Source organism: Molothrus aeneus, chromosome 11 (assembly GCF_037042795.1).
Source record: "Molothrus aeneus isolate 106 chromosome 11, BPBGC_Maene_1.0, whole genome shotgun sequence".
Taxonomy (NCBI): Eukaryota; Metazoa; Chordata; class Aves; order Passeriformes; family Icteridae; genus Molothrus; species Molothrus aeneus.
This window is the reverse complement of record NC_089656.1, coordinates 16,429,077-16,573,255: the sequence shown is the minus strand read 5'-3', so window position 1 is coordinate 16,573,255 and position 144,179 is coordinate 16,429,077. Positions and strand designations below refer to the sequence as shown.

Here is a 144,179-nt window from a genome sequence, read left to right as displayed (position 1 = left end):
CTTCTTCCCATAAAATAATACAGCCAAAAGACCAAAGAATTAAAATAAAAAATTCAAGTTTATATCCACTGCTCTCATTTTTAAAATTAGCTTATCCTCTGTCAAAGAGCCAAAGAAAGATTATGTATCAACACTTCTCCTGGTTCATTTAAACTTATTTGAATCAGATTCTTACCCTACAGTACTGACATAGAATATCCCTCTGCCATTTTTTAATTGCCCTTTTCACAGCAGCTTTACCCTAAATGCTCATTCGTGTATGACCAAATTATTTTGCAAGTGTTTCCCACCTCAGGTTACTTCTGTTACAAACCAGAGCTGATCAAACTGTTTGATATCACTTCACAAGACTAAAACCTGGTACTGCTGCACTTGACTCTGTTTTTACAGGGCAGTCTCTGTGTAAATGTCCTTCCTTTGCCACTGCAATCCCTCTTGGGTTTTGGTATAAAAAAATCCTACTGCTGCTACTTTTATTAATGAAAATTAACCAAGTTATCCTCACTTCTCTTCAGGAGTACTGTGTTCTCTCCTTCCCCAATAGCTTCTTACCATCTCATTTGCCAAGTTGCCTCTTCACTAATTTAATACTTCACTAATAAATGCAATATACTAAATTATTTTTATCAGGGAAATCAGCTACCTCTTAATAAGGAATACCAATATTAAAATATTTTGTCTCCCTTAAGCCTCAACAAGATTTTAGTCTCAATTACAATGCCCTTGAAACAAGCCCAGAAGTTTCTGAAAGTCTGCATCCATCCACGTTTCAGTATTTATTCCAAGCTGTCACCAGATTCAGTAATTAGGTGTATGGAGTTGCTCTAATTCTACAGGCACTGGTGGCTAACAGCAAGCTGGGTGAGAAAGCAGCATTTGCTCACCCATCATAGCCTGAGTTATGTAACCCACCAGCTGCACTGCACGCTCAGAGCATCAGCTCACAACCAAAATGACTCTGCTGACCTTAAAGAACACTTGGAACTTCTGCTGTACCTCTCCCCTCACAGACATGTGGGATCTAACACATAACACACAGTAAAGCTGTTAGTTGTCATAGGAAATGAAAGGAAAACATCCCAGAGACACAAGACAGCAAGTACGCTTGACACTATTTCCTTTTGTGCCTCACCAAGGAGCACGTGTGACCCACACTTGACTCTGTAGCCATTTCACAGAACAGGGATGTTTATTGTTCACCCACTGAGGCTGCACTTTCAGAATGCAGCTATGAATGCTGCACTTGAAGTTTTCCAGAAATACGATTTGTCCTTGCACACTTGGCATTATAATTTTGGGAAAAGCAAGGATATCTTTCCAAAAGGCCCACTCTCAATGTGTGCCTGCTGAACTGTGGTTCTCCTCCCCCCCAGCACATGCTTAGCTCAGGAGTATTATGGAAATGAGGGCTTGTTTCCAAAATGGCATCCATCTGTTTTGCTGGGGTTTTTTTTAGCTCAGACATTTAAAAAAAACAAAACAAAACCCCAGCATAACAGCCCTCGGCGTTGGGATGGAGATGGTTTGCCAGCTGATAAGGTTAGGAAATGCTGCATGTTTGCACAGCACCTCACAAGTGGGGCTTTAAAGTCTTACTGCAGAAAGATTGGTGATAAGCAAGTAAAACAACAGAAGCTGTGTCCCAAAGAACTCCTAACTGCCTGTGGTATGTTTACAAAAATGTGCAAATTTGGTTATTTTCTGTAAGTAATTTTAGAGGAATCCTCAACACAACTGGCCAGCCCATTCACATACACAATTTTGTATTTATACAGGGACCTGCAAGGGACTTTTACGAGTGGAAATTTAAACAATAGACAACGAGAAACATTTCATTATTCCCATCCGGAATCACAGAATGGTTTAGGTTGGAAGGGGACCTTGAACATCATCTTGTTCCATCCCCGTGCCACAGGCAGGGAAACCTTCCACAATCCCAGGTTGCTCCAAGCCCCGTCCAACCTGGCCTTGGACACTTCCAGGGATGGGGCAACCTGTGCCAGGGCCTTCCCATCCTCACACTGAAGAACTTCCTCCTAATATCTGACCTAAACCTACTCTTTCCATTTGAACCCGTCCCCCCTTGTCCTGCCACTCCAGGCTCCTGTCCCCATCCTTCCTGTGAGTTCCCTCCAGGTACCAGAAGGCCTCAATGAGGTCACCCCAAACAGCCTCCATTCCAGGCTCAACAATCCCAACTATCTCAGAATCTCCGGGAAGAATCCCAGTCCTTCTCAGGGTGGGGAATCACACCGCCCCTCAGTCTCACTACCAACCAAACCCCAGCACAGCCAACACCGCAGCCGCCCCCCGGCCCCGGACCCGAGCCGGCCGCAGGCCCCGGGGCGGAACACGGCGCTGCGCCAGCCAGAGCCACGGCGCCACGGTGAGGGGCCGAGCGGGGCCGGCCCGGCCTCACGGCGGTACCTGCAGCGGGTGCGCCTTGCTGAGGTGCATGTTGAGGGCCGGGCTGTTGGGCAGCACCTTCCCGCAGCCGGGCACGGTGCACAGGATGTTGGTCCGCACTTGGGACAGCTCTGTCACCGAGGGCCGCACCAGCTCCCCGGCGGGCGGCACGTCCCTCACGGGCGCGGGGGGCCGCCCCAAGCCCCCGCCACGCCGCCCGGCCGCCGCCGCCATGTTGCTGTCAGCTGCTCGGCCCCCGCTCCGCTTCCGGGGGCGGTGGCCAATCGGCGGCGGCGCTGCTGAATATTCATGAGGCACGTGGCGCGGCCCCGCCCCCGGCCGTCAGCGCCCCGCGGCGGCGGCTGCGAGCGGTGCGGCTGGGCCCGGGCCCGTGCGCGCTCCCGCGGCACAAAGCGCGCACACGGCGCACCGGGACACGCGGGGCAAACGGTGAGGGGCAGCCTGGGCACGGCCCCCGGCCCGGTGCACACAGCTCAGGTGGCTCCGCTGCACGGCGCAGGGGCTGCAGTGCTTGTGCTGCACCGGGAAGTGGAGAGGAGGCACCGATGTCTCCGCTGGTCAGGGCCAGGACACGAGGGAACGGCCGAAGCTCCGGCGGGAGGGTGGGGCTGGGGATTAGGAAAAGTTCTTCATCCAGAGCACGGTCATCAGAACAGACTGCCCCGGGCAGTCACAGCTCCACGAGCATCTGGAGAACACTCTCAGTCACACGGTGGGATTGTTGGGGTGTCCTGTCAGGGCCAGGAGCTGGACTTGAGAAGCCTTGTCGGTCCCTTTCCAACTGAGAATATTCTATGATTTCCGGATATTGGAATCACCAACACAACACACAGAGGTTTTTCTCCTTTAGCTGGTGAAGTTAAGGGTAAAGATGCACACCAGTCTTTGGGTAAGAGCTATACCATAGGTGTAGCCCCAGGATTTGTGTTCCTCCTGCAGCCCCTGTGCCCTCAGCTGCAGGCATTCTGCTCCTTGGGGTTAGCACAGAATAGTTTGGGTTGAAAGGGACCTTTAAACATCATCTAGTCCAACCCCAAACTTCCAAACTGCTGGAAGAGACCAACTGGAATGGGGAAGACAAGACTGGTCTCCACGTTCCCCCTTCTCCTCACCTCCTCCATGAGGACACCTGCTCAGCAAGAAGGAACCCCAGAGCTGCAAATGTTTCCTGACAAATTAATAAATACACACCTCCTTGCCTGGAAATGCTGTGTAGTTCCTGGAATATCCCTGCTTACAGGAAATTAGAGATAAAACATCTTTGAAAATCAGAGATACTGAAAAGGGAATGGAGGCTGCCTTTCCCAGAAACAAGAGGCAGGAGGCCAGGTACTCACAGTGTTCTAGAGCACTTGGGAACTTCACCTGTATGGTAAATCACTGCCCTCTCAGGCATTTAGGTTATTTGGGAGAGCATTATGAAGAACAAGTGGCACAGAGTGAAATATATGCTGGAATCTTAATGGATCTGAATCCTGGAGGTATGGTGGAATATGTTAAGAGCCAGCTCTTAATGTCTATCACACCAAACTTGGAATTCTTCCACAATCCTAACATTATGTTAAGTACTTTGTCAAATCAACATTTAAATCACACAGGTGGAATTCCCAAAATCCATACCACTAGCAGATAGTCCTAAACCTATTTTCATGTGTGAGTTATAGAGATGCTGAAAACCATACCAAAAATCTGTATATAAGTAATGTTTTCAAGTCAGGCCAAACAAACTTTCATGAGATGACTTAATTTACACATTTATTTACGGTCTCAAACAAAAAACATGCCCATACAACCTCTGGAAATATGGCTGCTTCTGTACACTGAGATATTGAAAGTATATGGGAATTCTACATTCGCCAAGTACACACAAAACAATTCAGATAACAGAATTAAAAGTAAAAACTTATATATTTTAAATGAATCTCCAGATCAAATCAATCTCAAAAAACAAAGCAGGAAATATCTATATAATTGCCAATGTTTAGCAGCTCTAAAGAATTTCATTGCAAAGCTGTTTGCATTAGTGACTGTTGCCATCTCAATTCCATAAACTTTGTTCCCAAGCAAAAATCCAGTGGCAGTGGGCAAGGATTTGAGAAGGATCAACCACTGAGATATTCTAAAATATGTAACTTCCTCAAAAGAAAATATTGCCTCTTCCATTGCACTCTTCTGAGACAAAATTTTCTAAGACATTAATAGCAACAGGCAGATTTTCAAGTATTTCTTAGTGGCTGTTGCCCTTGGTGAGAAAGACTTTGGAAGCTGAATTAATGAATCCCTCCTAAAGCTGGATGGAAGCTTCATTCCCAAAGTCCATTCTCCCCCATGCCCTGAAATAGTCTTAGAAGACAATTTTTCTACTTAGAGAAAAACATGTCTGAGCTGCAGGCAGGGAGCCCCACCCATCTGAAAGGGACTGTTCCCATGTCACAAACAGGGCAGGTGCTCTGTCCAAAATATGAAAGGCCACCTGGAATATTGTAGCCATCTACAGCTATTATTGTGTCTTTATTAACTTCACAAATACTATCAAAATACAGCTAAGAGCAGTCGTCACATGTAAATTTAAAATAACTATCATCTCTGTTTAAACTTTGCAACTAGCTTTTATTAGTTAAGGGTAACTTCTGTTAAAGACAGCTGTGGAAAAATAATTCAAGCAGAGCCATAATATGGAAAAAACTTTGGGGTATTAAGAATAACTTTTTTTTTTTAAACCTTATGATGATTTAGATTAATTCCAGTAATAAATGAGTTGCATATTTCTCTATTAATCAATTTTAAATTAAGGGCTTACAAAACTTTCTGGATATAAACCTTTTTTTTCTCTAATTTTAAAATAATTCCTAGCTTTATGTGGTATGCATGTAAGGAGTGGTGAGAGTGGTGCATCAGCCATACCTGGGGAGAGAGAGAGAGACACAGATAATTGCAGCTGTACTCAACCACTACTTACCTTTAATAACTGTTAATAAAACTCAAACACAAAACAAAACCACTAAAACTAAAACCACAGCTTGAGTATCCATACACAAACCAGTAATTTTAAGAATAAATTGTTTAGAGATAAGTTTATAAAGTGGTAACATTTTTATTCTACGTTTCTCTTTCAAAACCAACTCTGAAGTTGCTCCCTTATGTGAGATACAAGCAGAATGGAAAATGACAAAAATATTTAAAACTCTGGAATTTCCATCCATTTTACAGAGTTGGAACACTTACCTGCTGGTGCCAAGAATTTCAGTGATTCTAAAAGATGTGGACTAGAAAACTTGACCAAACATCTGAATGGCTCTTTTTTATCCAAAACATCCATTTTAGGATCACTTTTAAACATCGTCTCAAGCTGTTAACACAAAATTTAACCAGTGAGTACAAGCAATAAATATATTTATATGTTATTACATATTACATTTGAACATTTAATAAGGCTGTTTCCAATTTGTAATGATAACATGATTCCAGCTGGAGGAATGTTGTAGTAAAATCTGAGGGTGCCACCATGTGGCAGAGTTTTCTGAAAGCAAGAGGCAGCTTGTTCAGCTATACTGTAAAACATTAAGTATTTCTTAGAATTTTCAGTTTATCTGTTCATGCAATAAAACCTGTGCATCACTGAGGAGTCAATTATGGTGTCATACATAGCATAAGTTTTGTATGTACTTAAAATAACCCTTATTTCTCATGCTCCAACACATTGCTAGTCTAAGTCTACTTTTGTTACAAAAACAGGGCAAAATGCTGAGTTCACAGGGCTGAAAGACTGAAACACAATCTAAAACTCTGATCAAATTTCAACCTGTTTCTTACAGAAACTTTTAACTGATTTATTTTAAAATGTCCTCCTTAAAGTTTAAAAAACTCCATAGTAAAAAGTAAAAAACTCCATAGTATTTCTTAAGTTTGAAATTTAATCTAACTACTGCTACATTAAAATTAGAAAACCCCAAATCAAATTGGTTGCTTTTCCTACCCTGTATTGTGCAAATTCGAGTTTTGGTTGGGGACCACTACCAAAAACTTCCTGGTTCAGTCTGTGGATTCTTTCTTTCTCACTTCTGTTTTCTTCAACTATCCTTATATCTGCTGCAGGGGAAGAGAGTAGGGAAAAGAAAACAGAAAGACAATGTTGTCAGCTGCTGCAATCCTGTTTTTCTGATCAGATTATTCCAATGAAAATTTGTAAATAATAGTTTTAATGAATTCGTTGCACTCTTTTTTTTGGATAAGGTAGCTGTCTCTATAATTTATATTTTCAGTTCTTGCCAAGAGAAAAACACAAGCTAATGTGAGATACTGGGCATTGAGTGGATTTGGTTTCCATGTCCAGTACCACTCATGGGAAATACTGACCTCTCCCAGTGCCAGCCAGTATAAAGGCACCAGGGATGGATAACATAATGTACATTTCCTTTTATCAATCTCATTTCACAAGCTAGCAGGAATGACATTTAAACTGCCTTTACATTTCAATTATACATACCAATTTCTGGTTCTACGTTCCCTCCTTGCAGAGGTTTTGGAGTGCAAGTTTGGAAGTTCTAAATGGAGAGAGAGAGAGAGGAAAAATTATTATTATTATTTTAGAACCTCTAGCTGAAAAGAACTTTAATATATTTCCTTTTATTTCTCATTCTGGAAGAATGATCTTCCAAATTTTGACCATTACTAGAAGTCTGGAAGCCAACCTAATTTTGAAAGAAAAAAGCCTGTCTTAGGATATTTGTGAACATTTCCCTATTTACAAGTTTTGCATGGATGAGCAGACTAAGCACCCATTTCAACAGCCTTCAATTCGTGGCTCTAGGAAGCCTAATGAAAAGATGCTAAAAAAGCTTAGGACTGAATTGTTCATGTAATTTTTAATCTGAGTTTAGCCATCAGGAATTACAATAATAAAGAGTATATGGGACACTAAATAATTACATCCCCACTGCAATGTTACCTTCATGAAAGGCTGTCGACCTCAGTAGTTCAATATTATTTTAACTTGATGGTCTCTGGGAAAGGTGAATTTTCCCCCTTGCTAAGGGGTGAGAACTAGGCCTGAAACAAAAAGCAAGACTTATCTTAGGATTTACTTGTGAAGTGGCTCACCTGGCTATATCTTTTAAACACAATATCTTTAAGGGAGTTTAAAGAATGACTTCGAAGCTCCATGTCACGGATGTCATGGTAATTGGAAGCAACAATCAGGGCCTTTAAATAAAAATTAAAATTGTTTTAATATCAGACTTCATCATCACTGTGTTTATAATATGTAAAAAAAAATATAGCATCTCTAGACATTGTGATGCTTTTGTTCCAAGGTAAGCAACTGCCCTTTAACAAGGATTTTCATATCTGAAAAAACGTTGCAGAGATTGTTACACAGCTGAGGTTAATATTTAAAAGCATTCACAGTACTAACAAGCTAAGTCCCATAGTCTTATCAGTTGAAAAATAAACAAACAGAATCATAAGATATTTGAATTACTACTACAGAAATTTGAGGAAATTTCTAAATAGAGGAAAAATACTACCAAAGCTGATCATCACAAGTACACAGAAATGATTCCCTGATGAGCTCATATGCTTAGTTCTTGAAGTTAACAGTGTTGATCTAATATTCTTTCACTTCTGTGAGACAATTTAATGGAATACTGCCCAAGAGTTAGTTAAGAAATTAAATTCAGGAGCAGTAAGAATCCCAACAAACTGAATTTATTCACAATGCAACAATCCAAAGATTTGGGTTTTGCCTCATTTTTATCATGAGCTAAGGAGAAAAAAAAATGGAGTTTAGCAAATTATGTTAAGTGAGGTGTCTTTACCAATCCTCTTAAAAGCTAACCCAATTACAGCTCTACATGACTGTGGGGAAGCCAGCCTGAGCAGTTTTAATCTGTACCTGACACAGCAGAGGCAAGGTGCTCTTCAGCACTGAGGAAGAAATGAAGACATAGGGAGTCTGTGAATGGTACACAACATAGCTGGGTTTGTACTGGTTTGGTTTCTTATGTGGTGTTCCCCAGGCAACTCGGATCCAGATTGCATTGTCCTCATACTCCTTAAAGGTGATGGTGACCTGATAGAAATAGGAAAGTTTTGATTTACCAACACATTTGGGTATACATAAACATCTTCTTATCTCTTAACACCCCTGTTCACAAGAGCCAAGCATAATTTAGTACCACTGCTTGAATAAGAAAAAAACCACTCAATGGCATAAGGATTGTATTTAAATAAAATTTCCACAGAAAAACAACCTCACAAATGGGATAAAAAGAAGAATTACCTTTCAAATTCTAATATTGTTTTTCTTCCTGTCAATATACATTTTTTTCTGAAGGTTGAAAATAGAAAATTGCTTGTTACAAAAGCACTGATCTCTCTTTTGGGAAAACAACACAAAGATGTCTGTTTCAAGGAGGGCTAGTGGCAATAATTCCGATACATCAATTTTTGGAGAAACTAAACTTTTGATCAACTTGTCATTTTAGACCTGAATTTAAGATTTAACACTGCTCAAGATTACACAATCAAAAGTCTAAACATTCCCTTTTCTATGCTTGTTGATTTGCTCCTTGTTTACTTCTTTTTACCTTGACTCAAGTAGGTTGACTTAAAAAAAAAACCTGAACAACAAAACCCCCAAAATATTGCAAAACTTTACTCTAAGAGCGATGTGAACTGCAGCTGACTGGCTGTGAGTGTGATTTGGATTTGTTGCCTCTCCTGTTGTGAGTGGGAGCCCACTGGGTGTCATGGAGTAACAAAGGTGATCAGCCAGAGGCATTTTCTATTCCCTTGCCAAATGAAGCTGGTGAGCTGAAGCAACTAAAGGCTCCTGCAAACTGGGCAAAGATTTGATAAAAAACCACCAACATGCTGCCCTTCTAGTCACATTTTAACACAAACTTGCATTTTCTTTCCTTCCAGCACAATTGTGAAGTCGCTAAATCAGATATGCAATACATTTTTCCTATTTCACATGCAGTTCCTATCATTCCTAAATGAATAATTCCATTTAATTCTTGACTCAAACTGTGAGGAACAGTTATAAAAACAACATATTGACACCAGAGCCATGAAGCAAATTTAGAATGGATTTATTCTTACATTTTTCAAGGCTGACCGAAGTCTTCTTTTAAACTTTTTTTTGAAATCTGTTATATCAAAATATTCCAATTCCTCTCCTGTTACATGAGACAAAAAAACCCAACCAGAAATAAGATTTGTGTTTACAAGTAGTTTACAGATGTTTTTAGTTTTGCTGAAACAAAATTAAGCAGGAAAAAATAAAGTTGCATAACCTTATACAAAAAGCTGTATTTTAATTCTGACTCGTATTATTGTTATACAGAGAAAAGATTAATATTTAAATAGTAATTTCTAATGTATAATAATTGCTTGAGAAGTTAATGGAAAGTATTCTAAAACATTAAATGTAATCTCCATTGAAAAATACATACTAGGCTGCAGTAAAATATTAAAAATCTCTCTACAGAAAAAATCCAAATGAAGCTACATGAAAATGTAGGACAGTGGTTAAAATGCAGGATATGAGGCAGCACAGCACTAAGTTGCTGAGAATTGTGGGATTACAGCAAGGAAAGACATTTTACCTGATCTTTTCATCTGGTAAACACTCCACATTCTTTTGTTTTGGTAGATGTGGTTGTCTAGGAAAAATAGGAATTTCTCAATAACATAATATATTATCAAACAGGAATTAAAGGAACAAAGAATTTTACAATACTTTTATAGACAGGTTACTTTAAAAAATATGACTTCTGATAATGCAATATAATGTATTAACATTCTTAAACTACCACTTATAGCAATCATAAAAGCAAAATAGATTTTTGTTAATTAAAGAGATGTAAAGTTCTTTTCTAATTTGTTGAGTGGTTAATAAAGGGCATCCCTGGGGTTCAATGTTTAAGGGAGATTTTACCTAAACTGCTCAAGGTAAGACATGTAGACTGTTAGAAAAAAACCTTGAGATTTAAACTGTTGTCTAAACAAGTTGTGAATTGATATTGGAGTTAGGAGTTATAGACTTTTGTTGATCTTGAGCTTTTTGTAAAAGAGGCCACATCCAATAAGATTCATCTAAAATGTGATGTGATGTGCTTACCTCAAATGCATCTGCACCCCACAAGGGTCATCTCTATGTAATTAAGGGTATTACCAACTTACTCAGAAAAAACAAATGTAATTTTAATTCACTTTTTACTTACAAATTATGTCTAGAACTGCTGCTTGCTTTATGTCTGCAGAATTTTCCTAGAAAGAACAAGAGTGCATGATGAACTACAGGTCCAGAAAGCCAGATCACACTGTTTATCAAGTGAAAAACAATCTCAGTATTGGTAGTTCAAAGGACATTGCACCGAAGCCCACAGCACACACACTGCCATCAAAGGCACCACACCTGGTCCCAAGTTTTGAGAAATCAATAATGAAAACTATTTCAGCAAGGTTTAAATGTTCCTCTCCAGAGGCAGCAAGAGGAATGTAATCCTTACAGTGCGATGAACAAGCAATTAGAAAGAAAATTAATGGATATTTATGACAATGCAACAGTGACTGGTAGGAAAACTGTCAGGAGTTTTAACCTACTAAAAGTGTCAGCAGTTTTAACCTACTGGCTATTGATTATTTATGCTCTACAGCATGAAAGGATTTTTAAGAAACTGCATGACACAATTTGTCACAGATACAAGTATTTCAGAAAAAAAATGCTATTTTAACATATGGCATTTGCCATTTTATGAGAATAACTTAAGAGTTTCTTTCCTGTTGTTTGATCTACACTCCAAGTAAGCAATTTTTGAATATGAAATTCAAGGGAATCATACCAAAAGCTATAGAATTCAAGATGTAGCAGTAATAACTGCATTTACCTGGGTTGTGATATTAAAGACTTCTGGTACATATAAAGACTCCTGGTACACTAACATCAGAGTTAGATCATATATTTTTTTTGCTTACAGCATGCTGCATGGAAGTAATTCTGGCCAAGGAAAGTTAAAAAAAAATTAAAAGTCTAAAAGATATAAACTAGTGCTACCATTACTCATACTAAATAGCTTTAAATCAGGACTTTGTGATGAGTCTAAATCTCAATCAATGCCTTTATTTTACAATTTAGAAAAACACCCGCTTTTTAAAGGTTTAACATTTTATCTACCATATGTAGATATTTTATCTACCATATGTAACTTAGAGCTAAAACCATGTATTTGCATACTTAGTATAGGGCTGTTCTACACTCCTATAGATCAGACAAAACCAATGGTGTTACAAGCTCAGCTTTACATTTTCCAAACTACAAAGTGCCATTTGAGGCTGTGTTGTGGCAAAAGATTAATGTTTCAGTTTCTTTTCATGATGCTTCTCAAGCATCCTATATGTCAATGACATTTTTTGAAGGAGAGCATTTAGCTTTACCTCACAGAGTTGAACAACTTCTTGAGAAATGTTGTCCTTTATCTGGTGGAAATTCAGAGTCTGCAGCTGTGCCTCAGAGAGAAAGCCCCATTTCTGCAGCATCATCTTGATTTCATCCCTTGGGATTTTTAGCACAGTTCTTCGGATGTATTCAGCCACAGTTTCATCCATGATGGAACCACCTGGAAAGCCGAAAGGTTAAAGAAAGTAAGACCAAGCCACAGGCAGGCTCAGGGAACTTGCTGCCTTCAAAGTTGTAGAGAGCTGCACCTTGGCACAACTGGTTGACATTGATGGCAGTCCTAAGGGCATCATACTACAGACTTAGGCAGTGGCAAGTTAAAATACATACAATAACTTACACAGACACTGAACTATAGAATATCCTGAGTTGGAAAGGATGCAGAAGGATCAAAGTCCAACTCCCAGCCCTGTGCAGGACACCCCAGGAATTCCACCAGGAGCCCAAGCGGTTCGTCCAAACACTTCTTGAGCTGTCAAGTTTGGCGCTGTGACCACTGCCCTGGGGAGCCTGTGGCAGTGCCATCTCCCCACTGGATGAAAAACCTTTTCCTGATATCCAGTCTAAACCTCTGAGACAGCTTCATGTCATTCCTGTCACTGGTGGTCAGAGATCACTGCCTGCCCCTCTCCTCGCCTCAGGAGAAAGTCGGTACATTGCCGTGAGTTCCCCCCTCAGTCTCCTGCTCTTCAAGCTGAACAAACCAAGTCACGCGCTTAGAAGTCTCCCTTACCGACCGAGGCCTGGTGCGAGCAGAGGGCTGTTGTTGCTGCTGTCTGTCCGGTCCGATGAGTGTCCGGGGCCCTCGGACGGCGGCCACGGGCGCGCAGAACCCGTAACCAACCGAGCGGACCGGATCTGCCCCGCCCCGGCCCGGCCGCCTCACGCCGCTCCCGCGCCCACCTTTCGAACCGACCAATCAGACCCCGCGCCGTGCCCCGTCCATCCAATCACAGGGCTCCCCGCCCGCAGCCCCGCGACCGCTCCGGCGCCGGCGCGCTCTCCGCTCGGAGGCGGCTTCCGGCTGGGGCCGGCCGATTCTCTGCGTCCGCCCCGCACTGGGGTGAGTGAGGGGCGACCTTGGGCAGAGCCAGCGGGAAAGGGAAAAATCCAGGGAAAAGAGGGTGTAAAGGGAAACCCTCCCCCCTCCTGCCGTATTCTGTTCCAACCGCCTGGCTTTGGGGGGGGGGGGGGGGGGGGGGGGGGGCCGTGCCGAGCCGAGCTCGGGTCCGCCTTCTGGGACCCTCCGCTCACCGCGTAACGTCCTCCAGAGCTCTCGGAGGGCTTTGGAAGGGCAGCTCTGAGGGGGATCTGGGGTCTCTCCGCTGTGGCTGCCGTAAACCGCTTCTCCTCTGTGTGTCTGTGTGTGTCTGTGTGTCCCGTCGCTTCCGTGAGGCCTCCCGGGAGCAGTGAGGAGCTGCGGAGCTGCTTCCATGGGACCCCCTGCATTAAGGTGGTTCCAGCAGCTGCCAGCCCCTCGCAGCCCATGGCAGAAGCCGAGCACTGTTTACTTTCTGCGAGTGCTGCCTGCCTTTGGTCACGGGATCGGTTTGCTAGAGGGGTCGGAGCCTGTCATTTCCGAAATGGAAATGGATCTTCTTGCTCCCTTTCTCTCTGAAGGGGAAAAGCTGTTTTACAGTAAGCTACAAGATTTTGACAGGTTCATAGAATTCTTCTTTGGGAAATTAATAAAATGGAGATGAGATGGAATGAAGCTTGGTCTGGTGGATGCAGCTGAGGTACGAGAGCAGCTGGCAAAACAGGAATTTGGTGACAGCACCTTATGTAATTTTAGAGTGAGTTGGGTTGGAAGGGACCTCAAAGATGATCTTGTTCCAACCCCCTGCCACTGGACAGTGCTTTGTTTTATGCTCTCTGGATCTTGTCATTCTTAACTGCATATTCTGCAATAATTTGTGCCAAAACTCTGCTGATGTTTCTTGTATGAATATGACCTTAAATAATTGCCAGGAAGTGAAAATAACTTCTTGTGCTTTACCCAATCACCTATTCAACCTTAAATAAAATTCTAGAAATTAGTATTCAAGTTGGCTGTTCCACCTGCTCTGTTCCTTAGGATTAACACCTTCTTTATTTTGCTAAGTATGAAATCAGGTATGGTGTAGTTTCATCAGGTACTAAAAGTAGGTGAGTTTATTCTGCTGCTGTGAGGGAGGTTGAATTGTTGGCAGAAAACAGTCATGTAAAAATAAAATCAATACGAATCTTATTTATCAGCATTAAAAAATATATTATCCTTTAGGTTCAGGGAAAGTAAATGCATTCTACATAATTAAAAAGATCTCAAAGTAGACATAACTGACCCCTTTTCTGTTTCCTTTCTAGTCTTCATAGACATGTTTGTAAATTATTTTCCCTCATTTTAATAAGTAATGTTGAAAAACCAGTGCATGGTTTTAGAGACTGAAATTCAAGAGGTCATGAGTAACTTCTGTAAGATTTAGCTAAGCTTGGTTTATTAAAGTGGATTTTTAAATTTCTTGAAGATGCTGGAAAGTTTGGGGTCATTCTCAATGTGCCTAATCATAACCTAAAGGACAGCAGCATAGAGTGACACTTGAATATCCTGGTCTGGAGGATGTTAATGGTATTACTGAAAGGTAGAAACAAAGTGCTGAGTTTTGAGTTCCCTTGGGTTTTGAAATGGTGTGTGTCAACTGTGATTTCTCATTTCACCGATCTCTGAGTATTCAGAGCTTTTGTCAAAATTCTCTGTGTAGGAATGCAAGATTTCTGCTGAAGTGTCACGAATGATACCTCGAGGTAAACACCAGCCTGTTAGTTGCGGAGCTGAATTTTTTATGCTAAAAATCTTAGAGAAAACCTGATTTGAGTAAACAAAAAGTCGTTGAGATTGTAAATATTTTTTTTTTCCAAACAGAATAATACTGCGTAACCGAGAACGCGAAACTCCAAGTGGTTTGTATTAATCAAGTTAGACATGAGATTAACCGCAGAAAGAAATGTTAAACGTGGAGAGTGGAGTGGAGGGTTTGTTCCCGTCCCTGCTGTGCTTTGCACGCTGCTGCTGCCGCCCTGTGGGCGTTGTTTGAGCGCTGGCTGCAAATGTTTGTGTTCGGCGTTCCTGGTCAAGAGCATCATTAGCAACGTAGGTGCTCAGGCGTCATTTTTCATCATCAGGGTTGCTAAACAAGGATTTGCATTTTGCTTTAAGAGGTCGTTTTTCTGAACAGTGTGAGAATTTATGTGGTTTGGGGTTTTTTTTACCAATGATCTTAGAAAGTTGAAAAAAAATGTGATTTGTGTTCTTTTCAAATGGAAAAATAGTAAAACTCTGTTTAAAAAATAGTCTTCTAACATGTTTTAATTAAATATGCAAAAAGCATCTTATTGAAACAATTGCCTAGATCTAAACTTTCCCTTCACTGTTGCCCCTCAAGCATGGAAAGATTCAGCACTGGGCTAAGCAGCAAAACTAAAGGAACCTAATTCAGTTTTCCTGCTGCATCAGGGAGCTGGTTAGTTCATATTTATGGGAGTTTCTGAGAAAAGAAAGGAACTTCCCTGGATTCCCGACATGCTGACCTCATAGTTGATTTTGGGAAGAAGTGGGAATGTACTGAACCCTTTATTTCTCCACACAGGAAGTGTGAGGAAGTCAGGAGGAAAAATTGGCATGTGGAGAGAAATGAGCATTTTATCCTAAATTTTGGTGTCAAACATGAAATGCCCACAGTGTTTTTCCCTCCTTTTTTGCGTCAGCCTTTGGTTTCTGCCTCCTTCCTGGGTATCTGCAGTTTTATTTGAATTCTGTAGTACATGTAGGTTCCTTTTGCAATTAATAGGAAATATTTAATGTATTGAACACATGTATAGATCAATTTTCAGATTAGGGATGATTATGACATCTTGATAATTTATTGTTGATTGCTTTTAGAAAATTTGAGATGCTCAGTCTCCCAAGATTGCTTACAAGAAATGATCTCATTATTTTTCTAAACAGAAATTCTAGTATTGGAAGTTCAGTATCATTATCAGAGAATTTTCAGCTTTAGGCTTTTGAAAAAATCTGGTTTATGATGGAAACAATACAGCTAGAATATCCTATATTTTCCCTACTTAAGGAGAAACCAGGCAGGATATGATACTGGAACGAAACAATTTCTTAATTATTTTTTCCCAGGAGAATAATAAAGATCTAGAAACTGGTTTAGGAAGTTGAAAGATTAATTATCTTCATCCATGTCTTCTATGTTCAGAGAGTAACAGTTTATAGAAATGTTTATTTTTAAGGTATTTCAACCAAATTATTGCGATACCTATGTAATGTAATTTTTATCAAGAAATAAAAAATTGCACTGAATCTCTTACCAAACATATTAAAGGGCAGAACATTTCTGTGCAAAACAGTGAAATATATCAGTGCCATTATGTAAAGAGATAATTTCTTTACTTCTTTCCAAATAGTCACTTCAGATATTAAGATTTGCTTAGCATTTTGCAGTTCTAAAGCGATTCCTGTATTTTCTAAATATTGTTCTTTTACTTCACTTCCAGTATTTCTTCTGCTGAAATTGTGTGTTTACCTTGGCATTCTTTACCCCACATTTCTGTTAGTAGTTTCCTCAGAGCAATTTATATTGCTTATTCACTATTTTTTCCTGTGATTTTTTTGTTCTGTTTTGTTTTCCCAGTATTCTTTTATGTATCAATTCCCTTTGAGTTACCTGTATAAAATTCTGTCCATTTGGAGTTAGATTCTGCTAAGATGGCACCTTGCAATTCTTATTTTTCATTAGAATGTTACTAAAAAGAAACTAAGGAAACCAATGTTCTTTCTTCACACAAATTGTTGTTTCTCTTGAAAATCTTTTGTTTGTCAGAGTCATTCCCCTCCAGCAAAAAGATTTCAGCCTTGCCTGCTCATTTATAGACCACTGTCTAATCTGACATTTCTGAACATCAGTTTAATATTGAGCACTGGGAGCAGTGCTCTGACCTAACTTCAGAAGTGCTTAAAGCCTCCAGGGAAGCTCAGAAAGATGTTTTGTTACTTAGTCCAGCACATCCTGCAAGAACTGAGTGCTAGAACTTGAAACATTCTAATATGGAATGTTATTTGAAAATTTCAGAAGTACTGGTCTGTGAACTGGTTTAGACCTTTGTTTTGTGGCATCTGTTCCACAAGAGGGGCCATTGGAAAACCCCTTGGAGTTCTAAGAAGGCTTTTAACTAAAATAGTCCACCAGCACCTCTGGTGGTGGCATCGGTGGCTTTCATCCACTGTCTGAGAATACTTTTGCCAACAATGGCAGTGATTACTGTTCTTGGTTTAGAAATAATGACTCTTCCCTTGAAATGCTCCATTTGACTTGCTGGCCTGTGTTGATGTGCATTCCCAGTTTCATTAGGACACTGCTTTGGCTTTCTCCTGACACTGCCAGCTCAGATGACAGTTTTAGGAGGCACAGGCAGAGCTGAGTGATGAAGAGCTTTAATAATCATCTGGCTTCCCACATGTTAAAGTAACACACAGCCATTGAGCTGGTCACCCTCTCAGGGGAATGCTAACGCCAGAGCTATCAAAAAACCTCTACTGATAAATTTAAAACATAGTGACTGTGTGTTGCATGCTATCAAAAGCTGGTGGCAATAACACAGAAGGGTTCTTAATCACTTTACTGTTACAGTCATGCTCCTGCTGTCCTATTTCTAAAGGTTCATTTGTTAATTTGTTGGAAAGAATGCTTAAGCAACTTGTACAGTTTCCAACAACTTCTGTGCTAAGAGTAAGTGTAGTGTAATATTAGACTTCCAGATAGCATGGGGAAGGTTTTTGGAAGAAATCACTACAACACTATGTGGAACATATTCTCATGGTTCTCAAGTGGCTTTTAAATGTTTGGATTTTTAAAATTCAGTTTGCTTGTGGGAATCTAACTCTTGTTAAGCTGAACACATAATGGGAAGTATTGGGTATATGAGTGTACATATATATATTTTAAGCTGAATATTCTCCTTGAGCATTCTAGGAATAGCAGTGGAGATTAGAACTGTCAGCCCTGCAGCTGAATTTTGGGATTTTGCAATAGCAAAATCTGACCATTGGCTACTTGTATTTGTCCAGTCTGTCTAGCAGGAGTGTTAAGACAGTGATGGCTGCTTACTGCAAGTGGTAGTGGTGTTTGTCTGGTGTATTGCAACTGGAAAGGTGATCCCTTTGGGAGAAGGGGAAGTGACAAAATACTTAGCAAACAAACAAACATCTCTCCAATTCAGTGGCAGTATGGGCCATAAAAATAAAATTTTACCAAGATGAGCCCATTTGTCCTGGTATGAACTGGACTTTTCTCCTCCCCTTTGTGATGATCTTCCTGAACAAAGATGTCATCTTCCTTCAGCCACTGTCATATGATGCTTTCAATCCATTTCAACTAAAGAACTTGCTCCCTCCCCACAGAACCCTGCAGGAAAGGGTGTCCCCCTTTAATGTTTCAGGGAAAAAACATGAGGGAAACCTAAATGCTTCCTTCCACTGTGTGATGGAGTGGGGGATTCATGTAGGAGAGCAATCCCATTGCTTTTAAAGGAGCACGGTCAAAAAGCAAGAGGCAACAACATGGAGTTGCAAGAAGGGACATTTCAATTCTTAGTGATTAAAAAACAACATCAGTACTGTGTTGATGAAGTGATTAAGTATTGGTTTTTAAAGCATCACCAATGTCTGGATTAGGATTTTTTTAAAGTGTGTAGATAGCTAAAAAAGACGCCAGTTCTCAGAGTGCTTTGTGCTTCCTGTTGTAATCTTTGTAAAAGGTAGAAAGAAAATCACATACACTTAACTTCTTAAAGTAAGAAAACAGAAAATTGAAGTAGGAAGGTGAAAAGATAATCTGGAGTTCAAGAAAGATTAATACTGCTAGAGAGTCCCTGAAAATTAAAATCTTAGTTTTGTGTTTGTCTGTGATAGCCAAGATTATAAACTTCTAGCTGACTGTTAACATTTGGGTTGTGTAGAAGATAGACATGTGCTGGGTTTAATGACTGTAACCATTTAATATAAATTATATGATTAACTGCATTTTGATCTCAAATATTGATAAAATAACACAGTGATAATATCTTAGGTGTTAAATCAGACTTGCTAGTGACACTATTTTAATGTTGGCAGGTGGAAATTTTCTTAGATTCCTGTCCCTGTGCTACTAAAATCATCCCTAACTAAAGATGCATCCAGACCTGTCTCCTCATCTGCACACTGAAGAGTGTAACCTAATTATCAGTCTGCTCAAGAAGTGTCACAAGGAGGTAAGAAGTGTTGAGCAGAGAAAAGAGTGGGTGGGTTGGGGAAATGCGTGTCAGATAAATTAGTGGTGATATTATATGATCATGGAGGGAAAACCCTCCTCTAGGCAGAACAGCCATGAAATACAGCTGGTGTGTTTTCACTCTCTGATGACTGTATGTAAAATCATGCCAGTGATTTACTTAGGAAATACAACATACCTTAAAGCTTTCTGTGCTACAGCTTAACACTTAGGGACCTATTTTAAGAACTGGAATAACTTCTGTATCTCTTAGTACTGTGAACCCCTTAAAAACAATAATAAAATCAGCTTCAAATGCCCTCTTTTTGTATGCTCACAACATTTCCATCTTCCAGCTGTCCCTAGGGCAGATGCTTCAGTGTGGTCAGAAGCAGATGTGTTGATGCTGGGGATCCCAACAGCCACATGCCTGATGTTCAGTGCTTGGAGAGCTAATTGGGAATTTCTCCTTGACTTCCATCTTCTTATTAGGCACCCACTCAAGGATGTGAAATGCTACGTTGTCTTCAGGCTTCTCCAGGCTCTTTATTGCTTCAAGATTATGGAATCCTCATCTCACTTGTTTAAAAGCCTTTTTATAAATTTGCTTTGTTCGCATCTCCTAGATGTAGAAGATTTGGCCTCTGCATTGAAAGCTTTCTGCAGCATCCTTGCAATGTTGTTAATTATTTTCCCAGTACATTCTAAATAGATGTTCTGCAGAGATAATCTCACGGTATTAGTGCATAAAAAAGTTAAATTTCGTTGTTTTTACTGAGATAAAAATATGTTTAAATATTCACTATGGGTGTGAAAGCTCTTGATTTACACCAGTACATGCAATCTACAATATTTTCACCTCCATGGTTAGTTGTGACATTGATACTTTTTTCTAATGCAGTTGGATTCTAAGACAATACAAGTGTTAACTTTATTGTTTTGAAGACAATTGTGAATTTTTCTTTTCAAAAGCCATTGCAGGATGAGAAGCAAGGCTGATAATTCACAAAATGTGAGAGAAGACGTTTTATCTGAAAGATGGGTAACAACACTTTTGCAAGATTTTAATACAGCTAAAGTAACATATTAAAAAACATTTTCAGCACCACACTTTGTTATGATTTTTAAATTACAGCAGTGAAGGGAGCAGAGTTTTAATACTAAAATTCATTTGCAGGGAGTATATTGTTCTGGTTTTCTTCAGCAACATGTAATTTGTTTTGTTGGCACTTGGAGTGCAGTATCTTGAAAGATCAGCACACTGCAGTCTGTTGATACCATCTCATAGGTGGCACTTCCCATTCCACTGCTCCTGCACAAAACATCTCCAAGCTTTAAAACTAAAAGTTGAACTGAATGTAGGAATTACACTTTTCTTCTGAGTTCAGAAATTTTAATTTGCCTAAAAATGCTTTAGGTAGTTTGAGAGACTGTAGAAACTTTTTTCCTTTCATTTTTTAGTTGATTTTTTTTGCAACAACTTTAATGTTATAATGTAGGTAAATGTTCTGTAGCTAAATTCTGTAGAATTTAGTGAGGAGACTGCATGTACATTAACTACTGTGGTATCAAAAGGATTGCCAAATGACCATCAGTTAGGAGAACAGGCAGCATGTAAGCAATATAAAGTGAAACTGTTGTAATTACTTTTTCATAATTGTGAAAACAAATCCAATTAGGAAAGGAAATACATTCAGATTTGTCCTGCATACCTAGGGGGGCTTTCTGTGCTTTGACGAGGAATGCAGCAGTATTGATTTACTGCTTGCAAGTAGAGAATGGTTGGCTGGCTTTTTGGTTGTGTTTTGGGTTTTTTTTTTTTTGTTTTAAATGAATGTGAAGATAGAAGTATCATGGACTTGTGTGATGTAGCTTATTAGACTGCCTTGAAACTGGAGCTAAAGGGTGCACTTGAACTCCTTGGCAGCAAGTGATTCAAAGGAATCTGTTGTCAATCTGACTTATGAAGGCACTGGGAGCAGCAATAATAGTCATGCACAGAATTATATTCTCTTGGTTTTGTTTGAAGTTGATCTTTGCATGAAGAGGAATTACTTTTGTCAGTCTTGTGCTCAGCTGGGAGAGGATGTTTGTGCTGGCAGTTTCAGAACAGAAAGGGTGAGGATGACTTTTTCACACTCAGTGGAAAGGGAGCAATACTTTTGCATTTGAAATTCAATGGGAATGTACTGAAATATTCTTTTTAAATTGAACTCACTGAAATCTGAAGTCAGTGATAGTAATGAGTTATTGGTGACTACTTGCTGTTTTCTTAAAATGCCAAAATGTCCTAAGACCCTTAATCTGCAATTTAAATTGCCATTCCTGAGAGATGAAAAGCATTATTTTTTAATTGGGTGTCCATTTTCACAACAGTCAATTTGATTTACTTTATCCCTAATCTAGAACCTGCCCTGTATATCAAGTTTTGTATCAAGCAAAGAGAGGTTAATGGGATTCCTATTTGATGTCACTTCTTTTTTTAATAACTCCCCTCTGGTGCCAAGTATGTGTTATAAATAGACGAATTTTTATAGGTAGCAGCTCAAAGAAATGTGTATTGTCTTGCAGTTGTATCACTGTAATAGGTGTAATAGCTATTTTTGAGAAACTGATTCTTTGTTTCCCTTATAATCTCAGTCAAGAAGTTGACATTTTAGGAATCTGGCTGAATAAACATAGATTAGACCCACTGTATGCACTAGTCAGAGTGGAGTTAGCTTGAAATGTGAGTGTTCACCTTGAAATTGAACATGCAGGTATGCAAGTAGAATACAAAATTTAATCTGTATTACCTGGAATGAAAATGTTGTAAAAGCAAGATTGGTGTGCAGTAAAGTGACAACTTGTTCCATGCAACTGCTTCAGTCATCTGATGCCCTTATAAATCACAGAGGTATAAACAAGCTAATTATAGCACTGCTGTAGTAAAGTGTTTGTCATAAACTTTATTAACCCACTCCTACTTCAGTTGTGTTCTATTGGGTGAGATCTTGTTCATAGTTTGAATCCTTAATGGTGTTCATGGATGACTTGTATGAATCCATCCAGCTGCTGGTCAGCTGTGGAAATGCACACAGGATTTCCTCTGAAATGTGGAAGGGACTTCATTTGTATCTATTTTGTTCTTCTTGGGTTTTTTTGTTTAAATTCATGAGTTGTCTGTAAGATTGGCTGAGTTGTCTCCTTTCATTGTGTAGCTACAAATATCTACTAAAAGCCCCCTCCTTCAGGTCTTCTAAATCACTTGGATGCTCTGCTGCCAGGTTGTGCCCTGAGATTCTGTAACATGGCACAAGCATGGCCCTGAAAAGGCAGTCCTTCTACAGCCATGCATTCTGAGGGTGCTTTAATGCCCAGGAAAATGGAATTGCTCTAAGAAATCCTGGCTAAGGACAGATTTTTATGGTGAATACCATCATGTTAGCTGTGGAGAGCCTTCATGAGGACAAGGCCTGCAGTTCTTTAGAAAATAAGGAACACTTAAATGTGCTTAAGGCCCACAATTGAGCTGTGCCATAAAGATGGTAAATGCATCTTATTTATTAACCTCAAGATTCAGAGAGGTTTTTTTATACTGGTTCTGATGTTCCAGTCAATTAAGTCTGGTGCCTGCATCTTCTGGACCAACAGCACATTCTTCATGCAGCTGGGATAATGGAGCAGTGAGTCCTTTGCCTCTCTAGGTCACAAAGAAATATTGAAAACTAATGCAGGGAGGACATTGCCTCTGTATCACAACCTGGAGTTCAGAATAGTTCTTGTTTGTATGTTATTTAAACTAGTGTGAGTGAGAGTTGTGAGACTGACTTCCAGATCAATAAAATGTACGTTCTACATTTAAACAATAGCTTCAGCTTAGGTGTCCTCCTTTGGTTATGCATGGTGAGTGCCTTCAACTCTCAGCCAGGCAGGGGTGGCTCAGGGTAAACTTCAGGAGTAGCTTGAACCTCTGCCTGCTTGGGAAAAAAGTTACCAAACACCACTTTTCACAAGAAAGGGAAAGGAAAAGACCAGGATATGTTGAAAAATGCAAATGAATTTAAATAAATATAGAGCTTCAGAGGAAGAAAACTTTGAATTGTAATTTTTTTTTTCCTTAACTCATCAGCACAATGTTTTGAAGTTTTTTGGCCACTGCAATGATATTGACCGTGAGATGAGGAAGTGCTTAAAGAAAGAGGTAAGCAATAAATTATAAATATTGTGAGTTAAATGCTTAATAAAAAATGGGAGAGAACTAGAGTTGTTTTTTACCAAGTAGTATGAATCAATGAATGTAAGCATGTTCTGCTGTGGGCACTTGAGACCAAATCCAAACTTTTAAAAATAAATTTGTCAAATAAAATCTGGCATTAACAAATGGCATGGTGTATTTTTGATACACAAAAATAGGCAAACACATTTTAATGAAACAAATACTGCAGATAGGAACTGACACTTCACAGATTGCTTCTGATTTTTTCCTTAATTTTTTTTTAGTAGTGATATTTGCGCAGAATTTCATATAAAGCAGTAATGGTCACTTCTGCATAAATAACACTTAAAGCTGAAGTGAGTTACACTGACTGAAACTACTTAATGAGTTGCTGAGCTAGGCCCTAAATAAAAATATCTGCAGATATGAAGGAATGAAGACAGAGTTTAGGTGGATTAACTGTTTTAATAGGAACATTTTCAGTAGAGTGCTCTTTATATTTATGGTAGTTGTACCTACATGACAGAACATCTAAATGAAAGTTTCACGCACCTTTTAAATGTACTTTCTAATTTTTACATACATTTCACCATACTAACAAGTTTCTTTCCACATAATCTCATTATTCTTATTTTTTCTTCCACTGAAGCCTTTACATTAAAGGAGTTCTTGATGATTATATTTATCTGCCTTCTTAAAATGTGCTTATATTGATATGCCATTACTAGGAAGCCCCTGAAAGGTTGTTCACCAATATTGAATAGGTAAAGATGTAGTTTTTAAAGATCCATTGTTCTCATTCTACATAAAAACATGGATGGGTTATTGAAAAATTAAATATTGGCAAGGGAAAAAGTTAAGCATTCTGTAAATGTTAAGTAATGTTTTGGGTCATTATTTCAGTTATAGACCAATCAGTATAATGGATGAAAAACTGCAAATCCTTTTCAAAATAAATTTCTTTAGTAGTTTATTACATTATATAAAGAATTGAACATTTGTGGCTTACTTGGGTTTTATTCTTGATACCAATTATTAAAATATTGAACAAATATATGCTCTAACCTAAGGACAAAAATAATTTTCTTCTCATGAAATACATATCAAATGATGCATTGATTTTTAATTTTTCATTTATTTGAGCCATGAAAATGTTTCCTTTTTGTTTGCAATGAAAGAAAGGCTCTTCAAGATTCTGCTAGTGCAGGGGGGTACTTGAAAGCATGATGATCTTATCCATGTGTCTTACCTGTGAAGGCTTTCTCGATTGCATTTTACACTGGACTCCTGCCTCTGTTGTGGTTCTTGTTTAAACCATTAAAAATCCCCATATGCCTTACCCTCATTCAATCCAAATTTCTCTTTGTTCCTTTCATCTTGGTATCCTGCTTTATCTGTGCTTGTAGTTAATGACCAAGATCAAAAATAGACCAAGCCTGTGATGACAAATTAATTTTTCAGAAGGCAGATACACATTAATCAGTATCTTGCAAAAGGAAAAGAGCCTGACCTGTGCTCTAGAATAGCACCAGTGCAACTTTTTTTTCCTAGTTCATGTGTGAAGTGTAGCTGTGTATGTTAGATCACTGTATAATTAAGTTCCTCCTAAGTTCCTCCTTAAGATTAACTGAATATTCATTATTAGAATGTTCTAATGCTCTTTAGCTTAATAACCTCAAACTTAGAAACCTGTATTTTAATGGAATAAATGTTAATTTCAAAGTACAAATGTTAATTTCACATAAAAATGAACCTATATCTAGATATTAACAAGAGCTGTATTTCTAACACATCAGTCAAATGTATTGTTTCTGTTCCTGGGTAAAAAATGCTTCTACAGTTTTAAATTTGACATATGTGTTTAATGATAACAGCTGATCTATTAATTTCCTTCTCTGTCTTCCAGTTTGAAGAAAACAGGCGCAGGAACTGGGAGAAGCGACAGAGGATAATAAATGCCCAGAGAGCCGCAGAGAAGTGAGCGCTGCTGGGGCTGGACAGCTGCAGCTCCACAGGGATTTCACTTGTCCAGCCTGTGGTTTTTGAGATGGTGACAAAATAAACGCATCTAATACATATTCATTCTCAGCAAGGCAAACAGTGTGAAAAAACATATATCACTCACAACCTAACTTAATTTTCGACCTCTAAAAGAAAACTACGGTGGCAAGTCTTGGTTCTGGCACTTTTATGATTGTTAAGTAATGAGGAGTTGGTGTGTGTGAGGTACTATGTGTTCAGCTGTGTTCCCCACTTTGTACTGAGTGGCATTTATCTCCTTGTGTTTAGCAGTTTCTCTTTCATATCATAGATTTTGTAGGGACTTTTTCATTGCGAAACACTAAATTACTTTTTCCATCACTTTTTGTAGTGTTGTGATAACAGTTCTTAAATGGATTAGGAAAGAGAAATTTTAAACAGATGTGGCTTGAAATTGGGAATTTCCTATCAAGGAATAATTGGAGTTCTAGTATTTTTATTGGAGCTAAAAGGATGAAGCTATTGTCTTCAGCTGAGAAGATTACAAGTCCTCCCTGCCAACCATATGTACACTGTAGACTGTTGTAAGACAATTTGTTCATCATACCCAAAACAAGTGGCTTTAGAAATTCAGAATGGAACATTTCCAGGGATTTACAATGCTTCCCCTTGATTTTTGTTGAGTACAATCAATGTGTGCTGAGTGATTTTTGAAGAGGAGTGCTGCCAAAAATATAAGCTGAAGTTCTTCCATTTTCTCTGGTACAAAAGTAAAGTCACATTATGATAATTGAGGTTGAAGCAAAGCTGACACTGAAGTGAAGAAAAGTGTAACTTTCTCAGGCAAGTCAATATGCATTGTGTGACCAGGTTGCCTTGTTAGCCTATGAAAGGTGTTTATTTTCCATCAAACTGCTGAAAACCCACAACAAGTCTCAGAATTCAGAAGATTTGATATCAAAACATACACTGGTTTGTCCACTGATGGAGCTGCTTCTCTGTGTGTCTGCTGGATTCACCTTACTTTTAAAGAATGCCTCTGTTCTGCCTAGCAGCAAAAGACTTTTTTAAAATATAAATTTCGTTGAGCCAAATATACAAAGTATCCAGAAAACTTTTGGAAAAAAGGTGCCTATTCTACAGTGAATTACATGGTTTGATGTGAAAACCATTGTTGATACTCAATCTTGAAATTGGTACATGCCCCTATTTTTGGAAGAAAACGGTATTTTGTGAGTTCTTTTGAAGGGTGAATTAGATAGAATAATTTTAGTTATTTTTCAATACCTGGATGGACCCAATAAAATCAGTAAAATTAAACCACAAATGTTTTCAGTGAAAGCTCCAAGCAAAGCTGAAGCAATTGTTTGTGCATCTTGACATGCTGTTTGTTTCTTAGAACAAGTAAATGATGCACTGTTTGAATCAGTATGTGAATGGTTGGAAGTGGTGCAGCCATTATTGGTACTTTTCAGAGTGTTTGGAAAGAGTACTTTAAAGTGAACTCCCCTATCTGGGAACTCTGCATCCATGGTACTTCTTCCATTTGAGATGACACAGCCTACTTCAGGCAAGCTCTTAAATAGGATTTGTAGCCTTTAAGTAAATAAATAAATTGAGAATTGTTCCGGAGATTATGTTGAGAAGCTGAAATCTGAGTGCAGAAGCATTGAAGCTTTTGTTTCTTTAATCAGCTTCTGTGAGTCCCAATCTTTCACAAAGCAACAAAATAAGAAACCAAGAGTCACTTAACACAGCTCATTAGTCAGAATCATGTTTGCAAAGATCAATGTGCTTAGTGAATGAAAGACCAAATGGCACACAAATTCCTATTGATACTTTTAACTACATTCATTTATAAATCTATTTTACAGATCAGCTTTGTTTACCTAGTGAAAGTCTGATCATGGTCTTCCTTCTGTTTCTCTTTGCTAATTGCCCACTGGTGTGATATGAGAGTGCCCATTGATTCCTGTGGGGTTTGTTCCTTTTGTTTGACAGAGAGTTCATGTTGCTAATTTGATCTTGAAGCTGAAAAACACTGGTGTAAAAATACTGATGATTTATCTGACAGAGAAAGGGGTAAGGGTGAAATAGTAAATGTGTGTTTTTTCCTTCTTTCCTAAAGCAAGCTTGGGTGAAATAAACCTTTTCTCTATAGACTTTGAAGACATTTTATTGCAATGTCATTTGTGTATAGGAACATTTTGCCCATTGTTCTTTCTGACAGATTGTATTTGAGAGAGAAAAGAAATTTCATGGAATTTGTGTTGAATTGCATGTGAGAAGCTCATGTGTGTTTCATGTTGGAAAGTGAAGAAGGGGGAAACAATGGGGAAATAGCAGCTCTGGCCATAACGATGAGGATTTTCCATATTGAAGTGCCATAAAAGTCTAGGATACATGGACAGGAGGAGGACAGAGCAAAGGGAATTATAACTGTCCAGCAAAATCCCTCTAGTTTTACCAGAAACACCTGGTAACACTATTCATAATGTACTTTCTCTTGCTGAAAAACTAAATGACATTCTGTTTTCCTTAATAAAAAAAATATATATATTTTAGTAAAAGGAAAAATATTCTGCTGAATAGCAGCAGCATAGTGTAAGAACAGCAGGGTGAGTTCTTGCTCTGGTGTTAATTTCTTTATACAACAGGGCTTGTCTCCTGTTAAGCTGCAGTGCTGAGTGTTAATATATTATGAATGTACCACTTGTCTTTCCCTGTAAACTTTAGTTAGTAACATCCTCCAGGAATTATGTCCTTTGTTGCTGATACAGGTGATGTGTCGTTCCTAGACCTTGAAGCAAAGCCTTGATTTAGTTGAGCAGAGTGTACAATTTGGGAAATGACTAGTCCTGTGAGTTAGCTATTCCCTCTGTTACTGGAAATCACTGTAATGAATATTTCCAATGTGTTATGCACTTTGCTGAAGCTCCACACCTCATGTATAAAGTGTATTCAACAGTCAGGCATTCCTGAATTTGGCACTGCCCATGCTTTAAAAAAAATCAGGACGTCCAATACAATTTTTTTTCTGACATAAATGAAAACACACTTCTGTGGAAAACCTAAAAGGATTTGAACAACAACTGGAAAACTGATACCACATTCTGACAGTTGAGTTAAAAATGAATTACTAATATTACTGCTTAAGCAAAGGAGATTCTCTACCTGGGCAACATAATGGATTTTAGTGCTGCAAGTTAAGTTACACATTGAGTTTTATTAACATGGATTAGAATGGAGTATCAGCAAATCTTCAAACGCCTTGAAGAGTATGGGTATGTGTGGCTAAGTTACAGGAGCGCTGATACCACGTCATCCCCACCACTGAGGTGCTGAGAGTACAGGCCGTGTTTTGTTTGCGTGACATTCGCGGTCTAATTTTTACAAAAACCTTTGATTGGAAATCGTTTGCTTTGATTTGAAACCTTTGCTGCCAGCAGCCCGGCGCTTGAGTTGTTCGACTTGAAGTAGATGTGATTTCCCCTCCAGCCCCGGCCAGAGGCGGCTGCTCCCCGCGCTGCCCTCACCGCGCTCCGGCCGTGCCGCGATGCCGGCGGTGACTGCGGCTCCGTCCCGGCAGTGCCACTGGGAAACCCTTCCTTACAGATTGCCAGGAAGAACATTGGGAATGTTTTGGTATTTTCCCCGAGGGCTGGCAGAACTGCTCACTGTCAGCCGACAGACACCGGACGTGATCGTGCCCTGAGCGGGGCGGCGACCGGTTCGCCTGCGCTGCCTCCCGGGGCCAGCCGTCAGCGCTTGGCGCTGCGGGACCACCGCGATCGGCAGCGCCGTCTCTTCTCGCCGCCTGGCAGCCGGGCTCGACCCGGCCGCCCGCATTTCGTATCCCGTCCCCCGTATCCCGCTGCCCTCATCCTGCTCTCCTCATCCCACACCCCGCGCTGCGGGGCTCGGCAGCGCCGCCCAGCGGCCGCTCCGTCCCGCGGGAGGCGGCGGCTTTCCCGCCGCGCGGGCGGGGCTCCCTCAGGCCGCACCGCCATGTTGGTGGGTGCTGCTTGTGCCGCAGCCTTGCCGTGTTGAGGTGTCGGTCTGTGCCCAGGTGTTCGTGCTGTGCTGAGGAATGGCCACAGTCCTTGTAAGAACCGGGTGCTGGGTGCTGGTGAGGTGCCATCGCACCTAGATTCTGTGGAGCCCAGCCGCAGTGTCTGCCTCAGGTAAAACAACATCCACACTCTTCCCTCATGGGCCAAAAGTTGTCACAGCTGACCCCTGTGCACTGACATACTCTGAGGATGCTGCTGATTGCTCGTTGATGCTGAGTTCTCTTGCACAATCCTACTCCTGTTTATCACCCAATGTTTTTATTTTATAAGTCAAGTCCATGTTGTGCTCAGAACAGCACAACAGTGCTAATTTCAACAGTGTTGAAATTAGCAAACATGGTTGGACTTTGCTGTGTCCAGCACTGAGCAAGGCTCTGGCACAGGGCCTCATGTGTAGCTACAAACCACAGTGGGGATTGACACTGACAATACCAAAAACTCATCCCTGTGGTGTTGGTAGGATTAGAAGACTACACCTCACTCTCTTCCACCCCCTGGATTGGTAGTTACAGCTATAAGAAATATTTTAGAAACAGCTATGTTGTGCCTTAGTACAGCCACTCCTGTTTTCCAAAGTTCACGATATTGGAACTGGCTGATGCACCTGGCTCTGGAAGCAGCCAGGAATAAAAAATCATCCTCAAAGACAACTGGCATGGATGAAGTTTTGATTTATTAGTGATTCATTTTGTGTAGCTTAATGAGTGGTTTGTCACTTGCTCTGGGTATTCGGTAATATTGTAATTATTTATCCAGTGGCACCTTAGACCATGCGTGCAATACACAAAACAATCCACCTCGACTGTCTCTGTTAATTGAAAACTGCAGCTTTTAATTCTTAACTTTCCTGTAGCTTTCAGAGCTGCATACTTGTGTGGCTTACTTAGCTGTGTTTTGGTTTGGTTCATATTCTAACATTCCTGGTAATGAATATATAAAGTACTTTGTGTCTAAGTGGCATTAGTTAGACAGCTGCGGTTGCAAACAACCCACATAATCATATTAAATCAATATTAAATGTGTGCTACTGAATAGTTGTCTTTGGGATGCTGATGGTCCCAATTTAATTTAAACTTCATCCCACTAGCGCTCCAAAAAACCTCAGAGGAAAGCAAATCAAAAATCAAATCCCCAGATGAGTAACTCCGAATGGAATAACAGATCTTTCATAATTGGTCCACAGTGGCTTCATTTAGGTGGATGTACGAGTGTGTGGTGTGTTGCAGCAAACACTCCAAAACCTGTTGTCTGTTCACTGCAAGAGAGAGAACAACTGTGAGAACAACTGTGAAGAATGGGTGTCAAAATGCTTTTTTTTTTTTTTTGTGATAAGATAGTTTATTTGAACTAGGAAAATAGGCTCATTTGAGTTATGTTATTTCATGTAAGGAGAAGATATAAATACTAGAAGTTTCTTCAGAAAGCCACTTTGTCCTCAGTGTAATGCAGCTGTGCTGCTGTTGGTTCTGTTTGCAGGATGGCCAAGAATAGATGGTGAGGGCTGAAGAGGGGCAGCAACAAGGAAACCTGACACTTTCCTCTGGAGCTGCTTGGTATTCAAAATGGAGACTCTTAAATCATCTGATTATAACAAGAGCTAGGCATTCTCCCTTGGATTTTTTTTTTGTGCTGGGCTTGTGTTCATGGGCTTCTGTTTCTGTTCTTGGGGCTGTGTTCAAGGTGAGGGCAAAAATGATTTAGTTGATCTAAATCTCTTGGTTGGGAAATTGCAAATTATTGCAGGGAGTGGTGCATTGAGTGCAAACCAATTCCAGTGTCCAGTACTCACTGGAGATGTTGTAATTTTACCTCTTGTTGTTAATTAGATCTTAAAATGTTTTAGAAGAGACTGCATACAGAAGTTGTGTACTGTATGTATTGCAGGAGAACAGAAAGTGAAGAGACCTGCAAGGGAAGTGAGAATTCTGCCTTTGAAGAGAACAGCAGGAGGGGAACCTGGTTGTATGAAAATATGTCTTTTAATAGATTGAATGTCTGAGGAAGAACTTGGGACATTAATCATCAGGACTTTTATTTGGGGCTTGATATAGTTACAGGTCATCAGGCCAGTTTTAGTGTATTGTGGTGCTGCTAAGGTGAAGTTTCCTTGTGTTCTTACACCAGAAATGGTGCTTAAGAGATGTAGGTCATGCCTGGCAAGGATGGGTCAGGTGAACCTGGGTCTCTGCTGTGCCCATTCCTTAGTTGTGTTCCTTCCATTTGCTGCTGCTCCAGAGGGTGCCCAACGACTCCTGTCTGGTGTTTTGCAATGGAGCTATTAAAGAATGGGAAGAGGAAGAAGTAAAGGCAGAAATGTTGGATTGTCAAAATGATTAGGAGCATCTACAACTAGATTTGGAGTAGTGCTCTGTGTGTGCATGTGTACCTATATCTGTATGTGTATAAATGTATAAAAATTGAAAGAAAAGAGATGACCCATTTAGCCAACTTTTCCAGTTTGGAAAGATTATGGTCCTTGTTCTCTCAATCTGTCTGATGGATCAAAACCCAGCAGTAACACAACAGTACAGCCTTCGTGAGGGTGTTGCTTTATTTGGGGATTTTGATTCACCATATGAAAAGAGAAAAAAATATTACCAAAAATCAAGAGTGGAAACAAAATACATGAATCTTTCTGTTGTCTTTTGAGACACTGCAAATAGGCATTTTAATTTAGGTGTGTTTGACTTGGCTTTGACAGTGAGAGAAGCTAAAATAGCTTAGTAGCAGCAAGAAGTTTTGAATTATCATCTGCCTCTGTGCTAACCTGCATTTTAGAATTATTTCAGCTAAGTGCAGAATTATGTTCTGAGTCTTAGCATTCTCAAACAAATCAGATCACTGATATAATGACAGATGTGAATAGTGTACAAATACAGCAGATAAGAATTTTGCTATTTTTCAGCCCATGGGAAAGGATGACTGACTAGTAGATTTCTATCTAGACTACACAGATGCTAAGTTTTTTTCCTTAAATAATTACAATAATTTCTTATAACAAATGCCTTTATTTCAATTTGATCAGCAATGAGAAGTAATGCAAGTTATTTTTGTTGATGCTATAAAATAAGTAACTATGGCTTATTCTTCAAAATTAAATCACCATGTTTCATCTTCATTTGAGCTTTCTACAAAAGTGGGGATGGATAAATACTTGAGCACAGCCCCTTGGGGTCTGTGGTACATTGCAAAGATCCAGTATTTAGCAGATAAAGCCAAAATCAGCCCTCAAGTCTATTGAGTCCTTTAGATTGGAGCTTGTGATAGGCTCCTACAAAAGCCATGGTCTTAAACAGCTGTGAACCTAAGTTCAGATTCAGATCTGGTTTTGTTTTACAACTTCCTCTTATCTTTGTAAGCAGAACCAAAACCATGGTTTCAAGTCTCTTTTGTCCTGAAGATTAGATGCATGGGCTTGAAACTTAAATCCAGATTTGGTGGTTTAGACTTGTGCTAATTTTTTTTTTTCTTTTTAAAATGAAACAAAGTATGAACAACCTCAGCAGCTGGCCAGACAAGCTGCCATTTTACCATACCTAAATTGGGATTCTCAACCTGGTAAACTTTTCTTTAAATTCTCAGTTTAAGTGTAAAATTGGCCTTTAGGAAAGGGAAGAACACAAGATGCTGCCCTGAGACAGTTGGCAGGTGACAAGCTGACAGAGAATTTTCCTCCAGACCTGTGCTGGGCCCTCAGTCTTGACTTGAAACTCAGTACTGGAATGATTGTGTGTTACTGCTGCTGAGCAGAGAGTGCTTCCAGCATAGAGAGCAGTTGTACACACACAGAGTGGGTGAAGGAATTGAGTACACCAGCCATTTTCTCTTACAAGTGAGTATGTAGACAGGGCATTTGTAATTGCTGTTGATTTTCTGCAGAAATTGTCCTCTGCTATTACATTCTTTTCACAGCAGTATTAGGGAGTTCTTTCAGTTAAGCATCTTTTGAAATTGGTTTAAAAAATTGTATTCTTCTTAGTTTACAAATAGGCACTGGCACCAGCCTAGTGGTTTTGGTTTTTTGCATGGTTGTGGGGAATTGTTTAATTCTCCTTTCTGAGTCCTCTTTCTCTAGGTCAGCAGCCAGCAGTGAGGAACACCAAGTAAAAATAAAACTCCTATTTTTAGTTCAGCTACATAATGTCCTATTTATAATACTGAAATTTCAGCTACTACCTGGCCCTTTCAATTCAGTGAACCATCTCTTCTCTGTTAGCCCTCATTGCTCTTTTTTCACATCTGCCCCTTTCGATTCTTCTGCAATTATTTTTGTAGGTTTGAGGATGCTTTTCCAATGGGGCTTTTAATTCTGCAATTCTGCACAGTGCTGACAGTGATCAGTTCAAGTAGTTTGACTAGAAATAAGGGCAAGCAGCAGCTAGCAGGGCATACTCAAAACTTCACATAATTCATCCTCAAAATTTTAACACCATGAAACTCTTGGGGGTGGGGGGGAAAGCAGCTGCAATCATTATGGTATATCAGTTGATCCAGATAAATGTTTTCTTCTGCTTTTAATCTCTCATGACTATGAAAACATGATACTTTAACTTCATTTTCCTTAGGATGATTCATGACAGTAATTTTCTTCTTTCCCTCCCCCCCCCTTTTGTTTTGTATAAATTTTAACAGAGGCCAGTGAGAAGGAGACAGAGAAGAGCACATACACAAACATCTCCTGGCTAGCCAATAAACTGCCTGGGATCTGGAAGTAAAATGGTTAAAAGTGTGTGGAAAACCTCAGAGTGTAGCTGAAGTCTGGGGTTTTGGCAAGTAAAAGATGGCTCTCAACACGGGACCTTAGGAAAAATGCATTTGTCCAGAGGCAGTCTTGGAGATAAGGGGGGAATTGTAACAGGAATAGTTCCAAAATACATTTGTCAGCTCGAAGAGCAAGAAGGAAATGCTGATGTGCAACTGGGCGAGGTTCTGCTGCCATCAGAGAGTGGGCTTCAGAATGGGGATTTCACTCTGGTTAAACTAAAACTAATGTAGAAAAATTTCCATTTAGAAGCAGCTTATGAAATCAGATAGACCCTATTATTCACTGGGGACCAGGCACTGAAAACATTTTATTTATTTCCTCCATATGATGTATCTCACTTGAAAGAAATGAAATGACTTGTAAACCTACAGCTTTTCAACAGGGTTGAGTCATGCTGGAGACTGATGAGAAGCTGGATGGGGGTGGAGGAGGAGGGAAAGTAATTCTGGTAATGTGGAGACCTTGTCATTGTGTGGCAAAGTTTGAGTTTTAAGAACCATGATTATGCTTGAGCAAAATTTTTGCACGATGTGTATGATACATGGTGCTGAGCTGTGTTGGAAACTGAATAAATAGATTGAGCAAGTACTTAGCCAGGCACGGTCACGTTGTTGTAGCAGAGGTAGCAAAGTCTGATGGCTGGAAACAGCCATTCTTTAGGAAGATGGGGAGCTGCTTTAAAAGCCAAAATAATATAAAAGCACAATTTCAAACCCCCGAGCAACAAACCCTGTAACCCACAGCATTCAGTGGCAGAGCTACAGAACACTTTATGTAATTAGATTCCAGGTACAAAGAGCTCTGCATTTCACAAAATTTCAGTTATCTTCTGAACAACAACAAAAAGCTATTGTTTCTTCTTGTCCTGTTTCATCTCCTTGTTTGAATATAAATCCAAAGAGAGTTCCTTCTTTTCAGACAGCTCTTTTTTTCTCCTTCTTTAATATGCAGAATAAACAATACAAAGTGGAAATAAGTGAGGTATAAATAAAGGAAAAATATCTATCTTATGACTGCTCTGTCTCAAAATCTTCATCTGTAGTTGGGGAAAAGATTCTTTTTGGAGAGGAAGGTGATGCTTGGAATGAGGTTAGGTGGGATAAATGTGTAATTCTATTGTTATATTTAGTATTGCAGTATCTGTGAGCCAAGAGAAAGGTAGCAGGGTGCAGATGTGCAAAAGAGGAATATTTGAGGGTTGTCAGTCCCTGCTTGAGGAGAGACCATATGAGTGAATGAGGTCAACAGAAGGGTGAAAATAGACAATGTGAGAAAGGGATGGAGTGAGAAGAGCCCCTTGGAAAATGTCCACAGGGTGTGAAGGCAGGAGGAGGAAGAACAGGCCACTGACTGGTGCTCTAAAAAGAGGGGCAGGGGGAAGCCCAGGGTATAAAGTGAACCAAACTGGAGCTTTAGGGAGAGATGGGTAATTTGTGATGTCAAAGATAGCAGTGGGGTGTGCAAGAGATTTGGAGCAGGCAGTGTTGGGTCTTGAATTTACAAAGGTCAGCAGAGATGCCTGGGACAGCTGCTCTAGCAGAAGCTTGAGACTACATTTCTGTAGCCATGAGGTGGAGACTCACAGCAGCTTCCTGAGTGAAGAGATTCCCATTTTTAACCTTCTTTACTTTTAACAAGTTATGATCATTTCATGTCTTGTAACAGACATCCTCCAGCTTTTCATTAAGTGACTAATTCTTGCACTTTATACAGTCATAAATAATGTGTGTTAGATGTGACCATTCCTGGCAGAGCTCCTAGTTCTTTTTCCACAAAGTAACATTTGTTTGCCTTCTACCTAATAACAATCAAAGCAATGAAGACATTGCTGTAGTATTTTTCAGGTATTTGGAGTGTTTACTGCAATGTAATACATTCACTGTTCATTGCATTCTCCAAATAATTCATTTTAAAGACAAACACCCACCTCTTTCCTGAACTCCCTTTCTCCATTCACCTTTCACTTTGAGAAGAATCCTTTCCAAAGCAATCAGCTGGATCTGACCCAAGTACAAATATGCTAAATTATGCCATTGTTCTGTTTTCCTGAAGTATTTTTTCCACTCCCCTCCCCCTTGTTTAATGCAAACCCATTTGTCCCCGTGGCTTTGTAGTACACAGCACATACTGTGGTGGTGCGTGGTGTAATGTTGTTTTAATTCAGTCTGGCTCGTCCTGAAAAGCTCCCCCTTTCTCCCTGGAAATCCCCAATTTCTTGTCGTTATTTGTCTGTCACGTTTCCCCTCCCCTATCCATCAGATGTGTCTTGTTGTCCCCACCCCTGGCCTTTGTCCATCACTCGGCAGCCCTGCCTTTCTTTCTAGAACCTTCTCCCCAGGGTGTCGAGTGATTGGGCAAGGGCAGGGACCCCTCCCCAGTTTTTTGCTGATTTGTTAGCTTCATGTGTTCATCAAACTATGTATCAGTTTTTTCATACCCTCATTTGCTGTCGTGTTGCCCCTCCCAGGCCCTCCCCCTTCCCTTATAAGCTGTTACTTGCCCTCAGTTCGGTGCTCAGTCCTTCTCCCTCCACCCTGCTTTTTCTCCCCCTTCGACCTTCCTTCAATAAACCTGCCAACCCTTCCTGAAGGCTGAGTCCCTCTTTCCTTGCCTGCGCCTCCCTGCGTTTGCCGCCCTCCTTCGCTCTCGTATCGTGGATCTCTTCGGGACCCATAGGCGCGATAGGAGCTCCGGGCTCCTCAAGCGCCCCTTCGTCGCTGATCGGGGCTGAACGTGAGCCGGGCAAACTCATCATCTCAGCACCGCAGCAGTTTGGCGCCCAACGTGGGGCGTGAAGACCCCTGCATCTGAGGCAGTCTGCGGATCCTGAACACCGTTCGGAGGACTGCATCTCGGAACAGGAGTCCCGCGACGCGCGGGTTGGATTGCTCTAATCCTTTGGGCGACTCACCGCTCTCCGTGTAGCACGCCCTCGTTTCGGGAGGTGCGGTGCTCCGGAGAGAAGAAGGCGACACCCTCTCAGCGCACCCTAAAGAGGCCGCCTTCGGCGCAGGCAGCTCCCGCTAGCAGCAGCCTTGGTTCGTCCCCCTGACGGGTGAGTCTCTTGGCTGTGTTGTACAGCCCACCACCTGACCTCACGGAAAACCTGGCATAGGCATCCCGGTCCTCTCCTCGGCCAGTGGGAGGGGGAAGTCAGGGTCAGTGGGGACCCCGTTTAGTTTTATTTTAGATTCCTTTTGATTTTCCTGTTGCTAGCGGTAGAGCGAGTGGCTGACCCCTGCGTATTCCATCTGCAAATATGGGTGCTAAACTGTCGGCCACTCAGAAAGGGGTTTTTTACCAAGTTGTGGGTACCCTGGGGGGTGGGAATTATAAGTTTAATAAAAGGGAAGTTAAAAGTTTAGTCCGCTGGCTGACCCGTACCTACCCTGATTTAAATGCTGAATCAGTCCTGGATCCCAGATTTCTGAGGCGGGTTCAATCCCGCCTTCAGAGAGAGATCCAAGCTGGCAGCAAATCTTTTCAGAGCCATTTTTGTTTAATATCCCTTTTGATTTCTGCCCTCGCTGCTAAACCCTCTTCCCGGACTCAGCCAGCGGACCCCCAGTTATACCCCAGTTCTCCCCGTCCCCATGCACCTGCCCTTCGTTCCTCGCGCCCGCCCTCCCGAACCGAGTCCCTGCGGGGAGCAGCCCGCGACAGCCCCGCGCCAGGGAGTCATCCGTCCCTGAGCTCCTCGCGGGCGACCCGGTCCCCGAGCCTCCGGAGGTCTGGCCAACCTCCGGAGGAGACTGTCCCTGTTCCCTCTTCCCGCGCCCCCTCGACCCCAGTTGTTAAACCCAAAGTTCGGTTCAGTTCTCCGCAGTCCCCTCGCCAAGATGGCGTCAAATCATCCCAAAATGGAGGAGACCGCGTGTTCAATCCTAAAAAACCCCCTTCTCCTTCCCAGAGTTCCCCCACTCCTTCCCGAGCCCCCCCCCAAATCCCTTCCCTTCCCCTTTCGCGGGTTCCTCCCACGTCCCCTCCCCTTCCCCCGCCCCCTTCTCCTCCCCTTCCTCCCCCGCCTTCACCCCCTGCAACTCCTCCCCCTTCCCCTCCTCTCCCACCACCCCCCGCCTCCGCAACGACGTCATGGGGCCCCTCCCATAAGGGGAGGCACTTTGCTGCAGAACCCTCCCTCCAGTTCCCACGCCGGGACCCTCCCTCCCCCGCTCCCGGTTCCCACGCCCTCCCTTCCGGTTCCCACGCTCTGGGGGCTAGCGGGGGGGGGGTCCCGATCCGAGAACCGGAGCTGTCTGCAGTCCCATCAGCAGCCCCGGTCGTTTTTCATCCCGCGGGAGATGGGACAACCCTGGCTCAATGGGTCCCCTTCTCTCACTCGTCCATGAAGGAGCTGTGCAAAGCACAGAAAGAGTTCGGGAGGGACTCCGAATATTTTCAGGGACTCCTTCAAGCCGTCCTGGCGGAGTCGGTCATTACACCTGCCGACCTCCGCCGAGTCTTCCGCTGCCTCCTCAATTCCACCGAGCAAGTGCTCTGGGAGGCAGCGTGGAGAAAGGAAGCCTTGAAGGTGCTCCCGTCCCTATGGGATTCCCCGAACTCCCGGACGAGTGCAGATGGAGAAGTCATTTCCATTGACCACATGCTTGGGACGGGGAACTGGAGTGACGGAGCAACCCAAGCCAGAGCCATACCCGTGGAGGTCCTGCAGCAAACTGCCCGGGCAGCTGAGAAAGCTTTCTTGGGGTTGCGAGCGGCCACACCCCAGGTCCCATATGCCAAAGTCCTGCAGGGTGCCGAGGAACCATTCCTCGAGTTTGTGGAGCGGCTCCGAAAGTCCATTAACTATCAGGTTGAAGGAGAGCACTTGCAAGCCGAGCTGTTAAAAGAGATGGCATTCCTCAATGCCAACTCGGCTTGCAAAGATGCAATCAACAGCCTCCCTCTGGAGCCAGCTCCCACCCTGCGGGACATGCTTTTGGTGTGTGGGAAAAAAGTATTAGTTCCATCAGGTACCGGACCACCGCCTGCCGCAGCCGCCCGCCTGAGGACACCTTTCCGTCCCGCCGCCGCCGCCGTCGAGGAGCCCCCATTCACCACCGACGTCTGTCCCACTACCGCGCAACCGCTGCCACCAATGTCGACCCCGGTGCCCAAGCCTCCAGCCACACCGTGTCATCTATGTGGGAAGCTGGGGCACTGGATGCCCGCATGCCCCCTCAAACAGCAGTTTTATGAGTTTAAAAAGTCCGTGCAGGGGACCCACGGGCAAACTGTTCAAAAAAACTAATTAAACAGCGCAGCGGCCCCCTGCGCCAGGACACAAATGCGGAGGCCTGTTCACACCATCCGTCCTGGCGGGAGAAGAGGGAGAACAGTGAAATAATGCCTCCAACTGGACTTGACTTTCATGCCGGACTGACACAAACACCACCCATTAATACTCATGCTCTTTCATCCTGTGTTTCCTCCCGTAGGTTGCAGCTTGCGGAACCATTACATCTCCGTTCCGCCGGTTTTCACCACGTTGCTGTCCTCCCGGAGGGTCTAACAAACTGGGAACGTCAAAGCCACAGTCTCCTCGTCTTAGGCGACACAAAGGCGACCCCACCAGAAGTGAGTATTGTCCCGAGCCTGCTTCCCGCTGGCTCGGAACAAATCTCACTCATGCTGCATTGTGTCCACCCCCCGCTCTTCCTACCGAAGGGGCAAATAATGGCCCAATTCTTTGTCGTGTCACCACCGTATGCTGTTTCCGATTTATCACCTCCGGAATTTCAATCGGCAACCCAGGCTCCAGACATACCCACAGTAGCCTGGGCTCAAACTCTTGGGCATGAGAAGCCCAAACTTATTTGTAAACTAAAAAAGGGGGGAGAGCAAGTCGCTCTACGCGGCTTGCTGGACACAGGGGCAGACGTCACGGTTATTCCCTCTCGGGATTGGCCGTCGCGTTGGGAATTGCAAAGCGTCCCTGGCCACATCAGAGGTGTAGGAGGGCTTCAATTGGCGAAGCAATCGAAAGGCATCGTACAAATTACGGGGCCCGACGGACAATTGGCTTCTGTTCGTCCGTTTGTATTAGATTATACGGAACCCCTGTGGGGGAGGGATCTCTTGGCCCAGTGGGGAGCCCGAATTGACTTACCAGTGACTCCCCAGGTTTTTCGGGCAGCGACCACTGCTGAGCGCCCCACCTGGAAGCTAGATTGGCTTTCAGATGAACCAGTACAGGTGGCGCAGTGGCCGCTAAACAAACAAAAATTAGCGGCGCTCAACGAGCTCGTGCAGGAACAACTACAGAAAGGGCATTTAGTAGAGTCCATGTCGCCTTGGAACTCTCCCATCTTTGTCATCAAAAAGCCCAACAAAGACAAATGGCGACTCCTGCATGACCTCCGTCGAATTAACGCAGTCATTAAAGATATGGGACCCCTCCAACCAGGGATGCCGTCCCCTGCGATGCTCCCTAAAGATTGGAATTTGGCAGTTGTTGACATAAAAGATTGTTTTTTCCAAATTCCTCTACACCCTGATGATGCGCCGCGCTTCGCCTTCACGGTTCCATCTATTAACCGTGAAGCCCCAGGCAAGCGCTACCATTGGACCGTATTGCCACAAGGCTTGAAGTGCAGCCCGGTGATCTGCCAATGGTACGTCGCTTCCCTGCTGACCCCTGTTCGTGCAGCTGTGGAGTCAGCCGTCATCCATCATTATATGGATGACATTTTGATTTGTGCGCCAGACGACGACCTGTTGGCTCATGCGCTTGACCTGACAACCGCTGCGTTGGTTGCTGCAGGGTTTGAGCTGGCGCAAGAAAAGATTCAAAAGATGCCGCCCTGGCGGTACCTTGGCCTTGAAATTACCAAGCGGACCATTGTTCCGCAAAAATTGGCAATAAAAAGCAATATTCGAAGCCTAGCAGATGCCCACCAACTGTGTGGTTCTTTAAATTGGGTGAGACCTTGGTTAGGTATTCCCACCGAAGACCTAACCCCTCTCTTCAATTTGTTGAAGGGGGGAGAGGAGCTGAGTTCTCCTAGGACCCTCACCCCGGAGGCCAAAACCGCTCTGGAGAAAATTCAGAGTTTAATCTCGGCCAGGCAGGCCCACCGGTACCAACCGGGTCTGCCATTCCGTTTTATTGTTCTGGGGAAACTGCCACACCTTCACGGCATGCTCTTCCAGTGGGACGGAGTCATCGGGAAGAGCAAGGACCGCGGGGCGAAGGACCCTCTCTTGATCATAGAGTGGGTATTCCTGAGCCACCATAGGTCCAAAAGAATGACATCGCCACTGGAGCTGGTGGCTGACCTGATCCGGAAAGCGAGATCACGGATCAGGGAGCTGGCAGGTGAGGACTTGACGTGCATTCATCTTCCCATTAAATTCGGCACGGGCCACCTCAAATTAACAATGTTTGAGAACGTCCTTCAGACGAATGAACTTTTACAACTAGCTCTGGACAGCTACACGGGCCAAATTACGATAGATCGGCCGGCCCACAAATTGTTTAATCAAGAATTTATTTTCACCATTAAGTCAGTACAGAGCAAGAGACCCCTCGATGCCCTGACCGTTTTTACTGACGCATCTGGAGCATCCCACAAGTCAGTGATGACTTGGCGGGACCCTCAAACTCAGCGGTGGGAGGCAGACATCTCTGTGGTGGAAGGATCGCCACAAGTGGCTGAGTTAGATGCAGTCGTCCGGGCTTTTGAGAGGTTCTCTGAGCCCTTCAATTTGGTAACTGATTCGGCATATGTAGCCGGTGTAGTGTCCAGAGCGGAGGGAGCAATCCTCCAGGACGTCTCGAATGTTCGTCTCTTCGAGCTACTCTCCAAAATTGTAAATTTAGTCTCCCACCGAGAGCAGCCCTTCTACGTAATGCACGTAAGGTCGCACACCGACTTGCCGGGGTTCATTGCGGAGGGCAACAGGCGCGCTGATGCCCTTGCCGCTCCTGTTCAGGTAGCCCCGCTCCCTGATCGCTTCGGTCAGGCCAAACTAAGCCACCAGCTGTTCCACCAAAACGCGCCTGGCCTTGTTCGCCAGTTCAATCTGACGCGTGAACAAGCCAAAGCTATCGTGGCGACATGTCCCCAGTGCCAGTCCCACCAGCTTCCATCATTGGGCCTGGGGACAAATCCTAGAGGACTTTCAAGCTGCGAAGTGTGGCAAACAGATGTCACTCATGTTCCCTCCTTTGGCCGGTTGAGCTTTGTTCATGTCTCGATAGACACTTTCTCCGGCGCGGTATTCGCCTCCGCCCACACGGGAGAAAGGGCAGCAGATGTCGAAAAACACCTACTTCAGGCATTTGCTGTTCTGGGCATCCCTAGGCTGCTCAAAACTGATAATGGGCCTGCGTACAAGTCCAGGGAACTGCGCCAGTTCCTGCAGCAATGGGGAACAGAACATCGAACAGGCATCCCCTATTCCCCGACAGGCCAAGCCATGGTAGAGAGGGCTCACCAAAGCCTTAAGAAAATCTTAGAGCGACAGAAATCCACCACAAAGGTAGAGCCCCCTCACATCAGACTCTCAAAGGCGATGTTCACTTTGAATTTTTTGAACTGTTCCTTTGAGAGCCTGAACCCGCCCATGGTTAGACACTTCGGGAGCCACAACGCGCTGCAACCTACAGCCAAGCCTCCGGTCCTCATCAAGGACCCGGAGACTTGGCAGACCCAAGGACCCTTTGACTTGGTGACCTGGGGGAGAGGGTACGCTTGCGTCCTCACTCCTTCTGGTCCCAAGTGGGTGCCCTCAAAATGGGTTCGGCCTTTTGTGCCCAGGGAAGCGAAACACCGGACGAAAGAGCAACAAGTCCGTGTCGCCAGTTGGAGGCGCCGAAGAAAGCCCCCTGACCCCCTTCTTCCGCCTATCTGTTTTTTATTCAGTGATGAGCCAGAACCATTCGAATATTTAGTTCACGTTTCTTAAAACCCAGTTCTCCTTCCCTGATACTGTCCCTTTTTAGTTTTTAAGTTAGTCCCCCCCATCCCCCCTTTCCTTTTTGTTTGTTTGCGAAAGGGGGAGATGTGGTGGTGCGTGGTGTAATGTTGTTTTAATTCAGTCTGGCTCGTCCTGAAAAGCTCCCCCTTTCTCCCTGGAAATCCCCAATTTCTTGTCGTTATTTGTCTGTCACGTTTCCCCTCCCCTATCCATCAGATGTGTCTTGTTGTCCCCACCCCTGGCCTTTGTCCATCACTCGGCAGCCCTGCCTTTCCTTCTAGAACCTTCTCCCCAGGGTGTCGAGTGATTGGGCAAGGGCAGGGACCCCTCCCCAGTTTTTTGCTGATTTGTTAGCTTCATGTGTTCATCAAACTATGTATCAGTTTTTTCATACCCTCATTTGCTGTCGTGTTGCCCCTCCCAGGCCCTCCCCCTTCCCTTATAAGCTGTTACTTGCCCTCAGTTCGGTGCTCAGTCCTTCTCCCTCCACCCTGCTTTTTCTCCCCCTTCGACCTTCCTTCAATAAACCTGCCAACCCTTCCTGAAGGCTGAGTCCCTCTTTCCTTGCCTGCGCCTCCCTGCGTTTGCCGCCCTCCTTCGCTCTCGTATCGTAGATCTCTTCGGGACCCATAGGCGCGATAGGAGCTCCGGGCTCCTCAAGCGCCCCTTCGTCGCTGATCGGGGCTGAACGTGAGCCGGGCAAACTCATCATCTCAGCACCGCAGCAACATACATTTAGTGTAGCCTATTTAATTTCAGTATCACTATTTGTAATTTCTTTTCATAAACTTTTAAGCAGTTTCAACCTGGTAAACTTTTCAAAGCTCGTGCTCTCCATGTTTCTGGAGCCTGAAGTGGCACCTTAGTATATCTACATCCACATATGCAATTAAACATCTTCACTTAGAGACTGCTTTAGGACAGGAGAAAAGTAGTTTGGAAAATGATCATTCATAGATCCCATGGTAATTCCCTCCATTTATGTTAGGGAAGAACAGTTCATGGAGGCAGTTATGGCTTTAAATATTTTCTCTTAATTAAATGAAAAGCTACTATTGCTCTGGAACACAGAATGTGACCACTGCACACCTGTGCTCTGCCTGCTGCAGATGAAAGGTCCTGAGAAGTAATGAAAAAAGTGGGTGAGAACAGTTTACATCCCTGGATCTTTGATTCTTTAAGTCACCAGTGCACTGAGTGGGATTGAAAATACTCTCCATAAGCAGAGAGGATTTAGGAATGTAGCTGGTGAATGATTTCTTATGGTGATACAACTGTTCAAGCCTGTCTCTTTCTTGGACAGTAATGGAACAGACTGGGTTTGTTCCCTGGGAACAGGGACCAGTGCCTGTCTGTTGGGCTGTATCAACCAGAATTATCAAATAAAACTCAAGGTGAAATCCCACCAGGAAGGCTGCTGATCCTCTTTTTCTGGTATGTGAGAGAATTATGACTGCAACAGTGCTTCAGTTTTTGCCTTAAACATCTTGATTTTTTTTTTATTAATATGCAAAAAATTACTAAGATACATGAGAAATACAGATTCCATTTGATATTTGAATATGTATGAGAAAGAGAAGGCTATTGTAGGGGACATCTTCATAAAAGAGAGTCTTATTCACAGGAAATTGGGAGCACAGTTCAGAGAATATATTTAAGAATGCAGCATTGAAACAGCCAGAAGAGGATGTGTGATGAGAGAGTACTGCACTCATAATAAATAGAAATACAATGCTACTGCACCCAGTAATGACATGGAAAACAGTATGGAACTATCTTCCACTGAGATGGAGATGATGAAGCAGAGATAAAATAGGATTTAAGCTTGAGATACAAACTGTGCCTTCAGAATCCAGAGGTTGTTCATTAAGTATATTGGATGCTTTGAGATACTGCCTCTTCCTTGAATGGTTTAGTAAAAATTATTACCAAATTACTACAGAGAAAACTATTCTTCTTATTTTGACTTTAGATGAGGAATCTCAAAAATTATTTCCTGTCCTGGATGGAAAACTTCGAATTTTTATTCAATGCTATTCAATAAAGAATAAATGAAGAAGAATGTTGATAGAATTTTATGATTTGCTAGCACCTAATTTAAAGTACTGTTTTACTGTGCATCCTCCAGGTTTTCAGTTCTAAATCTGGTATTCCTGAGTAGACCTGTTTTTCTGCAAATTTGAATGATTGCTGGAATTTGGCAAGAGCAATTGTGTAATCACATTTTGCAAACTAGGTGATAAAAATTTATTTTGTGGAAGACAAAACAGAGTGTGAGTTTGTTTCAGAAAGGCTTTCTTTCTGCCACTGAATATCATATTTGTATAAAAATAACAAAACATCCTGAAGAGAGGTGTGCATAAACCTTTGGGCACATACAGAGGACTGGGAATCCCAAGGTCATTAACATACCATGAGAGCTCTGGCTTTGAATATCATTTTGGCTCCTCTAGAGCCAGAAAAAGAAGAAAGATCAGCAGGCAGGACTTGCCCAAGTTTGATCCTCAAATCTGTGTATGATGGTTTAAACACCAAGCTCTTCATTGGCACATTCTTGCCCTTTCTGCTGAAATGAAGCTTGGAAGAACTGAAGTGTGGTCTGGGATTCTTGAGTGCTCTGCTCTCCAGGACTCTTTATCATGTTCCTTTGTTTCCTGGGTTTTTTCTCCCTTTTGGGAGGAAAAAATCCCCTCAATTTGTATTGTGGATTTCTGCTTCCACACGGAGATTTTGTGTGCTTGGGCTCATGTTTCTAAGGGAGTAAACTTGAACAAGAAGGAAGCAAAGGCTTATCTATCCCTCTTGTGTCAAAGGCTTAGTCATTAAAAGGCACTTAGGAAATTTTCTGTGTGAGAATATTGTGATATTGTGAAGCAAGAATATTTCTTATATGGCTGAAGTGAACTATGGACTTAAAGGGTAGAAACCCCCTTAACTAGAAAAACTTCCAGTTGGTTAAAATAGAATATTTTCCCCTTAAGAGTAGTTTTGAATCTGGTCTGTTCAGCAGACCCTTTTTTTTGGCATTAATTCATGTTTTGTGTATGTGTAAGTAGGACCTGTCTGTTCTGCTGTTGGATGTCCCAGGCTCTGAAGGTTCTCACTTCAGTGGAGAAACAGAGAAAAGCAATAAAATTATCAGGTATGTCTCTCCTTTAATTCAGCTCTGGAAAATCTGACTTGTTCCATCAGTCTGAGTGACAGCTTTGGACAAGAAATTATCATGTTTATTTTACTCACAGTCATCTTCCTCATTGTTAAAGGACAGGCAAGGAGATATTGTTTCACTGATGGTAATGTTCATGGCAGCATAGAAAATTAGCTTTAAGTAGGTGTATTTCTGAAATGTATGTTTTTCAGTCCCTGGCAGGGATTGGAATCTATTTGCTGTTATGGGTTTAGTTGCTAGTTAACATATTTTTGTGTTTTATTCCTGGGACCTGTTTCACAGATGTCTGTGGCTCATCAACAAGTGCTCTGTGCATGTTTTGTATGGTAAAATTTGGTAGAAAAATTAGGCTTCCATACAAACTCCCATTTGTTGTGGGGTTTTTTGGTTTGAAATGAGAACAGAGTCATGGTTCTAATAGTTGTTTTCCTGTTTGCAAATGGTTAAAATTAATTTATTCTACACAGAAATAGAACTAAACCAGAAAGAAATCCTCTTCACTTACTCCTCCTGTTGAGTTGTCTATTAATGATGGCACATTAAGAAAAGGAGGAATGTGCTATTCATTGTTTCTTGCCTGTTAACATAAGGCAGTTATTCTTGACTGGAATTTTGAAAAAGCAGTGACATTTCTAGGGAATTGTTCCTGACTTGATACTTAGTGCCCCTGAAAATCTAATTTTCATGCAATCTCCTGAATTTTCTAAACTCATTTAGTTTTGGCCCTTTCTGCTTTTTTATTTTTTCTTTTGCTTTGGTTTTTTGTTGTTTTTCCATTACTGTGTATAAACACAATTTATAAATAAACACAAATCAGGGTGGTAAGTACTGTTTGATATGAATATGTGCAATAGAAAACTTCCTCTGTTGCCTGACCCTTTAAGGGTTATGTCCCACTCCTGATGTTGTCACTAAAGATTTGCAGAGTAATGTGATCCAGTTTGGTTTTCAAGCTGAAAGCAGTGAGCTGTGAGGTTCCCCTCACTGCTTTTTCTTCTGACTAGGACCCCTTTTTAGAAACCTACAATTCCCTGTGAAGGAGAGTTTTACATTCCCCTCCAGTGTGTGCAGATGTTACAGGTTTATGAACCTTTCAGACAGACAGAACTTTTCCTGAGCAATGGAGCGCATGGTGTGGAGCGGCAGAGGCCAGCCTGTGTAACCTCCCTTTTCTAGGAGTGAAACTCTAAGGAGTGGGGGCTCTTTTGTCCTGGCTGTTTGTGTCGGTGCTGTTGCCTGTGTCAGGGATCTGGTATTGATCAGAGCAGCCATGGAGGCACAGGAAGTGGTCACTGGAAGCTGCTCTCAGTGCTGAGGGCACAGTGTGTGTGGCTGTGGGTTGCCTCGGTGCCAGGCTCTCCTCTGGCACTTCCAGATTCATGGGACACCAAGCTGGGGAAGCTGTTTTCCTTGGGTACTGGTGCATCCTACCTAATCTTCTCCCTAAGCTGGCATTGATTCCAGAGGCAACAAAGGAGCTCATTGGCAATCATCCAGGAAGTGTTGTTTTGTTTTCTTTATTAAACTGTGAGTTTAGAAGACAGAGACTGGAATGGGCTTGGTTGTAGTAAGTTAGAACAGCCTAGAGGGCTTTCTGTTCTACCCCAGCAGTCTCCTGAGTACCACTGGTAATGTCCCTACTGCAGTGTAAATCACTGGGTAACTCAGCACACCTTTTATTTAGCTGAATATAAATAAACAGCAGGATACTTGAAAGAAATAACACTCCAGAGAAAACACAATCCTAGTGCAATTAGAGCATTTCTATTTAGATAATTGCTCACAGAAATTATAAGCTTGGATCTAATCCTCAAAGGATACAGAAAATTGGCAGTTCCAGGATGATCTGCTTCTTTCACTCTTTTTCCCCCCTTAATGCATTAATATCTGTGTTTCTCAAACCCTAAATGCTGAATTTTTGTCCTTTTTTCCTACTATACTGAGAGTGATACTGCAAATGACAAAATAGCAAAGGATGCCCTAGAGATAATCTAATTTTTGAGAGAATCTGTGTAGTGAGAGGAGTGATAACAAGCATGGTAATTTACTGCTGCTTGAAAGAAAAACATGACCTCATGCATTTACAGAGGGGCTTGCCCTAATTATGGGTGCAGACAAGTTGGTCCCTGGGGTGTTGGTGAGGCAAGCAGTAATCTCCACAAACAAGTATTTACCTCGATGAGACTGTTCTCTCCTGTGCTTCTTTTACAGGAGAAGGCTTTTTGTGAATATTTTTTTCCATTTCTAAGAGCTGTAGTTTGGTGCTCAGCTGAGGAGGGAGATTTAGGTTTCTGTTCCTGACTGTCCTGTTGACTTGGGCTGTGAGTTTAGGCAGGTTAACTCCGTCCCTTTGCTTTAGCCATGTCTATGGAGTGGGGATTACCAGATATGGGTAGAGTGCTTGGAGTTACTGCCCAGGCTTTAATTTGGTTTCTTTCTTCTCTTCTCTGTTGATATTTTTTTAATCCTTAAATTTTCTGAGACTGAGACCCTTAAAAGCTGGAAAATTTGGAGTAAAAAGAGAATTCTCTGTTACACAACTCAGCAGAGTGCTCCAAAAGAATAGAGCTTTGGCCAGAAACAAATACTGTCATATATGAAATACTGGTGTATAAAACAAATTACCCCTGTAATCCAGGTCACCCCTTTGTTCAGTTGTGTTTTCTTAAATATCTCCTCAATCTTCTGTTTTCAATGCATTCTGTGAGACATATTTGCACTTGCAGTTTATAGAAACATTTGCTGCTTTGAACACCTGCCAAAAAGTAGATTTCTAAAGGATGAAGCTAGAGTAAAGGTCTTAGTTTATGTTGCAGTTCACCAGATAAAATCAGAAGTTTTAAAAAATAAAACTTCAACACATTAATTGCTGAAAAATGGTTGAATTCATTGATAAAGCAAAATGTGAAGTCAGTTAAGATGTGTATGAAATACTCTTACTGGTATTGAAAACTGACTCGGTATTTGTACAAGAATGTTCCAGATCAGCAAAATAATATCTTGTGTATGAGTTGGAAATACTTATTGGCTAGAGGGGTGAAATATGCCTTGAAGTAATTTGTTCTGTCCTGCATTTTCCAGTGCTCAGATTTTTTTCACAAATATATGAAAAATTGGGTAGGTATCCATATGAAGTTTCTGTGCATGAGGCCTCTTCCCCAGCTCTTTAACATTTAAGGGAAGGGAAAAAGCGTGGGTGTGAAAGTACGGGGGCAGTTTGAGAAGGCACTCTTTAAATGGTATGGGATTGTGTCATTCTCCCTCATCATTTACATCCTCAAACCATCACTTACTTCTTAATCCTACTTGGAGTAATGAATATTCATCTCATCTGTTCTTGGTTCTCCATGTAACTCCCATTGCTGAAGAACATCTTCCCACAGCCCCAGAAAGTCACTCTGGATTTCCCTTCTCAGGACTGCTCTGAGTGGGGCTCGCAGGGGCTGCTCTGCTGCATTGGAGCAGCCTGGCAGGTCTGGGTGCAGGAGGAGGAGTGGAGCTGCTGGAGTGAGCTGGGGTAGATGTGTTCCATGCCCAGAGTAAATTAATCCCCATACAGGCTGAGCCTCTGCCTCACTGACTGGGTTTATTGATTCAGAATTGGTAAAATACAGGGACAGTCTGCTCCCAGTCCTCCCCATTCATTGTCTGTGACACTCCCAAATGGGTGCAGAGGAAAAGCCACAACAATTGAGGATTCTTCTGAGCTGAGGAAATGCTTGTTGACAAATTTCCTTGATTTTAATTTTGAATCCTGCTCTTAGATCAGGGCACAACAGGCTTAATGGCTGATGAAGTCATCCACATTCTCCTTTGTTTCTTGTGGTCAGCTGAATGTTCACTTGTGTTGCTGCAGGACACAAGTTTATGAAGTTGATGTGTTGTTATCAAAGCCTTTTAGTGTGGCCATTATACACCTCTTTTTTTCCCTCCTCTTCAGCAGCCAGCCATCTGCAAGAGCTTTTTGTTGTATCCAAATGATTGTGAGAGGATTCAGTGAGGGTGTAAACAATGACAGAGCTGGTTTCATTAGCAAAAGCCATGCAGAATCAGTGTCCAGGTCTGATTTCTTCCTTCTTAAACTTGTATCTCTGTAATTCACATTGAAGTGGTTAACTTCTGATCTACTTGAGCTCACGTAAAAATAGATAGAGGTCCACACACTGACACTATTCATGTTGATGGGAAACCATTTATATTGCTGCCAAATTGGTGGGGTGTTTTATTACAGTGGCAGTGAATAAAAGCCAGAGTAAATTTTGAATTTCACTACCTATTATATGAGAGAAACTGAGCTGTCTTGTAGGAGCAGCCCTAAACTAATTCACAGCAATCATTTATCTTTGTTTTCTGCAGAGATTGACTGAACTTTTTAATACCCGTAGTTTTATATGGGCACTGATTATAAAATATTGTTACATTTCTCACTGTTAAAACACTTCTCAATGATTATGTAGTGTTTGTCCCAGAGTGGAAAACAGTAGAAGGGCTCCCATGTAAAATTTTTATTCCTGTTGCTTCTCAAAGAATACTGAAAAAAATTCTCCTTTATGTAAGCCTTGGCTGTGAAATTTCCACATTTCTGTGGGGAGTATGTCGCAGATGAAGCAGGCATTCTCAGGGGGAATTATACCTCATTACTTGGGAAAGTTAATTGGTACTGCAAACCCCACAGAAGCATCTTACAAGATACCTGAGCTGTCCACAATAACCTCATTTTCTAGCCTTAAAAAGGAAAAAAACCAGAAACCCCTGTGCACTTAAATATTATAAATTTAACTAGGATGAATCTATAAGCTGCTGAAGTGAGTGCTCCCACTTGGTGCAGCACTGAGTGCTGGCAGGAATCACATTTCCTGTCTCCCCTCATGCTCCATGGCTGCTCTGCCATGCAGCTTTCACATGAAATCTCCTTGGGGCAGGGTCATTGCTGTGCACAGTATTGAGAAGCACGTGCATGGAGCATTGCATGTGCATGTTCAGGGAGGGAGTTTACCACCAAAACCAGCTGCAGGCTTCTCTGTGTCATCAGATTCCTGTGAGTTCATGGCAAAGACAGTGGGACTGGAAGACAGTGACTTGCCTCTATGGAACATATTACAGAAGATGTGAGTCAGAGGAACTCAGACACACCAGCATCCTCTGCCATATCACAGAAAAGGCTGCCTAATACTTAAAACAATGTACCTGATTTTCTGTTTGTATAGGCTTTGCTGAAATACTTCTGCTTTGAGTCTCCTTTAATGCATACACTGATCTTGTTACAGGAACAAGCAGAGGCCTTTTATTTCTGTGTGTCTGTGAGGAAGCTCCCCATGTCTGTTCAGTATCCCAGCTCACTGGATGTTAAAACTGGTGCTGACAATATCCTGTCATCACCAGTTCTCTGGAGCTCACCACAATGTTGAGTGGTTCTTCCAGTACTGCATTCTAGAGGGCATAAAATTACGGGTGCAGGAAAGGGGCTGGATTCTGTGCAAAAGTAAAGGCAAGATTGTATTAAAACAGCACAACATTTACAACAGCAGAGGCTTCATCAGTGGATTCACTGCTGTAGCCATTGTTGCCTCTTGGAGACAAGTGGTTATTTCACACCTGGAAAGTCTGTATCATCCCTCAAGGTTTTTATGATTTTTCTTACTGCCAGTGGTTAGCACACATCGATACCTAAAACTGTTCTGAAAATACCCTTGTTCAAACTGTTCAGTCAGGAGAATAAATGCTGATTTAGGTGCTTCAGACAGGTTTTGGGATACAGGAGATGCTTTTGTGTCAAAGCAGTTTCAGGAAAGTGCCATTCTCTGCCTTGAGTTAAGGCTCCAGCTCTGCTTGCTTTGTACCTGTGCAAATACAGGTAGAATGTCACTAAATCCAAAGGGCTGCTGCTTCCACAGGGACAGATCCATTGAGGTGGGATTGTTTCTTACCTCCACCTCTACTTTGCATCGCCTCTTTGTGTGCTCTCCATGGTCACATAGGCAGCTGTGTAATTCCTAGATCCACACTGCAGCTGTTTCTGCCTTTATATCATTTCATCTACTTCAGAGGTTTCTGTGCCATAAAATGAAGCTTATTTTTCTGAACTACAGGGACAGTTTGGTGACCTCAGAAACTTTTCTTTGTCAGAGGTTTCTGTGTTGCAGTAGAAGCTGTGTGAACATTTTCTAGGAAATTCTTCTAGAGCTGTTAATCCACCTTTGCTATAGGGCACAGTCCTGGTAGATATTGATGAGAAGGTAGAGATGGGTGTAGACTTCAGCTGAAACTGGCAAAGATGTCTGTCTGTGGTTTCCAATAGCTTGTGGACAGGGGCCATCTTCCAGCCCTGCAACCTATTTCTGTCAAGTGAGAGTCCTCTTCTACAGCTATTTCTTGTACCATGTCAGATTTAGTCGAAACATTTGGGGCAGTGCTTGCTAAGTGTGTCTGAGGAGATGGTGGTGCTGGCATGGTGTTGAAGGATGCAAATTCCTTCTAGACATTTGTGTGTTTACAAGGTTTGTGATATCAACCCTGTGTATGTAGATGTAGCCTGTGTTGGTTCACACCAACAAAAAATATTGCCCATAATCTTGGAGAAGCAGGAAAAACAGATCACAGTGAGGATACAGAGGCTTTCAGTGGTTTTTCTCCTTTGCACCACTTAGGTCAGGCTCTTCTCTGCTGGTGTCTATTGTTGCTGTTCTTTGAGACAGTAATGTAGAGAGTTTTGGTGTTAAAATAGAAGGTCAGGATCATCCAGGGTAGGAAAAGAGGTAATGTTATATTCCAGCAATAATAAGGGGGCTGGAAGAGCTAAAGAAATGAAATGCTGTGTCACCTTATCATCTCTCATCTTCCCTCCTCTCAGCTTGCACTGACACTCACAGCTGTGGTTTAAAGGCTCCTGGGCAGGGTTATCCATTGGTAAATGTAAAATACCGGCTCAGGACAGAAGAGCCAATGCTGTGCAGGAGGTCTCTGTTATGAGGCTTCAATATTTTGTTTGCCCCGGAACCTAAACCAGCTTGTGGTGGCAGAGCTGAGGTTGAGCTGGAGTTCTGTGCTCTGAGGGGACACAGATCAATACTCGAATGTTGGTAACAAAGGAAGAGCTGACTCTTGGCTGTCACTCCCATCTGGCAGCCGAGGTCAGGGAGGGGTTTCTTGTGGGGGGAGGGACCGGTTCGTTCAGCAGAACCGCGGCACAAGGAGTGCTGGCAGCAGTGCCGATGCTGATTTGAGCCCCTGAGCTGTTATCTCCTCACAGCCACTCTGAGGCAGATCGGCTTCCTTGTTTCCCTCACTGCCTCTGTGGAGCGCTGGGCTCGCTTTGAAGAACTCGGCAGTGGAGGAGGAAATGCGCACAGGCGCACGTAGGCATGAACACACGCGAGGAAATCAGGAGGAGTCAGCAAAACAAGGAAGAGTCAGCAGCCAAAAGTCATAGCAGTGAGGAAAAAGTAGCATCTTGAGGAAGTCTTATTAGGGGTCCTTTTTGAGTCAAATATGTGTTTCAGTGATGAACCCAGCAAAAGGTTTACTTATCTTAGAACAAAGAAACAGAAAAGGGGAGGATTCTGGATGGTGCTTTTTTTTGACAAAGCAGGCAATATTTGGATGAAGTAGACCTTTATTGTTTTGACAATAAAGTAGTGCTTAAAGCCATATTTGGTTTTGTACTCTTCACTGCAGTATTAAAATGCCCCTACCTTCTGCCCTGAAGAGCTTACAATTATATAGACCAGGCAGAGGAATAAGGAAGTGTGTGAAATTATGAGGACTTATTGTCATTTTTCAAACAGATGGAATGGATCAGTAATTTTCAAGACTGTCTATATTAGTGATTTTTTGAGGGAGAGTGGGCTACTTCCATCAGGGCCAGAGAGTATATTGTTCCAGGGCACTAGATTTGTGAAGTGCCTCAACTGCCAGAGATACCTGTTGTCTTTAGTCTTTGTTACTGTCAGTGAGCTCAAGCAGACTGATCCTCAGGGGTCTGTTCTGCTCTTGTCCTCTGGATGTTATTGATCCTGCTGCAGTGCTACTTGTACTTGCTCTTTTGAGGTATTGTTTGACTGCCTGAATAATGCACTTCTGGCTTAATACTAATATTTTGGCGCTTAAAACATTTTAGCTAGCCAGCTTTCAAGGAAGGAGAATGAGCTGATGTTTCTGGAATTGAATACTTGGAGTTAGGATATAGAGTTAAGCTGTTCTGGGTCTATGTCTCAGGAGGAAAGATTAATGTTTGTGCTGGAATGAGGAGAGCTTGGACTCCAGGTATGGAGGGAGGGAAGGGACTGTCTTGCACTGTGAGTAACCCCCAATGCTTTATTTGCTACTTTAATTCACCTCAGCTGTGTGAGGGGAGACAGGGGGTTTCACCTCCACCTGCCATTTCAGTGTGGAAGGGATGAAACATGGTTTCATCTTCTTGGTTCACATCACTATTGCGTCCAACCTGGTGTTTTTGCCATGGGTTACAAACATGATTGTTCAGGCCTTATCTTCTGCAAGAAAAGCTCATATTGGAGTTCTGTGCAGGGCAGTTTAGTGAATGGGTTAAATTTGTCGCTGCGAGATTTTTACTTTTTTCTTTAAAACATGTTAGTTATGACCAACACTGCTGGTGAGGGTTATCTATGCAGTGGGCAGGGAAAAGTCAAGAGTTCAGAAAGTTTTGGTCTGAGCTTGTTGTCATTGTGTTGCACTTGCCATAGCTAAGATGTAATTAGCTTTTAGGTTAATAATTTAAGGCTTTTGCATTACCTTCCCTAAAATCCACAACAATTCTTCCTTTTGTTTTCCCCTTGCCCCAAATTAGACACTGCACATCAAAAAAATGCACTTACATGAAGAACACACATGCACTATTTTACTATTTTTTCTCTCCCTTTTTTTTTTTTTTTAACAAGCAAGCACTTGAACTCAGACAAAAAATTAAATGCAGGACAAATGCTGTAGTTACTATTTGCATAAGCAGTAAGTATAATTTTGAATATGACAGCATTATCTGTTGCACTCCAAAGCAGAAAAACGACATCTTTTCTACTCTGATAGAAGCAACAGTAAAGGTTAAAACATCATTTCTCAGGTTCTGTAAACCAAACTGACTGATGTGCTGTCTGTTGAAATACACATTGCTTCCAAATTGATGTTGCTGTTAGTTTTTATATGTCTAAACTTCTAGTGATTTGTCTTCCTCAAAGACAGAAAAAAGAGGTGGAGGGAAGAGATTCCTAGCCTCTGCCCATAATTTTTATTGTTTTTAATAAAAAGAGGATTCTTTTTATTCTGTATTTCAAATCTTTCTTATCAAACCCATGCCATTCTCTGAACTGCTTCTCAAGAAGGAAAAATAGTGTTTAGCCTTAAAGGCAAGAATTAAACAGCTTGCCCTAGAGGGCCCTAAAGTAATAGAAAAGGTGAACACTTGTAATTATTCATTCTGTGTTTCACGTTTGAAAAATGTAAGGTAAACCAATCTGAATAGTCTTTCTAAATGGTGAACAGTAAAATATTTTCTTGTCATGAGAAGGATAGAAGGTTCTGATTCTAAAGGAGAGGAAGACCTAGGATAGTTTAGACCTGTCTTGCTGTATATTTAGTTTACACTTTTCTGGCCCATTCTGTGTTTTATCTGCTAAAGAGGAAACAGTATGTTTCTCATTAAGTGAAATAAATTAACCTTTCTTCTCCCATTTGTGTATTGAAGATAAAGCCATGGCTTGCTGGTTACTTTAGTTCAGAAGACACAAAGCTGGCAACTGAAGAAGGCTTTCCTACCTTCCCCCTTCTGCTTTTTCTCCTGTTCAATGAAAAAGAATCATTATTTGTCTATTTAGCATCCTGTGATGCCTGAAGGGGTCAGTTAAGTGCTGTTGCTTGCATGAGGGAGAGGATGAGTGGATTGGAGGGGGAAGGGCAGGGGGTGTATTGCCAGCTTTCATTGGCATTTTTCTAACAGTATTAAGAGGCAGATCTGTGCTAATCTGCTTTGTTTTGGCTGAAGTGGTTTTGGTTCTGGTTAGAGGGGACAGCTGGGAGCTGCTCTGAAGAGGCAGAAGCCTCTGCAGCTGATGGTGAGGAACAGCTGGGGATAAACATTTTCCACCGATGCAGTCTTCACAAGGTGGGTGTTTGTTCACACCCTAAATTCTGCTCTGCAGGGCTGAAGGAAGGGTCAGGTGAAAGAGAGGCCTGCAAACCCTTGGGTACTCACTTGGTGTGGGGAGCTCTCCATGTTCATTTCCCATTCTCTCTTATTCTTTCCAATACTGTTTATTATTAGTTCGTTGGAATCCAGAACCCAAGGAAGTCTTGCTATGATATATCTCAGGAAAACACACTGGAACATGCTGTCAGTTAAAGGATTGGCAGAGATCCTTCTGCATGATTGCAAGAAAGTGTTGAGAATATATTGCTCTTTACTTTCTTTTTTCCCCATTAGTTGCATGACATTTCTTCAGGAATTAATAGCCCCATTTTCCTTCTCTTATCTCTTGATCAAGGCCTCTGAGGATCTGTAGCAGGGAAAAGCAGGGAAGAGCTGATGGCAGAAGTTGTGTTTATGGTATTGCCAATCTGGTGCCCTTAACGAGGCATTGATTAAGAACCCGTGACATTGTTTTTTTAAAAAAATGAGATTGTAACAAAGTGTGAACTCTTATTTCTTTTCTCCAGCTCTGCCACCAAAGTTTTGAAGGGAACTTGGCTATAAGTGAGTGTTGGCTCTCACTGTAGTGAAGCTGCAGCTCTCCTCTGCTCTGGAGCACTGGGACACTTTCTGTGTGTCTGCAGAGCAAATCTGTTCCTTTTTTAAAGATTGGGAGCAATGTCCTTAAACAGCAATAAATGAAAAATGTTCCTTTATGTGGTGTCTCCTGTGGGTGTATAGAGTGTACTTCTTAAACTTTGAGTTCTTGATCATGTCAGAAGATGAACCAGCATCTGTTAGGAACATTCTTATCAAGAGAATAATAAGTAATTAATATGAACTCCTGTCATTGCAGGATTTCAGTACACACAATGTAAAACACATTTAAGGCAGGTTAAAAAAAAATAGAAATATTTTCTTAGATCATCGTCACCATCCTCTTGATTTTCATGTTTTGAAAGTACTGTAAAATGTAAAGTACTGTAAAACAGCACAGAGCTTGGAAATTAAAACTTGGATAAGTGATTATCTAGTACAGCAGAAAGTGATGTATTAAAAATTATGGAAGCAAATGTCTTTTAATAAAGCAGAGTCTTTGTGCAGATCATAGCAGCTGAAGTTGGTTATTTAGCCTTTCAGAGAGCCGGTTTATATTTTATGCTAGGAGATTAGAAACGTTATTGAAATGTGATAAAAATCAGCTGCATGTTTTGAAATTAGTGACACTATTTCATCTGGATGCTTTTTTTTCAATTCAGTGCCTTCTGTAGTGCAGTGCTCACTAGAGGACCTGCAAAATGAAAGCATCCTAAATTTGATGTTTGTATCATGACCAAGGGACAAAATATTTAAGAGACATATGAAATGAACAAGATTCTCCATGGATGTAAATTAAGACAGTTCCATACATTTTACTAGATAATGGTATATAATTTAGGACTTAAGGATCTTGTTCTGAAGAATTTCCTTTCCAATATTTGATGCCATGAATATTTATCTTTCTGGCAGCTATGATATAATCTAAATGATTTGCAAATATCTACATTAAAAACAATAGAAGCAGAAAATATATTATTTGAGAAGTTTGAGAGAAGAAAGAGCTAATCCACGTACTGCCTTTGAGCTTCATGCTTCATTCAGGCTGTGAAATGACAAAGGTCTTAGCTGGGACCATGTTGGTTTTAAAACTGAGAAGCTAAGTTTGAGAAATTGATGTGATCTCAGCTTCCTGCTGTGTTCACTGACACCTATAAAAGGGTATTGAGTGTTGGTGTGCTTGGATAGATTAGTGTTGTTTTTAGCAGATGATACAAAGTTGTAAAAATCTGATATTGTTTCCTAGAGATCAATAAAAAACAAGAACTGGATTTAGAATTTGTTTTAATATTATATTCTTTAGCTTTGCCTTTCCTTGTATAAAAATATTCTGACAAAGTACTGTGGTTACCAAATCCACCAGCTCCTGCAATGTCATTCTCATGTACCCCACTTCTCAATTTCTGAATTAAAACATAAAGAATAAGTGAAATATGTACAATGAACTGCATTTGTGATCTGGTAAATGCTGCAAACAGCTCTGAGTCTCCCCAGCAGCTCTGTTTGAGTATTGGTGCTTCCCAGTGGGTCTGATGGAGTGCAGCTGACTGGAACAAGAGGCTTTGGCTTCCTTCTGAGCACTGCTCAAGACCATGGGATTGGAATGCAGGAAGCTTTAGGGCATGTCAGGAAGGAAAAGTAAAAATCTTATATTACATGAGGAATATCTCTGGGAGGCTGGAAAAAAATCAGTTTTATCTGTGGTTGTAGGCTTTGCTGCAGTAATCCTTGCACATGAATGCATGCATTCACAGCTGTTTTTTAACATAATAAGCTGTGCACATACTTTTTCTGTTCCACATTGTGTTTCTTCCTCTTCTTTTCAGCAGTAGTGGAAACTGTTCTTGCAGATGCTGATAGTACCCATATACAAGAGTGGAGTAAGGAAACTGGGGCTTCCAGTAATAAACACATGGTTCTGCAGGAGACTCTGTGTTTTCTGAAGTAGTTATAGTCAGAGTTCAAAATGAACAAGTTATTTTTGGAGCCTTTAGTGTTACTTCATGGTTAATTTCTTCTCTCTAACAGCAAGAATTTGTCTGTACTTCTTGCTCTGTGTAGAGCAGAATGAGTGCAATAGAAAAATAGCTTCTGTTAAGAAAAGTAATGATGTTGAAGGAGATCTGTGACGTAAAATACTCTGCAGCCTCCTTTGTCATGCTCAGAAAATAAGGGAATTTCAGTATATGCATGCCCCCATCAAAAAACTGAAGGTTTGATTGCTGCTTTCCAGCTCATTGTAGGTTTATATGTCAGCCAAGTTTAATGATGAGTGGTATCCCTTCTGTAAATGTTTTATGCAATTGGTGAAAGCACATTGTCAGATTTGCTGGAAAGGTTGTCCTTTCAAGAGTGAAATTTGTGAATGAACTCCTTGTACATTAAAATGGACAGGAACTTGGTATTTTGGGTTTTTTTCTGATTTTTTAGTTGACCTATGTACAACATTCACACTCAACCACATGGACAAGTAGATTAATTCCTTCAGAGGCTTTCTTGCATGTTTGTTCTTGGATTATCATTTTTATTTCAAAATAGTCTGAGATATATGTATAGCACCCCCATTTTACAGGTAATAAACTGTAGCAAAGGAAATTAATGACAGTTTGTGACTAGTTCTGATGGCCTAAATTGTGACACCTAGAACTCAAGTTTCCTGTTTTCAACCCCCTTGTGGCCCATCACTCCATGATCAGGGAACAGCTTCCAGTGCAGTTGGTCAGTATGCAGAATCATTGTATCCAGTCAGAATCCCTGAAACTGTGGGCCATGTTTGAGTCAAAAGATTTTCCAATGATGAGAAAGTAAATTAGAGATGGGGATGAAATCCCATTCCATTCTGCAATATACAGGTGTCCTAGCATGAGACCTGCTTCTTTTCCTTGCCTTCCTCTGCCCACTCCCTGCCATTTCAAATGTGCTCATGACCTTGGACAATAACATGGGAGCCTTTTCCTCCAAAATCAAGCTGCATGTTTCTGTCCTGATACCAGGGAGTGTGGAAAAGGATGTTATGAGATGACATAATCTAGGGCCATGTGGTACTACATAATGTATGGGATGTTTCCCCAAATACTAGTTCTGCTGGCACCTTGCATAGCACCTCCCAAGTTCTCTGCTTTCCCTTCCCACTGAAAAGTCTTATCCTGCCAAATGTGCTTTAGTTCTCTTCTCTATTTATCTGCTGTTCTCCTCCATCTAGACAAACGACTGGCATGGATGTGTAAAGTCTGGCAAAGGCATTGGGAGCTGAAAGGAGAGCTGCTGAGCTGGGCTTTCCCTTGCTGGGGCTGCCAGGCCAGAGGGCTCCTGAGCTTGGCTGTGGCTTACTGAGCTGCTGCTGTGCAATTCCCAGCCATGGCACTGTGCAGGAGCCTTTAGTAGGCTTCAGGTGTAATGATTTGGTTACTTAAAGAATAAAGCAAATAATCAGGTTGAGTATCATTCTTAAATGCACTCACAGTCACTTTGTGTAACCTCTCACTTTTTGCAATGAAACCTCTTTAATAGACAGGCTTGTTCTGGGAGATCATACCTTGTACCTGGAACAAGAATATTTAGCTGCTTCAGTAAAGGTGCTCTTAGCTTAGAGTGTGCAAGACAAGTTTGATTTTTGTTCCAAATGTGAAAATTCAGTTTTCCCTGCCTAGTAGGTGTTCTTATGTGTTGTACATAGTCTCATATGTAAAACGTGCTACTGTGTTGACCCTGCAATTGTGTATAAAATAAGATTGTTTTAACCTTTGACTGTATTTAGATCCCTCCACTTTCTTCAGTGCATAAGAATAAAGAGGCATCCTAGAATTTCAGTGTTCAACAGCAAATTCTCTACTGATTTGGAGGTTTTCCTGTGGCTTATATCTGTAGGAAAAAATACAGTTGTACCTGTGGGCATTGTACTGCATTGATTGAGGAACTGTATTGAAGCCTTAATCAGTGACACAGAAAAGTGAATTTTTCTATACAAATATCCTTTGGCAATTATTGTTCACAGAGGTAGCAGTAGAAAATAATTATATTTTAACAGAAGTTAATATTTCAAATGTATTGAGTATATTGTGGGACTTGTGACTTTCTGCAGTTGTCCACAGAGCATCCCAAAGGCATGGTTAAAGTGCATTAAGCAATTCCTATTTAGTGTTTATTTTAAAACACTTATGAGAGGTACAGCACAATAGAAGAGAACACTAGCCATGATCTGTGGTTTCATTTGCAGTTTATTCAATGGAGAGTCTGTAGTTTGTGTTACCCTTTTCTAGTACAAATTGACTTTGCTTGTGCTAAATGTGCAAGTATGTGCAGTTGAGCATCTGTAGTCATTATGTTTTAATTTGTGGACATTTTTACTTGTGTGTCTAAGTCAGGAGCTGCAAACTAGAACTCAGAGATTCATGTGCCCAGTTTTGAGGACATGTATCTCCAGTGTTGGGGATATGAGCACCTGAACATTTTACAGATAACAGAGAGAAGAGGGATGATTGGAAGTTGTTGAAATGTGCTAGTGGAAGGGTAGAAATGTTGAAGACTGTGAATAGCTTTACTTTCTTTCTCCTGAGTGAATTCTGTACATTGTAATAAAAGACCAAGTGTGTGTTGGGATGAATGAGGAATTCAGGGAACTGTCATATCTCTCTCCCACTCAGCAGCCTGTGGAACCCACACTCAGGGGCAGTCAGCAATGGTCTCAGCTGCAGAGCAGAACATGGGAAGCTCCCAGCTAATCTGGCACACACACAGTGAGTTAAAAATGTTTATTTACTACTTCAAAGGCATCCCAGTGAACTCTCCCACTGGGTTTCCAGCAGACGTCAGAAAACATTATTGCTCGTGAACATGCAGACACAAAAAGAAAAGGACTCAGTAAATAAAACACCAGTCTTGCAGGTGATTCTCAATATGGTGTTTGCTTTATGCACTTGATATTTTCAGGTATGTTCTGCTTGAGTGTAACTTCCTTCATAGGTCAGACCAAAGCCCCTGCAACTGTTGAGTTCAAAAGTTAAAATAGGTTGATGCAGCAAGGAAGCAAATTTTGAGATCTAGAAAGACAGCCTGGATGGAGTAAGTAACCAACTTTCCCTGGGTGTGATGTGTTTTAAAGTGTGCTTGGTAATAAATGCTGTGGTTAAATTTAGATTTGCACAGTAAGCCTGATTTACAAACTAATTTATTTTCAGCAGATTTTTTTTCATCTGGAAGAAGATTTTTTATGATTTTAGATTTTGAGAAAGATTGCAAAATGTCTCTTTTCCTCTCTTATCCCCATGCCTGTTATCCACATTCTGACCAAATAATAATTTCTGAGTGCTTTTAATACTCATCAGGTTCACAAGCCAAGCCACATTTCTGATCTTTTTGGACATTTTGTTCCCCCAAACCTCACCCCATTTCACTCTTGTGGCTTTCTTCCTTGTCCCTGCTTTCATTTCTCTTTCCCCAGGGTGGCCTCTCTCTCTGTCTTGGATTTCTTCTAAAGTGGGAACTGCTATTACCCTTCTGGAAAAGAAAAACTGTAGAGAACTTAGAAATTCCTTAGCTATGTAAAAATGCAAGCCATGGACTAGAATGTCTCCAATGATGTAACTGATGACATTTGAGTCTCTGAAATTTCCCGACAGGGACAGGGAAATGGGGATTTGGTGTGCCAATAGTAAAATTAAAAAAAAAGAAAAACAATTAAAACAAACAAACAAACAAATAAATGAATGAATGAATGAATAAATAAATAAATAAATAAAACTGGCACAGGTTTTCCCAGAGAGGCTGTGGCTGTGCCATCCCTGGCAATGTTGGATGGGGCTTGGAGGAACCATACCAGGTGCAGTGGAAGGTGTCCCTGCCCATGGCAGGGGGTTGGAATGAGGTGATCTTTAAGGACCCTTCCAACCAAAATCATTCTATGGCTCTGTGAAGCTGTTGATGGACTAGGGCTCTTCATTGATTGTCTGGTTTAGGGGATTTCAGTGAAAAGTGTCTAAATATTTTGCAGACTCACACCAAAAGCAACTCGTGTCACACCACATGTGTGGAGCATCTCATGCTGGAGCAGAGGATTGAACCTGGGTTTCATGGAGCTAAACTCACCACCTTGACCTACTTACTTATTTCTCTCTCTCTAAGCTGTCTGATTAATTTGAATTAATTTGAACTTCATTTGAAGTATTAACTGATTCTCTAGAATTATTTGAATGCACTGATTTATTCAGAAATATGACCACGAGAAAAGTAAATAGCAGATTGCAACAACTGTAGCATTGCAAAGAAATTTGATCTGCAGTGATGAGTCTGAGTTTAACTGTATTGGCTGGAGTTTAATTTGGGGAAAATATCATAAATATGATGATAGAGCATCTGATATTTTTCTGGGAAATAACTGGTCATGTAGGAAAACCTCTGAGTCTTCCACCCTCACAAATAATTTAAATTCCATTGCTCCTTGGGGTTTTAAAATTACTTCCAGTGTGTTTAAAAGGGGCTGTTGACTAGAGATGAGTAAGCAACCCTTCTCTTGAGATAAAATAAACTCTTTGGCTAGCAGCCCCTAATTCATTTGTCTTACTGTCAGTCACAGTGGAAGTATCCTTGTTTTTTGAATCAAATCTTCATAACAGTGAACCCAGAATCAATCATGTGATACCCACTAACAGCTTGTTTGCTTATTAATGTAATTGTGCACTCTGAGAACACTCAATTTTCAGTATTTTTAAATTTCTGTGGTTATTTTAACAATTGTTGCTTCAGCCTTCAAAATGCTGTGTAAATCAGTCAGTGCATTACTCTGTCCCTCATGTTCAGACTAGTCCCTACTTCACATCACTGGAAGCCCTCTTACCCAATGCCTGTCACTGTGCAGGCTGACAACAAATCCTTGGAGTAATTCCAAGTCCACATTTTGAGAGCAACATTTTATTTCCCCTAACTACCTTTATATAAAAATGCACTCAACCATCCTCTTTTCTTGGAGTAAAGCCCCATTTTCAGTCTCTTCATTCCTTGTGCTTTACCCTGTTAGTTTCCAAGCCCTGTTCATGAAGATGTTCCACGGTTCTCTTGGAGTTGTAACGATTTGTATCACCTGCTAACCTGTGCTATTTCCACCTTGTCTTTTGTCTCATTGTCTCTTGATCCCCACCTTCAAACCCCATTTTTACATTTCATACAAACCTACTGTGTCTGTTTCTCTTTTGTATTGATCTTAAAGACCTCCCTCTAATGTGATGATTATAATAAATGAGGCTGTGCAAAGGCTAGGTAGAGGCTGATGAGCAAAGCTGGCAGATCTCCCATCTGTGGGCTTGATCCATTCGAGTTGGTGAAAAATCTCTTACTGTTTTTAGTGCAGCAAGGTCAATATCAAATTTCCATGGATCTGTATTTATAACTGTATTTCTGATGGTGAATTTTCCTCCTCCTTGGACAGGAACTATCTTTGTCTGCTTTACCACAGCATCTTGGCAACGGAGACAAATCTGAGTATAGGATCTCATCTCTGTTGTAATAGAATCATGAAATCATTTAGGTTGGAAAAGACTTTGAAGACCCTTGAGTCTAACCATAACACCAAACCTAACATTGCCAAGTCCACCACTGAAGTGTGTCCCTTAATACCACATCTGCCAACATCAAAGACTGGGAAAGAAAAGGGGAAAAGGATTTGGGTGTTCCTGCTCACCTTGCTGCCACACTGGAAGCAGTGAATTTGCCCACTGTCTGTTCAATTTTATAATTCTTAATTCTGTAGATCAGTGAGAGAGAGCAAACCCAGCACTGGGATTTATGGGAGTGTGGGAATGAAGTTCCTGTTGTGCTTCAGCAGTGTCACTTTGTGGATTGTTACATCTGGAAACCAAAGTGCTGTACAAGGGCAGTTCTAAAGAGATTGAGGTGACTGTGGACAAATGGGTTTGAGCAAAAAAAGGTGCAGGATAGAGCAGCAGTAGATGCAACCTGGTCTCTGTTTCTTGGCTGGTGCTGCTCAGCAGTTTCCTTGATGACTCAGTTACAAGGTGAAATCAGCTTTCTGAATCCAAAGAACAGAAATGCCTTTTAGAACAAGGGAAGGTTCTTTCTTGGTAATCTGTTCACAAAGTAGAACATTAACCCACTGAATATCTTACTCCCTTAATACAAATGTCATCTTTCTTAGTGTTCAAAGCACAGATTATACACAGGGAAAATTGGGAGGTCTTGCAGAATAGAAAGGAGAACATTTTAGAGCATTAGTTGACTTACAGGGTGAGAACCTCACCCCAAGCATTTGAGTTCAGCATTTTGTACTTGCTTGGTTATAATTCATTTTATATCAGTTGAAGATGACCTATTTTTTCTAGTTGCAAGATTTGAATCTCTAAAAAAGGAACCATTCTTGTCAAATGAACAAGACCTTCCTCCTGTTTTAAAAAGGTAGTTATTTTCATGCATGTAACCTGTGGTCAGCTGCTCTAATTAAATAAAACAGACCAATGATTTAGTGTTTCCAAATCTCTGCAAATCCAGTATCTCAGCCTGTTTTTGGAAAGGTGATAGGAAGGTTTTTAAACACATGGACCTGTTAAGAATATGACTGTCTGAAAGGTGCATTACTGAGCACCTGCTCTCTGGCCATGCTGGACTCAGGCAGTGCTCACAAAAGCAGGCACTTTGGTACCTTAAAAGGGATTATTGGCACTGTTCTAGGGGAGCAAAGGCTTTGCCAAAACACTGAAAGCTTGCCAGGGCAGACACAAAAGACAGGTTCTCAAAGCAGCTGTGTGTATTTGGTACCTAATTTCCAATGGTACAAATTTTGAAAAAAATCACAGAAGGAGATGCCTGGACTTTGACTTGGAAGGAGCCCCATGGCAGCCACGATGTCATTCCATGGGTTCCCTTAAACACAAGGGCATCTCTGGCCTTGGGAACTCAGAGGGGTTCAGTGGTGCAGAGATGTACTCTGTTAGTTTGCAAATCATAAAATAATTTAAGTTGGAAGGGCCTGCCAAGCTTTAGCTTCACAGACAGTAAAATTGAAATTTTCACATTTATTATCTATATTTATAAAGTATTTGTTACTGTAGTAATTATATGAATGACACTTATATTTGATTTTAGAACAAACAGGGGCCCATGTTCATGGCAACCTGTTATTAATTAGTCTAAAAGACACCAATGGCTGTTATGGAAGAATTTAAAGATTTATAAAGAATATAAAGATCCTGCAAGCAATTTTGGGACCTACTAGATTGTCAGCTACTTACTGCATTTATACACAACTTGAGAACTACTGTCATCACAAGAGGAGTTGTTAGAAAATCAAAATATCCCTGTACTTGGTGTTACTGGTTTTTATCTTCTAGAGATAATAGTATAAATTATATCTAAAATAGAAACATTTGTCGATGCAGTATTTTTATTTAATTTCTGCTGTGGTGGCAGTCTTGTGCATTTCAGCTTTACCCTTATTTGTTTTTTTCCACTGAGACTTTATCTTCATTGACACATTTTAAGTTCTAAATATTTGCATTTTTTTGGTTGCAATTCATTCTGGCTATGCCAAATTCCTTTTGCCTACTGCATGCTTTGCTTACCCATGAAGAATTATACTTATCTCCCCATAGCTTGCTGCAGCAGAACATTTTGGTACCTTCTCCAGGTTTAGTTTTGAGTGCCTCACCCTTGGACAGTTCCTGTGGGGACAGGTTCCTGCTGTGTCCCCTGTGGTGAGGTCAGGGAGTGTTATCCTTCCTCACAGGCTCTTCCTTGTTTTCTTGCTGGTTTTTCATCGTGGCCCTGCAGAAGAGCTGCTGGCCTCACCGGGACACTCATGCTTTATTTGTTCCTATATGTGTTAAGAATATTTTCTTTTCATTTCTGTATTTTCTGGGAGAGAAACTTAGAGTATGCTTTTAAGTAAAAGCTTCCCCTCAGTGACTGAGAGTTCAAGTTTCACAGCTTGCCTGTGCCCTGGCCACTGAACAGTGGACACTGGAATCCTTTCTGTTTTCAAATGGATTTGTATTGTGCATGAAAACTGAACGTGGTCTATTGCAGAATGGTTTTGGCTCTCTTTTTTAGTAATTACATATCATTATACTGCTATTAAAATGCAACCTGCCTAAACATTTTATTAGTATTTTACTGCTTAATTACCAACTATTGCTGAAAACAGTTCCCATACTGAGACTTATTCCACTTAAGCATCCGTACTAATGAAATGTCACTCCCCTTTTGAAGGAAAATATGACATTCTGTGGAATGTTTTTTCTTGGTTGGTTCTTGAAAGTGAGCCACTTATTTAGTGCTGAGTAACAGAAATTATTTAAAACAGTATCTGCTAATGCTTTCTGCAAAACAATTGATCATGATATAAATAAAATTCTCAACAATTATTCACATTATCTGGGTGAAGAGCCTTCATACAAGAAGCCACCAAGCTCTAAAGTGTTCAGATATTTCTGCTGCTAAATCAACAATTGTGTTAGCCTTGTAGTGTCACTACATGTGTCATTTCCTTTGCTCTCTGACTCTCCTGGTATGTTCCATAGGTTCCAAGCAGTATAGAATGGAATGACATGGAGATACTGTAATTTCCCAGGGAGGTACACAAAGAAAACCAAAAGGGTGTTTGGGTTTGGGAGAAAAAGTTAAAAGAATTTCCTATTTGTAAATGGATTCTTTTTAAAAGATAATTTTTAATGGAGTGGTTCTGGCTATATAAAATAATGCTCTAGAGAGTTCTGGAACTCTGCAGGATTTCTGAGAATTAGTGTTGTTATAATTATGGAAGATTACTTAGAGCTTTCTACATACAAGAAAGATGTGTCTTGATTTTCTTCCATAAACTGCAAGCTTAATACTGCACACTGACAATCTTTTACATTTTTCTTTTTTCCAAAATCTCAGATGGAGGAATTTAGCAGCATGCATGGGGAATTTGCTTTCTAAACTGAAGATCTGCAGGACTTGGTTCTCTTCTCACACTTCTGTAGGTCAAGTGCAACCCGTGGCAGAGTGAGTGAGTGAGTGACATTGGTTTTTAATGAAGTTCTTCTTTGGTCATAGTTCTGTATTTCCAGTCTGTAAGATGATGGAGGGGAATGTGGGGTTTGAAGAGAAAATCTCCTTCCTGCTGTGTTCTTCTGTGGGACATTGCCATCTTTTCATGTCCTAGATTCTGGTCAACCATTGGAGCTCATCTCCTTTGGCTCAGATGTGTCTGTGTAATCTGCAGGCCCTGCTGCAGTTGGTAACATCTGGCAGAAGGACAGAGCTGAAGGATGGGGAAGTCTCTCTGGCTACTCCAGTAGGGTTTGTCAGGCCTTGTCTCTTAAGGCCATAGGTGATGGTTTTTTCTAAACTTTGAATTAGACTTTATGAGGGCCATGAGATGGGAGAAAACACTTTCAAAGATCTCTGAAGAGACACTCACTGTGGTTCCACCCTGGACATACTAGCTGTCTACACAAACTAGTTCTTATCTCTGCCATTTCACAGCCCAGGCTTCACCAGGGCAGGACAAACTAACAGCAAATGGTTGATAGTGGCTGTGAGTTGAGTTCCTGCAGGAGATGGCTCTGGCCATGGAGGTCAGTAGGTCCAGATGTACAAAAAAGCTGCTTTGTGTAGGCATTTGTAGGCTCAAGCAGCAGAGCTGGCTGTCCTCAGCCATAACGGGGAACTGTATCTGTACATTCACAGCTGCTCTAGAATTACCCTTAACTAACATTCTGAAGGCAGTAACTGCAGTCTTTTCTCCCCACTCCTTTCCCCTCCACCCCAGGTGTCCAACATGGTTATGTACACCTGTGAGGAGTGAGTAACAAGGTAGGTATAAAATGCTGTCATTCAGGTTTGGCAGTGTTTAACTACCTTGTAAATGAGTGTTCAAATTTTCAGGTGGATGATTGAGTACTCTTTCAAATATAGATATATATATTTAATCCTTACTTTTTAATGCTCTTTTTCCATCCTGATTAGAGTACCTAGAGTGATCAAGCCCAGTGATGGAATTCAGTGGGGAATTTTTTACAATGGATTAATTTAAAAATGATTTAGGAAATCTCGTGATTTCATCAACCACTCCACAAGAGCACTGTGAAGCAAAGTAGTGTGCACAGATACTCCTTTGGGAATAGGACAGATGAGTTGAACTGTATTTTCATGAGGAAAATGTACTCCTTTTTTATCTGTGCAAGTATTAAATATCATTAATTCTAATGCTCATGTGAAACCCTTCAGCATTCAGTCTTACCAGGGTTATCACTGGGATTTTGGTCAGAGTAAGGATTTTAGGGCTGCACTGATATGTGTTCATGAACCTCTTTCTCATTAGTTTGCTGTTTGCTATTTACTTAAGTGTTTGTCCTAATTTAAAACTTGAGAAATTCTGTAAAGTTGGAAGAAAACTGAGACAGTTGCCTGACAGTATTAGTGGTTTAAAAGTTCCAGTAATTTTTTGCATTTTTATGGTGTTCTTTCATTCTGTTAGTAAGAAGAATGTTCTCTGAGTGAGGTTTAATGCCTCACTCCTGCCTTGATTCCCTCCCCTGCCTGCTGACTCACCATTTCACTGGCACACAGCCATGGTGCAGTTGTGGAGTGTGTTTACCAAGTGCTTGAATCACAAATGGAGAGCTGTTGGATTTTCTCATACTTGAAATGGTTGGGAAAACTTTTAGCCTTTCAAATCAGCCACAATGCAGACTGTTCCTTTAAAGCTCAGTTTTAATTTTTGAATATATTTTCAGATGAAAAGCATTTATTTAAAAAGCATCATTTACAAGGAGACAGTGTCTCTGTGTTCTAACTAGTTACAGCCATATTTGGAAGGTGAGTTCTACCAGGTCTAACTGCTTTGGGATATTCCTTTCCAACTGGCATCACATTAGCATCCAGGAAAATAAGTCTGCTTCATCCTGCTACATGTAAATACATGAAGAAGAAAATTTGCTGTTTTTCTGCTCTGATGAAGGCAGGTGCTGGGGGTGGGGTGGTGTTATCAGCACCATGTCTGGGGCTTTTGTCAGATGCCCTGGCCATGGGCATAAGGAGCTTGTGGGTTGCTTTATAGTTAATAAATCACAAGGTTTCAGAGCTCATTCTGGGAGCAGCCCTATGCAAAGGAGTGATAAAATGTCATTACATGAAAACTCAGGGCTGCTGCACCACTGATCTCAGTGAGGCTTGCTCTCAGAAATAAAGGGAAACTCTGGAGCCCACAGTCCAACAGTGGGATGTGCTGGAGCCATCAAAGCTGTGCTCATCTATCTGCCCTTAGGAGCAGGAGCATCCCTCAGCAGTGCAGCCATCAGGAGCTTGGAGTTGTTGCTCATTTTGGGTCTAATGGGCACAAGGTAGACTTGAAGGGAATTGTTTATCAGAGTCTGAGTCCCTGACAAAGGTGCTGCAGCTGCATATAAAATAAACAAGTGAGAGGCTGAAATAATTAGGCATGGGAAGATTTTAATGTGAATTCCTGTATTCATTTAATGCAAGTGAATTGGTGGGCAGCATATGGAGTAAGCAGGCATCTGGAAGGACAGCAGTAGGAAATCGTTGATCTTTTTTTGGAGTAATAGATAGTGTAGTAGTTTTTTACAGACACGTCAGAAACACATTTCTGGATGACTGTGAATAACTTATTTCTAGATGATAGTAATTAACTCAGCTCTAACGAGTCAAGATTGCTGCTTAGTGTTTAAATAATTTTTCATTCTAGAAACTCCAATGTTAGATGAAACTTTTTATTTCATCTTAGGAAGCAGCAGCAGTTCAACATCCCTTGTTTCAAACATGACTCCCGGTTGCAAAGAGCATTTTTCACTTTTCTCTTTATTGTTGTGCACTAATATATTTCTATCTATGACCAATGTATAAAATCATTTTCACAGATGGGTTACACAGTCATCCAGAATTCAAGTTGATAAATGTGACTGAAAAGTTGAGGAAGGTTAAAACACAGCAGGGCATGACTTTCCACTAACAGGAGTCAGCAAAAACATTGAAAATGTTTCTTTAGAAGCAAGTGAAGTCAGGAGGAGGATCTCTATTGATGCTTGTAGCTCTTGACTTGGATCCATGGGTTTTGTTCAAGTGACACCAGTGTCATGAAGTGATAATGAAAGGTAATACAGTCCAACATAGAATTTTTAAAGTTACTAAATATGAAATGTTTAATTTTCTCAAAATGAAAATTGCCTTCTTTCTCCCATAATATTTTAACTGTTCCAGATGAAAATTACTGAGTCACCAGACGGAGTTCATAATTAGAATTTAACAAAGTTTTTAACAATTCTATTTTTATTATATATCTGTAATGAGCAAATTTGTAAAACCAAGGAAAGAGTATAAATTAAAGCAAAGTGGTGCTAACAGAGTTCAAATGGTTTGAATTCTAGAGGGGGTTGTTAGACTGGCTTTTTTAGTAATCTGAAACTCTCCACGCTATGACTGGAGATTGGTTTTCAGGTTAAGTCAGAGTGGTGAAGAGATGTGTTATGTTTGATTAAATTTTACTTCTGAGGGGGTTTCATGACAAATAAGACACCCAAGGAGAGGTGAATTCCTGAAGTTAATATGTCCAGAATCAAACCTGACTTTTTCCTTTGTAACCAAACTGTCCCCTAGTCCAACTTCTGACAATTGTTTTGCTTCGAACTCCTCCAGTATTTAAAATTGTCTTTCTGGTTTTTTCACATGCTATCATTTCCTCTCCTTGTTCTTGCTATATGCAATATTGTTTCTGTTATTCAAAATGAGAAGTGGCACATCTTAGTGTATGCAGAGCTTTGACCTGTTTTTATACCTTAATTGGGATTAATACCTTCCTGTTCTTTTATACATGCAATTACTTCTTTATATCTACTTAACAGATTCCTCTTCCATGTAACTTGTGTATTAATTTGCTGCAACAAGGACTGACATTTGAAAAACCCTGAAACCCCCCCTTCTCCAAATATTTGGATGAAGTTTTTAATTTGAAAGAATTTTGCTTTCTTTTAAAAATAAGTTATTTAAAATTAAATTCACATGTTGACAATTTGTGTCAAAACTAAACCAAACTTATCAATAAAACTGTTAGACAGGAAAGATGTCACACCCTGTTCATCATGTGCATGTTGCTCACAGTCCATTGGATGCTACATTAATTCCTGACAAGAGTCACTCTAATAAATAATTGGATTTGTTGATAGTGAAGCAAGACTAAATTGCTCAATCCTCTGCTCCAAAGAACTGACCACAGTTTTTTACTAGCAGTGCCTGTCAGTTTAAAGCCAACCAATATAATTGCCAGAACTAATTGTTTCCTTTGAGTGAAGTGTAGATAATTTTTTCAGACCTTGTTAGATAACTGGGTTGTCTAACCCTGGCTCTCTGTAAAAATATCCTTCCTTTTCTGCCCCAGGCTGAAGTAATTTACAGTTACTCTTCTAATCACAGCAGATACATGATTGCAAACAGCATTTGTGGATGCTATGGGCAAAGAATCCCCTGGAACACAAGAGCCTCTGGCAGGAGCGTTGTCTGGAGCCATGGGGGGCCCACAGGCTGATCCACCTCCTGCACCAGGCTGGGGCTGGCCTGAACCTGGCAAACACCACTTCAAAATCAAATTCTCTCATGTGGAGCCAAAATCCTGCCTGGAGCAGCTGGTTCTGGGCAGGAATGCTTTAGGTGCTGTGCACATATCAAGTAGCGGAAGTGGTAATGGTGGCCTAGGAGTGCTTTTGTGAGACAATTCTTGCTGGTTTTCCTGGACTTGATCAAGAAATGGTAATTGAAATGGATCATAATGGATTTCTGAGAGTTCTTAATGCAGTGTCTTTTAGTGCCCTGGGTTTTGCCATTTGAAAAAAATTAATTTTCTTTTGAAAAGCCCGCTGTGTGCCTGGTGTCTTTGGAAAGGCAGGAGACTGTGAATAGCATTATCATATATAATGGCTACCACTTATCATGTTCATTCTGATTATGTAAAACTGAAAATCACTGCAGTGAAATGAAGTTTCAATGTTTTTATTCAAAGCAGCTTCTCACAATGTATAAATACTGCATATTAACACACATGAAAAATACAACTTCTAAGGCACCCAGAAATGTGTCCATACACTAGTTACAGGACCATCAACAAATAAATTGTGTACAATTTGATCTAGACAGTCAATATTTGATATATCAGAAGATACAAGTCCCTCAGTACTGTACCAGTTTCAGAAAATATTTACAACACTGTGATATAGGGGTGCCTGTACCCTTATAATATTATAATATGTACTCATCATTACAAATATTAGAAACTGTTTTAGTCTGTTCCATGGCATTCTGACAAAATAACTTAAGGGCCTAATTTGCAAAGTTCTACAATTAATTTTTTGTGCAAGTTCTGAAAATAAATTTACATAGACATAACTTGTGAATTTTTGGTTCTTTGCTTCATCTCAGAGGTTTGGTAATAAGCCTTACCAATAGACATGCCATCCCAGCTGAACATCACTCCTTTCCCAATAGCTCAGTGGATACATCTTTCCCCCTTACACCTGACATAGATGAGGATGCAGTGTTTGAAGCAGAAAGAGACTGTTTGATCTTCGGTACAAATGTCAAACTAGTTCACTGGCAAAGGAACTAATGCTTGATTAGAATAATGCAATTCTTTGGTCCTTTGTTTTTTATGGAAGGCATAACATTTTTATTCACTAAAAATCGAAATCCTGTCTGTGAGCAAGCAAGCTAGTGAATGACTTTCAGTGTAGTATTTAAAATAGCAGTAAAGAGATTTAATATGGCTTAAAACATACGGTTAATTGGGCAGACACAGATAACACATCGAGGATAGCGAGTACCCAAATGTACTATGATAAGATTGTCTATAAGTCTCTTATGTAAACTTCTTTAGTGTCTCCTAAAGAGTGCTGGCTTTAGCCAGATTTGACTTTTATAGACCCAGCCACACAAAGCCTGAGATTAAACTACCATGGTTGGGAGCACAAATGCACAGTTTATATATAACAAAGCCCATGCTGACAAGTCTACCTATGTTGTTCAAAAGACACAACCCGTATTATCCTTTTTACAAGAAAAACTTAAGGCCCTGTACTCTGATTTGCTAACTTTCTTACAGCAATTATTTGGGGAAGTCCTTAGTGCTGCACAAGCAATTATGCAGCTTTAAAGATTTCTTGTACCTAATGGTAAGGCTTATTCACAAATGCAATGCATTTATAAATTATATTTAAAACCGTAAAGGCTGGCAAAATAATTAAAAAACCCAAAACCAAAAATAAAACAAACCCCAACCAAAATTGTTTGTTCATCCCTAACATTAAAAGAGCATTTTATTCTAATGAAAAACTATTGGCACAAAACCATTATATTATAGATTAAAAGAACAGTTCATAGTAGTGAAAAAGATTGCCTAAAACGCATACCCTAACCTACCACAGAAATATAAAAGTTTATATTTTGAAAATATATACTGTATTAAAGTTTGTAAGCTTATTTATTTAAACAGAAATGTACTGAAATAGTAAACTAAGCAACACTTATCTACAGCAAAAATATACATGCAGGACAACACAAAATAAATCGCTTACCTTTAATATCTACAAATGCAAAACTGTAGAATTTTAAAGATTGTACAAAACAATTTACACAAGAATAAAATAACATACTTAAACAACAAATTGCATTTTTAATCTTAAATACTGTGAATATTAGTAAAGGTACCCAGACTAATATGTACAGTACATCTAGATATCTGAATACCTAGTAAGGATAGAAACACAAGAGAAAATTCAGATTCTGATATTTAAATACTGGAAAAGAAGCTTTCAACATTGTTATTACTCTTTTTTGAAGGGAAAATAGATTCCATGAAAACTAGATTGTAACTGTATAGATATGAATAATTAAAAATGTTAACTATGGTTAGCGCTTGCTTTAATGGAAAAATAATTATAGAAAATGTATTTCAACCATTCCTTTGTCATAAAAAATGCTAAGATACAGATATCTGAAAATTCAGATGAAATGGTGCAGTTTAAAAGATCCAACAATGTAAGATTCTTCTCTGTTTGCAAATCTCTTTCGGAACGCATTCCTTCACATTGCTGAGCAATCTTGCTATATATATCTACAAAAACTAAGCATAGTATTGAAATAAACGTCCTAAAATCTTATTAACACATGACTAGGAGTTATGGCTCTCTGGACGGGAGTAAAGGAAATAAAGGAAATTGAGGAATCATGGTACTTTCCATTGCCTTTTGTTCTTTTTCTGAAGGTGTATGCTGGAGGCCTGATTGTGCAAACTCATGTGTGTGTGTGTGTGAGTGTTTGTGTGGTTTTCACTGGGGTAACCCCTCTTTTTCCAGGTGACTCCGTGTGCACCTGCCCTGCCGGGGGCCTCGATCCAACGTGCCCCATGGTGCTGCTGGTTGTGGACAAAAACAAGGGTTGGTATAAAACAAGTGGTGCATCCATCACTTCAAATAGTTATTGAACGAGTTCTCTTTCAGTTATTTTAAAATAAGCTAATGGTTTCAATAAGTTTCTTTTAAAAAACATTTTAAACAGGCTAATTAGAAGCCAGATTCTGTCTTTTTAATGAAGAATTTCCATGAGTACTTCTGCATTTAGAGTAATGATTTCCTTAAAATTCAGTGGTACAATTAGGGCATATAACCAGCACTTCTAATTATTTGTGGAAAAAGAAATGTTACATTAATATGTTGAAGGCTACTGTTTGCTGTAATCACCTGTTTGTTAACTTTACAAAGGCTTTGTTGAAACTCTTTATGGAAATGCTAAGAGGAAGAAAGCTGAGCAGCCTAATTTGCAGAGGTTTAAATCATAATAAGTCACTGAGCTCAAGGGTGGAGAGCAAGTGCACAAATTACAAAGCAAACAAATGTGCAAAGCTTCTGCTTCAAGAGGTTTCAATTTGGGCGTACTACAATGGCAGGTGAAGTCTCAGAGCATGCTCCTGTCCTTTCCACACAAACTGCCCATAACAGGAAAGAACTGAGAGACATCCAGTGTTCAGAAGTCTGTCAGTGTCACTGAACAGTACTAGGATCACATTCCAAAAGAGCAGATTGGATTTTCCTTCTTTATTGTGGACTGCTTTTATGGATAGCCGTAAGTTCTTGTAACAGGTGCTGGGGTGGCCAGATGTGGAGAGCTGGGAAAAGCAAAACAAAATCTCTGCCTCCACTGAGTTCAATGCCTAGCACCTTGTATAAACTGCTGGCCCACACCCAAAGGCCTCCAGAGCAGAAATTATCTCACACCTGAGGAATCAGGCAACTAGACTAAGGCTCATAAGGATTTGCTTTTAGACTTCAGACCATAAGGGGTGTTTAAACCTGAAAAACAGTACGATGCCACACAAGGGCACCACTCACCCTGTTACTGATATTGGCTAACAGGAGTATAGTAAACTTAAATATAGCATCTGGTTGGTGAGCCCTTCAGTGCTCCTCAAGAAGGCAGAAAGTGAAGAGAGACTTAAGGGGGACTCACTGTGTCAGAACCCACGTTTTTTTCTCTTAACCCTGGCAAATGAATCTGTTTTCATACATTTTTTGTACAGTTTTACACACAGAGGAGCATGCACGTGGCTGTTTCATTTACTGCCCACAATATTCTGTGGATTTTCTATATATTCTTTATTTTTCTACTCAGTTTGCTGCTAAAAATGTGTTTGCATTCTCATGTGATACCTTTAATTCAGTCTAACGGGTAATATGAAAATAAGATCTGTGATCAATAAACAGCTGAATATGAACACAAAATAAATAAGTTAAATAAATTTAACAAAGAAAAAAATTCTAGAAGTTTTTGTAAACTAACTTTACATATTATACATATAAATTATCAGATTTTTCCGTTAAACTGTTAGAACTTAGAAAAAAATAATTAACATATTTCTAATGTATGGTTTTTGGGTCTACCAAAGGTCGTGCTGACCTGGATTTTAGACTGAGCCCTCTGTGTCAGCCCAGATGTGCTGCAACAGCAAGAATAAGTTAAGAAGGACAGACAAAATAAACCCTTACAGGTGGGTGAGCCTTGCTGGGCCTCAGTGGTGCTTCTCAGCCCATGGAATGTAGAGTTGGATGTGGATGAGCAATGTGAAAGATGCAGCCTCTGCACAGGTTATGTGCACTGAACGCCTGCCCACGTCTTGGTTACAAAAAATCAAACCAGCTACAAGCAGCTGTGCAGCTCACACAGCCACAGGCATTGGGATCACTGTCACAAATTCCTCACTGATGCATTGCCTCTGCTTCTCAAACATGGTCATGTCTGACTCTGGTCACAACTGGAGCAATTTCTCTTTAAGTTAGGCCAAGATATCAGACTTCATAAATTTTGTCTTGCAAGTAGCTGAATAATGAATCCAGTCCTTTGGAAGAACTCCACAGCTGTTTTAACATCTGACACTCCTTCTCGTTCACCTCTTCAAGTCCGGATTTCAGGAAGCTCCGCACGAGACATTTGGACTCTTCCAACACCTAAAGCCAAAATACAACTCAGTATTTTATTCTGAATCTGAAAAAATTGCTGTGGATTACGGCGTGACCAGCATTTTTATACTGACTCTGTTTTATGATCTAAATAACTCCTTTGGGCACAGAAATTACATTTGATTTCTAGCCACAACTCCCTGTGCTGATAGTCAGCATCTTTAAGAATTGAGGCTGATGGGTTAGTGCCAGGTTTTTAAAAGAATGAGGGATTCTAGAGTACCTTAGTTTATTGAAGGTCTGCCATGAAGCACAAGGAGCTGAACTCCCTCACACTGAAATGAAAATCTGTGAGGGACAATATACTGGCTACCTGTTTTCTGGAAGGTGGCCTTTAAGGGTAGACATGTTGGAAACCCAAATGTGGATGTCCATTATCTTTAACAATTTTCCCTCATGTATTATTTCATTATCAATACAGAAATTAATACTGCAAATCCCTTTTTAAGCCTATTTGCTTACATTTTTATAAAAGTTGAATATTTTGTAAAAGAATGGTGCAAAGCAAAACAAACCCTCTGACTGTGTTCTGGAGTTAGATTTACTTGGCAGATACAATAAATCACCTGAGATCTTTGCAATAGAAAGCCCAACCTCAAGCCCTTAGTAATTATTGCAAGTTCTGAAAGGTACAAACTGCAGGTCCATGGTTGCTCCCAGAGTTCAAGCCATTTTTCCCAGACCCATTTTTAAGCGCACTGAGATTGATTCCTTTAAATTAGTTTTAAAATACACACCACCAGTATGTATCTCACAAGGACCTCAACTGGTCAAACAAACCCAGTAATAATTCCTACATTACTGATTTTCTGAGGACAGGAGATTTAATATAACTAACACAGTGTTCTGTGGGAAGGGAGGTGCATTCTCTTCACTCAGCTTTGTCAAGACCTTCATGCTAAGCCCAGTTCCTACATGTTGTGGGTTTCAACACTGCTATTGCAAAGTAGTATTTGTCTTTAACTCAAGTAAATGGTGTTCATAGCAAATCAAGGACCCTGTGCATTTTTTGTGGTCTGTTTGTGAACAAGTCTTTGAAGGTTTATCTTTGTCCACAAGTCAGCAATGGTCTTTCCAAGGGGTCTTGAGAAAATTTCATTGACAGCCAATAGCAGTGAGGGAAGGAAGAATTCACAGTAAAGCCCAGAGGTTTTCCCAACTCAAATAATACACACTATATCAGCATCATCAAATAAAATTCTGCTTCATTTCCAGAGAATTTCATTCTCAATGTCTTCTGTGAGATCTAATCTACACTTTGTTTAATTAAAAATCTCTTGTGTCTCTACCTCCTTTTACAGCAGATCTTTTCAATGAAACTGAAGGATGCTGAGACAGTTTCAGACATAGGAAATACAGCAAGAAACTCTAACAGTTTTCACTTTAATTACTGCAGTTTTATTGCAGCCAGTATCACTTTCTTCACTACATGTTTTTTAAACAAGGATGTGCCCAGAATAGGAGTATATCTGCCTGAAGGGAAAAACCTCTAGGAAGACAGGAAAGGATTTTCTTTCAACTTTTGTGTACACAAAAGGAAAGTTATAATACACTGTGACCAGAATGTGTTCAAATCCCTCTTGTCTGGATCTCACCTCTCCTTCACAGCAGAGCTTAGCTGGCACTATCCTGCCCTTCTGTCTGGAACATTCTGCACCAGGAGTGCAGGTGCAGAAAGAAGGCAGATTCAGCTGAAATCCTGTCCTGTAGGCCAGGACAAAGTGAAGGGCAAATCTGTTTTCTTACAGGTTTCCCAGTACAGTTGTAGAGTTTCAGACTGTTACACCTTCATGCAGGAAACCTGTGCTAAAATCCCCTTTCAAAATCTGGGGCAAGGAGGTGCCACTCATTGAATAAATGCCAATATTGTGAAAGGAAATAACTCCCCCCATCCTGATCCCTGAAAAATGAGAAACTCCATGGGCTCACTGTTTCCTATCCAGGTTTTCTGATGTCAGCCTTCTTTCACAGGTATGGTTGAGGAAACTGAGGTCCCACATGTGACAAGCTTTGGGAGCTCACCTTACCTCTGTGAAATGTCTGTGAAATTTAATGAGGGACTTTGATTTCTTACCACTGCACTGCAGGATGCCATTTCTTTCACTCGTAGCATCACTTCTTGGCTGAATGTTGTTGGCCAAAATACTTGTGACACCAGTCCTCTGCTGCAGGCTTCCTGTGCTGTCAGCTTTCTCCCACAGAACAACATTTCATTTGCCTGTGAAACCAAAAGACTCTGGTAATCTTGGGTTATAATTCCCTTCAAATTTTTCTCATACTTGCCTGCTATTTTTACGATTAAATTACAAATGTTCTTCTGTATCTTTCTATACTGCAAAATACTTTAAAAGGAGTTTCAGTAGCTATTTAAGGATTGTGCAGGTGGCCAGAGCACAGCATGGGTTTAATTTAAGAGAAATGTACTGGCATGCATGGTGAATCTGTATTGCTGATCTTACAAGAGTAACTATCAGTGATACTGTGTGGAGAGTCATGGAACCCAGTAGGAAATATTTGTGGGGCAAATTCTGATTTACTATACTGGTAAAAGCTAAGCAGTCTTACTGGAATCATTGTGGATTATCTTTAAAGAGCAGAGAGCAGTATCTGGCTGTCTTACTGCCCACTCCTAACATGATGCAGACAACTACTCTGCAAGGTTATTCTGCTAATATATTTCTTCACTTTTCTACCATGATGTTGACAATCTTTGCTTTTTCAATCTTTCTTGTGTACAGCAGGTGTTGTATATTGAATTCCAAGATTATTTCATGATAAGAAGTTGGTAGTGATTAGATGAACTTTCCACAGATTTCATTTTCATTAAAGACAATTAAGAAAATTGTTTACTTTTTAAAGAGAGAAAGAATCGGGAATTTATGAAAGGTTCTTCAGCAATTTGAGGTGGAAAACCTTACCAGTGCAACACCCAGAATTTGTGGGAATGTGTATGACGAGCAGCCAGCTGGAGTGAGTCGGATTGTTGCATATGGTGTCTGAAACCAAGCCTTCTCACTTGCCCAAACGATATCACAGAGTGGTAAAATAGAAGCTCCTAACCCCAGAGCAGGGCCGTTGATAGCAACCACAATTGGCTTCTTAAATTGAATAAAAGCTTTTACAAAATCCCTAAAATAAAAAATAAAAGAAAGATCTTGAATACAGAAGTAACACATAAATATCCAAGTTTAAAGTACTTAATCTGAAAAAAAATTGATGAAGAACACAACAAATGGCCAGTTTTATGAGGTCAGAACTGCAAGATACTTTTTAGTTTGCACATGGAAAAGTCTGCTTATTTTTAGTTATTTAATCTTTCTGAGTACCTATTGCATAGTTTTGTGTATGTTGTATATGGCCTGATTAAGTGGATTGCACTGAGTGTTGTACTTTTTTCAGGAAGGTTTGGTTGGGTTACTTTTACTTCTGGACCAGTAACTCCTGAGTTTGAACACGCAGCACTTCTTGGTCTGCTCCACAGTGGCTGGGATGGACCCTGTTTGGCTGCTGATGAAATATAAGAGTCCGATTTCTTTTTTTTTTTTCCAAAAAGTTCTCTTAAGATTCTGAGTCAAAGATTACTGCAAGTCCCATCAGTGGATTGGGAGATTGTAAAGTTTATGGCACCAGCAGAAAGAACAAGACGTGCAAAGAGGAGTCAGAGAAATATTTGAACAGGATGAGTGATCTTCAGTTGGGTCTTCATTGCAAAAATCTTCAGCAAAGCTGTTAAAAAGCAGATGCCCTTGCCTGACTACCCCAGTAATGTGATGAGAAATTACAGGGAAGTTAAATGTCATCAGATTCATCTGGATGAATGAACTAGAATATGTTAAATTCTGTGCAATGAGGAGATCTTTTAAATAAGCTACCTACCAGCAGCTGTGGAAAGACATCTGTTGAATGGAACGGCCTTTACACCAATTAGGAAAAAGTAAGAGTGTAATTGTGGGCAAATTATGGGCTCCAGCAGCTCAGTGCACAGCAGGTATATGGAGGCAAACGAGATGCTCAGTTATTTTAGAAAAAAGACATGGATAAATCAAATTCCAAGCAAAAGAGGAGATTCTCTCCCTGCCCTGGGTGTTTATTAGATCCAGAGTGCATCTTTGCTAACAGATTTTAGGAAAGAACATTTTGTCAAATGTACCCTTTGATGAGTTGTTGCTCTCCCACTGAGGTCAAAAGGATCCAGGCCTCTGTACCTGAGCACAGGTGGGCCTTGCAGGTTAGAGAGCACATGTGGCAACTGGGCTGAAGTGCAGGGGCACTGGCTGTGTTTAAAATGAAGACAAAGAGTCTAAGATGACCCAGCATTAAATTTTCAATTAATACATTCTGTTTTTGAAGTCCTCTAGTAAGGAGGACCATGGGAAAATAGAGAATTGATGCAGCTCTGTTCACAGTAGTAAACCAGGAGATGACTGTCAAGACAAAGAGAGTGAAATAAAGAACATGGTTTTTGTCTGTTCAAGACCATTTCTGTCTAGAGGAGAGCAGGGTTAAGGAGAGTTGTGATTAGTTTTTGTTGCAGATACAATGCTGTTCCCTTATCTCATTATTTCTTCGGTTGTTTATGACTGAGTAGTGACTGTGGATCACTGCATCTCATTAATTCCAGAATTTTGAGAACCTCAGTAGTTACGTAAGTCTTTCAGACAGGACTGCAGATGTGAATAGGGATGTGATGAATGATAGGTAAAAAGAAAGCAAACTAAGGATAAATGGTGGCAGTAAATCTGAGGACCCTGTGGAGGCAGATAAAACCAGTGTTGTGGAGAGAAGCAGGAATCATGGTGATAAATGGGACTGGAAGTGAATATGGAAAAGCAATTTGGGATGTGGAGAGGAAACATAATGTGGAGGAAGAATAAAGCAGAACACATTAATGGAGGGGAAGAGTTGAAGAAGTCTTCATATGAGTGATCAAGGAAGGGAGGACCTGGAGAGAGTGGAACACAAGAGAAGGCACAGAGAGCCTCTGTCATGAGGGAAGATTGGGGAGCACAGAGGATGGTAAAATGGATGGGTATGGAACATGCCACCTCTAGGATGGAGTGGAAGGCTACAATACTGGGAGATGATGAGGGGAACAAATGCCTGCCTTTGGTCTCCAGAAGCTGCCGTGACCAGCACTCCATTTATCTTTGTTTCCTGTTTGGTGCCTTGTTTCAGTGGGTTGTCTCTGTACCCTGAACTTGGCATGTTTCCTTGTCTCCAAACCATAAGTTCACACAGGGAGTTTCTGGGCTGCAGGATCCTTGTTTCAATTCAAAGCAGTCTTTGAAAAGGATTTCACATTATAGCTGCTGTTGCACAGTAGATCCAGATGCTTAAATATAGGAAAAACTTTCTGCAGGAGGCTTCTGGATTTGCTAGAGCATATCTGGGAGGCTGACCATGGAATACATGCTGGGATGCTCAGACATCTCTGCACTGTTCCAGGCTCTTGCTGCTGGTCAGGGCTTGCAGGCTTCACATCCAGGGCTGTAAAGAAGCTGAGCAAGTAAATTTGTCCTTGTCTGTTTTCTTCTGAGCACACCCAGAATGTTGTGGCTCAGATCCCACAGCGCTGCCCAGCTGGTGCTGTGAGCCCAGTGCTGGGAATGCCTTCCAGGAGTGAGTCCATCCCAGGGCTCTGCAGGTCACACTGGTGGGACTGGGACGGAGCTGCAGTGCTGCACATCCATTCATTGCCAACCAGTGGCTGAGGGCACAGCACCAGTGACTGAACCATTCATGGGAGAGGAGACTTGATAGGGATTGAAACTTCAGCTGTAACTTGTGACCGGTCCAGCAGAGCCACGCTTTGGAGAGTGGAAACACATGGTAACCAAGATTTCAAATTCGCTTTGATACAAGTCTAACTTGATGTAAAGCAGTGGAGGCAGAGATCCATGGATGTATTTAAGGACATCCAAACCATTGAAAAAAGCAATGGACATTTTTTCTTCTCTTATTACAGTTTATTTTCCATGAGCTGAGTCCTTTGTTCACAGAAAGCACAGAGAGTGCTAAATGGAAAACGTAGGGTATTGTTTCCAGAAGTACAATAAAAATCTATTTTCAGTGGGCCTGAAGCCGACATTCTTGACAAGGTACAAGCAGTACATTGTACCAGTATTTCAAGAGTGTTCTCTGAGTCCAAGGGTGGAAAAACTGAGTATCACAGTCTGGCTTATACTTATTTAAATGTTGGATTGATAAGTACACCTGTATATTAGATGTGTGCAAATAAATGTAAATTTATATAACAACACCTAACTGCACAATTTTTACAATAATACTAAATTTGTATCTTTTGGTAGGTGGTGAGTGTGCCTGTGTTTTCAAACAAGAATTTTGATTTTCTACCCTCACTTTTTTTTGTTCCACATTTTTAAAAACCCCTCACATTTAAAAAAATAAACTTCGACTGTGTCCTTCAAAGGGTTTCTCTTTTAAAAAATATCACTCCGTGACATTTGAGCATATTTAGGGTCTTATAAACAGCTTGTAACTTACTACATTTAAGAAGTATCTTTAAAGTCTTTCAAAATAATTGCTACTTTGAGAATTTAAAAATTTTTTAACCTGGAATCCAAGCTGATCTGCAGTAGTTGAGATAATTGGTGGTTAATATACTTTGTGTAATACCTAAACCTGATCTTATGTTACACTAATAAATTCCAAGTAGAGATATCTTGTAAAAAAAATCTTTAATATTCCTTCATAGAATTGTTGCATAAAGTTTTAAAGCTCTCAGAAGAATACTTATTTGTAGAAAATGGGGGGAAAAAAAAAGGACCAAATTGTCTCCTGGTACAGACTGGTGAAATACCATTGGCTTTAGTGGAATAATATTGATTTATACTGGAAAATCTGCCTAGTGGATAATGGAACATTTGGTGATGTGTTGTGCAGATTGATTTGCAGACTGCATGTCATAAACCCTGGAATTCTATTAAGGTGATGTGATATATATATATATATATAAGGAAAGTCGCATTTTAGTTACAAAACTAAAATTACATTTACATATATATTAAGTAATTTAAATTTAAGAAGAAGAGTGGAGACCCTTCTAGTAAGGTTCTGAAATACAGTGGCAGACTGCTATTTCAACAGAATATAAGCCATGGATTCCCATTTGGACTGAAATTAATTAAAATGACGAACATTAAAACAAGTAAAAGATCTGCCATTCAGGAACCACTTTAGAACATGAAGCAATATTGAATTTGGAAAAACAAAAACAAAGTTGTATTTGAGTTTGGAGGAATGATTTGAAATATTAAATACAGAGAATTAGAATAAAATAAATCCCTATGGATATTAGCACTGGAATAAATGTGCTTTCTTTTCTAATATGGAAAGGTCCAAGTTTGTTTTTACTAAACAAATTTGCAGGACTATAATTGGAATGCAATCAACATTTAAATATACAACATTTTTGGACCTGATAAATATCTTTATAATCACACACTGCATTTCATAATTTAGAGATCATAGGTAAGCTTGGGTCACCTTATAGCTTCTGCAATCCTAGTGCTTTCCTTTCTTCTGTCATTGGATAACCTGCCAATTAAATATGAGTAATCTAGGCCACTACAGAATACACTTCCCACTGCGCTGAGAAGTAAGAGTTTACTGTCATCAGCTGATGCATTGCACAATGCTCTCCGAACTTCCTTCATGATCTGTGGATAAAGAAAAGTAAACAATTCGACATGCATGCCGTGGCAATATCATTTCCCTACTTTTACAAACCTTATTGATTTTGAGAGACTTAAATTTTGGGCACTATTAATAGTTACATCAATTATATAGAGAATTTTAATACAGAATGATATTAGAATCATTAGAATGATAACACTGAGAGTTTGCAGAATATTTTCTATTTGGCAGTGCTTTCTTGATGTTTTTTTAATTCCAAGAAGTTTTAGGAGTTGGCGGTTCTTTGTTGTATGGGAAATTCTACCCAGCTTAGGCTATTTGATTGCAATTTAATAATTTCAATATCTCTTCTTTATTTTCATTGTGTACATCACTGTATCCTCAGGAACATGTTTATCATAGCAAAAGCCTATTATTAACCTCAACAGCTTGAAAGCAGAATTTGTAAACCCCAGTTTTAAATTCTTCAACTATTTTGGTTTATATGACTTCAACCAGAGCAAAGCAGGACAAGAGGACATCATATACATCAACATGACAAATATATTCTTCATTTTTACAGTTTACAAAAGGTAAATCATTAAAGTCCCTTGAAAAAGAGACATTTTAACTTTGTTTTACAACTGGATCAAGCTATTAATTACACCATAAAACAAACCTAATCAAAATCTGTATAGAGTTGAGCTGCTGGTATTGTAGGAAAATGGCCTTTCACCTGAGCAGAGAATTGTTTCCTAATGACTTTTAAAAGGAAATTTTATTTCATAAACTTCTGATGCTTAACTTCTTGTTTGGTCACAGATGGGCATGGTTTGTGAGCTGTAACTCATTTCAGCCCCCTCTCCTCTATAATGTGCTCCTCATTTCAAATAATTTGCTCCTCACTGCAAGGGCCCTGATTTCATCTAGTGTGACACCTCCTGTCCTTAATCATACCCATGTGTCAAAGTATTTCCTATAGACATGGTCCTGCTATCTCAAAGTTTTCTCTTTTGCACCAAAAGATTTGCTGTTGGTGTAAATTTAGGTAAGAGAGAGCTAAATGTGGCTGGGGATTTAAATAGAGTTTCCATGTGAGAGAAACCCAAGATTTTTTAGCCTGTGATTATTTCTGTTCACTACTTTCTGTTACAAAAACTTCTTTAGATCTCTGAAGTGCCTTGTTTAAGAAATGTCCCTGAACACTGAAGTTTTGTTGATGCCACCCCCTGGTTAGCCTTTTAATAGAAATCCTATGGGTTGTGCTGCTTTCCCTATGGGTTTGTGTAAAGATGAGTATTACTGGCTGCTGGGACTGGCCATGAGAGAGCAGCTGGTGAACTTTCAGATGCTTGACTGCTACAAGAGCACTTCAGAACGCCTGTAAGACTGAGTGTGTGACAGTGGGTGGAAGTGAAGTAATTAAAAGCTGCAGAATTTGGAAGTGTATTTGAAATTCTTATGCAGGTACAAAAATGTCATCAGCAATTTTAGGAGCACTGTTTATTCTGAGAGTCTCAGAGGCTGTCTCAGCCCTCAGCTTAGAGAAACACAGCAACACTGCACATATAATGGGGAAACAAAGGGGAAAACCCCCGAAAACCTTTAATCAGTGTTAAAATAGAAACTTTAGAATGTGGTAGACATTAAAATTTAAAAAAAAGTATTTTGGTTTTCCTAGTTCCATCTGAATGCAATGTTATCCTCTTAATTCAGGGTAAAAGATCTCACAATCTGCTCTTTCTTAGGGTGAATGTATAAATAATATTAGGGAATACATTTTTTCCATCCAGTGTTGCATTAAGTATGATGCCATGACGATACCCATTCAGCAAGTTCCTTTATTATTCCCCTTCCTTCAGTGGTATTTGCCTTTGAGCCACCTCTTTGCTGTCACCAGTGATCTCCTTCACACCCATCATTCTGTTACAAACCTGCCTCTTTTTTATCTCGCCCCTCACTGATCTGGATGACTAAAGCCATCTAAAACCCATCCAAATTTTTGAGCCGAGGTTACATTTCTTGTAAGAAAAACCAATATTCTGCCATCACTGTTTTTCTAGTGTTTTAGAGAGGGTGACATTGAGTCTGTTATTAGGAATCAATTTCTCAGATATGGTTAAAAGTGGGAAAGCTTTGGTTACTACTTTTGAGCAGGAGGGGAAATTTAGTTCCCCTGCTCCACTTGTTTGTATCAAAAGGAAACCATTATGTACCAGCATTATCAGACTCCAAAAAGTATAGTTTTTTCTAAAGAGCCTTAAGTTGTCATTCACTTTTATCATCCAGAGGTGCTTGGAGGCTCACTGGAATCCAGCAATGCCAGCCAAGTCCACGCTCCCTCCCTTGGTCAGGAACTTTGCCACGGTTCCTTTGCAGGTCCCTTTGTCACTTGGCCTGGCTGCAGCAGCTGCTGCTCACTGCTGCCTCTGAGCCTTGGCTTTCCCCATGGGTTATCTGGGGATGGGCATTTCTCCCCAGCTATTTCTGTGATTACAGGGAAGCTACAAGCAGGAAAATAATTATAAGAGATCTAGTTTGTCTGCAAGGTTGCAGAACTGTGTGGTGAACTGTAGTACTGTAAAGTAAATATAATCTTAGTTTGGAACTGCTCTCTGTTTTAGGGACAAATTTCTGTTTCATGTGGTAGTGAATTCAGTTCTCAAATACAGAGATACAACCTGTCTTTAGTTACATTTCTTTGTCAGATTCCATATTCTTTTTCTTTCTTCCATAGCCCTTAAACCTTTCCCCATCTTGCTAAAACTATGGCATTAGTCCAATAAATTTTATTTTCTCTAGTGGACCGGATCTAATGCTACTATTTCCAGAGCTCCTTAGCAATATTCTCCAGATCTATGCTTTTATTATTTAGCTTTTTTATGGCCTTTTAGGTAATTTTCAGTTGTGGGGACAGTATTTCTTTTTGAATGCATTTGATGAAAGTTTCTGAGGCAGTATTTACACAACAGTATGGGCCAGTTATTTAGGTTATGATAGTTGACTGGATTGTAAATTTAGACCAGACCTAGTGCTTCACTTACTGTTTTATTGAAACACAAATATATCATAAAATTATCACCTTCTCAGAAGTTGCTTATATTTTTAATCCTGTCAAGTAAGTAATCTCATTAATTCTTGAACAGGACATCTTATATTGCAAAATAAACATGAACCAGTTAAAAACTTAATTAAACTTCTAAGAGCTTATTTTAATGCCTTTTGCTGGAAGTAGGAAATTTCCAAAGGTATTTGGTGCCCTTTGCTTTCCATCTTGCTTACAGTCTGGGAAAATCAGAGCTAGGAATTTATCACCACAATTACATAAAGTATTTTGAACAGAAATCTCTTGTTCACATAAATAGAAACACTAATTAATAAAAGTTAACTTTTCTCAATCTCTGGGGACTCACTGTGATATTCTTAAAGGTAATTTAAGAATATTCTTCAAGATAATTTAATTTATTCTGTAAATATTACCCTAAACCCAAATTTTAAAGCCATTCCATTGTTCTTAGAACATCTTCCCGACTTGTGCTTTCTAACATAAATGAATTTTGTGTTACTGGTTCTGAGTCCTGTCTGTCCAGCACCTAAAGGATTTGGGAACCTCGAAAGCCGCAGAAGCACTGGCCCAAACCCACAATTTACTTTTGTGTAGAGAGAAGAGCTACAGAGAACAGTAAACTTGTACCTGCCTCTTTTTTATTATTTCCAGGTTAGGAAAAGTGAAGGCAAACCAGTGCTCCAAAATGTACCTGGCAGAACTTTATACCTTGTTATTCAGATTTGAAATTTGAAACCTGATTCTTGTGCGTGAGAAGATACTTGAGGTAGTTCTGTCACTCTTGGGTGGAAGCACCGGCTGTTTAGAGAATGTTTCACTTTTAATTCAGGGGAATATTAACTCCTAGCTCTGTTTATAGTGTTAAATGAGAAGAGCTGATGGGTCCATTTAGTCTGAAACAGAATTTGGATCCTTGAGATGTGCTGAGTTAAAACAGCAGCAGCACCACTGGAGAAGGAACTTCAGGAGCAGCAAAAGTCCCACAAGAAAAAATGCCCGAATGGAATTCATAATTAAATATTTCAGAAATGTATTTAAAAAACAAAAGTAGCAAGCCTAAGCTACTGAAATAAGAACAAGCTGTGCTGTTTCGTGGCACTGCCTTGGAAGTTTTATAAACTCTTGTAAAAAATAAGAAAGAATTTCTATAGTGCCCTGAACATTTCTGTAGAAAGAACTCAATTACTAAAGAAGCACAAAGCCAACATCAATCAGTGCAAAGGCTGCTGGAAGAGCATTGGCACATTCCATGCTAAAATCACCTGCACAAACGGGATTACCAATAACATAGGATGAAGAGTCAGGTAGAATTCCCTAGACTTTAATTTTTTTTGGGGGTATAAATAACTTCTTTGCTATTTTAATTAAATTGGCATAAATACCGGGGCCAATGGTTGAACACAATCATTAATTTCATCTGAAGATTCCTATAAAGCCAAAAGGGAAGCAGAGCTGTTGAGGGGTGAATGGGATTTTGTATAAGCTTAGGTTTAAAAGTTTAAAATGACTGTTTGCAGTGCACACCTTTTTTTTCTTTAACATAGATGGCCAAGTATAACCAGGCCACTATTTAAGCACATCAAATAAACCTGCTCTGAATAAATGATTCATTTGCTATTTGGCAAACATAATTTACTGAATGTCTAATAAAACTTGAAGTTAGCACTTCTTTACACAAAGTGAAACACACTTTCTTCATTTTGTAGGAATTGTGTGTTTGTATTTCGTATTCACTGGGGACAAAAGGCATCAAAACTGAAAATGCTCTGAACATCCCTAAAATGCTTTGTCAGTTCGCCTCACCTGTGGCTATGGGTGACAAACTGCAGGGACAAGCCATTCAACACCTTCCTTCTTTCAGTTCCTGGGGTTTTTGCTGTAATTGCCAGCAAGAATGTGAAATTGCCAGTCCTGGAGGTGCTGGATTTTGTGGTGTGAATGATCATGGGCAGCAGCCTGGACTGAGGCCAAAGGAGCTGTTTCATGTTTACAGCCATGAGTCTTCCAAGGGCAAGAGCCTGTGATCGCTCTTGGCCTGGATGAGGTTTAAACAGACAATCTCCATGTGGAGAACTCAATACCTGATTAATTCCTGACCATCCTGGTCAGTAAAGTGGTTTTCTAAAATGCATTTCCTGGTTTTCAAGTGAGCTTCAATAAAGGTTCTAGAAATAGTCTGTGCTGGTGATGCAGGGAGAGGACTATTACATGCTTATCATTTATTCTTCCACAGAGGTGGGTTCCTGGCATATTGAAAACTCTCAAAGGATGAAATGGATTGGTTTGGCAGATCCAAAGAGGCTGAATTAATCACCTGGTTAGAGCATCTGAACTCTGCTGATGTGGAACAGCACAGCCAGCAATGTAAAGGTATGTCTGCTCTGACAGAACACAGACAGTCCATGATTTCATGCTTTTTCAGGCCCTTGAGCTCCTTCATTTAAATTACCTGCAGTGTCAATTAGTGGTAATTAAGACAGAGATGGAGTGATGGATTTGATGCAATCTAATGCATTTTAAGAAATTAGTGTTAAAAGCAAGTGTTGGGAGTTCTGTGGTAATTACCAAGATAGTTCTTCTAAATATTAGTTTAAAAACTAGGAGTGAAATATGTTGTGTACCATCAGTTTTAGCCATTTAATATCACTCAGTGCATTACTGCCCATGTGTATGTGTGCATTTGAGAAGGGGACTCATCATACCTGCCCATTGTAAGTAATTAACTTCAAAGTTACTCATTTTCTTATTGAATAACATGATTCCCCAAAGCTACAATCTCCTCTTCCCTCAGGTGGGGCTCAAACTGGTGTTTCATACACTCCTGAAGTTGCTGTGTAGGACAGAGAGGGCAAAAAAGGCCGAGATCTCCCCAGTGAGGGCAGCCCTTGGAGGAGCTCTGCCTGCAGGATGCTCAGACAGGCCAGGCTGGTGCTCCCTGCTCCATGGCAGCCCCTGTCCATCCATCAGGCCTTTACTGCCTGTGGAACAGGGCTCAGGTGTGGAACAGGCTCAGGTGTGGAACAGGCTCAGGTGTGAACAGGCTCAGGTGTGAACAGGGCTCAGGTGTGAACAGGGCTCAGGTGTGGAACAGGCTCAGCTGTGAACAGGCTCAGGTGTGAACAGGGCTCAGGTGTGGAACAGGCTCAGCTGTGAACAGGCTCAGGTGTGAACAGGGCTCAGGTGTGGAACAGGCTCAGGTGTGGAATAGGCTCAGGTGTGAACAGGGCTCAGGTGTGGAACAGGCTCAGGTGTGAACAGGGCTCAGGTGTGGAACAGGGCTCAGGTGTGGAACAGGGCTCAGGTGTGAACAGGGCTCAGGTGTGGAATAGGCTCAGGTGTGAACAGGGCTCAGGTGTGAACAGGGCTCAGGTGTGGAACAGGCTCAGGTGTGAACAGGCTCAGCTGTGGAACAGGGCTCAGGTGTGAACAGGGCTCAGGTGTGAACAGGCTCAGGTGTGAACAGGCTCAGGTGTGGAACAGGGCTCAGGTGTGAACAGGCTCAGATGTGAACAGGGCTCAGGTGTGAACAGGCTCAGGTGTGGAACAGGGCTCAGGTGTGGAACAGGCTCAGGTGTGGAACAGGCTCAGGTGTGAACAGGGCTCAGCTGTGGAACAGGGCTCAGGTGTGAACAGGGCTCAGGTGTGAACAGGCTCAGGTGTGAACAGGCTCAGGTGTGGAACAGGGCTCAGGTGTGGAACAGGGCTCAGGTGTGGAACAGGGCTCAGGTGTGAACAGGGCTCAGGTGTGGAGCAGGCTCAGGTGTGGAACAGGCTCAGGTGTGGAACAGGGCTCAGGTGTGAACAGGGCTCAGGTGTGGAACAGGCTCAGGTGTGGAACAGGGCTCAGGTGTGGAACAGGCTCAGGTGTGAACAGGTTCAGGTGTGGAACAGGGCTCAGGTGTGGAGCAGGCTCAGCTGTGGAACAGGGCTCAGGTGTGAACAGGCTCAGCTGTGAACAGGGCTCAGGTGTGGAACAGGGCTCAGGTGTGAACAGGCTCAGCTGTGGAACAGGGCTCAGCTGTGAACAGGGCTCAGGTGTGAACAGGGCTCAGGTGTGGAACAGGCTCAGGTGTGAACAGGGCTCAGGTGTGAACAGGCTCAGGTGTGGAATAGGCTCAGGTGTGAACAGGCTCAGGTGTGAACAGGTTCAGGTGTGGAACAGGGCTCAGGTGTGGAACAGGCTCAGGTGTGAACAGGGCTCAGGTGTGCTCTCTTCTCTCTAGGACACCCATCCTGATGCAAGCACTCATGGACACCCCTTTTCTCCTGGCATGGGAATGGTCTAACGGGGCATTGCAGCCACAGGGGATGGAAGGAAAAGCTCCTTAGCCCTTTCAGTGATCCATGTGTGTACTGGGATAGCACAAGCTGCAAGTCTGAGTCTGCCCCTGTGTGTATAATGTTTGGAACAAGGGAATTAATTTTTATCTTTTATATGTTGTATGACTTTATGCAATTCAGCTGAGGATAGAGCCCCTAATTGGTTAAGATTTCATAAATAAATACAGTGATTCAGAGAAAAAGTAATTAGGGATCAAGATGGAATTTAGAAAGGCTGTCTCAGGATATAGACTGAAATTCTCTGTATACAACTGGAGCACTATTTTAATTAGTGAAAGGAAAGAGAGCAGATTTCTCCTAAGGATAGTAAATATCAGTAACTTCAACGTGTGAAAAGCTGTTTCACACAATTCCATGCTGGAAATACTGATTCTGCCATTCCATTAGTTTTAGTTTTTTTCAGCCATGTGAATTAAAATTTAATTTCCATTGCATTCTTTTGGATAGGAATCCCAAGTGTGAAAAAGTTAGATATGTCTGTACTCCAGACTTCTTTTCTAAATTCATCCATTAGGAAAAAAAAATACATAAAATCAAATTCAAGTGCAGTGTTTGCAAAATAACCCACACATTGGGATGGCTTTCTTTGGCTTTAAGGGCTAAACACTTACCTCTGGGGTCAGTGCATTGTTCTCTGAAGTCTGACTTGACAGCAAAATATGTGTGAACCCATCTTCTTTCCGGACCACAATGTCCCTGAAGCGACAGTTACTTTCGTTTTGGCGCACGCTGTATCTCAGTCTCTTATCGAACACATAATCTTTCTCTCCATCAAGTTTCCTTTTCACAGTGCTGTGTAGGTTCAAGCTTCCACTGGCCAGAGAAGAACCTTGCAGATGGAAAGAATTGAAGCATAATTACCTCTATACCATCAAAGAAATGGAGTGATACTCTCTTTTAGCTTCAATGAAAATAAATATATATATAAAATAACAGGAAAAAATAAATTAAAAAAATGTGCCTGGCTAGTCAAATGTGGCCTCAAGCCATTGTTCTTATTCTGTTCTCCAACGTGCAGAACTTTTTGTTCTCTGATCCGACAACCTCTAGACCCAAGGAACTGATGCCATTTTGGAGAGTATCCACAACAGGGAAAAAAGAGAACTATGGGAAGAAAGATATAATTCCTCCTTAAAAACAAGTAAGAGCAATAGTAAGTCAGTTTTAAAAGAGAGTTTATTCTGACTTACTCTGTGTATGAACTGCAAACCATTCCTTTGCTGATGTCTACAGTGTTTCTGTAATAGGCAATAGATGATGATTGGTAACAGTGCTGTGTGGGGGTGTTGAAGGAACTTTATAGGGTTTGTATGTAATAATCCTTTTCTAATTACAGATATTTCACTCTATTGCCATTAAAAATAAAGCAGAGACAGGTTGTTGAGGGACAGAGATTAAAGTCACTGGTTTTTGTTTATATAGATACCAGCCCACAATGCAGTATTTTTAAGAAAGGCCAAGAGAGAGCTGAATGAAAACACCTTTGTTTGCTCTGTTCTTTACTCCTGCCAAAGCTGACCTGTTCCAGCTCCTGGTTTCAAATAACCCGGAATTTTTAAAGGGCAGATGACATGAATATTAGAATACAGGTTTAAGTCACCACCATCCAATTAAAAATGCTCTGCTGGAATAGAATTGAACAGTGAATTCATGACAGATGCCTCTCAACCAGAATCACTTACCCTCATTTTGGATTAGCTATGTTTCAGCCTGGTGCTTATGTAGGTAACTGATCTGTCTGACACCTCACAGTTGGCAGTGGCCTGTGGAATTGTTCACAGTGTGTGAAATCCTGTATGTGCACTGCAGTTAGGAGGTGGGATGTGAACACACAGCCAGTGCTCAGTGGTGTGTGACAGGGGCTCATGTGGTGTGTGCATGTGGGTACTCACACATCTACTCACAGGGATCCACCTTGGTCCAGGAGCCTGTTCAGTCAGTCAGGAAACTCTTTTTGTTGTTGAATTAAGAGATACCATCTAAAGCATTGCCTGGGTTATACTGAATAGAGGATTTGCCTGGTGCTATGCAAACATGGCCAAATTCCATTAAATCATCACTTAAAAAAAATCTTTTGACACCAAAAAAGTTGGAAATCTGTTTTCTTGACAAAAAGCATCCACAGGTGCAGAAATTACCATGTGTTTGAACTTTAAATGCTGTGAATAATTCCTATGGCACGTTTCTTCTTTTTCTTAAGGTTGTTTTTTTAAATGTATTCTTACAACAGAAATCAACTTGTGAAATTACTAATAGAACACCAATGTCATTGGGAATAATGTAGTGAAACTAATTAACCCTTTGACTGAGGCAGGCTATTAAATATTGCACTTTTATCTATTCAATGCTTAACCAGCAATAAGCTACTGAATTGTGGTGATTTCAAACTCCCAAAAAAGTGTAAAGAGCTTACAAAATCAGAGTCACAAATGCCCATAGAATGGAAGGTGTGTCAGACTAACTGTAGTGATTATCTACCTTGTGTGGAAGATTATGCTACATCTATTTTAAATACAGATGGTAAGAGAATAGTAGAAGATTAATTCATTCAGATAACCCAGCTCAACAAAAAGCCTCACAGTAATTTTTTGGTTTATTTTATTCTTTCTTATGTATTCAGTTTGTAAATGAATGCATGATGTAAGAAACTATGGATCTTATCACAGTATTTTAACCATCTGGATGCCAGCTGAAAGAAATTTCATCAGGGGAAAGATCTAAATTCAATATGAGAGAAGCATAAATGAAAAAGTGCCATTTCCAAAAGTGGATCATTAAGAGAACAATATATAGTGAGTAGCTTGTTGTTTCTGTGTCTCCAGTGCACCCCTGTAATCTGGTTTAATCCGATCAACTGGAGAAAATGATCAGCACACTCCAAAGACAGCCCTGCTGTGGAACCAGGCCAGTTCACAGGGCTGCTGTGGGAGGTGCTGGAGCTCCTGAGGCTCTGCTCTGGAGCCACTGGGATTGTCTCTGCATGAGGCTCAATATCAGCACCTGCTCAGTGCACACAAGGGGAGCAGCACCTGAGTATGTCAAGGTGAAAAATGACTGTGACAGGCAAAAAGAGACATTCAAAGACTCAAAGCAATTTGTACTGCACGTGAAACAAATTAAGGATGCCACCAATTAACTAAGGAAGCTTTAGATACATCTAAGTGTAGTTTTCTGGCTTAATTGTGAGTATTTGATGCTCAGTCTAAGTACAAAAAGGAAACAGAAAAAATGGGAGAAAATGCTCTTTACTGGGAGTTTAATCTAATTATTACTTTGTATTTAATCAGCAGTAGAACTTGTGGAATACCTCAGGCAACATTTATATTTACAAGAAGCTTCAATATTTTTTAAGGAAACCTAAGATGTTCCCAGACCACTGCTGCATGCAGTAATCCTTCTCCAAGAATGGCAGTAAAAGAGGGCAGTAAAGGATGCTATTTAAGGAGAAAATGCAAGCTTGGTTGCTTTCTGCAGTCCTTTCCCATAGTATCATCCCTAAGTGTTGTACAGAAATATGAGAGGGCTCATCCCTCCTGTTTCCTTCAGCGTTTGCTTGTGGACCTTTTCATGGATTTCTCTAATCCCCTTCTGAGCCTGTTGATGCTGTCTGTCTCCACAGCTTCCTGTGGTATGAGTTTGAGAAGTTGGGTAGCCACTACACAGAGAAGAATTTTCTTTCATCTGTGCTTTTATCTGATGTTCCACCAGTTTCAGTGAGTGGTCCCTAGTTCTGCTATCAAGGGATTTCAGGAGCAGCAGTTCTGCATTTAGTATATTTGTGGCCTTGATGATTTTGTAAACTTTGATCGTGCTGCCCCCTCAGCCACCCCCTCTCCAAGGCTCTTTTATTCCTGTAATCCTCTTCATTTTAGCTGCCCATCCCTGCATCTTCTACAGTACTCCACCACTGCCAGAGGGTCTGACACTGGGGTTCCATTCTACCAGGCATTGCAGAAAACACAACAGAAATTTATATTCTAAAAGGCTGAGGCAGAGAAAGAGGGAGAGGAAAGTGAGGAAAGATTGCACTGACCCTCAGTGCTTTGGGGGAGCTCCACATCTCCTTCACTGCTTCTGCCCACTGCTGGAGGACACCTCAAGCTCCTGTTATTTTCAGATACATATTTTCTGAGTGTTTCATCAGAGCCAGTTTAATGGTGCAGTCCCTGTGCCACCACCCTCCACAGCAACCCCAGTACTGGTAAGAGCAGCCACACCATGAGTTGGCCTGGTGATCTGCTCTGGCTGAAAACTCAGCCTGCAAAACTGGTTAATTTTCAAACAGATGCAGTTCACCTTGCAGCCTCAGAAGTATTAAAACTGGTGCAGAGGGAGGGATGGGAATAACAATCAGGGTGTCATGGGAAGGAGAGCTGGACTGCTGCTTTTATTAGCAGTGTGCATTTATGCTGGATGGAAAGGATGATGGAGCTGAGGCTTTAATTTTTCTAGGTGAAATAAGCCATGCTCCCTCACTCTCCCTGAGAAAGCAGCTTGGCATTCCTCAGTCTTCCCAATAGCCTTTAACTGCCTCTTTTCTGTCTTTCTTGTGGGTAATGGTTAATGCTGTACATACTTAAAAGCTCTGTTCTGTTGATAATTTACTAATAATTTCAGACTTCTCCAGCTAAGGGAGCATCTGTAAGATATCTAAAAGCAATGGGTTTTTATCCAAACTAGGAGAGCAAGCATGTTTGCTTGTCTTTTACTGCCAGTATTCTTTCAGAAGAAATAGAACAGAATAAGCTAAAAAACCAAGAGGCAGCAGTGACTAAGTCACAGAGAGTATTTAAATCAAGGGCACCATGAGACTACAAAGATTTTTGTAGTGGAGAAAAACAGTGGTTAGTGATATGTGACAGGCAGAAATTCTTCAGCAGATGGTACACAGAAAGAGAGATGTAGAAAAAGGAAAGATAAAATTAAGAGGGGATGTTTTTTGATGCTGTCAAGAAACTTGACAAAACAATAACTCTCAATTACAATATCTGGAGAGAAACAGAAATGTAGTAACAGAAGACAACAAATATCATCAGAAAGACCAGTATTGTTAGCTCCTGGGAGCATCAATGGAAGCTGTTCACAGAATTTTTCAATATTTTCCAATTTGCAGACCCTTAAATAACTGTCAGTAAAGATGATCCTGCTCTCCCTATGGCAGGATGTGTAGAAGACAGTTTTTGGTATTAAAGATCTGTCCTTTCTTCCACAAGGTCCCAGGCCTTCACTGGGACATTTTGTGCACACACCTGAGGGTACACACTCATCCTTCTGGGGTAAAGACCTTCCTGATGGGAGTTTGTCTAGAGGCAGGAGAAGAAACACTTGTACCCAAGTGGATTTATACACAAAACCAAAGAGACTGGTGGAAATTCATTTAAGGAGTCATCAAAAGCTGGGTTTCAAATAGCTGTTATTTGTTTGAACAGAACTGCCATGGACAGACAAACAAAATAGCCATTATTTGATTACTTCTAATTTAAATATTACTGTGTATATTGCTTGGTTCAATGCATTGGTGGTTAAAGATTATTATAATATGAAACAATACTGGTTGAGGTTGGTGGGGTTTGGAGACCTTCAAGCATAGGCCCACACTGGTAGCAGAGCTGGGCCTACAGCCAGGTTCGCAAATTGTAGGGAATTTTTGACTTTTCCAAATCCAGGCTTCATCTCATGACAAACCTTAAATTTCTACACATAATTTCTGTGCAGTCTTACACTTAGCTTAGAGAAATGAATCTGACATTCATTTGGGTTCCATACAGGCAATCTGAAAGCTGACACAAATGTCTGCTCCCTCAGATTCTGAACGGGGCTGCCCAGGAGCCACAGCTTCTGGGAGCCAAACCAGGTCCTCCAGGCTCCCTCTTTGTTGCACATCTAGTGCCTGGGAGCCCTGCAAGCACTGATGGAGCAAGCCAGGCTTTCAACTTCCAGACTCAGTGGCAGACTGCCTGAAACCTCTGGCATAGCTGGCTGCCTCCAAGCTAAACGTGGGAGTCCTGCCAAGCAGACTGCCACACTGCTCCTGCTCCCTAGGGACACAGCCTTAGGACCTTGGCTCAGATTTGGAGAAAGTTTTGAAACCCAAGATGTTTGGAACAAAATTTCAGTTATTCATCAAATTGGGCATTTTTCTCTGAAACTTTCTTCATTTGTAATTTGTAAAATTTCAGCCTGGTTTTAGTGTGGATTTCTGTGATAATAATGGGACACAGGGCAGGATCACACTGGGATCCTCTGTGTGTGAATACTGAGGGAGTTCAGGAAACTGTTGGACTTGGTGAAGAGTAGTGCAAATTACTTCCACTTGATGTTTCAGGCCCCTGTATCAGGAAATGTGGCTCCTCTCAAGCTTGCAGGGCAATATTAAGGAAAAAACCTAGTGATTTGATTTTGACCCTTCTTCACCAATTTCTGTCTGCTATTACTCAGGCAGTCTCATCTCTCCTCTTTGTAGTCTTCTCCACTCTGCATGTGCTGGGTATCACACAGCAGGACTCGAGGGATTTCTGACCTTGGCAGAGCTGCTGAATTTGGGCTTTTCAGAAAAGAACCAGGCAGAGATTTAAAGATCTCTTCCCTTTGCCTACAGAATGCAAGGGGAAGAAAATACAGAACCCAAGTGATGGATTTGGAGAACACAAAAGCTGTCATAAAGAGCTGTTTGAAAGGAGCTGAAGAGATCAGCTCTTGGGCCAGGAGAGAACACCTGGCTGCTCAGGCAAAGCAGCTTTCCACTGAAGCAGAGCTCTCTGCCAGAGATTATTCAATCAGGGGTGATGGAGGCCACTCCTTAGCTCTTGTGGGGACAAAGGAGAGGCTCATTTGACCTTACAGTTCTTTGTGACCCTTCAGTTCTTCATTAAACAAAAAATTCTAAAATATGGGAATTAATGCATTTCAAAGATACATTTTGTATCAGAACTTCTCCACTAATAACATAAAATAAAATATTAGAAAAACTTAATTAGAAACAGTAAAAAAAAAACCACCAAAACTTTATACACATCTGTAATTAGATATGCAAATCGTCCTAAAGAAGCAGGTAACTTTTAAGCATTCTTACATGAGCTCAAACTCCTCAAAATGAAAAAGACAAAATACACTTTTAAAGTGATTTAACTTCAAATTTCATTGGTATCATCAGGAGTACTTATGCATCTAAATCTGACCATGCATTTTGCTGGTTTGGGAGTTTTAGTAGCATATTTGATGCCTGGTTTGAAAGATTCCAGTAGCTGTCACATATAGCCAGTAAGACTGGGCAAGGTCAGTTCTCCTGCCCAAATCAAGGAGCATTTGCCAGGTTGCCAGTAGGGTGGAAAATGGAAAGGAGGGTGATATGATTTGTGTTGACTTCTGAAAAGTTTTTGGCAGGGCAATTCACCAGAAGCTGTTAAGGAAATGAGTACTATCATGGGCTATAGAAAGTAGCTAATAAAAATAAATTATTGGAACAAATGGTTACTTTTCATCATGTCAAGCTGGCTGTCCCAAGGACCTGCAGGAGGATTAGTTTATTTAATGTATGTATTAATGAGCTGGGAAGAGAAATATGAGAGGAAAACTTGAAGGCAATACAAAATAAGTAGAGTGAAAACTAGGAAAGATTTTGAAGAGCTTCACTGAATCAAAATAAAAAGGTGAATTGGCAACAGTAAAGCAGATTAAATGCATAGTGAAAGGGATCATACATAAAGCTGTGTTCTAAATTAACTGTAACAGGGAAAGAAAAAAACCCCAAGAGCAACTGTGGATCACTCAATGAAAACCTTTATGCAGTGTGTAAGAGCAGAAAAAATAATTCTCCAAAGGTTCTATCATCACTCTATCAGTAAGCAGTGGGAAATCATTTGGAACAGCTCCTGCTGTTTTTAAAAGGTATTAAAACCACCCCCCACACCAATGGCACAAGAAGATACTCAAAACTCTCAGAAATCAGCAAAGCCTTCCAGGTGGTAGGAAGGCTGAAAAGGCTGGAGCTGCCTACTGACTGACAGGGCATCCTCCACCTCATCCCTGCATAGAGGGACAAGAGGCTACTCAGTGAAAGTAAAGGTCAACTCCCCGCCAACAAAACCCCAAATCCCAAAACTTGATCAAAGAGAATGTGCATCTTATTGTTAGCTCCTAAAAATAACTGTCACAAAAGACCATTGAGGCTGTAAATTTGGTAGGATTAAAAACAAACAAACCAAAAAGATTGGACACATATAGATAATGAGAAGCTATTTAATTTCCATTAAGTTGAATAGTTTTTATAGAGAATATAAACCTTATTCTTTGAGAAATAAGCCAGTCAGTAACTAAGATGATTAGAGAGAAATGTCTCTATATCTTCTTGTTCACTTCAAGACTGTTTGTAACTTCCTCTAAAGTCTGTCTTAAGACTTGTGATGTGTCCAGTTACTGTCAGAGACAAGGACCTGGCTGTTCTGAGTGTTCCTGATTATGACAAGCATTGATACTGAGAACTTGAATCTTATTCAGCCACACTTACCAGGGCACTTTAGCAAGAGTGGTATTAATTCTAAAATAATTCTGGTTTCTCTAGGCCACTGGGTTTGAGCACACCCAACAGTAGTGATTTGTTGCATGGTGATACACAAACCCAAAGCTGCAGCACTATACACATTTCAGTTGTCATTCCTACTCCATGCCCTGTCCTCACTTCTTCCCATGGGGATTTACACTGCAAATCTCGTGAGAGAGCCCACACTGCTTCACCATCACTCCGTGGGAACGGGAAAGAGAGAAGCCAACTGATAAAAAAAGTGTGTAATATGTAGGGAAAGTGTGGAACTTGTTTGTGTGCTTCTCACCATAGCACTTGTGTGACAACAGTTTTTCCACGAGTGGGCCCTACTTGCAGTTGCCGCAATTAACACCCCCTCCCGCACAGAGGAGTTCTGTAAATCACATACCAATTCCATTCACCACAGGGGAATTGTTACTGACTTCCAACACGCTGGACAAGTTTTCTTCTCCTTCGTGATCATTTAAATCCACATTTTGCTGCTGTGAGCCATTCCCAAAATGTCTAGAATCTTTCTCATGGCTGCCATCTCCATTCTGCAGACCATTATGTGGCTTTTTCAGTGGCATAATCTGTAAACCGCTGGGAGTAGTTCGGTAAGTCACAGTTTTAGCAGCCCTGTCATTTGCAGATCCTGGCTTTGCTGCATATCCTCGTTTCTGTTTTTGATGAGATGGATTAATTCTCTTCCTTTTGTGTGTTGATCCTTTAGACTTCCCAGATTCAGAAGGTCTATGTGATATTTTCTCAACAGACGAGCCTCGGCTTTCCCGCAGCAGTTTGGGAACGCTGGCCTGTTTGCCGTGCCTGGATCGCTTCTCTCTGCTAACGTGCAGTCTGTTGAACTCATCAATAAATTCTTCACAATGCAGTAGGTGGTGTTCAGGTTCCCAGGTGTCTTCATTGCTCCCATAGCCTTTCCACCTAATCAGATATTCCCATTTGCCCTTCTTGTTCTTCCTTTTGTCTACAATCCTCTCTACCTAAAAGGAAAAACCAAAACTGTGTTAGAAAGAATGCCCACGAACAAACCTGGCAGTAAAGGAGTGAAACAGACAGCCCCAGTGGTATTTTGACAGCAAGGCCACTGCCCCTTCTGAAAACATTTAAAAGAGACATGAACACATCCTCAAATCTGATCTGGGCACTTGCTCCAATGTGAAGAAACAAGAGAGAGTCTGAGATCATTAATGAAAGCACAATTCCTTTGAAAATCTGGTTGCAAAATGAGACTCTTGCTTTACATTCCTCAGCTACCTCTTGTTTCAAAGAGCCAACTAAAGTGGTTTTTGCTGCTTTGTTTGTTACTGATCATTCTCCTGAATCCACACATGTATTTTGTCCCTATAAGCTTCCCCAGTCTTCTTTGTGTCTTGAAACTACCTTGAACAGAGAACTGATGACAACAAATTGCAGTATTTTACATCAAAGTTCTTGTTTGCAGTAGTGTGCATTCACTTTGCTGCTTCCAACTTACACAAATTTGTAGTTTTAGGAATTCAATATTTGAGTAAATGCACAAAATTTTTGAATGCACCAATTAAAAAAAAAAAAAAAGCAAACAAAGGGCATTAAGTCAGGATTCTCACATTGAAGGAATGAATTTCATCAGCCTGTGCTGGAGAATGGAGAATGTCATTGTAAGGACCATTTCTACACCAAGGGTTAGTGGACTGTATTGGGAATGCACCCTAAATGTGAATTAACAGCATCATTATACTGTGGAACCTGGATGCTGGTCAAGCCTCAAGTAGGAGGATGCAGAGAAAAATCCAAACACACCACACCAGTGGCAGCAAATTGGGATTAAACTGCACCAAGTGAAATTCAGATCAAGTCACTAGGAAAAATGTTATAATGGCAGTCGGAATGAAATATTGGAATAGTACTTGGTAATGTGGAGAAGGTAGAGAGGGTTTATAGAACAGTTTTTGTTACATGTATCTGCTATGAAAAGTCAATGCTGTAAGATCAGTTATGCTAAGGAAAATTTCGAAGACTCTCCCAGGTTTTCTTTTTTCATTGTTTAATTTTTGTTTTTTGTTTTTAATATGTGGTTTATGAAGGATAAAGATGCCACTAATGAAAAAAAAATCATTATCATTAACCCAAAGCAGTATTGTTAATTTAGAAGAATAAATAAGTGGATAGATCATGTAACAGCTTTCACTGCTCCTCAAAGAAAAATCATCTCATGTGAAGAACAACAGTGGAAACTGTAAGGAGAATTTAACCTTGAAGAAGGGCAATCACAGCAGTGTAAGTAATTGTTCATTTTAGGTCCCTTGTTAGAGCAAACCAATGGATTAATTCTGTCTGTTCACTGCCTGGAACTGTACATTCATAGAAATCTTGGTGGGTTCCCCAAAGGAGTCTAAATGTAATTAGCAACTAAACATTATAGTTCTATCTCAGTTCATTTACATGGGAACTGTGCTGAGATATCTGTCTCTGAGTCATAGTGGACACCTTCCTCCATCTCCAGGGCTCCCACTGCAGCATCTCAAACAGCTCCTTCCTGTGCTCTGGCTTATCAGATATCTACACAGAACCACTCAGAAGCAAAGCAAGGCATCCTCTTTACTCTGAATTTAGCACAGTCCCCTTCAGGATTGCTCAGAGAGGCAAAACAATTAACTGAAGCTCAGGCTGGGCAAGTTTGAGATCATTTGTCTAAAAAGAGGGAAAAGGCTTCACAAAATGAATGAACTGGCATTTTTTTTTCCTCATGTGGGATGTGTGGCTTTCAATTGTCAAACTAATAGTAGTCTTATTATGATCTTGTTGACTTTATAGAGAGCAGCTGTCCAAATTAGCCTTGGCTTTAAAATATTTTCATCTTCCTATCAGGGACTAGCCAGAAAAACTGTACATTGAACCACGGAACTCTGTGTGGGCTGCCTGTGGATTTGTTACCTTAATTACTGCAGCTTCCTAAAGCAAGGAGCAAAACACATGCATGTGTGTCCTGGGGAAAAAATGAAATTGCTGCTAAACTTGGTAGACCACAGCTATCAGTACTGGAGAGTGTGGGTTCCTGCTTTTCTGTCTGTACCAGATAAACAATGTACATGCATTCCCCTCCCTTTTAATTCAGGACTTTGCACTTGGAACACAAACTCTGTGTCACTTTGGTGCTGCTTGAGAGTTGTTTTTGTTTTGGGATTGCACCAGCTTTGTTCCTCAACTTGCTCACTGAGGGCAGAACCTCAGAAAGGATGGACAAATACCTTTTTTGGGATCACATACGAAAACCATCTCTCCACCCTCACCTTTTTTCACTTGGGGACATATCTTTAACTACACAGATTTCTTATTTTCACATTGTTGCTCTATGTGAAGAGGTTTTGTGGAGGGTGTTGTTTAATATGGAACACACTCAAGTATTTTGGTGATGAGGCATCCTGCATTTCAATTAGGAGGATAAAAGGAGAAAATATGAGTAGTCTTTGTTCCTGGAAAATAAAATAATAGCAATGGAGGATGTGATTAACCACTTAAACACATCATGAAGGGAGAATAAAAGGAGTCATGAAATTGGGTCCAATTTAATAAATAGTTTCTGAAAAAAATATTCAGAAAGCAAATATATTTGGGTAAGACAACATTTTCAGAACAAAACTATCAATGTTCAAATTTAACTAACTAAAATGAAGACTAAATAAAATGAAGACAAAATGTTTTGTTTCTGGTCAACCCTCTTTTCAGTTTATTGTTTTGTTGAAGAGAAAATGAAAAAAATGTGGTATAATCCAAAATTAGTTTGTTTTCCTTGATTTTTTTAGTTCAACCATAATACCCAGTGGCTTGACTAATGATGCATAAAAAGTCTGAGTAGATATTTTCCTGTCCTCATTACTGCCTCATTGTTCACTGAATGCATCTGAGGGTAGCATCAAATATATTTGACCTCTCAACATGGTCCCTTTTCTACCACAGGGCTTTAAGTTCCTCAGTAATATTTATCCCCTTTAGGTGCCACTGGGAAGTGCTTCAGTGGAGGCATAAATATCAGGGTTTTAGCCACACCTGCTACTGTCTGTCTCATTTTCCTTCTATCCACAGTGCACAGTAACAACAAACAGCACTACTCTGTTTTTTTAATGATGTGTATTTGTTTTAACAGGTACTATGTGAAATAATAATCTTATTGTATTTACTTAAGGTTGCACAAATCATATCAGTTTTCTTCATGAGAAATAATTCTGTGACAGCTAATGATTAATAGAAATAATACTTTAAATCCTCCCCTAGAATAAGCAATACATGTTTCTGAGAATATGCAGCAAACATCTAGGGCTTCGGTGTCTGATTTTCCATTTCCCCCTCAGTTCCATCTTTAATCAGAACTGAGTAACATGTTCCCAAAAGTGACCGTGGTAGTTACAGTTGCCAAATCCATGATTTCACTATATTTGCTTTGGAAAACTAAGGAGTTAAATTTAATAAAAGTGCAATGACTACAAACAAACCTTGTAGAGGTACCACACTTAAAAGATTGCTGAAATGTCATGTATCATCACTTCCCTGGATTCTTTCTCTCTCCCTGCCCCTGCTGGCCAATTCTGGATGAACTGAGGTTCTGATATGTTACCATATAAATACTTTTAAAGAGAACAAATAGAATAAGAACATGGCATCTGTGCAAATGCATTTGCAACACACTTTTTAGCTTCCAAGTAGCCTTAAACCTAGCTCTATACACAGCTGCACAAATTAGGATGAAAGTCATAAATAAAAAGCCTTTAAAATATATCTGCGTTCTATGCTTCATGTGAAATAAAATAATACATTAGTGGATTAAAGTACAAATATCTAGAGCTTCATAAACTTTAGTGTTTTCCTTATATATGCAGAGTACAACAACCCCACCACCCTTCCTTCACAGAAAATTCTGGATCAAAATAATTTATCCACACAAAGTTATTGTTTGCTTATAAAAAATATTAGATCTAGGCTAAGTTAAAAAAGGATAATTCCTATGGAATTATTTCTACAGCTGTAACTATAAAGTCAAAGCCCAGCATACTCATCTCAGTTCACAGCTCTAAAGAGCACAAATAAAAATCCTTGTGCTCCCAGAAAACACCTTCTGGGAGATCAGTAACTTCTAGAAACATTTGGAAGGTTGCATATCTACTTAGAGATTTCCAAAATAAATACATTTATCATCTCCTCTTCGTAACATGCACATCCATGTAAGCAACTGAAACTGTAATCACTGGTGTTCAGATGGTCTCTGTTAGTGAACTCTTCAGAGCATCAGAGCAACTGCATGACAGACACTAGAAAAACTGCCTTTCATTACTATGATTACAGGACTTGTACTGGTTTATGTGGTTTTTTTTTTTTTTGCACTGGAGGTCTTTGTCCCATGTTGTGCCTGAGGGTGTTGGAAGGGTGTTTGAAGAAAATGCCAAAGAAGGAAAGGCAGTAAGATTTCTGAGAGAGATAAAGGCCATCTGATTCAACATGTTTGTCTTTTAAAAATTCACTATTGCCCTAACTTCCCCCTTTTTGTTACCTTTGCTTTGGGAAATACTCTGTCTCATTAGCAGTAAATCTTTTGCCTTCTTGTCTTTGTAACTTGTTTTTGTTTTTCTTGTATTTGTATTTGATTTCACAAAATCTGGTAATTGGAGCATTTGTTCCAGATGTACAAAAAATATGGCAACATATCTTCTGAAGCATCCAGTATTCATGTTAGAAAAATAACACTGGAATGGCTGCTGGGACTCTCTTTGGAATCTGACCCATGGAGTAGGTCCAGCTATGAAACCCCCTCAGTTCTAAATTTGTGTTGTTACCTGGAAGGTCACAATGAAAGTGAAAGGACTAGATGGTCTTAAAAACAAAAGGGAAGCCATTCTTCATTGGAATTACTCTTAGGCAAAACATGAAATGACATCTTCCCAAGAAAACCAGTGAACACCCCATTATTCTCAAAAGACACTGCTTTTCATTCAGTTCCTTTTTTTTGTTTCTTTTTAAGCACGTGGGGTTTTTATTTTCTGTTTTCCAATTTCCTTCGAATCAGAAGAGATCTTAAAACTTAGTAAGGAACTCCTGGAACTTGTGCATTTTCACTTGGAAAAGCCTATCAGCCTGATATGGAAACCCCTGGTATGGAAACCACTGCATTGGGTATGTGTCCTTCAACACAGACATGGGAAGACTCACAACAGAACAAATAAATGCTGTGAGATCTCCTGCTGCTCCCTGTCCTGCACCTTTGGTGCTCCCCTCCTGAGAGACAGTAACACTGCAGAGGTGTCCTGCTGTGAGATTCCATGGTTGGGGTTTAGATGGAAAACCAGGAGTGCAGTGCCATCAGTTGTATTTGCAGCAGTGGTGCAGCCATTAGAAGTTACTGCTCAGTGTGGTGTTCTCACATTCCTCTTTTCTGGACCCAACACTTTGCTGCAGAAGCACACTTTGTAAGTTACCTTCCCTCAGCAACATTTGTCTAAGGGGCCTCCTGGCAGAGGGAGTTTCCCTTCATCAGCAGTGGAGATCCCATCTGAGGGCCTGAACCAACTACACTTCCAAGAACACTCATATCTTCAGTGACCTTATACCAGCTTCTGGGAAGTCTCATCTTTCTGTGAAATTCAGTCTCACTGAAACTGGAATTCTGGTCTGGTCTCTGTTGTTCTTTTCTGACTCTCTTCAAACCTGTCCTAGTGCTGCATCTCCATTCCCACACTGGGGCCCTGGTTCTCCCTGGTCCCACCTGTCCCTGCTGCTCACTCTATCAACAGGACCCATTTTCACAGCCCTGTCCTCTCATGTTTTCTTTCTAAAAGATTTTTCCTGGTCGGAACTTAAGAGTGCTCAAATATCTCAGTCTGTTAAAGCCATTTCCATCTCCCACTATAAATTTAAGGATGTAATCTATGTCACTTTCTTTTCTTAGGATATTGAAGTGTATAAGCTATACCTGTGGGGGAAGTGCCACATCATCGTGGGTTTTGGAGCAAATAGGAATAAGAATATACACAAGAGTCTTGCACTGGAGGGAAGGTGTTTTTGTACAAACTGATACTGTCCCCTAGAACAGGAAACTTGACAGATGACATAGGGATCAGAAAGAGACTTTTTGGTCAACTGGTGTAGTCCCTGTCATTGTAGGCAATTGCATCATACAAACCCTTTCAAAATGGACATGTTTGTGATACAGAACATGTTTCTGTCCAGGCTTATTTCTCAGAGGGTGCACAGCAAAGAGCTGTTCCTTCCTAAATGCATTGATTTTGTTAAAATGTTTTAGGCTTTCATTTGGAAAGCAAGTGTGTTTTCAAAGTTGCAAAAGAAGTGCATGAAAAAATCAAGATCTTTTATATCAGCAGCTTAAGATAATCTTGAGAATATTCTTTATATAGAGGAAGAACAGGAGTTTTTCCTTTGCAATCCAAGAGTGCATCCATGTCATCAAAAACTGTCATGCAATATGGAGGAGACCTCTCTGGATCTCTTCCTCCATAAAAGATTTAAATCCTTTTGACTTACAGGCATTATCATCACATACCACATTTCGGAAATCCAAAAAACACAGGGGTTTCTGTTTATTTTAAGGCACAGTGACACATTTTATTTATCAAATCTCCGCTGTCTTTTGTACAATAAATCAATTTGCTACTGTATTTCATTGGTAATAGTTGAAAAGAAAGCAAGAAGCAGGACATTCCAAATTTCTGGCGTTCTTTATGCTAAAAAGTGGTCAGTTCTGAACACACCCACAACAAACTTGCTGGCACAACTCATTTCTGCCAAATTTAATGGGAATCTCCAGTTTTCTACTATCTGAGAGTGTGTGTGTGGGAAATGTGTGTATTTATCAGCAAAGAGAGGCTCAGCACAATATAGTATGGTTCTGATTCTGCCTATACTTCCTTTAACTACTACAAGTCAGCACAGTTATTCCCTATTTACTTACATGCAAGCAAAATCTAAGTAGGAATCCCTGGGATTTAAACCATGAAGATTTTAGTTTTTTATTTTAAAACAAGCTTATAGGAACAGGAGCATGACTTGAAGAGACTTCTAAGCAAACCAGTGTTTATATGAACAGATCCCTGTTCTCTCAGTAGAACTGCTTGGAATTTGTTAAAAATACTCATGTTTCTGAACAGATTTTGAAATGTGTTAAGTAATACTTAAAAAATAAAAATATGACTATCACTAAAGGTGCTCTTCAACATTAAAGCAATTCCAGAAATGCAGGAAGCAATTATCAATTTACATGAAAATTTTACCTGAAATCATTAGAAAAAGATTAATTCTGTTTTCTTTTATGTTCACTGGCAGTTTTTTCTTCTCTACCTTGTTCAGTTATGGCTTTTTTTGGTTTTTTGTACAGTTTACACAGTATTTTTCTTCACCATATGGGCTTCATTCAGATTCAGCTCAAGGCCAGGACTTCAGTTCAACACTTTTACATCCATTCCAAAGCTTAGTCAGAAGTGAAGATTCCACATTAAAAAAACACAAAGGTTTAGCTATAATACAGCATAAACAAATATTTGAACTATTTGCTGTACTGCCACTCAGTGAGTCATTGCTTTGCAAATGCTACTGGTACGACTGTCATAAAACAAACCACATGCTCTTGTAGGGTAGGTAGAAAAATATTTTCTTAGCCCTTTTACAGCAAAATGGTAAATCTGAGCACAGAGATGTGAAAGCCTTGGTTTTGGGGAGCCCTGTGTCACTAAATGCATCTATAGGTGTTGAGGATTTGGGATTTCAGAGGTTCAGAGAGGATTTACCAAGTGAACAGGGAGCCTTGCTGGCTCTGCATAGGTGACATGGCAAAGAGGACATGAAGCACAAGAGGGGCCTGCAAGGGGACACTGGTCAGTCCTGTATCAAAGGGCTCAAAGTGGATTGTACAGGGATATCTAAGGCAGGGTAATGCAAGAGTTTTGCAGAGATTTTCAAGGACTGAAATGAAAGTTTGGTAAAAATGAAGGCTCTGGGTTGCAAAACAAGACAAATGGACAATGAGATGTAGTTACTCTAGATCTAGGATATGAAACAGCAGTTTTTGTGTAAAGAATCTCCAGTGGCAGTATGCATTTTGTAGCTCTTGCACACAGGGAGATATAACTATATTTAAATTATTGTCATGGCTTAGAAATTATATTCTCCAATTTAGTACTCCCTTTAAAACCACCCTCTGTTCTCCCTTCCCCTCCAACTGGAGACACAAAAGGCAAAGACCATGGGTTGAGATACGAACAATTTACTGGAAACAGCAGTGAGATAAAAATTAACAGTAACAGCAACAAGAGGTGTAAGAAAATAAATAATTCACACAGAAGAACTCCCTGTAAGTAAACAATACCAGACAGCTCCCTCTACCACATTTTCTTGACTGGAAGAAACCCCCTCTCCCTGGAAGAGTCCCTTTCCCTGTCCCTGGCAATTATGTGAGGGAGTATAGAAAAACATCAAGGTCCTGGCCATGCCCCTTCTGGCTACCACAAAAAATTAACCCTGTCCTGGCCAGAAGTAGGACAACAGTAATACATACCTGACAGAGCAAATCAAAAATAATCCCCGGGTCTGAATGTGAATGGAGGACAGTAATCTCTCCCCATCACTGACACAGAAGGGAGAAGAAAATGCAGAACCTTGTCCATGCTATATGAGTGACTGGACAGGGATAAGGTGATATGAGAAGGATAAATCATTTATCCACTTCATACTTTCTATCCAGACTAGAATAAGGGGCAGTTGGTTTGGAACATCCATATAGCAAAAGAAGTAACAGTCAAATTTGTGAATAATACAATGCAGGGAAAGGTTTTAAAGGGAAAGGGCTAAAAATAGATGACTTTGTACAATTCAGAAGGCCGAGGGGTGATCCTTTGAGTGAAAAGCTGAAGTAGCAGTTTGGAAAGTAGCGGGATAATAAGGGAAGAAAACTCACGAAACACAAAGGTTTCTTTCAGAATTCAGTAGAATTCTTCATTTTTGTGGTTACACAAATGAAGTTAATGTGGTGGCAGAATACAGGAAAGAGCCAAAAAGAAAGGTAGAGCAGAAAAAGGAATAAAGAAACATGCTTTAGGCAACTATAATGGCGTGACAGGAGCACAGAATATTACAACTAAGTATCCAGGATACCAGAGCAACATCACAGAAAAATGGCACAGAAAATTTCAAAAATTATCTGTGAAGAAGTAATTGTCAAAAAGGAAGAATAATATATCATTATCCCCATAGAAATAGCATTCAGATGAGCAGGGTCAGTAGGCCAAGTTTTGGCCTCAATTACTGCATTGGTTTTCACTGCATATTTAATTTGTGTTTGAGATTTGAATTCTGCCCAGTGTAAAACCAACTTCCTACTGGTGCTTGGAAGGAACAAACTATCTTATGGACAGCAGCAAAAGCAGTTATGAAAGCTGTCAATGTTCATCAGACAGATGCATCTTAAATCATCTGAGAGTGCAGCTAATGAAAAATCATCTGCATTTAAAATATGGGGCCAGTGCTCTAAACACAGAGACACGGGGTATGAAAGCATATCCACTGATTTAACCAAGTGTGCTTTGGAGCAGTCAGCTGGGCTCTGAGGAGGCTGTTTGCTTCCAGGGTGGGTGAAAGGCACTGACACATGTGGGCTTGTCCCAGTGTCTGCAGTGAGTCAGGCTGAGCACAGCACACTGCAGGGCACGCTCTGGCCACAGGCTGCCCTGAAGCTCCTCTGGCAATGCAGAGTCCCCAGGAGCTGCCATCACTGATGGTGCTGCCCAGGAGACAGCCACAGGTTACCCTCCTGCTGTCCTCAGGCCCTACATCTCTTTAAAGCTGCCTTTGGCAACAGATGGACACCATTCCTTGATCTCAGTGAGTCCTCTGTCAGCTCTGGTAATTCACTCAAGCCAAGGACTTGTTAACTGATGAGTCCTGAGTTCTTTCAGGTCATCATGATTCCTGATGATAAGGTTTCAGCCAAGTGCTGGCAGTACTTCCAGCCAGGCAGTAGTAGGGGTTGCTCTAGATTGGAATCCATTACTCCTTTCAGGGAGGTCCTAAGGAACAGCCCTGGGGGTTCTCAGGTGGCAGGGTACAGATCTTGCCACCCTGCTCCAAACTCCTGCCACATCACTCCAGGGGTTCCTGTGGAGGCATGTGCACATCTCCATCCTGCAGCTACCTCCTGTTTCTGTTCAGAGATGGTGCAGACCCATCAAGAGCCAGGGTAAGACTGGAACTCTGATGAAGCTGAGGAACCATTTAGAAATGTCTATGCTCGAAGCACTATTGAATATGTAAGCAGTGAATATATTACTGAGGAAATTTTCCATGTATTTGTTAGTCAGATTCCTAACTTGGCGGCTGTGTGAATATCTCAGCTGCTCCTGGATGCATTCGCAGCAGTGTGGCAAAGGGCTTTGTTCCATATCTCTCTGTAGAATAGGGCAATTACAGAATTATATTTTTATAGATGAAGGTTTTTCTAAGATTGATTCCCTGTATTTGTCCCACTGGGACTGGGTTAGTGTATGTTCCTTCTGTGGCACTATGCCAGTCACAAACTGGAGCTGGGGAAGGCTGCAGCTGTCTGCTTGTTATTAATTGAGGGTTAGTGCAGAGACCAATGCACACTGATGCTCCAACACCCAAACTGTTATCCAGGTACTTCATGAATGGACACTTAAGTTCCCACTCTAGTATAACAAACCTCTGAGTCACTTTTAATACTAAGATCCCACTTGCAAATGGTTTATGAGCCTACAAAAAGGACTTTTAACTTCTAGGACTCTTACAAATTGGACAGCTAATTAATCTGATTCTAATGAGTCAGTAAGAATCTTCTGCTGTCCTCACTGTCATGCCTAGCACAAACCACACATGTGGTCAAATACAAGGACAGATATCCTGAGAGGCTATGGGCCATCCACTCAGAGATATTCACAACTTGACTGAGCAAGACCCTGAGCAACCTAATTAAGTCAGTGCTGCCTTAAGCAAAGGGGTGGATCAGATGATCTCCAAAAGTCCCTTCCAACCTGCATTATTATATGATTCTGTAATACATTTTGCCTAAAATAATTACTAATAATTTACTAATTTTTTATTCATTCTTTTTCACTTAGAAAAGCATCTCCATTTGGAAAATCGAGTTCTGTGCAATCTGTGGAAGTGTGTGTGTGAATTGACTCAATTAATCTGAGTTTAGATTCACCAGGCAGCTGGAAGGGAGCTTGCTACAACCAGCTTTGAACTTCTAACTTTCTTTGACCTGGTACCATTAGGGTTTGTTTGCCTTCAGTCATACAGCAAGAGCCATCCACTCTTTGAGATGTACAAAAAGATGGGTTTGAAGACCTAGGTCAGCTGCTCATAAATTTTCCTAGTCATTAAATGGATGTTTTTTAGTACTGAGATACATTGTGAAGTCATTCCTCAATGTCTTTTCAGTGTTTAAATGAACATTCAGTATTCATGGTATAAGGAGAAGAAGGAATGTGCTAAGCTGGGGTGTGCACATATAACATGCTCCATGGCAACAGCTGTTTATTAGCTCTTTGTTCAACATGATGGAATCAAAGGCAGGGATAAGAGGGATAAGTTGCCAAACCTTTACCACAAAGCTAAGAGGAAATATGCTAATCAAAATATACTTGTGTTTCCTGTACCTGTCCTGGAGGTTTGTGCTGAAGTAGGAATAGAGTGTTCTGCAGGATAGGATGCTTAGATAGGGCTTCAAGGTCAGAGTTTGTGTTTCAAACTAGTCCATGTCACCATCTCAACTGTTCTCTTTGCTTTTATGTGCCTCATCCAAAAAGAACACCCACTCTGTGAAGTAATTTCAGACCTGGTGTGGAATATGGGAAAAGTGCATTGAGATAATTAGTGTGTAGAGCAGTGTACAAAATAAAAATTTTGGTGAAGCAGATCTGTTTTGAAGCATAGTGGGGAAAAAAAAAGGGGAAAAATCCCAAGATTAACTTGTTCTGTATATGTGCATTTTGTATGATGCTTGCTGCTTTCATCTCACAGTCTGGGGGCAGAATATGCAATATAATGGCCTGATAAGACCAAAAGGTTCCTGGCAAACTTAGGAGGGGCAAGAAACTCACAAGAAAAATACTATATCAGGATTATATGGCTCTGAAATAACATTTGGAATTTCTGATCACACTTCAACTGTTGTTTCTCTCCAAAGAGCATTGTGTACAAAGGCATACATAGAAAGAATATCACAGAAATAAACAATAAGACCCACAAGGGAGAGGTGCTATATTCTTAGTACCTCAGCAGAAATACAAAAATACTGGGATAAGTTTTGCTTTTATTGTGCTTATAATCTATTATATATTCTTATATGCTGTAGTCCAATGAAGGAACATAAACCTCACACTTTTGGAATATTTTTAGGGCTAATAACTAATGTAAGGCATGTGGAATAAGTAATCTTGCCTTCTAGATAATAAGAAAGTATTTTGTGTTTTGAAGATTTCAAGATGATGTGCACATGTTTAATTTTTTTGATTTTAATTCCAAGGCAACAAGAAACTTTTGTGGTCATGCAAGAAGGATTTAAACTAACCAAGTTTGTTTTTAGATAATCAGAGGATTTCCCTATAGAGTATATGATTCCCCAATTACCACTCTGAAATGTTATTTTCATAGTTACAAAGCACCATGTAAACCTATCCTATGACATGGATACTAATGCTCATTACTGTTATTTAGCAGCATCACAGGTGGAGCTTGGAGCAGTGAGCACTTTCCTTTAATATGTAGCGTGCCATAACGTTTGACTTGTTCTTGAAATGAAATGGTCACAATATGTTAATCACAAAATCTAGTCCAGAGTGTCTGTCAGAAAAGTGCTAATGATTGCCCAATGTGCCCCAAAGACAGAGATGTTAGATTTGCTGTGCAAAAATTCGGTGTTATTCTGGAGAAGACCTTGCCCTTGGCTGCTGAACGTCACATGGACTGTGCAGTGCAGGCAGAGGCAGCACAGGCAGCACCCTCTGCTCCAGGACCTTTACAGTTCTTGTCTTGCTCATTCCATTAATGCAACAATCAGAAATAGGTAGTGCAGGTTTTAAAAGGCAAGTTTGCATTACTTCTAGAGGGAATCACAGACATTTTATGACACGTGTAAGGATAAATACTGGTTAGATGACACTGGGGAAAAATGGATGGAATAGTCTCCAGTTTCTCTCTAAATGGCTGGAAAGAGTCTTCCAAAGGTGACAGTAAGAAAAAATTGTCTGAATCACCTGTACATCTCCAAGATTTTCTGGAAATATTCCTTACTCAGATGAGCATTGTGAGGTGTTTAAAAATTTCCCTGATGGCCATAGAATATCAAGTTTTTATTCAAGATAATCTGAATAGCTGAAATCTATCTACTTTCAGTTGTTTGATGATGTACCTTCTCATTTTTTAAACTTTTCGAAATACTATACGTATCAAAATGGACAGTCCTGTCCAAGTTAATCAATAAGTCACTTCAATTCTTTGTAAGAATCAGAAGTGCAATTTATCTTCAACAAACAAAAATCTTTTTGGCTTCAATTTTTTTAAAAATAGTCTTTAAAAAATATGATTAAAACCCCAGATCTTTAAGGAACAACGATATTTTTCAGGTTCTCTTCACCCCACAATCTGCATTTTATGATTTTGGTTTGTCTCGGTTTCAAGACAAATTTCAGGAGAAAATGCCCTGGAATAGGCATTCCTTTTAAGGAGAAAAGGGCTTCAATAGCTCCCTTTTCTTCTGTCAATGTGAGAAATGGATACTACGGGGTGAAAGTGAAAAAACAATGTTTATTTAAAGCATAAAAATGGAATAAACAGTGAATTGTGGAACTTTCCCCCCAGAAACCCAACCACAGCCTCTCTGGGCTGCAGGCCCTTTCCCTTTGTGTGCAGTTCCGGGCACAGCCAGCGGGGGCGCTGCTGGCTCCGGGCGGGCAGGGGTGCAATGATTCCCCCAGGGCTGCAGGGGGCGCTGTGGCGCGGGGGTCCGGCCGCCTCTCTGTGCGCGGTAATGGCGTGGGATGGAGAAGGGAAGGGGCTTCCTTCACAAAGCCATGCGTGTGAGTTTGTGAAGGGCTTTCACTCTGGAGAGTGAAAGGAGCTGTGGCAGGAAACCTCAGGAACAGCAAGCTGGAATGGCAGGGCAGGCACACCTGGGGCAGCAAGCAAGAAGCAGCAGAAGCTCTGCAGCTGTTTGTGGACCATGGCACCTCCCAAACAGCTCCAGTGTAGCACAAACCCTGGAGCAACACGGCAGGGACTGGGCAGCAGCAGCCCCGCTCCCAAACACGGCAGGGCCAGAGTCCCTGGGATTGCTCACCAGCACTAAATGAGGGTGTTCCCAGTCCTGATGGGCACACACTGGCTCTGGGCTTCCCAAAGGCAGAGCAGCAAGAGAAGCCAAGCTGGCAAGCTCAGTGACGGTGCCAAAGCAAAAAAAAGAAACAAACCAAAAAGAAGCAAAACCCACAGAAACAGCAGGAACCCTGGTCAGAGATACCCACTGCATATATCCAGTTAACAGAACGTGCTGAAATGAAAGGGCTGCCTCCCACCCCACCGCCAACTCCCTTGGGAAACCCCATCTTGGCTCCCAAAAATCGAGATAGATAGCCCAAAGCTGGGGTGGGGACAGCTGCCACTCCGGACACAAACAGATCAAAAACCTCAAAAATGATATGGGGATAATAAACCATCCCCAAGACATCATTCTTTCCCTTTTCTCGTGCCCATCTAGTCACAGACTCCTAAGTCAGCTACATTAAATCTAATTATGTAAGTAATTGTGGGCATTGTTCAATGAAGGGCATCCAGTGATAATCTAAATATACTGTGTGTCCAGTGAAAAAGTGTATCACTCTAAAGAATTAGAGTCTAAAATCACTTGTTATTTGAAACAGCATAAAATACTGGAAGTTTCTGCTCCGTTAGAGTGATCTGCACTTTATAGCTTATTCACACACCAGAACTCATTCTCCAACAGTTGGTCACCATGCCTTTCCTCAAACTATAGATTTTTAACCACTGTTTAACATAAAAAGCTAATAATATCCTGTTCATCATATGTTCTAAAAATAATGGCGAGACAGACTCTGTATATATGAGCTTGAGGTTTCTAGCATTTTAGGTGTTTAGTGTATAGTATAATCTACAATGAAAACACAAAACTATTAAAACAATAGTGACCTGCTGGAGTAAATGACACATGATATCACAAATTTTTTTCAATGTCACCGAAGTTTTCCTTTTTTGACAAATGTTTATTCTGTGGCTATAAACCTTTGGGGATATAATGTCTTGATAACACTAAAAACCCAAAGAAACATAGATTAAAACTCAAATACAGATCTAGAACGAGTTTTGCATACCAGGGCACCAAAGAAGTCCCAGAGTCACTCTGTTATGAGGAACCCATGTTTCTTTTCAGTAGGAGGCCCAGATTTGCTTCTTTGTGTGTCATGACACTACTTTTAGGCTCACAGTTACAGATTTGAACTCCAAAAGGGACAATTACACCCACTGGGCTGCACAGGAACGTTTTTCATCCGTGTTCTGCATGAGGTCCCAAATTCTGATTTACTTGAACCACATTATTCCAAAGTCATCATGCCTTAATTTGAAGTGATTCACAGAAAGTACACCACTGCTGGTAGTGAATCCAAGTCCCATAAATAGAATGCTATAACCTTAATGTTAAAAAGTGTGTCTCAACTCTGATTTTGAAGGGTAAACTTCCAGCCACTGGCACTTTTTATATCTCTTAGTTAATTTAATTTTCCAAACATTAAATCCTGCAAAGTGGTTTGCAACTTACTGAACAGATGGTCTCTGTTTCTTTACATTTTTTAAAATTTGGGAGCTAATGTGATGGCTCTGTCTAAATTTTTGTAGCTGCTTTAGAGTCATATTCTGAAACTTCATCCTAGATGTTAGGGTTCATCACTTATGTTTAAAGTTCAAATTCATGTTATTTTGGATATTATTGGGAGAGAGCACTTTTATGAAGTGTGTAACTATAATAACTGCATTCACCAGATCAATATAAGTAACTTCTTTTCTTAGTTTTATTCCTTAGAAAAACATTGCACCTCTTAAAATGGCACAATTTTGATTAACATAGATGGAAAAATTAAATGCAAGGAAGATGTGCTCACTTCTGTGCCCCAGTTTTATTTCTGGTAAAAAAAGTTTATTACTTATTGTCTTCAATCTGTAGCCATGTGCTCAGTCACATGGCCAAAGAGAAGTCTTCACTGTGCTATACTGGATCACTGCAAACAACTACATAATTACCCACATCTGTCCACAAACTGCTTTACATCTGCACAGATCTGTACCCTGCTGGAAACAGGAAAACAGCCTTGTTTGGCTGCAAAAAGTTTAAGTGCTAAATATGTATTTGGATTCATTTAGAGTCATAATACTACCTAAGTGCAAAAGCTTAAGAAGAAGTCATCTATGAAAGATGCACAACTATAAAAAATTAACAATTTACCTGAAAAAAATTTTTTTTCAGTGTTTGGGTTATTAAAAATTGTATGTCATGAATTCAAAAATACCAGTTAAACAAACTGAAACAGAACACTCTAGGAGTGGAAAGCAGACACACGAAACATTCATAAAGTGTAAGGAGTTAAATGAGTTGGTGTCTCATATATTTTTTACTGTAGTAAAGTACTTTCACATTTTTTATCCAAAGAGTTAGAGTCTTTTGGAGATATCTGCCCAAAAATAAGAAAGGTGTTGGTTTTGCTGACCTGACAGACCATTCACTAGGCACGAGTGATTCACCATCAGCTGCATGTGGGAAATGAAGACGTAACAGCATTTTCCTCTCAATCTCAAACTGACTAAATAGTTTGCTGAGCCTGTTGGGGTATGTAAAAGAGCTGCTGCCACTTTAGAGCAGACAGTGAACCAAAAATTACATGGTTTTCTCAAATGAAATTCATGACTAGTGAATCAATTTCCACTGAAATAACCCAGTTGTGCATCATCAGGGAACTCCACGGGGTGAATGCAGTGAATGTTTGCATCAGTGGCACATGAGCTCCCTGGTCCAGCGCAGCCAAGTGTGAGGAGACAGAGGGAGGACATCAGCAACACCTCCCTGTCCTTGCAGCACGTTTGTAGCTTACATGACATTCAAAAATACACCCTGAGTTTAGTTTTGAGGCCAAGTTGTCTGTGGAGTCAGCTGTGACAGCCTGTCTCATCCTCCAGGCTCTCCTGTGCATGGGGGCAGCAGAGAGAGGCAGTGGGGTGCCAGGGAGCTGCAGATGGGCAGAGCAGGGCTGCCAGGGACCCTCCCAAAGCAAGGCCAACAACATCCAGGGAAATGCCACTGGCACCACAAAGGGAAGGGATGGGAAGAGTGATGGAGCAGGGCTGAGTGGAGAAGTTCCTTACAGAGTCTTCAGAAGAGAACAAGTGGTTTGGGACTAGGAATGATCTGGAAATGGCTGTGTGGATTGCCCAAACTGTACATCGCTGCTGCTCAAGTGACTGCCTTGCCCATATGCCACATGGGAGATTTGCTGCTTGTCTGTGCTACACTCACACAAAAATGAGCAGCACACATCTACCACAAGGAAGGATGCAGCAATCCTGTTGTGTTCTAGGATGCCATCCTTTTCCTGGAATAGAGACACAACCTTTTGCTCCAGGAAAGTTCTGGAAAATTGTGAATATTTTCACTTAAGGGCCAAACCCTCAGGTATCTTTTGGGTTTAGATACCTGAAAACCTTTTCAATGGCATGTTGGACATTTCCCTAATCATCTCAATCAAAAGCTGTATTTTTTTTAATTAGTAGAAGCCACAACCTTACACCACTGGCAGATTCTGATAAGTAATACCAACAGTGTTATAGCTGTGCAAAACCAAAGTTCTCCAGCACTGTAACAACCAAGGTCAACTTAGTTGGTTGAAGTTTTGTTTTTAAGTGACTTTTCTAAAAATATTTAGCCCTAGGGCTTTTAATTTTCTTGGTATAGCTACCGTATTTCTCAGCATTTGGTATTAAACCACACTGAAATAATTTTAAAAAAGTGATTTTTTCATTTGACTGTTCCTTGACAGTAGGCTGTCCAAGGATAGATAACTTACAATACACATCCATTAATGAAATTGTAATGTAGCCAGAAAACAACTGTGATAGTACTTAAAAAAATTATACTAGTTCCTCACCCTGCTTTGCCAAAAGTGAGATAAATGCTGCTGCAATTAATTTTTCCTTTTGAAGGTCAGTGTCCATACTGTACATGGAATGAATCCTTGCCATTCATGCTTTACAAGAACAATATTAACATTCATGAAGATTTCAGCTTTAATCATGTGATGAGTTTGGTTAACAAAATTCCAACTCCTTATCTACTGTACTTCTTTCAAAAGCAAATAATTTTCTTTTTACATGAGTGTGGATCTCCTGGACTTCAGTGAGTGTCTGTGACCACAGTGAGCTGTGGCAGTGGAAGCCATTTGCAGTACAATGTCTGATCAACTTGATGCTGAGAACAGCTGCTAAAGTGGGTGAGCTACTTCCACTGGGGTTGCTGATGTTGCTGAAATTGGTGCAGTGTAGAACTGGTGCAGTTTTTCTGAGCTCTGCAGTGTACAAAGCTCAAAGGTCAGACTGAGAGCGCTGCTTTGCAGGACTGAGAACTCCAAAGAAACTTTCAGTCCTATATAGGATTTATTAAGCTCATTAAAATAACACCCAGTCCTAGATGAGCCACAGCTTTACTAACTCTGTGTTGTGGCTCATGAAACTCAGAGTGTGATTCCCTCACACAATAGCAGTGAGAAGCCACAGATCGAAAGCAGCTGCCACCATGTTTGCAGAGGGGAAGGTGCTCTGAGCACTCAGCAGTTTCTGTCCCACAAGGGCTGCAGCCACCGCTTCACCCCGTTCTGAGATGTCTCTGTTTGAGTCACAGGTTCAAGTAACCTTCTCAGAAATGGAGCTGCAGAGTAGTCACTTCAAAAGAAAAAAAAAGCCTCAAAACTGGCTGTAAACCAGCCTTGGTTCATCCTCTGCGTCCCTCAGCTAGGCTGTATCTGTCTCTGCAAAGCTGTATTGCACTACTGTATAATCAGAGGGGGAATGAAAAAGTAGGTCTTGCTATCAGTTCTTCTGTGAGAGCTAAGGCTTATCACACAGCTCCTCTGCTAACCCTGAGGCTTACTTCTCAAGTACTTTCCAAATCTTGAATAAGTGATATATCAACTACTAAATATCTGTAGGCAATCCCCAGATATCCCCTCAATGCCTGAGAAAGTGTATGTATTTAAATGTACATCCAAAACATACCTTGGTGATTTCTCAGCACTAAACACCATCCTTGGTGTCTAACCCAGCACTTGGAAAGATCAACTGCCATTACACTGCAACTTTTAAGATGCTTGTTATTGTGGAATGGCTGCCTTTTGGTGGTAACAGGAGCAACAGCAGATGGACATGAAGTAAGAAAGATGTTTAGGAAAACTTATGTTAAAGCTGTTCTGTGCTCCACAAAATCCTAGAATTAATAAGGGAATCTGGACATCTTAGAAAAGTTATATTAAAGCAGAATTTATTTCAGTTAACTAAAGGAATTCTGCCTTGTAGCAAAACTTCAAAAAATATTGTCCTTAGTTTGTAACCTGTCCTTTGGACACATATCTTCAAATGGAGTGTAGTAAATCAAGGGTTGTGTAAGCTAAGATATACCAGCAATGCAAACTGCATATCCAAAATAAAAACTATATGTAAACTACATCTCTTATTGATCAGTAAGCAAGACTTTTTTTCCCCTGTAAACTAAATAGGCTACAAGAGTGGCAGTTATTAGCAGGGGAGGAAATTGCATCATTCACAGTACAAATAGAAGGTTCAGTTCATGTTAAAAGGAGACCTACCTTTCTTCTAAACAGAGCAGGTTGTCAGTGGTGTTTGACATGAGTGGATGAAGCACAAAAACTAACAGCAGCACAGTTGCAGAACAATTTGAATCACAGCCCACAGCAGCTTGGCAGTAAGTGGTCACCCTGTGCCACTGCAATACCTGATCCGCTTCCGAGAGGCACTCATAGAAATACTGAAAGTGATGTCATGTCAGAAAGCCAAAGCACAGCATGGTCAAACAATGCAGGAAAAAGATCTGTCATCCTTTGTGGCGCCCATGACAAAGCTGGGGAGATGCTATTCAGCTGGGAGAAAGAACAGTCTTCCATCAGTTCTGGCAATTTCTTAATGCTTCCTGCGGCAGCAGGAGGCAGCTCATAGGAGATTATGAACTAGAACTGGTAGTCCACGTGTTGAGCCATGCTGCTCTTCAATGAATGCATATTCTCAGTGTAACAAAAGATTGATGAGAATAATAATGCAAATCTTGGGATGTGTACAATGAAAAAAAAAAGGGTATCTTCCTTGGAGCTTGTAACTTTTATTATTTTGATCCATTTGTTAAATGCCATACAACAGACTGTTCACACAAGCCTTAGTCAGCAGGGAGAGATGACAAGGCCACCTTGGCACTCGTGCTTTTAACCCATCATCTGATGCAATGCATAGGAAAGGCAATGGAATTTGCTGCTGGTGAAAAGTCTCCTTCCAATGGCCTCCAATGCTGAGTGAGGCCAGGGGAGGAGCAGAGCTCTCTGATGCTCCTGAGCTCCACCAGGCCACACAGGCACCCTGCTCACTGTGTATTCTGATGGTGTACTTACACTTCAGCTTCCCTGTCAGCACTAACACATCACTATTGTGTGCAGAATGCTGCACAAGGTCCTAAACCAGCTAAAAGTAGAGGAAGGAGCTGATCCAAATCACATGGGCTCTGAAGGTGTTGCTCAGCACATTGATACTCAAATATTTTCCTCTGAGGGAGCCACATTTCCTACAGTTAATTGACAATCACCATTTTTGACACCAAGAGGCAAATAAAATGCAGCACTGGGAAGGCCAAAAAAGCTGGCCAAGGACCTCACTCTTTTCCTTTTCTTAAGAAACCTGAGGGTTTCTTTGTGTGTAGGGTGAAAGAGAAGCAATTTCATTGGTAGATGTTAAAACAGATTATCAAGCACAACTTTCTCTGGTGTTTCTGTCACACCTTCTGTGTATCATCAGTGCACAGATGATTGTGGCTTCTACTGCACATAAGACATTAACAGACCATAAAGGTAAGTTCAAGGAACATTCAATCTTATTGAATTTTGCTACCTGAACTGCCTGTCTATTTAATTACCTATCTCACACTGTTTTTATACACAAAGACAGAGAAGTGGTCATTTTGCAGTTTCACTGTAAAAAATGAAACAAACAAAATACCCTAAAAACCACACCCAAAACCACACCCCCAGAAATAATTTCTTTTTCATTGCTTCTTTCAATTTCCTGTCACTTTTATCACTGTTTCCATACCATGATGCATTCTGCTGACTGTACAAACACTGCATACCACCATCTATCAATCTGCAGCAAACAGCAGCACATGGTCTGTAATAGTGACCACATGAATACAACACTGTCAAGTTCTTCATCATCTCTACCATGTCCTTTCTGACTGCTGTAATACAGTACATTGGTTCTGACTTGTCAGCACAGCAGAAAAGGATGAACCAGTGCTAATATTTACTGAACACCATAGCACAAGTTTTTTCTCAACTTTCCCAATTTTCAGATTGTGGAAAGCTTGAGTTTATGCACCTGGACCCTATTACAGACTCTTGCTTCCAGTTATTGCAGACAAATCACAAAGTTCTTGCCCCTCCTCAGCCTGTATTTATCATTCCTTCAAGAACTTTCAGGTTATTTCTCCTGGAATCATGTGAAGTAATTTTTGAACATAAACGTAGTTTTCCCTCTAATTCCTGGTACTTAATTTGGGATCTAAAGTTTCCCTCCTCTTCTCTGTATAGCTTTTAATATGTGAGTCATATTCCTATTTCATTTGAAACTTTGCTATGTTGCACCATTGCTGAACCTAAGTTTCCTACTTCCTGTGCTTATGTAGAGATAAATTCAGTCACTTCACATCAACGAAGGTCTTCTGTGCTGTGTCATCCTAAATTCATGCACTCCCATTTGCAGTCTGCTATTCCTCCCTTACATTAATCACCAAAACACTTTGTGATCAACATCTTTGCAGTTTCTCTCAGAACCCATTTACAAGCCCTGTAAGCATTACTGTGCCTTTTCCTTCCATGTGAACCCAGCATTTCTCCAGCACCTTTCCTGTCAGATTGCCTATGCTAAAATACCTGAAACTTATCACAAAAGATTTCTGGAAGACAAATTCATTAGGTGCATTAATGTCATGTCATATTTTGCAAAATTGTCCCTTCCCCAAAAAATGGAAAATAGGAGAGCAAATTTCAACTGCATAACATTTAAAGGCAAAACCATTAGCAGAGTAAAACAAATTTCACAAAGTAGTCTTTAAAAAAATTATGCAACGTCACACTTTATTTTAAGATCTCTCATATTACTAAGAATAATAAGATACATGAGCAATGCTCTTTCCTTTGTTGCAGTGACTGCCAAGTGATGTCACAGAAAAGTTCATTGTATATGTGTGAAAGAATTTGACAGGTCAGGCTGGTCAGTTAGAAATGAGGCTGTTTATATATCAGTATATTAATAATCACCATTTCTGGGAAAAAACCCTAACAACAGAATAACCAACTGATGAGTTTGTTAAAAGTTAATTAAAAGTTAGTGGCTTTTTGATGTATATTGAGGTTAGGCAGACTGACAATTCTGTACAGTATTAAGGAAGTCTATAAATCCCATCCAAAACCATAAATGTGGGAAAGCTGTGGATAAACCCTTTAAGATGCTGAAATGCTTTTCTCATAGTAGAAACCTTGTTTGTTCATCAGAAACATATTATTCCATTAATGTGACTTTCCAGTAACATTGACTCAATCATTTGCCTCATGCCATGCATTTACTGGAATGTTTTCTAGTTTAACCCTTTAGGCCCAGTTCTTAAGCAGAGCGACAACAAGGAGCCAAAACTTCATTTTTATTACATAAGTTTGATTCAATGGTACTTTATCACCTCCTCTCTTCTTCTCTTTTGTTGGTTTGTACCACACACTGCAACTTGTTAGAAGTCTGGAAAAGGCTGTCCTGGGCAGTGGTGGACTCACCATCCTTGGAGGTGTTCAAAAAGTACTTGGGATCATAACTTAGAGGTGAGGATGGTTAATGGTGCTGGCTTAACGGTTAGAAGACTTTTCCAAACTTAATGGTTCTATGATTCTAAATCTAGACTGTGAGGGCTCTAAAGCAGAAACCAAACCAAACTATTCTGTTTTGTTTTTTGCTTTGCAAAGATATTAATTCACAAGGGTTAGCAATTAGAATACTGGGATGCAGCTTGTGTGTTTGTGATCTCTGCAGACCATATCAACACCTTAGTCAATAACTATGTTTGTTTAATGACTGTAGTAAGTACAAAACTAAGAACTGCCATACGAGGTCAGACTAAAGGTCCACTTAGCTCAACGTGTTGTATATTCAAACAGAAATTAGTATTGGATGCTTGGGAAACAGCATCTGTAGAGTAAGTGTTGCCCTTGCTCTGCCCTCACAGCTTCTCATGATTAGCAGTTTAAAGATTGCTTTGTGCTGAAAAGTGTAAAGGGATCAATCTACCAAGAACCTGCTTTACCATTCTTTGAAACCTTTTACAATTCTGATTTCCACAACATCGCATGGCAAAGAGTTCCAAGATTTAAATACTGTGAAGTACTTCCCTTGTCTCCATCACTTGCCTAATTATTTCCTTTGCTGCATAACTTTTCTTGTGCAATGAGAAACAGCATTCATCTCTGACTTAACTGAACATCCCCCATCTGTCTTTTCTGTACCATTCAATCACTTCTTTACCCAGCCAGAAAGTTTTCATAAGATGTCATCTCACTGACAGCCACTCCATGCCCTGATGGCCTTTCTCTGCATCACTTCTAGTTCTGTGTCTCCTGGCAGTGGGTGCACTGCTGCAGAGGTGGAAGCACCATGTTCCCCAGGGACGCAAGGATCATCATCTTCTCTTTCATTCTGAGTGCTTTTTTAATAACATGTAAACTTCTGTTTGCCCGAAGTCTGGTCCAGTGGACTGGACACCCATTAGGAGCTGAAACACATTTTCAGGTTTGGTTTCACTGCAGGGGAGTGTGGTCACTGCTCTCCAAGACAGTGCTGTGATGCAAGCACAGGTATGGTACCTGGGGATCACAGGGAGGCTCACTTCAAAAGCATGCACGTGATCCAAATTAAAATACTAATGTGGACACACCCAGAAACCTTCCACGATGATTCCAAGATTTCTCCAGAATAGTAACATCTTCTTCAGGGCTCATTTTTATGCATGAATAGTCAGGATTATTTTTCCTTTGATCATTAGCTTGCATTTGTAAGCACTGAATTTCAGTTGCTGTCATTCAGCTCTTCACTGCCAACTTTTGTCTTGACAATTATAATAATAATAATAATAATCTATAAATTATCAGGAATAAATGTCATTTTTTTCAAATAATTGATGTCTCTGTTATACGACACAGGTCCCAATACCAGTGTTTGAAATCTCTATTCATAGACACCTCTCTGTAAACCAGGTGGTCTAAGAAATGACCAAACCTCTTGGACCATAGTTTGGTTTTGTTACCAGCTGCTCCTGTGGGATCTTACAAAAAGGCTTTTTGAAAAACCATTTACAGCAGCCAGAGTCATTCTTCTCTAAATATTGACCCTAAGATCTGTGAGATGTCCTATAAAAATGTTGCCTTTTGTCCAAACCAAGCCATGTTCACATGTATCTGCTAATTCTATTTCTTTTGACAGGTGCTACTAATCTGTATGCAATGGCTCTCACTGTGCAGTCCCTCGTATTCCTTCTTAATCCATTGGTATCAGCACATATAAGTGATTAATATAGGATGATTTCACCAAACCCCAACAAAATCTAAATAAATGCATTGAAGAACATGAAGAAAGAAAATATCCTCATTGTTTCTGGTTTGCTCCTCTGAAGGAATGGGGTGCAAATTTTGTGGATATTCTATGAGACATCTAGGAAAGCTCAAGTAGGGGAACTGCTATTTTCAGACAGAAGTGTCTTTCTGACAGATGTTTTAAAAAGATGGTTTTGCTTTAGTGTTTTGTTGCAGTCTCCTGCTCATACTACCCTTTACCATTTTGCAAGAGTCAGCCTAATTCCTCTTTTTGGTGAGGCATGAGAAGAATCATTCTTTTCTACACAGGTCAATCATATCAATTTCTTGTGAAAGTCTTTAGAGACCAAATAAATTTGCAGCAATATTTTATATCAGAACTTGTAATGAGATAGTATTGAAATAGTACTGTAATCTACATTTGCTCTGTGTAATAGAAGAAAACAGACTCAAGTGTATTTCTTTTAGTGCTGCAATATTACCAATGTAAAATTTTAATAGTAAACAAAGAGTGTGGCATTGTAATTCAACAGGCAGAAAGGATGAATTTCTTTTTGTCAAAACCAAAATATTTGTATTTGCATGAATGTACATTACAAACATTTGATTTTAATTATATTGTTCTAATAGTTTGAATACAAGAAACAGTTAACTATTTAATATTTTTTTGCCAGTGTCAGGATTCCAGTGCCATAAATTGTGCTGCAAAAATGATCTGAAAAATATATGGATAAGAAGGAACAACAAAAAGGGATTGCATTGATGAAAATGTACAGAGCCAAGAAACTGTACTAATGCTAGAAGTCAAATGAATGGACAAAGAAATGCTATTTACAACATAGCTGGCCATCACAATCACGCCATTGATTTTAAAAAAATAATTAGCCCATTTCCTTCAATATTAGACCACATTTAAATTTTGCCATTATTTGAGCTGTCTCTCTCAAAATATTTTAACTTTCAGAAGAAATTACTAAGCAATGAGTTTATTGCTGGATTTTAATATTCAATCAAAGACCAGCCCAAAATAAAGCACTGTATTTGTCATTCAGGAAGTGTTACAGAAAATGATGCAATTTGAATCTTTGCATAGTTATGGGCACTGAACCTGGACATTGAAGGGAAGGAAGCCTGTTCAGTTCAGTGGCTTTGGAGGTACCTTCACTTCAAATGTTCAGGCTCTTAAGAGTGACAAGGGTGTATTTCAGTGTCCCTCCCAAGCAGCAGCACACTAAAGACTTGTACCTTGAAGCAAGCTACACTTGAGCCAGATAAAACACTTTATCAAGATTGTAACAAGAAATCAATGGGTTTTGGGTGTCCCAAAATATGCTCAGCAGTTTACAGTGTAATGAGGAAGCTGGGCTTGTGGTAGCAGTGATGATGTAGGTAAACAAGACAGTCATGGGCATTGCTATGTTCCAGATGCAGCTCTAAAGTGGAATTTCTTAGTAAGACAGTGAATATTGCCAGAGTTATCCAGGTCTGCTCTTGAACCTTGCTTGGTAACTTTAATTTAGAGAAGTGCCATGATGTGGGCAGAGAGGACCTCTGGTTAACTCTTTGTTACCATCTCTATACCTCAATTTATACCTCAGATGATTGCCCAGTTTAGGATTGAGGAATACAGTCTGCACTGCAAATCACACCACATTTGGAACAGAGTCCTGAAAACTTTCATCAGGCAACAAAATTTCTGGATTTTTACCTACTGAAGTTAATATTGCTTGGAGGTTACTTGATTTTGAGGACAGTTGTCTTCTAAACACTGATTTTGAGAACAGATCAGTGATAAATAGCTGATTCTTCAAAATAGTTGCTAGTAAAGCTTTTGCACAAAAAAAATTGAAAAGGTGTTACAGACAACCAAATCTTAGAGCTTGTGAGTGCCAGCTCAGTATTACTGAAATCAGCATTGCATCCACAGCTTGCCAGTGTACAGGAGCAGGTGCTTAACTCTTCTATGTTCCCCAAATCCTACTTCAAGCCACTGCTTTCTGCTTGTGAAGTCAGTCCTATTCCTTCAACACAGTTGTATCAAAATACAGAGGTTGATTTGAGAAATAATAACCTTTACTAAAATGCACCATCTTCTTCCAAGTCACCTCTGTCTTAGAAAATACACGTGACATACTTAAAAAATAGATTTCTGCTTTTTAGTTCCATAAGCAGGTTTGAGTATATATCTCTGCTAAAAAGTGACTCCATTGAAAGAGATACAAGATGGAAAGCACAACGTTCAAAAACGTGCATTTCTTTGTAAAGCAAAGATGATTTTCTAAACCCTGCATTTCAAGCCAAACCTTGCATCCAAAAGTTCAACCCTGTTCTCTCCCATCTGCATGTCTCCACATGTCATAGGGATTCAACAGCCCAAACAGTGCCATTATTATCTTCAAGTTTTGACTTTGCTGGTACCTGAGTGCAGGTATAAATGGGAAATGTTGCAATTATCTGGAAGTATGTTATCTTTCTAGTGGATCATGTGAGCTGAAATAAACTGCAGCTCATTCTTACACTGCTGATTAAACAGGCTAAGATTGAATGGAAATGGGTCACTGTGGTGGACGTGCTCCTAGCCATGGGCATTGCATCATTTCAGTGAGAAGATGCCATTTTTAAAAATGTCATTCTTCCCTTAAATGCAGTAACTATTCAGCTTTAAAAACTGGTTTTATTATTGTGATCCAGAAATGCGTAGATGTTAAGTCCCCTTCAGAGAACTGGGTATAATATTTAGATCACTTATCAAAGGTGTAATACAGTCTGCCACAATGGTAAAATACCAATTTAGATTTCAAGTTCATCACCCCTGAAAGTCTAATGGTGTTCATTGCATACCAACTCCCCAAAATATTAAATTAAAAAAAGCACTGAAATGTGTTTAAAGAGCATCTCTCTAACACTGATAACTGGCTCACATATTCATCAGTAAAGGAGGTTTTTATTGCAGTAAAAAGGATGCTCTGGGCTCGGGAAAAAAAGTTAGGAGCACAGTTCATATGGAATTTTTCTCCCCTCTACAGCCATGTCATAGACTTAAAATACCAGAGTCTGTGAGATAACTGTCTGGGTTCAGGTCATGTACATGGAATTGCACGTGAAAAATGAAAAATGTTACTTCAAGTTACTGAAAACTTTAATGTGAAATCAACAAAGTTGGTATTTAAAAGTAAATACATTTCCCTTTCAGTCTGTTGCCGAAATGAACGAGTGTTTCCTGTCCATGCATCCAACAGTGTATTGTAAAACACAAGGCAAACCAGGGCAGCTTTACTGAAGGCTACTCTGAAGACCCTTTTTGTCAGTCCTTTATTTTCAGATTATTATTTCTAAGGAAACATGCACCATAGGTCTTTAATATTTAACAGGTTACCTCTTAAGAGGAAAAGCAAGGAAAAAGAAAGGAATATTCCATGACACTTTCACCCACTCATAAAAGCTTGAAATCATAAGCACATGGAAGTCAAGCAAAGGCAAACCAGTATTTCATATAGCCTGAGAATTACACTAAAACATACACAACATCCTTTACTGTTAAAGGAAAAAATGTACTTAAAAGCATCAAAACTAACACCTACATTTTACCATATAATGGAATAATTATCTTTAGTTGTAAAGTGTCTTGGTTCTACCACACAGGTCTAGAACTGACTACCAGGAAACACAGAACTCCTAATGGGTGGTTTTTTGCTTCTAGAATAAATTGGTGCCTGTTTCCCACTCCTAACCTAAATGTAATAGGCGGCATTTCAGATGATTAAAAGCCATTTCTAACTGGAAAAAGGCACCTACCTAACCAAACACTGAGGTTATTTTGTCTGTGATCTTATTTTGCTTCATTATAAAGGCAGTAATTGAATTTATCTTTAAGTTTAAAGGTTGAAAAGCCTTTTAAAATAACACAACAGTAGAAAATGAATGAACTGACAGGATAAATATGCACATCTACTTCCAAAATTTCAAAATTTATAAAAGTTTCTTGGGTACCACCAAAGTATGATGAGTTCATACAGGCAATATACACACAGCACTTTTTCCATGTGCTTTATCAGGGCTTCTGTGTCGTGATTGGCTTTAAAAATAATTTTTCAGCCAGTATTACATTCTCCAAATTGCAGAGTTAATTATTGGTCTTACTTGATGAAGTTCAGTAAGAATCCTTGAAGGACTTGGATATTACTAACAAGTGAAAAGGGAATCAAGAGTGCACTATACCTTTGGAATGTCACCATAAGATCCAAATTGTTTATTTACACCCACAGTCCCAAATTATTTCAAAGTAAAATCCTGAAACTGTTTAATGGTTATCTTATGATCCACATAACGTTTTACTTGTTCAAGAACTTGGACTGCTCTGAGGGCACAAAGCACTTCATCTCACTGGCAAACTGGCACGGGACATCCAAGCTCCAAGAGCTTCTTTCTAATCAATCCCCTGGATGCAGCTGCTTTTTGGGAAGGGGAAAAAGCAGGGAGGCAAAGCTGAGTGATCTTTTAAATGAAGGCACTACCATCTACACAATTGCTACCTATTAGATATTCAAATTCTTCAGCTTTCTAGACATTTCTTCTGACCTCTGTTATGGAGAACTTCCTAGTGAAGATGCAAAATGCAAATGGATTGATAACTGAAGCCCTGCACACATTTTTGCCAAGTGTCCAACATGTAGATGAAGATTTTACACTATGACCAGTTGAGGTCATTTTCCAAACACCTCACACAATAAGAAAGGAACAGCCACACTTCTTCCGCCTACCTCTTCTGGTAGAGACAATTCTTCCATATTGAAGATATGCACAATGATAAGCAAAAGTATTTCAAGTGGAGTAACAAAGAAAGGAAGTGATTCAGAGGCTTTGAACCACAGTACCAAAAATTCATTCCTCCATGCAGATGCGGGCAAAGAGACTGCCTGCAAACTGGGCTGTTGGTCTGCTCCCTCACAGAACACACCAGGTGACCACTTGAGCAACCTCACTTGATGTCACACAGCGACACTGCCACATCCAACTACCAAACGTCACCATCTTACAACACAAGGATCATAAAACAGCAGAATTTTTTAACGATTAGTCAGAGCTAAACCAGCATGGCTACCATTAGCCTATGACCTACTAGCTTCATTTCTTTCTAGAACGAATCCAAACGTCTAAAGAAAACCCAGACAACACCAGGCAAAGATCTTCTATGCACCCCAGAAACTACTAATCCTAAAATTGTATTGCTAACTTTTTTGGGTCAAAGTTGTTCTTCACAGAACTCCCACTGGCTATTCTGGAGTCACAACAGCAATACAACTGACTTACAATATCCTTAAAATTACAGGTTAAATGACAGATACTGCAAAATGGTGGGGAGGGGGGGGAGGTCAATGACACTATCCAGATCATCATGTACTTCTGATAATTTAACACCACGTAGGAGAGTTTAAGTGCTGTTCACTTCAGAGGAGGTCTGTGTCACACACAGTAAAATACCACCCTAATAGAGCAATGTCATCCCTTAGCTGTGACCTCTGCTAAAGACTTTGAAAGACAATGACAAAGTGAAAACTGTCTACATGAAACCTGTCAGGTCCTGCACTTCTTGCACTTGAAACCCTACAACTGATCATCAAGATCATCAAACAGAGAATAAGTCCAACCATGTCCGACCAACCACAGCAGCAGTTCTACACCCAAGCACACCGTGATGGTTGAGCAGTACCTATCACTGGCACACAGCTCCAACTGGAAGGTGATGTTTTCTGTCCTAGGTCTTAAACTGTGCACTTCAGAGAACCTCAATGCAAACGGCCATTTCACCAGGAAATGTGGAGCCTGAGGAGGTGCTCCAGACCAAGAAGTGTAGGACATCCAGTCATGTTTGGTGTTTTTAACACTTCCACCCTGATTCCACTTACTGGAACTGGATATTTCAAACACCCATGTCCAGTCTGTCTTATTTTTCATTTCAGCTTTCTCCCTTCTTCTTCTCTGGCATGGGCAAGAGTGGCTAGACTCGTTCTCACTCGGGGCATTGGAACTGGGTGCCGGAGGTCAAAATTCGGCTGGGTCTCACCCACCGCCCGCCGGCTCCTTTTTCCCTGCCTGCCCCCGACCCGGCGGCCGTCGCCCGATGCTGCCCCGCCGCTGTCGCCGCCGCCGCGGCCGGGGGGCAGCGCACGCCGGGCTGCGGGGCCGGGGGGCGCCGCCCGCCCCACCTCGCACCCCGGGCCGCCCGCAGCGGGGCCCCCGCCAAACTTTGCGGCCCGCGGGGAGCCGGGGCCCGGCCCGGCCGCCGCCCCCGCCGCCCCGGCAGCACCCCGGGCAGGAGGTGAAGCAACCTGGCGCCGGCTCCTGCACTTTGCACAGCGGGCGCAGAGCCGCCTCCATCCCTGCGCCTCCCGGCAGCGCTAAGGCGCATTTTTTCGCACTAATCTGCACATTCAGCACGTCCAGAGCGCCTATGACTTTACCTGGACTTTCTCCACTCTCCGGGCTCATCACACCGCGATCGCCTCCCCATCCTACCGCTAACTCTCGCTCTCCTTCACTCCTTCCTCCTTCCCTCTTGCAAGGCCTGCTAAGATCAAGCCCGATGGAAAGTAGAGAGAGAAAGAGAAAGAGAGAGGCAGCGGGAAGGGAGGGGAGCCGCTCCATCCCTCCCTGCCCCCCCCGGGCACACACGCCAGCCCTTTTCCCCCCACCCCAGCCCTTCCCTCGGCGATTTCCTCCGCTCTTCGGCAACTACGAGGGCTCGGCGGAGCGGCTCCGAACGCGCCCCCGCTGCCCTCGGCGGCGCCCCGGCCGGCTCCCCCCCCGCCGCCCGCCCGCCCCGCGGCCCCCGGTACCTCGTAAAGGTCCCCCGAAGCCATGCTGGGGTGCGGGACTGGGCTCCTCCGCGCCGTCTCCCTCTCTCCACCTCTCCCGCTCCCCCACTCGCTCTCTCTGTTGAGTAAACTGTGTTTTGCAGAATGACAGGCTTTGGGGCTGGCTGTGCGCAGAATCAGAGGCGAGGAGAGCGGAGAGGCAGGCGGCGGGGCTGGCGTAACCAGCAGCAGCAGCAGCTCGGGCGCACAGCGCCGGGAGCCGCGTCTCCCCCGCGGCGGCGGGGCCGGCGCCCCCCGCCCTCCCCTCACACCCCGCCCGCCGCCGCCGCCTCCCGCCCCGGGCGGGGACCGGGACCGGGACGGGTCCCCTCCGCGCCCTCCCTCCGGGAAAGTCCCCGGGCCGCTCTGACGGCGGCCTCCTCTCCCTCCTCCTCCTCCCTCCCTCCGCCCCCCCCGCCTCAAACTCTTTCCGCGGCCAAAATAAATAAATAAAAAATAATAATTAAAAAAAAAAAAAAAAAAAGAAATACAGGGGCGGGCGGGAGGGGTGGGTGCCGGAGCGGGCGCGCGGCGGGGAGGGCCGCACCGCCCGCCCAAGGTCACCACGGGGAGAGGCAGGCGCGGGGCCTCGGGCGGCCCTGCTGGCACCTTCCGCCCCCCCGGCGCCGCGTGGCCGCCCCGCCGCCCATGGCCATCGCCGAGGGAGCCGAGCGGGCGGCAGCGCCCGAGGAGCGGCGGCGCGGGCAGCGCGGCGGGGCTCGGGGACACCTCTCGCCCCCGCTCCCCGCCGGGCACGGCGATGCCTCTCCCGCTGTCCCCCAGCCATTTTGCAGGTTCGCCAGCCCACTCGGGGATGTGAAAGCCAGCGGTCTCCCGCCACCTGCCCTCCACGTGGAGGCGGTGGTTGGAATTTTGAAGCGGCCGGGGGATGCGCGGCGACACGCAGTCATCGGCCATCGCCACTTTAGAGCCGTCCGTGTCGTTTCTTGGAGGAAAAATGCCGCCCCATGGCCGCTGGCGTCCCCGCGGTGCTTACCTGAGAGACGGGGAACGTGTGGAACGTGTGGAGGTGATGCCGAGTGAGCCGGGCGGCGCCTTGACTGACCAGCGGCCTTCGCCGGCCATCGCTGCAGAGCCTGAGGAGCTTCTCCCACAGGAACCCGGCCCTGAGCGACCCGAGTCCGGACGTATTCAGGAGCGGCCTGGATGCAATCCCGTGCCATGTGCTGTAGGATGACCCTAGAGCAGGGTGGTTGGACCAGATGACCCACTCGGGTCCCTTCCACCATGAGTGATGCTATGAACTGGTGATTCTGCGAAGAGGAATGGGCTCATGGTGATGGGAAGCCGCACTTTGCAGCAGTGATGGACTCCAGAGGAGGCAGGAGCCGCGGTGTGGAAAAGAGCCCCAAGCAGGATGCTGGGGCCACCGAAGAGGTAAGAGCTGCTCCCTGTGGAGGCTGATGAGCACCACGTCGTGTTCCTGCGGCTCCGGGCTGTGGAGGATGTGCTTCTCCAGGTAAAGTGTTGAGTGTCCTCTCGATATCTTATTTATTGATAGGAAGGAGCATCGTGAGGGTGTTCTCTGACCAGCTCTTCACACCTTGGCTCTGTAGCCAGCCAGCTCTAGTTGTTACTGAGTTTCAGACTCATTGTTCTCACCTCACAGCCATTCCCTGTAACCTGGGATCAGTAGTGGTTGTATGGTCTGGCTTTGCCACAGTTGTGGCTTTTGTTCATCTTCTTGTGTTTGTTGTTTTTCCCTTCTTGATTTTCCATGTGAATGTGAGAATTGGCACTGCTCAGAGCACAGGTTGGAGAGGCTTATTGAATGTGATAATGGTTAATAAAAGTCGCTGGTACTGTGCACTGAATTATTTCCAAAATTTTATTTATGACCAAAAATCCTGCTGTGGTTCAAGTGATGTGAAGCCAAAGACCCTTCTGGCTGAGAGGATTCCTTTTTAAAATATCAATATTGGGTATTTTGAACATTGTCACTTCTTATCGTGAAAGTAGGAAATCATGCATGTACATCCAGCTCTTGCTTGACCCCATCTCCTGAACTGTGAATATTACCTCTGGTGATTATGAACTTGCCAGCTAACCAGCTTAGTATTGACTGAGAGTTCAATAAAAACTATCTAATGGTAGTTTGGAGCTCAAAGACGTTTATGGTTTGTGTGGTCTACAGAGGTGTGTGATGATGTTGGACTCCTAAGGACAAGACTTTTTTTTTACCTGACTGTGGTAACTGGAGAGTTGTCCTCTGCTTTCCAAGTTGCCAGCAACATTTGGATTGTTGGGATTTGGTATTTGAAGAGGAAAATGTTGAAAAGATAAAGAAATACTGTAAACTACCCATGTGTAGTAATTCCAATAATTAATGCAGCAAATACTTTTTAATTTCCAAGCAGTGCATTACTTAATAATCACACCCCATGGTTTCTTCTTGATAAATCAATTATTTTGTTTTATTGTAAAGTGACATTTGATGTTTACAGTAGCAAATCAGCTCATTGAGTCGAATATAAGAATATATCCACAATAAGTAGGTGTTTTAATACATCTCTTCAATATCTGCTTTATTACAACTACATTTTGCAGCCTTCCACAGCAGTAAACAAAATGGCAGTCAGAGCTGGTGAGTAATTTTTCGTTGCATACTGAAATATTTGTTCTCTGAAACTGTTGGCTTCCTTCATGGTATCAACTCTTTCCAAAGGTCTCTTGATTGAATTAAAAAAAGTCCCTTTCCAAGCTGTAGAAGAGTATAAGTCTTTTATTTTGAGATAGGTCTAATAATCAAACTGTTCTTTCTGGGCTTTGCTGTTTCTGTGTTCCCAGACAGGTGAAATGAGACCAGTTCACCCTGTGCCATATTGGAAGAAGTCTCCATGACCTGGTCTATATTTTTGACAATTTCATTTACATTGTACAGTGTTTACAATAACATTGTCAATATTGTTGCTGTAAGATTTACAACCCAAACAAATAGTAGCTTGGAAGTTTTGAAAGGATGAATGCTTTAGTGGATGCTTTGAAGAGGGGAAACATCTTTTTCCTGATTACTCACTCCTCGTTTCAGAGGGCACAGTCCCTTGGGATGCCGTGGTTTGTGAGTCAATAGCGAGAGAGAGTACTTAAAGAGAACTTTTGTGATTGTCAAACCCAAGAAAAGTTCGTTATGGTTTTGGTGTATTTCCCTGTGAGTGAGCAGAAAACAAAGTTTTAAGTTGTAAAAAATTCAAGTGACCTTCATTTGCCCAGCAGGTCTTTATTGTAACTAGACAGGGCAAATGGTGTTCCTCTGAGTCTTGTGTAAAAAATAGAAATGCTTAAATTTATGATAATCTTTTAGGGTTTCTGATAATAGATTTTCTGGGAATACATCTTTTCCAGTTTTATTTGCTTTTCAATGGTAATATCTATGAAATTAAATTGCAGCAAATTCCAGATTGTTGTACAAATTTCAAGCTCTAAACTTAATGGTTTTGCTAAGTATGTGATTATTCATTACTCTTATTGTTTTGCTGCCTTCTCTTATTTCCTATCCCAAGAGAGTAATGCAGGCAAGGGAGGCATTCCAGACAAGATACATCACACTCGAACACTTCTTTGGATTTGATGGATGCTCTGGTTTCCACTACTGTGTTTGAAGGAATTATCTCTCAATCTGAATACATTTAAGAGCAAAAGTATTCTATTCCAGAAAGCAAAAATACTGCTGTCATAGCTGGGCTATTGATTTGTTATTGATTGCTTAGTCAATCAGTCCAGGGCTATACAAATATGTGGGAACTGTACAGCCACTGACACAGTTCCCCCAAATGAGTGCAGCTGAGTATTTGCAAACACCTTGTACAAAACATTGCCATGAGGGGCTGCGTTGGCTCTTGAAGAGGAACAAGAATGATGGGCAAGAATAATTAATAAATGGAGAAATTGAGAGAATTGATGTGCTAAGGTATGAAAATTTTATGAGAGAATGGGAGAAAACAAGGCATGAGTGAAGAATAAGGAACCAAAGGCAAATGCAAGGAGAAGGCTGTGCAAAGCCTTGGTTGTGTGAAAAAATGGGGGAGGCAAAGGAATATTTTAGCAGCAGTAACTGAAGCAAAAGCAGGGAACAAGGTAGCAAGATGTCTATCGCCAGCCTAAGAAGGGAGGATGATCAGAACATGGAAAAAGTCAGTGAGTGAAAATGAAAAAAGTGTCTTAGTAGGTTCGCAGAGTAGCAGATGACAGGAAATGGTGAGCAGCTACTGCAGGAAAAGGAGAATTGTTTATGGCACCACTGTCTTGGATGGGAGATAGGCAGGATCAGGGATTCCTCAGGGCTTGGGAACTGTGGTGGCTCCATACTCACCTGGTAGGTCTGAGGGAGCACCAGGATACCAGAGGAAGCTTATCACAAAAATTATCCAAGATGTGAAAAAGGAACTGCAAAACAAGAGGAGGGTGTCCTTGGCATACAGAGACCATCTAAAAATTAGAAATGAGATGAACATGAGAAGATAAGAAAGCAGCATGGCTTTTTAATAATTGATTTGCATTCTTTTGTGAGAAGAACTAGGCTTGGGGAAAGCCCCATGTACTTTGCTTTGTGCCATGCTGTCTTTGGAAGCAAACAAGTAGTTGTGATCATTTGATTCTGCTAAATTAATGTCTTCCTCCAAACCCTTCTTTGGATCTTATAACATGCAATTACTTATCATCAAGAGGAAACATTTGAAATAGAAGCTTAAATACCACAGTATAATGAAACCAACAGTAATATATGGAAAACAAAGTAATGTTTGTTTGTTGCAGTGCATCATTCACCGTGGAACAGAACTTTTCTAGGGTTGACAGTACATTTTAATGGCTGCTGTTCTGAAAAGTGACTTTATTTCTTTCAACTTTATGAGTCTATTTTGTTATCTTTAGTATGGCCAATACCATTTTGCCTTATCTGGGGAAGGGGAAAAAACTTTGTCCAAGGATAAAATGATGATAACTTTGTCTTTCTCTGAACACATTGAGTACTTCCCAATATAGCACCAAAAATAGAATCTTTGCACATTCTTCTCCCTCTTGTTTGCAAATGCCTTTTTTGCCACTTGACATGTTGTCAGAGATAATAAGAAGGTGCCAAAGCATTCCTGTTGGATGGTTTGCTGACTTTCCAACTAAGGTGAAAAAAAAGACAAAGTGTAGATCATGTATGTAGAAGTCGGTCTCATTTGGGAGCTCTTGTCTGCACAGAACCTTCAAAATTGGAGCTGATTTAGGAAATCATGATGTACATCCAACAGGAGCAAATGGCACACATTGTTTTTCTATACTTCTGTATATCCTTAACATCAGGAAAGAGTCCAGTATTAGAGATTTTGGGTTATGGCCTTATTTTTTGTGTGAGTTGAAACTGAAGTGTGAAGTGGAGCTCCAGTGGCTTCTTCTGTTAAGCAGCAAATAACAATATGTGAACACCTAAGAATGTTGTAAGTTGTAGTAGAATATGGGATTTGAAACTTGAAATTAAAGGAAGTTGGGATATGTTTTATTGCTTTTATTTATATTATTTATTTATTAATTTTATTAATATTATTTATTTATTACATCTGGGCAAGATGTATTAGAACTGTTTTAAATAATCCATAAACAGCAAGACAATAGGAAACAGATTAATCTGAGTGATTCTCTTAAGGGAAGCCATCTGACATGTTCAGTGTGGTTTACACATAGAGTGCATGTGATATTCAGAGTGATCACAGTGTATTACAGCACATTAGTAAGCTAATTTTTTAAGCTGGTTTGCTCTATAAAAATTGTGCTGAATTAATGATACCCAGCCTACAAATATGCAGGTTTGAGGATCTAGGTGTATAAATGGCATATGTTAAGCAATACTGTGTTTTGTGGCTTTTAATCATGGACTCAGCTTGCACCTCTGTATTTGCCTCTCACAAACCCTCTGTGCATAGCAGGCTGCTCATGAGGGTTGCCCAAGAAAGGGAAAACCACTTCATGATTTAATAATGACTCTGAAACTATGCAAGGACACATAACATTTCAGGAAACTAAAAGCATTATTCCTTACTAATGAGAAAAAGTATGGGGCTGGATCCATCCATGAGAAGGATTACATAATGTATTTATTTGTGAGGATGGAGAGGCTGAAGCCACAAGGTACCTTCAAGTCTGTTTTTCTGGGCTTACAAGCAAAAACTCCATGATACGCTGAAAGTGTTTAAAAATACACACAATTATAAGGAAATATAGAATAGTGGTGGCTGGAGACAATCTCTGTGTCTACTCCAAGCCTGCAGCTCAGCCCTGAGTCATCTAGAGTGCATTTGCTTGTGACTGTCTCCAGTTGGGTTTTGAGCATGGCTGCATAGCCAGGGATGAAATCAGTACCCCAGCTCTGAGGCCCTTTCTCCATCAGTTAATTGGCAAATCTGTGGTGCTGTTTCTGATGACATTCTTTAAGGAGAGACTTCTTGTTGTGCTTATAGGATTCTTGGGCCTTTGTAAATTATGTTGGATTTCACTCAGGAAAATGAATATATGTTGTATTTGAATATCATAGCACAGCCTAAAATATTATTATGAGCTAGTCAAGGATTAGCTACTCTTTGCCTGGAAAGCTAAAATAAGGGCTTTTTGATCTTGGCAAAATGGGAGAAAACGAATGTAGTCCAGGGAGAAGCAGAATTCATTTTGTCTGCTGGTCATTCAGAAATTCATTCTGTGCCAAGTTAGCTGGAATTCCTAATAGCACACTTTTTGAAAGATTTATATATTCACAGGAGTTTTTTTTTTTTAGAAGTGTGGAAACTAAATTTTAAAGGAATATTTTTCTTTTTAATTTATTTTGTTTAAACGTTTTATGTTTTAAAATAATATATGTTTAATGGTGCCTTATCATACAGTGTGCACCTTAAAAATGTGTAAATATATCGCACATGTTGATTATTTGTTATTATAGATGCCTTTAAATACAAGATAGTGGAAGTCTCCATTTACATACAAGGGCTGCTGGTGGTTTGGTAGTGTCTCTAAGAAGAGAATTATACCCACTGTGAATGAATATGCATCAGGCTCTGCATTACAGTACATACTTAGCTATGTTAATCATTAGGACTGCTTTTTAGGGCAAGGGCTATAAACTTGGTCTTATGGGACTTAAGTATTTGCATTACATTTATTTGCAGGAAAAGTACCCTTCCAAAGCATTACTCATAAAATTTTTCATAAAGAACTTAGAAACTTGTAATATCTTGTTATTAGACATTATTCTAAGTTTTTATATTCTCTTTTTCATTTTTTTAGACATTAAATATTCTCAACTTCAGAATTGTCAAGAACTTAACTCTTTTTAGTTGTTGCTAGAGTGATTTTTAAAAATTGTAAATGCATTTGTAATTCTGATTTCCATATAACAAACCATTTAAATTTCTTTAGTGCCTCTACCCAGTGTGTCAGTACAGATGAGATGGCAGCCAGCCCACTTGGAGGAGGCATGAACTGGTACATAGCCTCTATAATAGTCTTTCTTAAACCAGGCTGGACTGTCCTAGAGTGAGAAAACTCAATGAAACAAGGCCTAGTTTTAATTAGAAAGACTAATTCATTTATCAGTGTGAATTGAGAGTAATTCTTGAAAAATCAGGTAACATAAAGCTTGAGGAGGTATGAGAGTCAGGTTTGTACCTTTACACTCAACCCTAAATTTCCTGGTGGTCTTGTCAGAACAAAGCAGGCTGGAGTGTATTAAAAACCAAAACCTGAAATCTGAACTTCCAGTGAATTTAAGTAATGATGTCAACATAGCAAACAGCAATTCACCTTCCCTGAAATTCCCATCTGGACTTTTTAACTGGAGATAATGTTGGTAGGATCCAAGGATTACTCCTGACTCACCTCTCACACTTTGTCTTACTCAGTGTTATTCCAGTTCTAGAATAGTGCATTAATTTTTCTTCTTCATATGCTCTCTTGGCAACATGTTACTTCTTACTTTTCAGAGTCCCTGAAAGCAGAAGTTGGGTCTTTGTTTCAGCCTGGCTTTCTGGTCAGTTGTAGTTGTACTTCTCAGTAACTTGTATTGCTCTGTGTTCCCTCTGTTGTTAACCAGGTACACCAAACCAAATCAGCCTGTCTAAATGCACTGTATGGAAACGAGACCTGAGTTTTCTTTATTTGTGAGTTTGTGCAACTTAGTGTATCTGATACAGATAATTTTTTATTCAAGACAGTGCAGCATATTGGTGCTGATATCATCAGATGACAGTCTTGGTTTGTTTTTTGTTATCTTGAACAGTCTCTCAGTTACATTCTCTTTTGTGCACAAACCAGTCCATTCTCATTCTAATTCTGGGTAATGAAATATATAATCTTCTGTTCTAGTTTTAATAACACAGTTTCAGAGCATGTGTCAACTAAGTATTCCCGTGAAAATGGCTACTTAATTCCTTAGTGGTGTTTTTGATCATTTTTGCTCTTTATTCAGAAATCTTTGACACATGTTCTCTACCCTGTTGACCCCCCGAACAGAATTTAGGTCCTGATGTGGCTGTGAATGCAGAGGTGAGCACCTGGCTTCACTGTGAACTTTAAATTGATGTGGAGACTGGGACCTCCCACCTGATGTCCCTGTCCTGGGTAGGGAGAGTTTTCAACCCTCCCAGCCTGGTTGGCGCAGAGCAGGACAGTGTTTCTGTGCTGTGCTGTGCTGTGCTGTGCTGTGCTGGGGGAGCACTCAGGTCATTCAAGTGGCTGGAGTGACTGAGAACCTCACAGGAGAAGGGGCTGAGGGACAGAGGTTTGTGTAGTGCAGGGAAGAGAAGGCTAAGGTGGATCTGATAGTGGTCCTAAGGAGTGGTCGTGGGGAGGATGTGCCAGACTTTTCTGAGCATTACATAGCAAAAGGATGTGGTGCAATGATCACAAGTTGTAAATGGGGAAAATATGACTGGACAGAAGGAAAAAAATCATGATGAGAGAGATTAAGTGATGGAACAGATGCCTAGAGAGTTTGTGGGTTCTCCATCTTCAAAGGCTTTCAAGACTCAACTGGACAAGGCCTTGGACTGCCTTATCTAACTTTGAAATTAACCCTTTGAAAAAGAAGGTGGACTGGATGACCTCCAGAGGTCCTTTCCATGCTCAGCTATTTTAGAATTTTATGAAACCAGAGGGAGAGATCTGAGATTTTTCTCCTTGATCTGTAACTTCAGTTCTAAGGATTTTACTCCTTGAAATTGCAACTGTTAACATTGTGTCAGTACATAGTTAGACGAAATAAAAGTGTTCAAATTACCTTGCGTGGGTGGAGGTAATCTGTGCAGCCTTGAACAGCAAATAGTAATTAAACCAGGGTGGTAGCAGAATGTATCCTGTTCTGGAGCTCCTGCTCTCTGCATTGCTGTGTGCTCTTTCTTCACTGCCTTGTGTGCGAGTACCAAGGCGGCTTCAGCTGAAGGAAGGCAGGAAGCAAGAGAACCTGTGAGGTGATCATGGTGTGCCAGTTATTGTTGTGATGCTGATGCTCTACTCAAATGTGTAGTCAAACAAACAAACAAAGGTTAGTAAAATATACCTGAATTTGGGCATTTGGCATTGCTAGGAGGACAGTGTTTTCTACATTTATGTGATGCAGATTTCATGTTTTATCTTTATTTTTTGTTTTCAGGCTATTTTAGAGTCTGACCCATGAACTTTTCCAGAATGTTAGCTCTACAAGGCACTGCAACCCAGGGACACGGCCATTGATGGCTGCTTGATGATTCTTGGGTGTACCTGCCAACATTTGACATTCAGAAAGGAGCAGAGTGGGCTGATGTGCCTGGTCACTCTCTGCCTTTGCAGTCTGGTGCTGTTTGTTGAGCAGGAGCTGCAGCCTGAGCCAGAGTTTCTTGGAGGGTCCAGTACTGTTACAGGGGGTGTTTCTTTGGTTGCCCAGAGCAGCAGAGACAGTGCTTGAAAATAGGGTAAAAAGTACTTACAGCCCCACTGGTAGCACGCTCCCATGCCCAGAAACAGCTCATCTCCTGTCCACAAGTCTCATTCCCTCCCTGCCTGTCTGAATTCTGCCTGACCCACCCGTGATGTCTCACCACGGCCATGTGGGTGTGTTGTGCTGGCTGCTGTCATGGACTTCTCACAGGTCATGGACAAGCTGGGCTGTGGACTCTGCTTAACTCATGAGATTGCTTCAGTGGCTCTGCTGTCACATGGTGGTGACAGCAGCAGAGGCAGGAACTGCCTTTGGCTCCTTCTGGTGCAGCCAGTCGTGCTCAGTAGCTGCCTCCT

The 144,179-nt window shown here is 40.9% G+C and overlaps 4 protein-coding genes across 7 annotated transcripts in view; 1 reads left to right on the top strand and 3 right to left on the bottom strand.

Annotated features, from left to right (window-relative positions):
- ATMIN (ATM interactor) overlaps nt 1-2,613 on the bottom strand; it is a 14,935-nt gene extending 12,322 nt beyond the window's left edge. For all 3 annotated transcript variants that reach the window (XR_010784323.1, XM_066557666.1, XM_066557667.1), the window contains exon 1: nt 2,428-2,613. Coding sequence is in view for 2 of the 3 variants with exons in the window: in XM_066557666.1 (XP_066413763.1) it covers nt 2,428-2,457 (30 nt within the window). In the remaining variant the exon portion in view is untranslated. The remainder of the gene's footprint in view (nt 1-2,427) is intronic.
- A 1,553-nt stretch (nt 2,614-4,166) lies between these two features.
- CENPN (centromere protein N) lies at nt 4,167-12,717 on the bottom strand. The gene is made up of 11 exons (XM_066557471.1): nt 12,628-12,717; nt 11,869-12,050; nt 10,656-10,701; nt 10,038-10,094; nt 9,532-9,608; nt 8,321-8,497; nt 7,528-7,629; nt 6,914-6,971; nt 6,404-6,516; nt 5,653-5,776; nt 4,167-5,331 (listed from the first exon to the last, which is right to left on the bottom strand). The coding sequence occupies exons 2-11, from the start codon at nt 12,037-12,039 to the stop codon at nt 5,216-5,218; spliced, it is 1,041 nt and encodes a 346-aa protein (XP_066413568.1). The 5' UTR covers nt 12,040-12,050; nt 12,628-12,717; the 3' UTR covers nt 4,167-5,215.
- Nucleotides 12,718-12,863: 146 nt separating this feature from the next.
- On the top strand, nt 12,864-27,530 carry CMC2 (C-X9-C motif containing 2). 2 transcript variants are annotated; one of them, XM_066557326.1, is made up of 5 exons: nt 12,896-12,953; nt 14,793-15,020; nt 19,044-19,180; nt 23,291-23,362; nt 25,284-27,530. In XM_066557326.1, the coding sequence occupies exons 3-5, from the start codon at nt 19,100-19,102 to the stop codon at nt 25,356-25,358; spliced, it is 228 nt and encodes a 75-aa protein (XP_066413423.1). In that variant the 5' UTR covers nt 12,896-12,953; nt 14,793-15,020; nt 19,044-19,099; the 3' UTR covers nt 25,359-27,530. The 2 variants fall into 2 exon arrangements, with proteins under 2 accessions (XP_066413421.1, XP_066413423.1); XM_066557324.1 differs by lacking the exon at nt 14,793-15,020 and having other exon boundaries at nt 12,864-12,953.
- A 45,465-nt stretch (nt 27,531-72,995) lies between these two features.
- On the bottom strand, nt 72,996-133,991 carry CDYL2 (chromodomain Y like 2). The gene is made up of 7 exons (XM_066557646.1): nt 133,902-133,991; nt 101,499-102,093; nt 93,180-93,397; nt 85,032-85,204; nt 80,444-80,654; nt 79,600-79,743; nt 72,996-77,513 (listed from the first exon to the last, which is right to left on the bottom strand). The coding sequence occupies exons 1-7, from the start codon at nt 133,923-133,925 to the stop codon at nt 77,355-77,357; spliced, it is 1,524 nt and encodes a 507-aa protein (XP_066413743.1). The 5' UTR covers nt 133,926-133,991; the 3' UTR covers nt 72,996-77,354.
- Nucleotides 133,992-144,179: the final 10,188 nt, after the last annotated feature.

Excerpts from the sequence above, each read along its gene's own strand:
- CENPN (XM_066557471.1), bottom strand. The coding sequence starts at position 12,039 with ATGGATGAAACTGTGGCTGAATACATCCGAAGAACTGTGCTAAAAATC. Across the intron at positions 6,972-7,527 it reads TGTTTAAAAGATATAGCCAG|AACTTCCAAACTTGCACTCC; the intron begins GTGAGCCACTTC and ends CTCTCCATTTAG. Across the intron at positions 5,777-6,403 it reads TCGAATTTGCACAATACAGG|CTTGAGACGATGTTTAAAAG; the intron begins GTAGGAAAAGCA and ends TTGTGTTAACAG.
- CMC2 (XM_066557324.1), top strand. The coding sequence starts at position 19,100 with ATGCATCCAGACCTGTCTCCTCATCTGCACACTGAAGAGTGTAACCTA. Across the intron at positions 19,181-23,290 it reads TCAAGAAGTGTCACAAGGAG|CACAATGTTTTGAAGTTTTT; the intron begins GTAAGAAGTGTT and ends TTAACTCATCAG. Across the intron at positions 23,363-25,283 it reads GGAAGTGCTTAAAGAAAGAG|TTTGAAGAAAACAGGCGCAG; the intron begins GTAAGCAATAAA and ends TCTGTCTTCCAG.
- CDYL2 (XM_066557646.1), bottom strand. The coding sequence starts at position 133,925 with ATGGCTTCGGGGGACCTTTACGAG. Across the intron at positions 93,398-101,498 it reads CCCTGTGGTGAATGGAATTG|GTTCTTCTCTGGCCAGTGGA; the intron begins GTATGTGATTTA and ends TCCATCTGCAAG. Across the intron at positions 85,205-93,179 it reads ACAATGCACTGACCCCAGAG|ATCATGAAGGAAGTTCGGAG; the intron begins GTAAGTGTTTAG and ends CTTTATCCACAG.